This window comes from Gigantopelta aegis, chromosome 7 (genome assembly GCF_016097555.1).
Source record: "Gigantopelta aegis isolate Gae_Host chromosome 7, Gae_host_genome, whole genome shotgun sequence".
NCBI lineage: Eukaryota > Metazoa > Mollusca > Gastropoda > Neomphalida > Peltospiridae > Gigantopelta > Gigantopelta aegis.
The window spans coordinates 19,494,837-19,628,806 of record NC_054705.1 but is presented as its reverse complement, the minus strand read 5'-3'; the positions used below and the strand labels follow the sequence as shown (position 1 = coordinate 19,628,806).

The 133,970-nt window shown below is 38.8% G+C and overlaps 2 protein-coding genes across 2 annotated transcripts; one reads left to right on the top strand and one right to left on the bottom strand.

Annotated features, from left to right (window-relative positions):
• Nucleotides 1–1,591: 1,591 nt before the first annotated feature.
• On the bottom strand, nucleotides 1,592–15,724 carry LOC121377736. Its single transcript, XM_041505820.1, has 5 exons — nucleotides 15,093–15,724; nucleotides 13,824–14,083; nucleotides 8,894–9,140; nucleotides 4,851–5,168; nucleotides 1,592–3,117 (listed from the first exon to the last, which is right to left on the bottom strand). Exons 2-5 carry the CDS (start codon nucleotides 13,968–13,970, stop codon nucleotides 2,411–2,413), a joined length of 1,419 nt encoding a protein of 472 aa, XP_041361754.1. The 5' UTR covers nucleotides 13,971–14,083; nucleotides 15,093–15,724; the 3' UTR covers nucleotides 1,592–2,410.
• A 3,318-nt stretch (nucleotides 15,725–19,042) lies between these two features.
• LOC121377952 (E3 ubiquitin-protein ligase UBR5-like) lies at nucleotides 19,043–121,470 on the top strand. Its single transcript, XM_041506045.1, is given in 54 exon segments — nucleotides 19,043–19,199; nucleotides 24,584–24,710; nucleotides 27,746–27,822; nucleotides 32,018–32,140; nucleotides 34,044–34,209; nucleotides 35,956–36,015; nucleotides 37,099–37,333; nucleotides 38,681–38,895; nucleotides 39,850–39,975; nucleotides 41,967–42,077; nucleotides 43,553–43,710; nucleotides 44,357–44,465; nucleotides 47,350–47,492; nucleotides 49,405–49,532; nucleotides 50,023–50,144; nucleotides 51,755–51,883; nucleotides 52,774–52,885; nucleotides 53,463–53,617; nucleotides 54,331–54,522; nucleotides 56,164–56,245; nucleotides 57,152–57,274; nucleotides 59,328–59,433; nucleotides 61,388–61,542; nucleotides 62,815–63,022; nucleotides 63,842–64,082; nucleotides 65,775–65,866; nucleotides 66,704–66,866; nucleotides 68,919–69,113; nucleotides 70,219–70,297; nucleotides 71,372–71,498; nucleotides 72,248–72,353; nucleotides 74,529–74,695; nucleotides 75,443–75,788; nucleotides 77,171–77,291; nucleotides 79,366–79,500; nucleotides 81,932–82,081; nucleotides 84,305–84,430; nucleotides 88,426–88,539; nucleotides 92,790–93,034; nucleotides 94,495–94,726; nucleotides 95,225–96,234; nucleotides 96,236–96,447; nucleotides 97,796–97,927; nucleotides 99,170–99,386; nucleotides 100,715–100,894; nucleotides 103,736–103,805; nucleotides 104,725–105,011; nucleotides 106,839–106,969; nucleotides 107,965–108,189; nucleotides 110,578–110,812; nucleotides 112,982–113,107; nucleotides 115,504–115,648; nucleotides 117,464–117,549; nucleotides 118,338–121,470. Coding segments are annotated over 54 exon segments (9,132 nt in total). The 5' UTR covers nucleotides 19,043–19,137; the 3' UTR covers nucleotides 118,551–121,470.
• Nucleotides 121,471–133,970: the final 12,500 nt, after the last annotated feature.

Sequence of the window (133,970 nt, the reverse complement as noted above, 5' to 3'; positions counted from 1 at the left end):
TCGTACTGATTTTTCGCGACGAGTGTCAGGATTACTGTATTAACCGAGCGAGAGCGACGGTAAAAAAAGTTAATTTTGTTTTATTTAACGACGTCTGTAGAACACATTGATTTTTATCTTATCATCGGCTATTGGACGTCAAACATATGGTAATTCTGACACATAGGCTACTCTTTCCGATAAGCAGCAAAGGGTCTTTTATATGCACTTTCCCAGACAGGGCAGCACATACCACGGCATTTGTTGAACCAGTTGTGGACCACTGATTGGAACGGAAAACAGCCCAAACTGCAAATGGGTCTACTGAAAAGAATCGATCCGAGGACCGACCGCTTCACAGGCGGACACGCTACCGCGTGAGCTACACCCTGCTCCCAGAACGACGGTAATGCATGAATCCTGACACGAGTTTCGTAAAATCGGTAAGATTCACACCCGAGTGTAATAATTTCTTTATTATCCACATTATCTAAAATATTATTTCTATGAATATAAACAAGCTAGGACTATGTCAAAGCGTTTGAAACGCAACTAAACAGACAATAAGATGATTTTTCATAAGCGTTTACACTGGGAAAGCCGCATTAAGTTATGACGTCGCTTCACAAAATTACGTCATTCGTTGTGCACGTGTAATCATTATGACACACGTGGCAAGGGCGTAGCATGAGCTGGACCTGGGGGGGGGGGGGGGTGTTCGAATATGAACCAAGTGGACCTTTTCTATTTTATTTTTGCACCACCAGAAACTCCATATGTATAAACCTGTATGTTTTAGTTCTGAAAGCGGACCATTTGCTTCAACGGGGGGGGGGGGGGGGGGGGGGGGGGGGGGTCCGTCCGAAACCCCCGAACACCCCCCCCACCCTGCCTACGCCCCTGCGTGGGTCATACTGGTTATATTTCCCTTAATATCTTGAACTATGTGAATAATAAACAATAACAGTATATTCGTGTACAAGGAGGAAACAGACGGATACAACTGAAGACCCGGTTACTACACTAGATCCTATTTATTTTTATTACTTTAACATTAAGACTGCAAATTCCACCAATTCTATACCCACCATTTTCCAAGGAACTCGTAGTCAACGGTTCCCTCAACACAGGCGTGCTTGAACACCTCACTGTTTAAAAAGACCCTGGCTTCTATTCAAGAAATCGAGGGCGGAATGTAGCCCAGTGGTACTGCGCTCGCTTGATGCGCGCGCGGGTCTAGGATCGATCCACGTCGGTGGGCCCATTGGGCCATTTCTCGTTCCAGCCACTGCGACTGGTATATCAAAGGCCGTGGTATGTGCTATCCTGTCTATGGGATGGTGCATATAAAAGATCCCTTGCTACTAATGGAAGCATGTAGCGTGTTTCTTCTCTAAGACTGTAAGTAAAAATTACCAAATGGTTGACATACAATAGCCGATGATCAATATATCAATGTGCTCTAGTGATGTCGTTAAACAAAACAATCTGTAACTATTCAATTTTTCAGATGCATGGTTCATTCGGATACTTGTCAAATGGTTGGCCTGATTGAAAGAATCAAAACCCTGGCTTCTATTCAAAATATTGGGTTCTTTTTTCATCCCCCCCCCCCCCCCCCCCCCCCTCCGATACATGGTTCACCCGGATATTTGTCAAAAGGTTGATTGATTGATTGCTTGATTGATTGAATGATTCAAAACCCTCACTTCTATTCAAAACCACGTGCTCTTATTTCATGTTATTTTTTCAGATACATGGCTGACTGGGTACATACAAATGGATGCTTGATTAAATGATGCGAGACATTGACTTCTCATCAAATCCCCGGGGTTTTTTCCTCCTTTTTTTTCAAATACATGGTTCACCAGATAATTGTGAATGGTTGATTAACGATTCGAGGCCATGGCTTCTATTAAATAAGTCCTTGTGCTCTTTGGGGGGGGGGGGGGGGGGGAGGGGGGGAGGGTTCTCAGATACATACTTCACGAGATAAAGAGTAAAATGGTTCATTCAATGATTCGTGACCCTGGCTTGTATTCGAAACTCCGCGGGTTTTGTCTTTTCTTTTTTCTTTTACTCTAGATATATAGTTCACCAGATACGAGTCAACTAGTCATTGGTCGATTCATGATCCTGGCTTTCATTCAAGATCCGAATTCGTTTTGTCTTTTCTCCAAGATACATGATTCATCCTGTACGTTTCAAATGATTTATTGTTCAGAGCCATTCTCTCCGGGGAGCAGGGGGAGAAGTTGAACCTTGAGAATCTCACCTTCTATTTTTTTTACTCCAGAAAATAGCATACACATCTCAGGGTTTAATTTGTATAGCCTTTCATTTGTTTATATAAAAAAGTAGTGCTCCCCTCCCCCGCTAGGATTTTGAGCAGGGTACGGCCCTGTTTGATTGATTATATATCCATCAGCGATCAAGATTTGACGGATTCCCGAAACTTGAAATCATTGTCTTCGCTCGATAACACAGTCGGCAGACGTGGCACGTCGGGACCTGTGATGTACCTTACCTCAATGTCAACTGTCCGGTCATCAAAAAGCTCAAACGCGGGGAGACAATTCGTCGGCTTGATGTGATCGAAGACGTTTAGCAATACGTTTTTCACCACGTCCACCACGTACAGTGTGCGTGACGTCATATCCAGCAAGAAGCCGAACCGCATCATCGTTGTGGTATAGATGGCGTCGTGAAGATTAATCAACTCCTTGTCGTCTGCCGTTGGTTGCCATTTCCCGCCATTCCACCAGCTCAGCGCCAGCGACGGCTTGTAGGCGACTTTGTAGAGGGCGCAACCCGCGCTGAATATATTACTCGACAGGGGAGAGTACTCGTCTCGCTTGTCTTCCTGCACTATCCCTAAGCAGAAGATATCGGTTTTCGCGCGCGGTCTCTGTTTGACGTACATCTTCACCGCGACTTCCCAGTATTCACAGTCGTTGTTGCCGAACCATCTGTTTCCGGTTACACCCTTAAAAAGGCGCAGCATACCGCGGTCGAAAAATGCGTATTCTTTTTTGTCGTCCTCGTTCCACGTGAAACAGTTGGAGGCAAATGTCTGACTCTGCGAATCAACAAATATTCGCATGGATTTGCTGTCGGTGCTAAGAAAGCAAGCAGTTCCTAAAAATATGTAAAATAATAATAATAATAATAATAATAATATAAACATAACTAAGTTTTAATTAATTTTTCTGAATGTATTAAATATTATTTGCAACGCTTTTGTGTTCGATCGCGGTCCACCTACCCTACTACTAACAGGAAACCGTACATCTAACAGGAAACGCCTGTTGCGCATGCTCAGTTTTGTCACAGTAACTTGTTACAAACAATAATGTCTACTTTTTTCATGTTAGTAATAAAAAGTTTATCACTTAATAACTTGTTTAAACAAGCATTCCGAGAGTACTGCTAAAGTAATATATGTCCCTTACCGGACCCAACAAATGTTTATATCTCTTAGGGCCATAACGTTTCTCAAAAATGAGTAAATCGCCATGGAAGTTAGTAGTTAGTGAAAGAGAAGAGGGTGTCCACCCCCACCCCCCAAACGAAAAGAAAAAAGAAAAGAAATTAAATGAAAATCACACACACGCACGTACGCACGCACGCACAAACACCCCAAATTCGATACCAGTACATAAATGAATGAATGAATGAATGTTTAACGACACCCCAGCACAAAAAATAGGCCTACATCAGCTATTGGGTGTCAAACTATGGTAATTCAAAACATGAAGCGATGATCAACATCAATATAAAAATTCAAGAGTCAAATAAAAACAGTAAAGAACTGTGGAAAAAAATACAAAAATCACAGATATATAAAATAAAAATTTAGATTAAAAGTCAGTATTATGTAAAAATTGTAAAATAAATTCAGGATGGAATCGAAATGATTCCATCACATTACGTTGGCCAAATATATCTTTTCGAGTTTTTTTTAAAGATGCTTACACTCCAAGACAATGTGGCGCACCGTCAGAGTATACTGACAGTGCTCACATTGAGGTGGAGGATCTTTCTTTAAGATAAATGAATGGGTCAAATATGTATGACCGATGCGGGCACGACACAAGACTATTTCACTGTCTATAGAAGGACTGCCACTCCCAAGACTGGCTTGATAGCATGAAGCTTGTTCGCAACCGCACCGACGCAATCATGTTGCCACGTCAAAAAGATCAGTATATAATAAAGCCATAAACGTATGAGACAGGAGGCTGGGGAACAAAACCTCAAATTCGGGCTAAAACGATACAGATATTCGGGCAAAATGTGCCAACCTGAGACCTTTTTACCACGTATTTCCATCATTATACCGTCAAAATTAGTTGTAATTCATGTAAAAATGCGAAGTGATTCATTTGCAACCCTATTTAACTGTTTGGCAGTAGTGCTATACATATTGTTATTCAGATTAGGGCATTTTCGTTTAATTCGGGCTAAAGCCAGCCTGCTCCCCCCTCCCCCCCATGAAAACTGGGAGCCCGTACGCCTATGTTCAAGTGCTTACATCCACTGAAGGTTCAAGCAAGTCCGTCTTAGACACATTATCGGCATTTTCCGGCGGATGTGTGACGTGTACAAGTCAGGAGGCAAGTGGTATTTAATACGACGCTTGAATGCAACGTAAATGTAATAACTGTATTGTGCAAAAAAACAAATGTGTTGTCACGTCACGAGAGAGAAAGAGAAAGAGAGAAAGAGAATAAGAGAGAAAATATATAGAGAGAATAAGAGAGAATAAGAGAGAATAAGAGAGAGAGAGAGAGAGAGAGAGAGCAAAACCTTGTTTGCACCCTTCCCTAGAAAGACGGCAAACTGCCCCTTCCGTACTGCAAGAATCTTACGATTGATTTTCTGCGGTGTCAGTACGTAATGCTTCTCTCCGAAATCGCTCATCCCATCCGGGTACACGGCCTGAAGCGAAATGCAGTAGTTGCAGTTGTTGCGCAGGCCGTCGATCACCACCGACGTCGTGTCCGGGTACTTGAGCTGCTGGAATGTTATTTCCTTGAAGAAGTTGTCGTTCCCGTCTGTGTTGGAGAATTTCGTTCTGTACAGAAAGGCGCCAGGACAGGGATCCCACGTAACCTTGACCTTTCCGGAGTTGCCAAGTGACCTGATGACAGTGACCCCAGTGATGGTCGGCTTCTGAAAACGCGTGTCTGAAACGACAATCAAAAAGTAAAACAAAAATAATGTGTTTGTTTTGTTTAACATCAGGCCTCAGACCACAATTAATTTCGCTATATGTTTCTATATAGCCTTAGTGGCTATAACATTTTTATTAATATCAGCAGGCCCGTGAAGTTTTGTATGTACCTTTGCCGGCATGGGGAACACATACCCTGAAAAGGACAACCCCTGTTGTCCAGCTCTTTCTACCAGCAAATTGGTTTAAACAGACACACCCTCTAAACCAGGCCGGAGTACACCCATTTTACACAAAAAGCATTACTTTTGCATGGGCCGGAATTACCACAAACAAGTCTTCAATGTCAACAAGTTACACATGTTTACAAACTACATGCTATCCCCTGTCACTTCAGTCAAACAGTTGCCACCACTTCATAGCTGTCTGCCATGAAATAATCACAGTCAAACAGCAGACTACTTGCGCGGTCAAATTTCCGGATTTTGGACAACCAAATGGGAAGATAACTGTAATCTGAGGCCATCACTATAGAGGACATTGATTAATTAATCGTCGGCTATTTTGGATGTCAATAAAACAAATTATGCGTCATGAACATACATGCTCAACATGCGCAGTTTGTGATGTGAGACAATAAATACAACACGACTAGTGTATCAAAGGCTGTGGTGCGTGCTATCCTGGGCTTGTTTTGCACGTAAACGTAAATCTATGACTAAACCACCATTATTATTACTACTAACAGTACACTAATATAGTTTGAAATACACATATTTAATTTTCTTTTGTCCTTAAAATGCTCCATCTTCATAAATAGTGTACTTTTCTGCGTTAAATAAAATGAATGAATGAATGAATGAATGTTTAACGACACCCCAGCACGAAAAATACATCGGCTATTGGGTGTCAAACTATGGTAATGCAAACAAATAAAGTGATGATCAACATCAATATAAGAATTCAAGATTTAAATAAAAACAGTGTAAAGAACTGTGCAAAAATACAAATATCACAGATAGTAAAAAAGTAAAGTTTGTTTTATTTAACGACGCCGCTAGAGCACATTGATTTTTTATCTTATCATCGGCTATTGGACGTCAAACATATGGTCATTCTGACAGTTTTTAAGAGGAAACCCGCTGTCGCCACATAGGTTACTCTTTTTACGACAGGCAGCAAGGGATCTTTTATTTGCGCTTCCCACAGGCAGGATAGCACAAACCATGGCCTTTGTTGAACCAGTTATGGATCACTGGTCGGTGCAAGTGGTTTACACCTACCCATTGAGCCTTGCGGAGCACTCACTCAGGGTTTGGAGTCGGTATCTGGATTAAAAATCCCATGCCTCGACTGGGATCCGAACCCAGTACCTACCAGCCTGTAGACCGATGGCCTGCCACGACGCCACCGAGGCCGGTATATCACAGATAGATACGGACTTTTATTCAAAATGTGTGTATTGTGCTGTATTGGCCATTCTCAAAGAGAATGTTACACCCCTGCACCACGGTGAGGTTACAGCACGCGCAGGGGTTCTCAAAGAGAATGTTATACCCCTGCACCACGGTGAGGTTACAGCACGCGCAGGGGTTCTCAAAGAGAATGTTACACCCCTGCACCACGGTGAGGTTACAGCACGCGCAGAGGCGTAAAATAGATGCCAACTGTGTAAACATATGACCGATATAACTGCTAGCTGCAGACTTAAACTTAAAGGGACATTCCTGAGTTTGCTCCATTATAAGATGTTTCTCTTAAAGGGACATTCCTGAGTTTGCTGCATTGTAAGATGTTTCCGACTTATAAAATATTTCTACGATTAAACTTACATATTAAATATATTTTCTTGTTTAGAATATCAGTGTCTGTATATTCAATGTGTTTCTGGTCGTCTTAATATTTGTAAGAAGCTCAAACTGGATTTTGTCTTCAAATAGTTTCGTACGTACGAAACAAACATTATATTTTAGGAATTAAAATGAAATTTAACCTCGTACAAATATTAGAACGATCAGAAACACGTTTAATATACAGCCACTAATATTTTATGCAGACAAATATATTTGATATGTAATTGCAATCGCTAAAAAGTCTCTGTTAGTCAATAGCATCTTCCATATTGCAGCAAACTCAGGAATGTCCCTTTAAGATATTTTGTGAAATGGGCCCATGTTTGTGAGATGAAGCATATAAGAGATCCTTTGCTACTGATGGAAAATTACCATACGTTTGACATCCAATAGCCGATGATTAATAAATCAATAAGAAATCAAGCATTCTGAGAGTACTGCTAAAGCAATACATGTCCCCTACCATGCCCAACAAACTTTTGTTATCTTCTAAGTTCAAGGGTCATACCTTTGTGACATGTGGGTAACTCACTATGAGCTTCAAAACTGCCTTGGACATCTTTGATGCTTCCAAGATATAATGACTATTCCTATATGTGAAGTTTTATGAAAATCGGATAAGAAATGAAGTCTCTAATTAATCAATGCGCTGTACAAAACTTGTAAACTAGTAATTTCTATTTTTAGTAACAGTGACCTTGACATTTGAGGCATAGAGGCGAAATGTGAAATTTTGTGAAAATCGGGAGAAATCAAGTTGGTAGAGCGATGACATGGGAATTTCTAATTTTGATCTTTGACACGGAGTGTCGAACGCGAGCTGTCAAGAGATTATTATCCTATTCCAATATGTGAAGTTTAATTAAACTCGGTCGAGAAATGAAGTTAGTAGAGCGGTCAGGTGATCCTGTTGAGTCGTCGTCAGTGGATAATACAAACAAATTAGAAAAAGGTAAAAATTAATGTTTGTTTTGTTTACCAACACTACTAGAGCACATTGATTTATTAATCATAGGCTATTGGACAAATTAGAAACAGCTAAATGTTGTTGTCGCATTGGCATCGTCAGTGCCGGATTTGTAAGGGGGCAAAGGAGGCAATTGCCCCCCACCCCCCGACTAATGTCTTCCTTTATTTAAAAAATGTAATAATCATAAAATTAGTTAATTTTTTTTATTTGTCATGTAATTTAATTTCTATGTTGAGGGGCAACCGAAACTGAAGTGCCCCCCCCCCCCCCCCCAAGGTCTAAATCCGGCCCTGGGCGTCGTCCCAGGTTAGGTCACTGGCCATGCCAGAGGTCGGACACGAAACCTCTGTGGTATATGGGCACGTTAAACATTTTAAAGGCATACTGCCACGGATTTAAGGACCTTATTTCTCTAAAAATGGATAATAAATAAAAATTACCTTAATTGTTGGAAACCAAATCTAGCTATTGCATCACCTTAACTGAACCATGCTGGAGTGAAATTCATGTCAACCCTTTCGGCAATTTTAGTTTTTGAATTATGGGCCATTGCCATAATTCAATTATTTTTACAAAATATCATTAATACATGGAGTATGGTGGTTATGAAGATGGTTGAATAAATTACATTTAGGGACAAATCGAATTATTTTTGTTTAGGTAATACTTTGTTAGACCATTAAATAAGTCAGTGGTCTATGACAATATGCCTTTAATAGTTCCACCGTCCACGGCATAGGCGTTGGAAGTCAAAAAACCCCAGAATAGGATCATGATAATTATCTTCGACAGAGGAATCAGACAGCAATGAAGTATTTGGTGGGGACATTGGATGACATCAATACCTTGTGACACCACCCTCTTAAATGATTACGATATTACTTTGCGTTTAATTTAATACTTCAATATATATACCAATCATTCCAGAATTTGGTGTCATTTGTCCTTTAGATGACGTATGTTGACCTCTGTGCTGGACGCATGGCTTTAATGACGTCATAGTAGTTGTATCTATATCCGGTGATGTCTGTAGATTTCCGTTTTGGAAACTGACAAATTCCAAACATCCGGGTAGTACTGATGACGTGGCGCTGGAACAAATTGGACATTTTCGTATGTCGATCCCTGCGGCCGTGTTCTTATGGGCAGCAGGTGTGCAGGACTGCAATGAATGAATGAATGAATGAATGAATGAATGTTTAACGACACCCCAGCACGAAAAATACATCGGCTATTGGGTGTCAAACCATGGTAATGCAAATAAATAAAGCGATGATCAACATCAATATAAAAATTCAAGACCTAAACAAACAGTGTAAAGAACTGTGCAAAAACACAAATATCACAGAATTCTATGGATACTGAATTTTACTCAAAACTTAATTTTGTGCTGTATTGGCCATTCTCAAAGAGAATGTTACACCCCTGCACCACGGTGAGGTTACAGCACACGCAGGGGACTGCAATGATGTCATATCAAAATTTAGAAAATTATACAGCAACGCTCACACATTAATATATCTGTGAGCATACATACACACATACATACATTATATATATATATACATGTTGCTGGTAACGGTCCCACAGTCTGGAGATGGTGCTTGGGGACACATGGAATGCCCTGGCAACGGCCGTTCTGGATTCGCCTGCGTCTAGTCGGCCGATGGCATTGTTTCTCTGCGGTTCACTGAGACGTGGCATGTCCTGGATTGTCAACTGTCGGCCAGATACAGAGGCCAGGCAAGCGAACACCCTGCACTTTTATACTGTCGGTGTTCATGTTGCACGTGCAGACAACGCACGTGCAGTGGTGACATGGTTTGCACGTGGCTGCGTTTTTGCGAATATTCACATTTTGGAACTTTATTGTACAGTAGCTTCGTTTTATCGAATGTAACCGTGGGAATGTGTTTGGGATGTGCAATGACCTTATATTCACAAAGCATGAACCGATAGGAAACATAAAATCGGAGTTATAACCCATTTGTACCCTTTTGCGTTTCTTTTTTTGAAGAGTATATCTGTCGGAAATGTGTTTACATTAAACTAGTTGACAGTATTCACATCCTGCCAGGAAATGCGACATCGCAAACAAAGGGTCGTATTAAAGGTGCAATGTCACTTTTCACATCAGGGGCAGTGGCGGATCTAGAAAATCCATTTGGGGGGGGGGGGCTTAATGAAATGAGGCGAAATACCAAGGGAACTTTGGGGGAGGTTTGGAGGGAGATCGTAAAAAAATAAAATTAATATATAATAACATATACAACTGTCGCAAATTTAGGGGGTGGGCCCTTGCCTCCCCCCCCCCCACCTTAGATCCGCCTCTGAGGGGATTCAGTCCATATGCCCAAGACAGATCAAGTTAAACAATATGGCCAAACCATGACATCTTCTTATTTGCGTTGTGGTGAACTATTATATAGGGTTATCCTCAAAACACCAATAATTGAATTTCTCTCTTTTTTGTCATATGTACTGGTATTTACCATAGTGTGACACCCAATAGCCGATGTATTTTTCGTGCTGGGGTGTCGTTAAACATTCATTCATTCATTCATTCATTTATGTACTGGTATCGAATTTGGGGTGTTTGTGTGTGCGTGCGTGCGTGCGTACGTGTGTATGTGTGATTTTCTTTTAATTTCTTTTCTTTTCTTTTTTTTCGGGGGGTGGGGGTGGGGTGGACACCCCTCTTCTCTTTCACTAACTACTAACAATTAACCACTAATCCCCTGCTCTGGACAGACAGCCCAGATAGCTGAGGTGTGTGTGTCCAGGACAGCATGCTTGAACCTTAATTGGAAATAAGCACGAAAATAAATTAATATAAAATTGGCTATCCAGAGATCGGGCCCGGGACAGACATGCTCGAAACTCTAGTGGTATAGGAGCATGTAAATAAATATGTGTAATGGTAATGAAATTGTTTTCAATGTTTTAGATAACCTCATTCGTTTTTCATTGTTACAGTAATTACAAATCATATCTGATTACCAACTGCGCTGATGGTTGGTTACGTGTTTACAATACAGGCACGGCATTGATTTCAGAACCTGCCTCGGTGGCGTCGTGGTTAGGCCATCGGTCTACAGGCTGGTAAGTACTGGGTTCGGATCCCAGTCGAGGCATGGGATTTTTAATCCAGATACCGACTCCAAACCCTGAGTGAGTGCTCCGCAAGGCTCAATGGGTAGGTGTAAACCACTTGCACCGACCAGTGATCCATAACTGGTTCAACAAAGGTCATGGTTTGTGCTATCCTGCCTGTAGGAAGCGCAAATAAAAGATCCCTTGCTGCTAATCGGAAAGAGTAGCCCATGTAGTGGCGACAGCGGGTTTTCTCTCAAAATCTGTGTGGTCCTTAACCATATGTCTGACGACATATAACCGTAAATAAAATGTGTTGAGTGCGTCGTTAAATAAAACATTTCTTTCTTTTTTTTGATTTCAGATCGCGCAATTCATATCTACTTTTTTTTTTTACATATTTTATATAATTATTTTAACACATAATATTAACTTATCGACACATACAGACATTTTTCCACATAAAAGACTGAGTAGAGATCCTAAAATATATCGACACAGTCGTAACATCGACACAATCGTATCGACTCAACCGAGACAAAATAGATCATAGTTAATATACGTTTTGGCCCGGACCGAACAGTCACATCGACACAAACGATATATCGACTCAAGCAAGATCAACATAACATTGACGACTGTAAGGCATACGAAAGAAAGAAAGAAATGTTTTATTTAACGACGCACTCAACACATTTTATTTACGGTTATATGGCGTCAGACATATGGTTACGGACCACACAGATTTTGAGAGGAAACCTGCTGTCGCCACTACATGGGCTACCCTTTCCGATTAGCAGCAAGGGATCTTTTATTTGCGCTTCCCACAGGCAGGATGGCCTTTGTTGAACCAGTTATGGATCACTGGTCGGTGCAAGTGGTTTACACGTACCCATTGAGCCTTGCAGAGCACTCATTCAGGGTTTGGAGTCGGTATCAGGATTAAAAATTCCATGCCTCGACTGGGAATCGAACCCAGTACCTACCAGCCTGTAGACCGATGGCCTAACCACGACGCCACCTAGGCCGGTCGACACATACTGATGTCATGTCATAGGGTTTTACGTGCACATTCAGAACAAGCTGTTGTAGCGCACGCCTGTCGTGGGCACAAGAGCCGGTCTTGGCCGGCTCCTCCGTGCATGACAGGAAAGGTGGGGGGGGGGGAGGGGAGAGGAGGGACCGCCTGCACTGGCAGGTGCAAGGGAGCACCAGCAGCCCGATCAAATCGGTAGCAGGCGGGTGGGGGTGGTGGTGGTGCTATGGAATTTGAATGGAGCAGTTAAATGCCAAAGAGAAAAGGGTGCGCAATTTTGATTGAGGGAATTTGGCGCAATTTTGAACTTGTCGGTCGAAAGGCAAATGGCCGAGCTAATATAGGTTTTTATATTAGTGAATCGAGAGTAGCTCATTAATTTTAGACCTTTACGATGCCGTGGTGTCTCCCTAGGTTGCCCATAGGGCCCTTATAAAGGGCCTGACCGCTTCTGGTCGAGGCATCACCAAGTACCAAGTTATTACCAGCAGCAAGTATTGGGGGTTTGGGTGGGGGAGGCCGATATTCTTTTGTTCAGCTTCTCCCATACTGACACATACTGACATTTTTCCACATAAAAGACTGAGTAGAGATCCTAAAATATATCGACACAATCATAACATCGATACAATCGTATCGACTCAACCGAGACAAAATAGATCATAGTTAATATACGTTTTGGCCCGGACCGAACAGTCACATCGACACAAACGATATATCGACTCAAGCAAGATCAACACAACAATGACGACTGTATATAAGGCATACGAGTCTGGGACATAATTTACAAAGCTCTCTTAGGCTCTGTTAGACAACAAAGCATCCTCTTTACAAGGCTTTTAGCGTTGCACTGCGAGATCGCAAAGTTTAGTGAATTAGGCCCCTGGGTCCCGTTCCACGAAGCGATCTTAGCCCTAAGATTACCTTAAGCGCATAGCTACCCTATGCACTTAAGTTGATCTTAGGGCTAAGATCGCTTCGTGGAACGGGGCTCTGGTACCTATGAATTTGATTATAAAACATAGGCCTAATTGATCTGTTTTGTGACATTGTACTAGAGCAACACAAATTTATACACGTAGAAATTATGACACGTTCGTGATTATTTTGATTGTCTCACTCACGTCAGATTATTTCAGCAACGAGCGGAAGGGGTTGGGTGTGTGTGTGTGTGTGTGTGTGGGTGGGGGGGGGGTTACACAGAAAATAATACACGAGTGGCTGTTAGATACCATTTATCTCACGAGTTGTTTTAAAATGTATCTAACGAGCAAAAGTGAGTTTTTTAATACGTTTTTAAACAACGTGTTGTGAGATAAATGGTATCGAACGGATACGAATGTATTATTCTATTTCTTACATATCCTCAAAAACAAGGTTTTAAGCAAATTTTAACATCTTTATCGACTAAAAGATATTCACAACCCTTTGCACTTGTAGCTGACTTACGCGTCACAAACACATGATTGCCAGGTTAACTATACGTCACAGTGTAATCGATTTCCACCATGCTGGGTTTTTTAATTGGACGCAGGACATTGGTGACCTGGTCATCACCTAGGAGCAGCCAGTCGTATGTCTTGAAATTGTTAACACACGTACGTGTGTAAACAACTATGTGTTATCAAAAGCAAAGTATGGTGTTCTCACCAACGAGTGTGTACGAATACATTATTAATTAACCAGCCTTTAAATAATTAAACGACTGTTACTCACCGACTGGCAGCGATCACAGAATGAGTGCATGCAGGTTAAGACCAAAGTGTTTCTCGAGAAGGCGTAACACTTAGAACACAGCAGTCCATCGGTCTTGTCAGTCCTGAAGATATCAGCAAGTTCTTCTTCTCCATTCTCTCCCGGCATTGTCAAGCAGACTCTTTGTTTTCGTATTATTGTTAAAAATAATAGCTGTAGTAGGAGTGTTCTTTATTTTATGTGTGTGTGGTTCGTATTCCACCAGACATTATTGATTTTTACTGAAAGAGAGAATGCTAGTTAGTAATTTGGTTACATACCTAATGTTAAAACCCCCACACAAAACAAACAACAACAAAATAAACAAATAAACAAACAAACAAAAATAAGACAAGATAAAACAAGACAAGACACAAAAAACAACACAATAACACCCCCCCCCCCCCAAAAAAAAAAAGAAAAAAAAAAAAAAAAAGACCCAACAACAACAACAAAAACCTAACAAAACAAAACAAGCAATAAACAACAACAAAAAACAATAACAATCCAAAAACAAACAAACAACAACAACAACAAAACAACAAATAACAATAACAGACAAAACAAATAAAAACAAAAACAACATTACGTGCAGTGCTATAATAGATATATTGTTATTATAGCTAGTGGATCCATGCAACTGTTTGGTTTTTTCTCGTTTCAACCTGTGCACCACAACTGGTCAAAGGCCGTGGTATGTGTTATCCTGCTTGTGGGAAAGTGCATATAAAAAGATCCCTTGCTGCATTAGGACAAATGTAGCGGGTTTCCACCAAATGTTTGACATCCAATAGCCGATGATTAATTAATCAATGTGCCCCAGTGATGTCGTTAAACAAAACAAACTTCAACTTTTATAGCTATCATTATAATAGTTCATAGTTGTAATGATAACAGCATGCTATTTAATACGACATACGTCGACAGTCCAGGCTGACACAAACTAACTAAACGTTTTGGGGTTGTTTTTTTACATTATCAGTGGCGTAGGAAGGTGCCAAGGAGGGGGGGGGGGGGCACATTTTTATGTTTACACACTTTTACACTATTAGGCCCTATAAAGCAAATATAAAGCAAAATATCTGAAAAGTGGGGGGGGGAGAGCACATGCCCCCTTGCCCCCCATCCCCCGCTTCCTACGCAAATGATTATAGTTTCCATGTTAACAGTTAAAAATTGGCAGTAGAATACAGACATAAAATGAAGAAAAAAGACAAATAAATCCCCAACAATTTAAACATAATGTTTTACCTTTTGTGTGCTTTTAACAACCGTTCTCCATTTCTGTCAAAGGCTACTACTACTACTACATCCAGACGGAAAGTTTGTCAAAGAAACAATATCGGCCGTTTGCCGTGTCGCGTAGTGTAGTAACTATTTACAACGCTTCCTGTGTCAGGTCGGAGCATGTCTGTTTCATTGGCTGGTTCCTGTTTGTGGCAGTGACAGAACAGACGACGTTCTTAAAATTCAATAGTTCATTCATTTCAATTCATTGTCTTGCTTATAACCAGTTACAATAACTCAAGCACGCTGAGCTGGACACACTCCTCAGTTATGTTACCTATCTGTACTCGCGATCCAATGAATAGTTTATGTGCTAGCGACGTATGCTAAAGAAAGTCCCATAGCCGATAGATTATTTGATGTCGCTTATTGAATCGAACTAAAAATAGGCTACAATCCAAAAGCAAAATGTCACCGGACGAATTACAGTTTAGCAGATCACCAATCACGTTTAGCTTGAAGATCCGAGAAGGAAGGAACCGATATCAACTCCAGACATCTTGGTATTTTGTGAATGTGGTATATATACCCGTATGTAATGTATCCAGGTCATAACGTCGGGTATACTAATCCCCGGTAGTTTGCACTCGACAAGAGGTCTATACGACCTACTTTTCTATACATTACCGTGACCTAGCACTATCTATTGGTGTGGCTGTTTGTCGATTGCGCGTGTCGATGAATAGTATAAAGAAAAAAATTCTTATTGTAAACATTAACAATAAGACACACACACACACAGTGAGAGAGAGAGAGAGAGAGAGAGAGAGAGAGAGAGAGAGAGAGAGAGAGAGAGAGAGAGAGGGAGAGAAAGAGTCAGTGAGAGAGAAAGAGGGGGGGGGGAGAAAGATAGAGAGAAATAGAGGGTCAGTGAGGGAGAAAGAGTGACATAGAGAGAGGGAGGCAGAGAGAGGGGGAGTGGGAGGGGGAGAGAAATAGATGGTCAGTGAGAGAGAAAGAGTGATAGCATACTCATCAGACCTCGTTACAACGTCCACGTTCCTCCCTGGTCACTTTGTCGTTATATCGAAATTTCCGTTATAAACATTTGTTTTGCTTAACGACACCACTAGAACGCACACGGTAAAAGATACATATACAAAAAAGTTTCAAACTATTATCATCAAATTTGTATTATAAATAATATTAATAAATAAATAAATAATTTAAGTTAAGACGTGTTAACGCTAAAAATAAAAGATCCCATGCTGCTAATCAAAAATAGTAGCCCTTGAAGTGGCAACAGCGGGTTTCCTCTCTCAATATATGTGTGGTTCGACGCCATATAACAATCAACAAAATGTGTTGAGTGCGTCGTTAAATAAAACATTTCCTTACTTCCTTTAACTTTACATAATGTCACGAAACTAGTGGAACTTGGAAATTGGATAGGGTTTTAACGTGCTCACATATCTTATTTTTTTAAAAGGCTAGCAATAACCGTCTACAGATTTAGCCGATATCTGAAACTCGGACATCATGTGACACTGCCAAAACGCTGTGTACTGCCAATGTGTTACGGCATCTGTGATTATGTAATGTCGGTGTAAAGAGGTGTTTTCAGACGTCGGATGCACGTATGTTCCTAATTTGCTCTGTCGGTGTCGGATGGTGTGAATTTGGGTGTAATGAACAGAATAACATTAATGAACATTTGTTCCCGATTTGTGGTCGGATGGTGTAAATGTCGTAGTAACGACGGTCGTTGTAACGAGGTCTGACTGTGTTTGGTGTGTGTGTGTGTGTGTGTGTGTGTGTTTGTGTGAGTGAGTGAGTGAGTGGGTGTGTGTGTGTGTGTGTGTATACAGAGAGAGAGAGAGAGAGTGAGAGAGAGAGAGAGAGAGAGAGAGAGAGAGAGAGAGAGAGAGAGAGAGAGGGAGGGAGGGAGGGAGGGAGAGAGAGAGAGAGAGAGAGAGAGAGAGGGAGAGGGAGGGAGGGAGAGAGAGAGAGAGAGAGAGAGAGAGAGAGAGAGAGAGAGAGAGAGAGAGAGAGAGAGAGAGAGAGAGAGAGAAGGGAGGGGGAGGGGAGAGAGAGACCCGTTGGCAATATAGGCAATAAATTCGAGGGATCTTTTGTATGTATTTTCACATAGAGCTAAGACAGGACAGTACATACCACGACGGCTTTTTATGTAACAATTGTAGAGCAAAGAGGGAGGTCGATCCTAAGACATGATCACACCTTGACCGGCCTCCAGTGCGTCGTGGTTAGGCCATCGGTCTACAGGCTGGTAGGTACTGGGTTCGGATCCCAGTCGAGACATGGGATTTTTAATCCAGATACCGACTCCAAATCCTGAGTGAGTGCTCCGCAAGGCTCAATGGGTAGGTGTAAACCACTTGCACCGACCAGTGATCCATAACTGGTTCAACAAAGGCCATGGTTTGTGCTATCCTGCCTGTGGGAAGTGCAAATAAAAGATCCCTTGCTGCTAATCGAAAAGAGTAGCCCATGTAGTGGCGACAGCGGGTTTCCTCTCTCTATATCTGTGTGGTCCGTAACCATATATCTGACGTCATATAACCGTAAATAAAATGTGTTGAGTGCGTCGTTAAATAAAACATTTCTTTCTTTGATCACACCTCAGGTGAGTGCTCTACCGCTGAGCTAAATCCGGTCTCGGAAGCCTAGATAGGTGAAGTGTATACCCTGGACCCTGGTAGGTACTGGGTTCGCAGCCCGGTACCGGCTCCTACCCAGAGCGAGTTTTGACGACTCATTAGGCAGGAGTAAGACAACTACACCCTATTCTCTTTCACTAACCCCTAACCGCTAACAACTAACCCCTGTTCTGGACAGACAGCGTGGATAGCTGAGGTGTCTGCCCAGGACAGCGTGCTTGAACGTTAATTGGATATAAGTGCGAATATAAGTTGAAATGAATTGTATACCCAGAACAGAATGCTTAAATCTTAGCTGGATATATGTTATAATGGATGGCCATTTTCTCGTGCTTTGTATTACTTCTAAAACTGACGTTTGTTATTAACCAGCTACCATAGTACCCACCACTATAGATATTCAAATGACTACTCCCATCCATCCATCCATCCATCCAGTCCATCCATCCATCCACCCACCAATCCATCATCCATCCATCCATCCATCCATCCATCCATCCAATCCCTTCCATCCATACATCCATCCATTCTTCCATCCATCCAATCCCATCTATCCATTCATTCATCCATCCAACCCATCTCTCCATCGACCATCCCATCCATCCATCCATCCATCCATTCGCATCCATCCATCTATCCAATCCCTTCCTTCCATTTATCCATCCATCAATCAATCCATTCATCCAACTCATCTATCCATCGACTACCCCATCCATCCATCCATCCATCCATCCATCCATCCATCCATCCATCCATCCATCAATCAATCCACCCAATCCCTTCCATCCATCCTTCCAACACTTCCTCCCTCCCTTCATCCATATATCCATCCATCCTTGCGCCTGAACAGAAAGCTGAGCTGTATGACTCAATCTCATTAAAATTGGCTCCACTATTACATGTGGTAGACCCAGTAGAGCTAATTTTAATAAGATTTTGTGTGACTAGGATACTGTGTCTGGGCCCTGTTAAGATACGAACACGAAAATGCTTTACAATTCACCATGAGAAGGCTACATTTTCTCAGTTCACTAACCCGTTAATTGTGTTTTGAATTCACAGCCCAAAATCCTTTGATAGTATTCGAGAATTAAGTTTACATTAAAACGAAAAGGTTATTTATCATTATCAGTATCATCAGTATCAGCATCATCATTACCGTAAGCATCACAACCACAACCATCGTCATCAGCGGCATCCTCTATGTGGAAAACATTCTTTCGACTACTGTGGATCTCCTAACAAAAGGAGGAAAATACGGAACTGATAAATGGAAAAAGAAGATGGCGACTTTTTAATTGAGCGCACTGCAGGCGTTTGATCGTACAATTTAACTTATTTCTGTTTTCTATTAAATATAAATTTGTTTTTCCTTTTTGTAAATTGAAATGACATCTCTTCATTTTATCGTTCAACCACTTCCCGGAACGGATGATCAATTAAATGACAGGTAATTTGATAGCTTTTGTTTTAACACCAGACCTGTTTATCCTGAAATCCCGACGAGAATGTACGTGGTATGATGAGGTCACTTTCAGACAATGAATAATGTAGAAAGTATACCATGTTGTGTTCAATAAGGCTTTGTTTATTTATCAGTGCCCTCGTTTATGTTTGATTGGACAGCGAAGATTTGTAAATAAAATATATTTATATGTACAGGGCTACTGCTAGTATTAGACTTTTTCAAAATAATCCACTAGACACATAATCGCACAATGATGCTAAGTGGTATTTCTAAAAAAAAATAAAAAAATAACAAATCCTCTAGTCCTCACCAGAACAGAACTTGGTATGTACTATGCTGTCTGTTGGATACTGCATATAAAATTTGCCGGTCATGGCATGGTGGCATGTTTTCTCGCATATCTGTGTGGTCTTTAACCGTACATGTACGACACCATATAATAAAAGTATAAACAATTAAAATTTGTTTAATACATCAATGTATAAAATATTCCTTATTGATTAGGGATGTAAATTTTCCACAGATTCACAGATTTCCGACTTTTTTGTGGTCATTTACAATTCACAATCATTCGTTGTCTACTGTTTTACACACTGTAACACAGGGCTCGAACTTAATCAAGTTAATGATGGCACCGACAGCAATTGCTGTTATTTAGATATAAATTGCCATAGGTTGGGAGCATCACCACCTCAATGATAGCAAAATGTTTACACCAAGTATATACATTAGCTGCCAGTCTTATTTATTTGCTGCAAAAGTCTTTTATTTTAAAATGCTTTTGCCAGCTTTAAATTACAGTCGGTGGGCTATTTCATGTTTTTAAATTACTGTGGGAGACCAATTCTTATGTTCAAGCCCTGTTACAGACGATTTACATAGCACAAGCACCTTTTTTTTTTTTACCATGCCCTTTGCTTCAGATTTTTGTACTTTTTTGGTTTACATCCCTGATACGGTTAAACGTCAATCACAGGCATTCATTTTGCTGTTCAAACTCATCAAAGTACATGTTTATGTACAAATACCATTTGATTAAACTAGGTTTCAACGTTACAGAAAAAAAGAACAAACATATTTTAAAGCAGACAAGTTAAAAAGTACAACTACCAGCCCGACGGGCGATCTATCTTTTTCTAATAACCATTTGTTTTTTGTTGGGGTTTTTTTTCATCGAATCTGTGACTCCGGGTGGTTTCAGTCAAAGATTACAAATATTATTTAAATGGATTATCCTGAGTTTTCAGCAATAGCAAGACTTCTGTTTGTTCCTTCCAACAGAATAAAGACATAATGATTTTTCCTGTTTTTTTAAATCTTAAAATGTTTTATATACATTTGGAATGTCGTTTGACAGAATTGTTCGAAAATTTGTTTGCCTGTTGGAAGAAATATAGTTATTTCCCTAGAAATTTGGCAAGGCATGGTAGACCAAACACTTTTGGGGCATTTTCACCATTTTAGGGGCACTTGTTTTTCATTAAAAATACACAAAAATTAATTGAAATAAACATTAATGTAATTTATGTGCTTGCTTTAATAAATGAATGGCAAAAGATATAAAAGGCATATTTTATTTAATTAATAATACCTTTTTGGGTGTTTTATAAAGGCAATTTTAGAATTAATTAGTGAAAAAGGCTTGTTTAATCTCAGGGCAGCATGGTGCTGATTAAGGCAAGATGGTGCTAGACTATTGAGGCATGGTGCTGCACCATGCTAAAGCAAGCTAGGGAAAACACTAAAATAATAAATGTGTACATAAAAATATAAAATATTTCTTTTTTTAGATTTAATAGAATTAGGACATGACTAATCATTTCAGGTTTTTTCCACCTTGTAAATGGATGTCTGTTCTTGAAAGTTTCTGTTATTGTAATCTAAATGACCATTTGTGTTGAGGTCTACCTACCTACCGTACTTAGTACACTGTACTGTCAGTGTTTGGCCAGTATCCCAGTTGGATACTAACATTTCAAAATCTGGTATCCCACCTGAGAATTTAGTATCCCACTTAAATGAAATTCATAAATAACATCGTAGAAAACTTGGACGACACTGTTACTTTCATTGTTTCAGCAAAAAATAAAAATGCAGGATTAAAAAAAATCAACAGCATTATATGGTATTCCGGTGGGATACTGGGTTATTGAAGTCTGGTATCCAAAATTAAATTCTGGGATATCGGGATACCGTTAATCTCGAACACTGACTGTACCATACTTAAATTTTCATATAGAGTACTGTAGGTTGGCGATATTGCCAACTCCTTTTGGATTTATACATGTAAGCCACTCTCCATAACATTGACCTATACTGACAGCCATAGAAAACGCAGCACCAACTCAAGTCTCATTAAATCAGTGAAAGTAGCAAGCAAATTCTATATTTCATTAAGACTACTAGATTAATTATTGACAAAAACCACGTTGATTGGGTACAAGTTTATCATTTTTACTGACATATATTCACTTAAATGTTTTATAAATACATGAAATAAAGTTCATATATGAATCGGTAAATATTATTTTTGTGGGATTTTGTAATTTTTATGATATTTTTTAAAGTCCGTTAATGGCGATTAAAATTAGGCAAAAAATAGAAAAAGTTGTATTTACTTACGGGCATTTGTGGGTAGCTGTCCAGTATTTATGTCCATTATTCCTGATAACAGTGGTTTTCTGACCAGAATTTTTTTATGAAAACGAACTACGATTCATATTGCAATATTTGGTGATTTTCATTATTGGTAAAATTATAAGATTTATAATAAAATTAGCTATCATCCCTGAAAATGACCGCGACGTGCCGCCATTGTTGTCAAACAAAAATACTTACCGAAAACCACTTTTTGAACTCAAAATTCCAAGCTTCCGGTGAGTGTTGTGTGCAAAACAGCGGGAAATATGAATTGGGGAATGTACTGTATACAGTGTACAGTATGTCGACTGGCGTGACGTCGAGATATCTCGCAGTAGTCAGGTTAACCAGCATTTATTGTGCGTGGGATGCCAAACAGAATTTCTGGTAATGTGGTACAAAATGTCAATATCGGGTGTGCCCACCATGGGCATCCGGTATAGCAGCACAGCGACGTCTCATGGAGCAGATGACCCTTCTGTCGTAGGCTGTGTTGGAGTCTCACAATCGTAGAGTTGTGGCAATTGAATCTATGGGCCACTTCCCTCGCCTACAAGCCGGCTCCTGTGGCTCGTTCCCTCTCAATGCCAGAAAGTTGCGGCATCGTGAACGTCATTGCAATACATTTAATTACCCGGCTTTATAACTGTAGAACTGGTAAGTACTGTACAGTGCCAGTGGCATGACTTGCATGTGCGTTTTGGAGATTTTCGAGAATTCTGCTCCCGAACATGCTTCAGCATGTGCATAAAGTACGCTTTGACGTGACCTTCCATCTCGTTACATTCATTCTACCCTGTATTTCAGACCTCATCTCAAAAATAAAAAATGAGCCAAATAAATGAGTTCTGCGTTTTCTATGGCTGTCAGTATATTTGTTTTAGTAGGCGATTTAAGCATACAATTATGAACTATATGGTAGTGGTCCAGGCTAGCTGGTAGGAAGCTGGCTGTTGTGTATACATTATGTTTTAGTGGCTAGTGTTAACTGGAATAAATCCATCAGCTATTGGCTGTGCCGCCTCTGCCACACACCCCACTTGAAGAATATGTACAGCAGTTTTTTTGCACTAAACTGTATAAATAACATTTGATAAAAATATGTTTTGTGCACCCTATCATAACCGTAACATCTCTGAAGTACATATGTTTTCAAAATTATGAAAAAAGCATTTCGTGGCATTAAAAATACCAGGAATGGGAATGAATGTTTAACGACATCCCAGCACCAAGAATGGGGGTGACCATGAACACTTTGGATGTACATAAATGGATAATCTAAACGATAAAATAAAATTAATTAATGTCTGATTTCAAGTTTCAAAAACGTCTCTAATACTAGTGAAAGATACACTTTAGTGTTTTAAGATTAGAGTCTGTCTCTTTAATTTAACAAACTAGTATTAATTATCTAGATATATATAGCCAGAGAGAGAGGTTATTACCAGAGTGTTTCGGTATTGTTAATGTCATATATTAGGAATAAAAATTGTATTATGTGAGTCTCTGGCGAGCATAATACATTATTTTTATTCCTAATATATTAACGATACCGAAACATACAAGGGTAGTAATCTATTTATCATATAATCTCAAATTTAATACATGTTTTTGTAAAGTGTACACGCAACTTTAATTCCAGTCCGCTGTTACTAGATATTCAAATGACGTTAGACTATGTGACGCAGTGTCTTTTTGAATGGAAATGATGTCATTTGGGATATATCCTTACATAAAAATAAACTAGTGCTTAACATTTTTTGTTTTCTGAATGCTGAACAGCTTTCAGTATATGGTTGCCGTTGAAATGTCTTTTGTTTGATGACTTACGAATGCATATGTCAATTATGGTGTGTCACCCTGGTACATATGCTTAAATGTCAATAAATATATTGCCGTGACCTCAATCAATTTACATCTAATTTGCAAAGTTATCAAATTCTTAAAGTATGTGATCTGAAAAATGTGACATACTTTGATTGCACTGAAAATGTAAGATATTATATGATTGATATATTTTCGTTAACAAAATTATTTTCCATTTGGTTGATCTGACCATTTTAGAAATGGAAATAACAAGGAGTCAGATTTAATAAACAAAATTAGTACTATCACCAACTTAATCTATTCATTATTTATTATTGATGATCAACTTACATCTTCATTTAAGACACAGACTAATGTACATGCAGGCTGAAACATTACCAGTAAGCTGCATGTATTTAATTTTAAAGTATTCTTGTACCTGCTAATATGTGTGTATTTATATAGTGTACAGACTGATTAATGTCAGGGGCCTAGCTTCCATATACACAGATTTCTCATTCCAGCCAGTGCACCATGACTGATACATCAAAGGCCATGGTATGTGTTATCCTGTCTATGGGATGGTGCATATAAAAGATCCCTTGCTGCTAATCTAAAAGAGTAGCCCATGAAGTGGCGACAACGGGTTTCCTCCCTCAGTATCTATGTGGTCCTTAACCATATGTCCGACGCCATATAACCATAAATAAAATGTGTTGAGTGCGTCGTTAAATAAACCATTTCCTTCCATATACGCAGGTATGCTGCTGCGTACCACCTGAGATTACAAATATATATATTTTTGTTTCTGTCTGGGCACAGCCAATAGTGTTTTATTCCATCGCCGAAAAAGGCTGGGTACCACCTGAAGATCCCAAGTTAGGCCCCTGAATGTAATAAGTTTTTTTTTTATTTCTCAGACTTCGTGAGGTAGCCGAGAAGCTTAGTCGCCATGGATTCACAAGTCCGCCGGCGCTCTGTTGCCTTAGAAACCAAGTGATAATTCAGTGTGTGATTGGACCTCATCACATTGCCTTGCTGCTACAGGTATGTGTTAATAGGATCTAGCATTGTTGTCAGTTATAGATACAACAGTTCCAACCTGAGGGACAAAAGCGTTTGTCCCGAAGGTTTGAATTGCCTTATCTATATCTCATAATAGTGATTGATTCTTTTTCTTGCCCATTTAATTACAGTAACAAAACATTAATTTTGTAAGCAACATACGGTTTGTTTATTGTAGAACGATTCGTAAACATTTCACCTACAAACAGTAAAACACAATGACATAAAAATGTAACAACTTAAAGATAAATATAAAGTTGAAAATATTAATTTATTTAAATATTGTTAAAACATTGATACAACATGAAATGGCAAACAGAATTCTGAAAAACATGAGTTATGACGACAATTGTCATAAAACATGAGTTATGATGTCACACGTATGTAGAAATTGTCCAGCACCGGGATGCTAGACAGATTTATCTAGCACTGTTCAAAAGCTGGCTAATTCAGTCCAGTAGGCAAGAATATAAGACTGCATCATATATAGTCATGTGGGATAGAAAAAGTACACCCAAGTTGGTGGAAATTTCGACTCAGGACGAGGCTTGCTGAGTCCCATGGTTGAAATTTCCACCACTGAGGGTGTACTTTTTCTATCCTGCATGACCGCATATGATGGAGTCTCTCATTCATTCGGTAAACAAATCATTATTTTACAAGAAAGAACATAGATGGCTGAACAAGTAACTTTTTTTATTTGACCATTTTATCATATAAATAAACTACACTACTGTATCATATTTGCTGTGTTTCTTTCACGTGTTAAATAAAATTTAACACTACAAATTAACAAGATAGTTTTTATATTAATTTATAATGAAGATTTTAATCACAAAATATTAATTTAAAACACTGTTTAATGACCTATGGCCACCATCTCACATTAATCAGGGGTGACAATTCTCCTCAGATTAGCTGTTTTCCTCTCGTGGAACATTGCGTTTCCTCTCATTTTCATCGTCCTTTCCTCCAGAATGTGTCGGATGGCACAGATTTTAACCTAGGATTTCATGAATTTCCGGGACCCCTCTAGATTTCCTCTTTTTACAGTTCACCAATTCCCACCCCTGATTAATATGACGTCATATATTACTAAAGTCATTTTAAATACAAGGGCGTGATATGCCATGTAGGATAGCTTCTTACATAGCTTTCTTTCATGGGATAGAAATATACATATATACATGAGGATGAGAGAATAGTACATTTACCTTTGAGTTAGTAACACGTGCAGGACTCAGAATATCGGTGAAAAGCAGTCCCGAGACCTAGCAGGTGAAATAAGTATACATCTGCTAAAGCCACGAGAAAAATTGCAGCAGGTCAGTTTTAGGGCGGGATGTGGGACCAGTGTAAAATGCTTGCTTAATGTGTGATCGGTCTAGGGTCGATCCCCGTTGGTGGGCCTTTTGGGCTATTTCTCACTCTAGCCAGTGCACCACGAATGGGATATTGAAGGCCGTAGTATGTGCTATCCTGTCTGTGGGATGGTGCATATAAAAGATCCCTTGCTACTAATGGAAAAAATGTAGGGGGTTTCATGTCTATGACTGTGTCAAAATGACCATATGTTTGACAACTTTTTCAAGAGATCAGTGTGCTACGATTATCTTATCTGCTGTTTAGCTTGTGATTCTGATGTACTTTAATTTCATAATGCTCTAAAATACATAGGGGCCGGACGTAGTCCAGTGGTAAAATGCTCGCTTAGTGCGCAGTCAATCTAGGATCGATCCCCACTGGTGGGCACATTTGGCTATTTCTTGTTCCAACCAGTGCACCACGACTGGTATATCAAAGACCGTGGTATGTGCTATCCTGTCTGTGGGATGGTGCATACAAAAGATCCTGTGCTGCTAATTATCGAAAAGAGTAGCCCATGAAGTGGAGACAGCGGGTTTCCTCCCACAATATCTGTATGGTCCATGACCATCTGACGCTATATAACCGTAAATAAAATGTGTTGAGTGGGTCGTTAAATAAAACATTTCCTTCCTAAAATACATCTCGCAGGTCCTAAGTTTTCACACAAAACTCTCCTTCACCCATCATGGATCACCCTGTATATTTCCAAATTAGCCAATTGTTAATTTTCAGTGTTTGAAATAAGCCCTTCTCCGTTTGTCATAACAAGTAAAAAATCGGACATGCAAAATGTACCTCAATAGTTGTCCAGTGGACAAGTAAAAATGTTCAGTTCAGTTTAATTTTGAGCACTCAAAAATACGGTCCTTATACTTTAATAAAACAAAACATTTATTTGGACAAGTGTAAATATTGCTGGACAAGTAGATTTTTCGATGTATTTGTCAGATGAACAAATAAAAATTTCTATTGCTGATTTTTATACAAAGTGGCTATATTTAGTCTTTGGCTAATCAAATATATTGCTTAAATTAACCACATTTTAATAATTTAGAAGGAAATACTTTACATCATTACATTATCATTATGTATGCCTAGCTGACTTCGGCCTTTATAAGGCTGCATTAAATCGCTCCTTATAGTTCAGATTACATAAAGTTTTATTAAATTGATTTTAATTTACTCCCATGTAACATCAATTGCTTCTATTTACCACATACATGTGTAATACATGTTGTTTAGAAAATTACATGATCATACAGTGGAGGATTTAGCTCAGTCGGTTGAGTGCTCGCTTGAGGTGCTTGTGTCGCAGGATTGAATCACCTCAGTGGATCCATTCAACTGATTTGGTTTTTTTTTTTCTCATTCCAACCAGTGCACCACAACTGGTCAAAGTGTATGGTATGTGCTTTCCTGTCTGTCAGAAAGTGCATATTATAAAAGATGCCTTGCTGCATTAGGAAAAAAATGTAGCGTGCTTTCTCTGATTACTGTGTCAGAATTACAAAATGTTTGACATCCAGTAGTTGATAATGAATTACTCTATGTGCTCTAGTGATGTCGTTAAACAAAAGAAACTTTTAACTTTTGGTGATACAGCTTGTTTTATTTAATACTTTCAGACTTTGTTTTATTTATTTTTTCAGGATGGACGCGTTTGTCGGATTCCATTCTCTGTGGCTACTGATCGTTTGGATTTGAATAAAGCCACTGACAGCAAAGTGTATGTTTACTGATATAGTACAATATTATTTACTAGTAACAAATACATACGTTGTAGGGCCCATATTTTCGAAGCGAATGTAGACTACGGAATCGTAAAATCATTATAAACTATGACATCACTGTGGCATGTGCAGTAGTGACGTCACAACCTACAATGTTTATTACATTTCTTAGTCTAAGATGGATTCATAAATATGGGCCCACGCCGCTGAAAATTGTGAGAACTATCATTTCATTCACACATTCGGACAAATCTAATTTTGCATAACCTATTTTTTGTTTGGTCAAAATTCAGGAAATCATTTACATGGACATAAAGGGTTATGCAAATTCTCAAATCTTAGAGGCCTTGAAGCCAATTTCACAAAACATTGTAACTTTACGTCTGCTACTAGCAGTTATACCGGTCAAAAGTTTGCATGTGTATTGGCGTCCATTTCACATAGAAAATTACATCATTGTGAAAGATGGAGCATTTTAAGGACGAAAGAAAATGAAATAATTGTATTTCAGACTATAATTGTTATACTTTTAATAGTACTAAGAGTTGTGGTTTAGTCGTAGATTTACGTTTACGTGCAAAACTAGGCTTACGATGTTTTGTGAAATTGGGCCCTGGACCCCACTTAATGAACGAATCTTAGCTAAAGCCTTAAATGTTAATTGTAGTGACTTAAGGTCAGTTTTAAATGGCACTGTAAACTTTACAGTTGTTCCACGAAGCAACCGTACGGTAGTCGAAAGTGTCCCTTTAATGATTAAAATTTTCTTTGCTAAGAAGTGTGAATTAGTTGAATAATAAATTGGTTAGCGACTTTTAGGAAACATCTTGGATGTATTCATTGGTATCGGACATTCATCAATTTGTCAGTTTATTTGCTAAGCGATAATGACCAAATGCATAAGACATGAGAGTTATCTCCTGTATTTTCGTTAACGGTCATATGGCCTAGAATGTTTTTCCTCAAACTCTTGAGTTTCATAAAAGGTATTTGGTATATATTTGATCCATTTTTATACAAAAAGTTTGTATTCTTCTTACATGGCTGTTAACTGTCCGTCGTGAGACGGATTTCCGTCGTCAGAGAAATTGTAGAAATTATGTTTTCAGTCAGGTTTTTTTTGTTTTTTTTTTTAAATGAGAATCACTTCGGCCGTTTTCGGTTTCCATAATGTCAACCCGATCGCTTCGGATGTTTTCTTTGCCCCACTGACCCCCTTTAGGGACCCATCCCAGACTATAAACTACTATACATTTTGGGGCCAGTGAACGGCCCCATTCCCCTAACGTAAATTCCCAATCCAATATCAAACTTTTCCCCAATTAGACCCTTCGACCCAACAGTTTCCCAATAAAGATTCCCAAAGTTGCTCTTATTGTGGACACTTGAACTCATAATTTTTTTTACAAATTTAGCTAATTGTATGTTTTTTCAAAAATGACATCGAAAAAGTTTCGTTTTGGTTTTCCGATTGATTATGAACACGTGACGAACAACTCTGACCTGGATATGCAAATTAGGTGTATCCTGTTTTGATACAGTCTGTTGTATCATGGTTTTTAGTAATAATGCCTACATTCACATTGTCTGATATAATATATTTTTGGTAGAAGAATATAACTTTTTGTTTTAATCCATCCATTTGCGTTAACACATATTTGGGATCTATCGCAACACGTCCAATCCGCTATTTACGGATATAGAAAGTAAAAGTATTGACTTAATGTGCATCCTGCACTACCATTTGCTGTGCTATTTTAAGCAGACGATCTTATTTTGTAAAAGGGTGTGTACATCTGTTTCGTACTTTTTTTCTTCAGATTTTTAATTATTATTATTTAAAAAAAAAAAAAAATCATGTTTGGTACGGTTTTTGTAATTAAACCCCCCTAAAAAAAAAAACGTTACTACAGTAGTTGTAAATTAAGTGAAAAAAAACCCCCTAATTTAAATGTGCTACTCACTCCCTTTGAAGTAATGGCCGTACCCGATGTCACACCATGTGACGAACAGCACATGCGAGTTTGAACACTGTTACAATGTAATAGTTCTGCTGGGAGATTATTAGATTGCATATTATAGATATTGAGACTTAATAAAATTGATCCGGTGAAAAATTAACCAGTGGTATGTTCTTTATTATTTACGATTGAATAATGGGTTCATTCGACGTGCACTACTCAACTACTCAACGTGCACTAAGGAGAGTAGGAATTATGGGATGTGTGACAAAACGTAATGGGGGGGGGGGGGGGGGGGGGGGGTGTTATTGTGCAACGTAATGTTAATTAATAAAGTATGCATCCAGTCATTGCCGTTTTATTTTAACATGTATGTATTGCTAAAGACCCCAAAGTAAAATATGACATGGTCACAAAACGTTACACGAGCGAGAGGGGTATTAAAACTGCAAGATTTTGCGTTACGTATTGTTAAATGGACACAAAGATCAACAGAGGACTATTCAAAGTTAGCGTAATGCAGTATCAGATATTGGCTTTTACCCCAATTTTTTACGACCATAATGAATTTGCAATAAGACTACGGCGACCCGATGTAAATGTATTTGAATATTTGATTTGCCGTCCATTAGCTGGCGGTCAAGCCTAAATAAATAATATCAAGTAATAATGCAAACTTTAAAAAAAATGTCCGTAGCTTGTGAAAGAACACCCCAGCAAATGTCATCGTAATAGGACTATATTCATTAATATAGGTTCACTGCAGGACCCATCAAATTAATGTTTTTGTCCAATAAAAAAAAAAAAACAAGGTTTGGGTTGGGAGAAATACATGTTTAAAGTGGACTACAATTGTCATGTAAAACACTACCATTTTGAATGGTGATATAATCATGGCACTGACATCTGCCATCTAAACCCCCAACCAGGGCAATGCCCTGTACCTTGAAATTTCAGTCAGAACATTTTACTTTTGTTAACAGCCATGTTCTTAGAAAATGATTAAATCATCATCTAATTGCCATTTGACATCTAAATTAGTGGCTTACAACTGCAGGGCTCAAACTTAACGATGACACTAGCCGCAATTACTGTCGTTGAGATAATTGCCGTAGGTAGAGATCATCACCGACGGCACTTTTGCGCCATAGGTAAAACTCCCCAACAATGGCAAAATGTTTGCACCTTGTGTATATTAACTGCCAATATTCAACACTTACTCGTTTCAATGTCTATATACAACATAATAACCTTTCAATCATGTTTATTTGCTGCAAATGTCACTTTAAAATGTATATTGCCAAAGGCAGGCTCGAAATTGACATCGGGTGGCCGTTTCAGCCATGGCAATTATTTAAAAAATTGTCGTTGGAGACAAATTCTTAAGTTCAAGCCCTGATCTGTCTTGTACCAATTGTAAATTTTCACTGTATGACAATAGTAAGCTATGCCATGTTGTTTAGCAAGCTGGCGATCGTAGACAAAAATTATGGTCACGATTTATAGGCATTTACGGTGATAGTAGTGCTAAGGTAGCTTTGTTGAATGAGGCCCTGAGTTGTATGTTGTTTAACACATTCATACATGCTTTGATATTCAGTTACAATACAAGGAGAGTATTCTTTACCAATGATTATATTTATATAAATGCATGTGTATACAGTGAAACGTGTCAAAACCAGACCCTGAACAAACCAGAATCCTGTCAAAACTGGCCATGGTTCATGGTTCCGAATAATCTAAATTCTACAACACATCTAAACATCAGATACTGACCAAAGTTTTGTAGAGATCTGATAAAATGTACATTGTATTTAGGTATTAATCTATGGCATGCAGGCAGAATTGTGATTTACAGAAAAAAAATTGGTCCATAATTATAATAAAACATTATTCAATTACAAAACCAAAAAACGTCTGAACCATATAAGTGAGAGAAAAAACCAAGTGTTCTTTGCACTAATTTTGCTAAGACTGACATAATGACAGTGAATTTCACAACTACAAAATAAGCATTTATAGGAAAACAGAAATATTCGGGGGTCTGTGAAAATATAACCGCCAAATAATAGCTTTATATAACCAGGATGGGTTCAAGAATAAATGCTTGAAGATTATACTCTCATTATATATATATATATATAAAATTTATATTGAATAGAAGAAATCCTTCATGAACAGACCAAAGTGGTTCGTATATATTAAATGTGGATACTGTGTGTTTGTGCAGGTCAAAGCCAGCCAAAGTCGAGAAGAATGATCGTGCAAGTAACCGCAGCGCGACGCTGGTTGTGGAGAGTCCACTCGTGCTGGTGTCAGATGCTCTCAGCACCGGGTCGTCGCAACCTGCAGGGTAGGTTTCAGAACAGTCAATACAGGGCATGAGACTAATTAAAAAAACATCTTGTCGTTTAAGGGGAACTGTCACTGTTGCTCCCCAGGCTCGGGACCTAGCCCAGTGGTAATGCCTGCAGTCAGTGTAGCATCTATCCCCGTCGGTGGCCCATTGGGCTATTTCTCGTTCCAGCCAGTGCACCACGACTGGTATATCAAAGGCCGTGATATGAGCTATCTTGTCTGTGGGATGGTGCATATAAAAGATCCCTTGCTACTAATCAAAAAAAGTGGCCCATGAAGTGGCGACAGCAGGTTTCCTCTCTCAATATCTGTGTGGTCCATAACCATATGTCTGATGCCATATAACCGTAAATAAAATGTGTTGAGTACATCGTTAAAACATTTCTTACTTTCTTGCTCCCCATCACTGTATTGAGACTAGTTCAAGGAGTGTAGTTTTTACTTCCACTTAGCATGTGAATTTTATAAATAGTCTGGGCTCGCCCAGAGCATGGCCAAATTAACCAGTTGCTATTTTTTTATATATACAAAGTGGCTACAACATTTAGTTTTTGGCTAATAAAATATTCCTTAAATTAACCACATTTTGTTAATTTTCATTCCAATGTGAGCCACGATATTACCACAAAAGGATGACATATATCCGTGTTCAGTTTGGTAATATCTTAAATGACTCCCCATTATCTTAAATTAGGGGAGCAAATAGATCATTCCCCTCCCATTTATTTTCATGGTAATGCCTTGAGCTAGCACTGCCATTTCGCCAAATTTGCCAGTTCTGAATTTTGAAAACAGAAATAGATTTTATTTTAATTTGGTGAAATTATTTAATTATTTTTTATCGAATACGATTTTTATGTCAACGAGTGATGTATGAAAAACCATATTTTTACAAATTGCGAAGCAGTGAGTGAAAATATGGTTTTCACACATCACGAGTTGACATAAAAATCGTATTTGGGAAAAAACACCATGAAATGGTATATGTATTATATACATCTTTCCCAATTTTTTACAATATCTTTCGCTTTTTTGTATTATCTTTCGCTTATCCAATCGAAAGCACGTAACGCCATGATATATTTCTTCCTATGGAACTTTTCCAGAAAATGTACTTGACCATAGACTTTTAAAAAGAAACTTGAATAAAAATGATCTTTATTAACATTTATTTAATAATACTGCTGTGCAAATATACCTGACAAAGCGATCCTCCAAAAAATTGTACAAAACAAAACGAATTGAACGCCATTAAATTCTTACACTTACACTCAGTGACACTACATTGTGTCATCATTATTTAGCTTCAGATTCAATTTGTTTTAGATATTTTATCGCAATTGCACTTTGTAACCCTTTTTTTATAGGTACAGTTGTTTAAATTACATTTTTATATTTTTCAAATACGATCAGATGCATTGGCAATCATCAGACTTAAATATGAAGAAATGAGACAAAGGGAGATAATTTAATCACATACTAAAGTAACTTTTACAAAAAAGTAAATACGATTTTTATATTTTCACTGTAGCTAAAATACAGAGGAAATAAGACTTTTCACCGGATATCACGTTTATGGTTTCCGTAGATCTATATATTTCATTGTTATGTATATAATAATGGTTGATACTTAACTGACCTGGGCCCAAATCTTTGAAGCTATCTTAGTGCTACAAAATCGTAAAACCATCATAAGCTATGACGTCACTGTGGCATGTACTGTAGTAACATAGCCTACGATAGTTTTGTGGTTCTGTAGCACTAAGATAGCTTCGAAAATCCTCAGCGTGGATGACTAGAGGCATTTAAAGTGTTTGCTCATACCTAACAATTTCTTCCGCTTCTGTGGCAAGCGACCCTTTCTACCCTGTATTATGATATCATTGTTTTTCTCACAGGAGATGGGTAACAACAGCTGTTACTACACGCAACAACAACCAACCACAGAGCTACAATCGCATGCAGCGTACAGTTCATGTCGGCAGAGGTCGAAGGTCAGGGGTGATTGTCGGCGCCAGGCCTTTGGTACCAGCATCTGTGGTTCCTGAAGAACTCATAAATCAGGTACGGTTGAAGATCTGTGGAATATTTACGTCTTTCAACAAACCAAACAAACATCTTGGTGTTGAAATTTGGCAATTGCCTGTACGCCTACTGGCTAAGGGTGACTACACATTGTACAAAGTTACTTGTGCAGCCATCATTTGTATCATTTGCATTATGTTTCCAAATAATAAACCCTTTTTAATGACTAAGATTACATATTAAATAATTAAATACGAATGCAGATATTCCAACCATTACGAATTTAGTGGAATCATTATGAATTTAAAGCACAGATTACACTATTACGATTGTCTTGTTCGAAATTGTTCTGATTTTTAGAAAGAAAATCGTAATTTCGTGTATTTGGTGTCTGATCATATTTTAGAAGGCACAGATGTTGTTAACACCGGAGCAATAGAACTTTTTCCTTCTTCACCGTCAACAGTCGTGGATTGGTTTCCTGCCTTCTTCTTTAAACTTATGGATTCCGAATAGGGAGCATGGCAAGCGTGGTGATATAGAATAAACCAGGCTTGCAATCGGTCTTCCGAACAGCCCTGATGTTTGCCGATTGTGTACGGCCTTGAACTTTACTTTACCAAAATGTCAAAAAACACACTCCTGAGCCATCACTGATAACATTCCTATTTTGGGGGGTGGGATTCCTATTTTTGAAGGCCTGGATTCCTATGACACTCCAACTAGGGTTGGCATCTCTATGAATGAATGAGTCTATATTTAACGACACAAACATTGAGATCGGCTACAACATATTACATACATGTGTTTTTAGTAGCCCAAACTGGTTTTACCTTCCAGTAATTTTATATGTATGAAGCAAAAAACAACACATTAGGAAATGAAATGAATTTTGAGCTTCTTTTAACATTCAGACAAGCAGAAACACAGAGGTTGTGACGTCAATACAGCACACGCCATAGTGACGTCATAGTTTATAATGATTTTAAGAAACAATATTAATTTCAGTCTTTTGAAAGGACTCAGATGTTCAGAACTATCTTAACAAAGAAAGAAAGAAATGTTTTATTTAACGACGCACTCAACACATTTTATTTACGGTTATATGGCGTCAGACATATGGTTATGGACCACACAGATTTTGAGAGGAAACCCGCTGTCGCCACTACATGGGCTACTCTTCCAATTAGCAGCAAGGGATCTTTTATTTGCGCTTCCCACATGCAGGATAGCACAAACCATGGCCTTTGTTGAACCAGTTATAGATCACTGGTCGGTGCAAGTGGTTTACACCTACCCATTGAGCCTTGCGGAGCACTCACTCAGGGTTTGGAGTTGGTATCTGGATTAAAAATCCCATGTCTCGACTGGGATCCGAACCCAGTACCTACCAGCCTGTAGACCGATGGCCTGCCACCGAGGCCGGTCCTATCTTAACAATACTTTAGTTCCAAACCTAAGTAATTTTCTGGAAGCATAACACTAATATTAAATTAACCATGATGATGGTGAAAGAATTTGTATTCCTGTATTGTTAGTTCTTTAGATAATAAACTATATTTTTAATGTTTGCGTTAAAACTGTTTTTAGAAATATAATCACTTGATCATAAATATTGCTAGAAATGATGAACTCTTGTTTTTCTTTTTTTTATTATTATTTTCTTATATATAATTTAAGATTTCAAATGAATTACACTTTCCGTAAAATTTATTGAATAAAAAATAAACAGACCAAAAATGTATTACCTTACTTAATTTGTTTTATATTTATTTTTTGTTTCAGTGCCAGATAGTGCTTCAGGGCAAATCTCGCAATCTGATAATTCGAGAACTACAGAGAACAGTAAGTACTCTGCATATGATCATTGAAAAAACCATCAACTTTCTTTGGACAATCAGTCGTCTCTGTCTTATTTTTCACAGTTAAATTCAATTTATTGCATAGTATCAAACAGTCTGATGTCAGCAAACAGAGGTGCAGGGTTTCTGCCAGGTGTGTAAAAGGGGTATGGCGCCCCTATCCCAAATTGTTTTGCAGATTTTATTTTTTAAAGTTAACCTTTTGACAAAATTAATAACTTATGACTTATCCTTAATGTATGATGTTTTTTTAACCCTAACCCTAAACCTAACCTATTTTCTTTTTGGAGGAGGCCCCCCATCATACTGGATGCATTCAATTCCATAGTGCCATACCCAATTATTTCTTTCTGGCAGAAAAACTTGAGGTAGTTTTGTTTTGCTTGACGGCACCACTGTCACTAACTCCACTTAGCATGTTAATTTCTATGGTATCAATATAGTTACTGTAGTATCTTAAATGGCTCTCCAGAATCTTAAGTTAGGTGAGTAATTAACCTTCTGACTACTGCAGGCGAGATATCACTACACTCACCAGAAAGACTTGTATAACAGGAAACAGAAGACAGAAGACAACTCAGCTTCCTGTATATTTAGGTTTTTGTTTTTCAACTGAAAATAGCTTGTAATTTTGAGTTGAAAAAGTTGTTTTCGGCAAGTATTTTTGCTTGACAACAGTAATTTTCAGGGATCGATAGTTGATTGTGACAGCTAATTTGATAATAAATTCGATCGTTTTACAAACAAAAATCACCAGAAATTGGAATAGAGTTAACACTGTACATTTTGTGTTTCAGAACCTGGATGTGAACATGGCTGTGAACAATGTTGTATGTTTGTTTCAGAATCTGGATGTGAACATGGCTGTGCACAACTTTCTACATAGCCAGAGCTAACACTGTTCATTGTGTGTTTGTTTCAGAACCTGGATGTGAACATGGCAGTGAACAATGTTGTGTGTTTGTTTCAGAACCTGGATGTGAACATGGCAGTGAACAATGTTGTGTGTTTGTTTCAGAACCTGGATGTGAACATGGCAGTGAACAATGTTGTGTGTTTGTTTCAGAACCTGGATGTGAACATGGCAGTGAACAACCTGCTGAGCCGTGACGACGAGGGCGAGGGTGATGAGGAAGACAGCCAGGACTCGTACATGCCAGACGACCTCATCTCCCTCCTCGACAATGGCATCCACTCGGACCACACTGGCGTCATCATCGACGCTGACACCATGTTCAACGAGGACCTCTTCGGATACTCCACACTTAGGAGTCGCGGCTCAGGCACGCGATCCAGATTAGGTAGGTATTTGGGCAAGTCTATAATGGGGTGGGGGGATTAATTTTTAGATAAATGTGTTACCTATTGCTCCAAAGTTAAGTTTTTGCATTTAGATTAGTTTCTCACGCAGTCCTAAATCAACGGAACTTGGTTTATAGTTGCATTTTTTAATGTTCAACTTAGTGTATGTCTAAATTAAACATTTATCAAATTAAAAAAAATTGTTTTTAATTCATTTTAATTTTATGAATTTTACAAACTTTAAGATAGTCTGTCAGGCAACCATCAGTTTTAGAAACATGTATATCTTTAATATTACAACGTGAAAAATGTGATATAGTAAAATGGTAAGTATGCTACAACCAGTATAATGGTTTTCATAAATGGCAATGATATAGATCATGTTTATATTAATGTATTAGATCATATGTATGACGCCATATAAGCGTAAATAAAATGTGTTGTGCGTGTCGTTAAATAAAACATTTCCTTCCTTAGATCATGAAAATGTGTCATTTGAAGGCTAGTTAAATTTTATTTAAGCTCATTTTGATTAGTCCTGCTGACAGTGATTTTAATGGATTAGATAATGAAAATGTGTTATTTGAAGGCTAGTTAAATTGAATTTAAACTTATTTTAATTAGTCCTGCTGACAATGATTTTAATGTATTAGATCAGGAAGGAAATGGTTTATTTAACAACACACTCAACACATTTTATTTATGGTTATATGGTGTCTGAGAATATTAGATCATGAAAATGTATTAGATCATGAAAATGTATTCGATCATGAAAATGTATTAGATCATGAAAATGTATTCGATCATGAAAATGAGTTATTTGAAGGCTAGTTAAAATTAATTCAAGCCTATTTTGATTAGTCCTGCTGACAATGAGTTTTAAGCTAAGTTTCAATCCAGGGGTGACATATACTTTAAAGGCATATTGTCACAGACCACTGACCTATTTAATGGCCCAACAAAGTATTACCTGAATAAATATAATTTGATTTGTCCCTAAATGTACTTTATTCAACCATCTTCATAACCACCATACTCCATTTATTAATGATATTTTGTAAAAATATTTGAATTATGGCAATGGTCCATAATTCAAAAACTAAAATTGCCGAGTTGGTTGGCATGGATTTCACTCCATCGTGGTTCAGTTAAGATGATGCGATAGCTAGATTTAGTTTCCAACAATTAATGTAGTTTTTATTTATTATCCATTTTTAGAGAAATATTTGTTCACCGTGTTTGACTATATCATAACAAAGCAGCTATAACTTCCTGCTAGTAGCTAGTGCCATAGGATGGATTATTAACAGCTATTGTCAGTGACCGACATTTCTAACCATTTACAGGTGATCGTGAACTGGATCGAGATCGGGAACGAGAATCCATTTTCCGCATCCGAGACCGACGCCGAATTGAATCGTCGTTCCGCGACGACACGCTGAAACCATTGGACCGCGACAAAGAGAGCAACCTGAGTTCTGACGGCCAGAAGAAGACGTCACCTCCGTCGCAGTCCCCACTCGTACTCGGGGAGGAGCTTGTGTGGTGGACAGATCAAACGGTATGGTGTAGGGCTTCAAGATTGCTTAAAGAATTTATTTCTTTTCAACATTACCTGTCTTCAACAAGTGCACCCCCCCCCCACTCAAGTGGTCTGGTCCGAACATCCTAACAGCCAATGGGATGGCCTAAAATTCTTCACTGTATGCTCCCTGTAGTTCCGGTCATGTGACTTTAACTTCCTTCTTTTTGTCTTCGCTGCCGGATCCTGATGTCTTTTCTTTTTAGTCAAACTTTTTTTCTTTTTCGTCTTACACTTACAGTTTTCTCAAATTTGTTTGATATTTAAGAGGGCATATTGGCAATATAACAGGTATCAAAACAAGCATTATGTCTGATAACCCATGTACCACAAAATACAGACCTGGTTACGACATGGGGTGGGACATAGCCCAGTGGTAAAGCATTTGCTTGATGCATGGTCTGTCTAGGATCGATCCCCGTTGGTGGACTCATTAGGCTATTTCTCGTTCCAGCCAGTTCTCCACAACTAATGTAACAACGGCCTTGGTATGTACTATCCTGTCTGGGATGGTGCTTATAAAGGATCCCTTGCTGCTATTAGAAAAGAGTAGCCCATGGAAGTGGGGACAGTGGGTTTCCTCTCTCAATATCTGTGTGGTCCTTAACCATATGTCTGATGCCATGTAACCGTAAATAAAATCACAGGATCGAATCACTTCGGTGGATCCATTCAACTGATTGGGTTTTTTCCTGTTCCAAGCAGTTCACCACATCTGGTCAAAGATCGTGGTATGTGCTTTCCTGTCTGTGGGAAAGTGCATACAAAAGATCCCTTACTGCATTAGAACAAAATGTAGAGGGTTTCCTCTGATGACTGTGAGTCAGAATTACCAAATGTTTGACATCCAATAGCCGATGATTAATTAATCAGTGTGCTCTAGTGGTGTGCTATTGAGCTTAACAACATGTGGATCTGGTTTCTTTATTTCAGAAGGATGGTGATTCTCCAAAGTTCGCTCATATTGCTGCCATGTTTTCCGAGCTGGTTGCCGTGGGAACCAATGGACAACTATATGGGTGGAAGTGGTCAGATCCAGCATCCTATAAGCAGTCTGATGTAAGTATAGTGTTACACAGTTTTATTGGCAATTGTAATGCAGTATGCAACATGTTAGCTGCCATTCATTCATTCGTTCGTTGTGGGAGCCAATCGGCAATTGTACGGGTAGAAGTGATTTTAGCTTTTTTTGTGAGAACGATTTTTATGAAGTAGACATGGCCCCGTGCTTATAAACCTTAAAGTCTAGACTTTAATAAAGTCCAGACTTTAACGTCATGGCAACACCATTCAAATAGCATTACGTTAAAGTGTTGACTTTAAGTTTTATAAGCATCTGAAATGCTGAAAAATTACTTGTATTAGCCCCATACTGGTCCAACCGGAGGGGACTATAGGTTTCCTCTTTCTCCGTCTGTCTGTCCGTCCATCTGTCCCATATATCATTTTCCATATTTTTTTTTTATGTAGAGTATAGAAGTTTCAACTTTTTGAAGTTCATTTCAGCTTTATTTTTAAATGGAGGTCCCATCCATGCAGCTAGTCATAGTATGAAGAATGTGCTACAGTGACATTAAACAAATATTCATTTATAGAGATTTGGGGCGGGACGTAGCCCAGTGGTAAAGCGCTCGCTCGATGCACGGTCGGTCTGGGATCGATCCCCGTCGGTGGACCCATTGGGCTTTTTCTTGTTCCAGCCAGTGCACCACGTCTGGTATATCAAAGGCCGTGGTATGTACTACCCTTTCTGTGGGATAGTGCATTTAAAAGATCCCTTGCTGCTAAATGTCATAATTTTCTGAAATTATGTAATTTTGGTAAGCAGGGCACAATATTTCACAAGAAGTGTTGTTCTGTTCACGTGTCGGTTACGCAACTTTAAAATCAAGAGAACTGCCAGTCGGTTACGTGGTGAAAAATTACATTTTAAAATTAAAAGTACCGTATATATTCATAAGTAATGAAAGTGAAAATTAGTTTTATGTTTTTAAATACATTTGAACCATCAGTGTAGCACAGAACCATAATTCAGGTGTTTTAGGATTAGGTAGGCCCGACTCATAAGTTATGAGAACTATACTCATGTAACTGAACAATCGGTTACCTCAGTAAAACTCACGTGCACTGACTTCCGGTTACCTAAGATTTTGAAATATTGTCCCCTGGTAACAGTGGCAGATCCAGTGGGGATGAATAGGATGGCTAGCCACCCCCTCCCTTCCTGGGCAATTTTCTTTTTTATGTTCATTCCAAACATATTTAATGAATGCTACAAATTAATCACAGTCATTGTACTGATCGACATTTGCCATTTACAAAATACATTAAACATGATGTCACAGACAAAATATTAAATTTGTATCTATGACGTTTTTAAACCGGCCTCGGTGGCGTCATGGTTAGGCCATCGGTCTACAGGCTGGTAGGTACTGGGTTTGGATCCCAATCGAGGCATGGGATTTTTAATCCAGATACCAACTCCAAACCCTGAGTGAGTGCTCCGCAAGGCTCATTGGGTAGGTGTAAACCACTTGCACTGACCAGTGATCCATAACTGGTTCAACAAAGGCCATGGTTTGTGCTATCCTGCCTGTGGGAAGTGCAAATAAAAGATCCCTTGCTGCTAATCGAAAAGAGTAGCCCATGTAGTGGCGACAGCAGGTTTCCTCTCAAAATCTATGTGGTCCTTAACCATATGTCTGACGCCATATAACCGTAAATAAAATGTGTTGAGTGCATCGTTAAATAAAACACTTCTTTCTTTCTTTCAATGACGTTTAATATTATCTTTACGGTAAGCCCCCGCCGGTTCACTCTATCCCGATCCAGCCACCCCCTTTATTATTTTCTTGATCTGCCACTGGGTAAGCAGTTACACAGGGCTTAGACTGGGGAAGCCACATTGTGTTATTATGTCATTTTGTTGGTCAGGTGAAATCATTGTGACACACACGTGTTGTACTGCTTATATTTCCCTGTATAGCTTCAACTATGGGGATAATAAATTCATTTTTGTATTCCTATTTTATTTATGTTATTGCTTTCAGAATCCGAATGTTTTCCACCCCAAGACCGTGTCACTGGGACTACAGAACGAGAAGATTCTTGGTATTTCTGCATGTTCAGTTCGTTCATCTGTCTTCACAGAATCCGGAAAGGTATTATTTTTTATATGTCATTAACACACTTTAACCTTCTGACTACTGCAGGCGAGATATCTCTCAGACGATATACTGTACACTGTATACAGTGCATTCCCCAATTCATATTTCCCGCCGTTTTGCACACGACACTCACCGGAAACGGAAATATAATTAAAGAAAAAAGATTTTTTTTCAAAATGGTGGTTTTTGTTTTGATTTTTTCAATTGAAAATACCTTGAAATTTTGAGTTCAAAAAGTGGTTTTCGGCAAGAATTTTCGCTTGACAACAATGGCGGCACGTCGCGGTAATTTTCAGGGATCGATAGCTGATTGTAACAGCTAATTTGATAATAAATTTGATCGTTTTACCAACAACGAAAATTACCAAATATTGCAATATGAATCGTAGTTCGGGTTTTAAAAAAAATTCGGGTCAGAAAACCACTGTTATCGGGAATAATGGACATAAATACTGGACAGCTGGCCACAAATGCCCGTAAGTAAACGCAACTTTTTCGATTTTTTGCCTAATTTTAATCACCATTAGCCGATCTAAAATAATAAAAATTACAAAAAAAGACACGAAAATAATACTTACCGATTCATATATGAACTTTATTTCATGTATTTATGAAACATTTAAGTGAATATATGTGAGTAAAAATTATAAACTTGTACCCACTCAACGTGGTTTTTGTTAAAAATTAATCCAGTAGTCTAAAGGTTAAAGGAAGTGGGACGTAACGCAGTGGTGAAATGCTCACCTTATGCGCGGTTGGTCTAGGATCGATCACCATTGGTGGGCTACTTGGGCTATTGTTTTAACGTCCCAGCCAGTGCACCATGACTGTTATGGCGTCATTCGTATGATTATTATTAACTTGGTTATGTTGAACCAATTGAATAATAACTAGTTAATGACGTCAGATTTATCCTGTGAAGGTAAGAATGGGAAATTAAAAAAAATGGGAATGGGATAAAGCAGATATCCGATGTCATTAACTAGTTATTATTTTTATCCTGCAGACCATAAAAATTAAGGCGAAAAGCTATTATTTCTGTTATTTTAGCCACATTGTACGATGACCTAGAGGTCAAGTGATTGATTTTGTAATGTAGGCTATTTCTGTTATTTTAGCCACATTGTACGATGACCTAGAGGTCATGTGAGTGATTTTGTAATGTAGGCTATTTCTGTTATTTTAGCCACATTGTACGATGACCTAGAGGTCAAGTGAGTGATTTTGTAATGTAGGCTATTTCTGTTATTTTAGCCACATTGTACGATGACCTAGAGGTCAAGTGAGTGATTTTGTAATGTAGGCTATGCATCGTATGACGTCACATGAATGTTAGTAGCAGGATACAATTTTGCTTTATCCATCATCATATTCTGTCAGTAGAAACGGTGGTTGTAGAATAAAATGTGTTGAGTTATTTAACCAGTATTTCTTCCCTTTTCTCACTGATGTTGACTACTTTGTGACAGGTTGCAACGTGGATGGATGAGGCGTTGTCGCTAGTGTCATCAAAACTGGAGCATGCAGCGCAAGTGTTCAGCGAGTTACAGACTGACAAAATTGTTTCTCTTCACACCTGTTCCCTGTACACCTGCGCCAGGCTGGAGAGTGGAGCACTATATTGGTGGTAAGGATTTTTCCCATTCTAACACGGTTGGCAAGTAAAGGTTCAGCATACCAGTAATTTTTGTAAAGCACATTCCATTGATTTTTTTCACTATCTTATGACTAAATATTGAGTGGTTTATTAAAAAAATATATAAAAAAATCCCAGTACATTGTTTGTAATTTTTGCAGTTTACATAAAAAAAAGAAAGAAAAAAGAAACAATAACATAATATCAGTGTTCGAGATTAATGGTATCCCGATATCCCGGGGATATCAGAATTTAATTTTGGATACCAGACTTCAAGAACCCAGTATCCCACCGGGATGGCATATAATACTAAATTCTCAGGTGGGATACCAGATTTTGAAATGTTAGTATCCAACTGGGATACTGGCCAAAATATTTAATCTCTAACACTGTAATAATAATAATAATAATAATAATAATAATAATAAAAATTACAAAATAAATAATAATAATAAAAACCCCAGTAAAGTGGTTGTAATTTTTGTAGTGACCATCTCAAAACTATGTTTATCTGCCACCTTTTATATCTTTTCATGTACCAATTTTTCCTGGATATTTCCTTGTTTTAGGAAAAATATTTCAATTTGTGTCTGTATAGATGCCGTAGTTCTCATTTTTTAATTGTTTACTTTACCAGGGGTGTTATGCCATTTGCTCAGAGGAAACGGATGTTGGAGAAAACTCGGACGAAGAAGAAGAAAAGCAAAGATTCCACGTCCAACACTGAAGTGACCACTGGGTCTATGGTAGGTTTCTCAGTAACATAGGTAATAGTTAATAACTGTAATACAGTAACAGAAAGTTACAAACAGCGGTCCATGGTCTGGTTGGAGATTTTATCTGCTGTGTTTTGAAGAAAAGTCTTATGGTAGTTTTGAAGTAGGAAAACATACAACTGACTGTGACATTCTAATATTGATATGGGTCCCGTTCCACGAAGTGATCTTAGCACTAAGATCACCGTAAGTGCATATGTTAGCTGTGCAGTTACGGTGATCTTAGGGCTAAGATCGCTTCGGGGAACGGGGCCCTGGGCCCATATTTTCATAGCTATGTTAGCACTATGAAATGGTAAAATAATTGTAAGCTGTAACATCACTATGGTTTTACGATTTTGTAGAGATAAGATAGCTTTGAAAATATGAGGCCAGTCCTGGTGCTTACAAAATTTTTAGAGTCTAGACTCAAGACTAATAGAGTCTGAGGCTGTAACGTCTTGGCAACGCCATACAAATTGTATGCGTGTGACGTCATTAGAGATTGAGTCTGGAGTCTTAAAGTTCTATAACCACGGGCCCTGGTATCATAAGGTAGAGCTAAGATAGAGTTTTAAGACTTTATTTTTCTAAAGTTTAATTCACATCACGATTGGTATGACTCAAAAAGATGATTCTGCTGGTTTGACATTTCAAAAATAATTTCCTATATTATATAAACTGTTGTTAACCAAGTATAAATTGAAGTGAAATTTGTCAAAAAATCAGTACTTAACCTTCTGACTACTGCAGGCGAGATATCTCGCCCGACGTCACGTCAGTCGATATACTGTACACTGTATACAGTGCATTCCCCAATTCATATTTCCCGCCGTTTTGCACACGACACTCACCGGAAACGGAAATATAATTAAAGAAAAAAGATTTTTTTTCAAAATGGTGGTTTTTGTTTTGATTTTTTCAATTGAAAATACCTTGAAATTTTGAGTTCAAAAAGTGGTTTTCGGCAAGTATTTTCGCTTGACAATAATGGCGGCACGTCGCGGTAATTTTCAGGGATCGATAGCTGATTGTAACAGCTAATTTGATAATAAATTTGATCGTTTTACCAACAACGAAAATTACCAAATATTGCAATATGAATCGTAGTTCGGGTTTTAAAAAAAATTCTGGTCAGAAAACCACTGTTATCGGGAATAATGGACATAAATACTGGACAGCTGGCCACAAATGCCCGTAAGTAAACGCAACTTTTTCGATTTTTTGCCTAATTTTAATCACCATTAGCCGATCTAAAATAATAAAAATTACAAAAAAAGACACGAAAATAATACTTACCAATTCATATATGAACTTTATTTCATGTATTTATCAAACATTTAAGTGAATATATGTGAGTAAAAATTATAAACTTGTACCCACTCAACGTGGTTTTTGTTAAAAATTAATCCAGTAGTCTAAAGGTTAAAATGCTGAAGGGGTGTTCTCATGATGTGGTTAGTCGCATCGACTTTTCGCATGCGATGGAATCGTACCGGGAGAACACCCAAATCGGAACGAATTTAGTCTTATACGACAAATCGTGCCGAAATCGTACCAATTAGAACATGTTCTTTTTCTCACAACAAATTTTAAGCTCTCAGCCAATCAAATCACATTAAAGTACAACCGTTTAATTTTATCATTTCCGTGTTTTTTCACTTGCTTATAAATCAGGGCGCAAAGCAGCACTTTATATTTACTCGCCAACTGGCTAGTGAATGAAAAAAAATACTAGCCAACTAGAGATTGTTACTCGCCAGGCAACATAAGAAGTACATGTATTAGTATGGATAATTATAATAACATAATTAAAGAACTTTAAACACCAACCTCATCCTATTTTGTTTTACTTTCCTTTGTAAACCGTTTTTTAATTGGGTTATGCGATTACGACAAGTATACCGACGGCTACAGTTACCGAAACTAGGACGTATTTTATTTATTTATTTATTTTTGTTCACGATATGCTATCGTTACCAACAACTTTCTCGAAAGTTTTTTAAAAATTTATTTAGCATATTCACGCCATGTAACATTTAGCTTAACTTTAGGTGCAAACAAACTGGCTGCGAAGCAATGGGTCCAATGCTTTGTGAAAACTCATTTACAATCGGAAAACCCCGATGTGTCATGAGGCTTTCCGAACACCTCGATCGTCAAGTCGGCCGGAGAGCTCCGAGTGTAATATCCGCAAACAGGGGAAAATGCGGAAGTGTATGTTTACAGTTTCGATCATTAGTATATGTGTCGTCTGACTGATTAGTGAAATAAATGTTCCAGTGACAGCTTCATTCTGAAAAAATAATCTACTCGCCAAAAGGCTAGTGTTTTGCAAATTTAAATCGCCATAACAGAATTTCACTCGCATAGGCGAGTGTTTCACTCGCAGTATTGCGCCCTGTAAACATGTCAAAATATCCTGATTTCATGGGTCCATAAAACCTATTATTGTCCAGATGTGGTCAGTAATTGTTGTGTTCCATAATGCCATCAGAAAAATGTCTACATTCATGTTTTCTTTATTTCAGTGGAAATTTTAGGCACTTACATTTCCCGGAAAATATTTTTAAACTGATGAGCTTTGTTTGACGTCATCAGATCTTATGATGTAACCTCTTCCCACACACACCATTTGAGTCGCTACAACAAATTGCATGCGACAAGTCGGCGTGACTAATCGCATCATTAGAACGCCGCTTTACTTTGCCTTTTAATTTGACTTATATTTGACTAAATAAATTAAATGTAGCTACATATTTTGAATCGGACTTCACCAAACCATTAACATTATTTTTATAGTTACTATCCAGTTTTAATTTTCTGTATGACAGGAGTACTAAGATCCCATCTTTATTTGTTTTCTTTGTTTTAGGTCTGTCTTCGTAGTGCGCCGATGTACCATGCTGGAGCGTTGGCATTCACTACAGCTGATGGAATTCCGAAAGTGGGAAAACTACAAGACTCGGCCTGGTCACTAGCTGACTCGTGTCGCTTTAAGATCAAAACATCACAGAGGTAAATAAATATATCTTTGAATGAGTTCCATGACCCAGGGGGCGGATCGTAGCCCAATGGTAAAGAGTTCGCCTGATGTGCAGTCGGGTCTAGAATCATGGGTTTTAAATGGAGTGGGGGAAAATCCTCTCTTTTTTTTCCTGTCTGGGAAACCAGTGATTTATAAAGGTTCCAACCAGTGCCCCACAACTGGTGTAACAAAGGCTGTGGTATGTACTTAACTGTCTGTGGGATGTTCTATATAAATTATCCTTTTACAGAAAAAGTAGCCTATTTCATTTCCTCACTTATTATCAGTGTGGTCCTTAACCATATGTCCAGTGCCATATAACTACTTATAATGAGTGCTGTTAACCTTTAGACTACTGGATTAATTTTTAACAAAAACCACGTTGAGTGGGTACAAGTTTATAATTTGTACTAACATATATTCACTTAAATGTTTTATAAATACATGAAATAAAGTTCATATATGAATCGGTAAGTATAATTTTTTCATATATCGGTAAGTATAATTTTTGTGTCTTTTTTGTAATTTTTGTTATTTTTAGATCGGCTAATTGTGATTAAAATTAGGCAAAAAATCGAAAAAGTTGCATTTACTTACGGGCATTTGTGGCCAGCTGTCCAGTATTTATGTCCATTATTCCCGATAACAGTGGTTTTCTGACCAGAATTTTTTTTAAAACCCGAACTACGATTCATATTGCAATATTTGGTAATTTTCGTTGTTGGTAAAACGATCAAATTTATTATCAAATTAGCTGTCACAGTCGGCTATCGATCCCTGAAAATTACCGCGACGTGCCGCCATTGTTGTCAAGTGAAAATACTTGCCGAAAACCACTTTTTGAACACAAAATTTCACGGTATTTTCAATTGAAAAAATCAAAACAAAAGCGACCATTTTGAAAAAAAATCATTTTTCTTTTATTATATTTCCGTTTCCGGTGAGTGTCGTTTGCAAAATGGCGGGAAATATGAATTGGGGAATGCACTGTATAGTGTACAGTATGTCGACTGACGTGACTTCGGGCGAGATATCTCGCCTGCAGTAGTCAGAAGGTTAAATAAAAAGTTTCTTCCCTCCATTGCCCAGATTAACCTTTAGACTACTGGATTCATTTTTGACAAAAGCCACGTTGAGTGGGTACAAGTTTATAATTTTCACTTGCATATATTCACTTAAATGTTTTATAAATACATAAAATCAAGTTCATATTTGAATCGTTAAGTATTCTTTTCGTGTGTTTTTGCAATTTTATGATATTTTAGATCAGTTAACGTTGATTGCAATTAGTCAAAAAATTGAAAAAGTCGCGTTTGCTTACAGGCATTTGTGGCCAGCTGTCCAGTATTTATGTCCATGATTCTCAATAACTGGTTGTTTAACCAGAATTTGTTTTTTAAAAACGAACTCCAATTCGTATCCCAAAATTTTTTGATTTTCGTTGGTAAAATTATCAAATTTATTATGAAATTAGCTGTCACAATCAGCTATCTCAATCCCTGAAATTATCGCGAAGTGCCGCCATTGTTATCAAGTGAAAATACTTTTTGAACTAAAAATTCCAAGGTATTGTCCATTGAAAAACAAAAAAGCAAAAGAATCGATACTGTCTTGATAGAAAATTTTTCTGCTGAGTGCTGTATGCAAACTGGCGGGAAATATTAATTTGGGAATGCACTATATAAAGTCTACAGTATGTCGAATAGATATCTCGCCTGCAGTAGTCAGAAGGTTCAACAGTACATTTAAGGCTTATACCTTGACCATGTTTAATTCTGGGCATGAGTGAGCAACCTACAGCCAAAAGAGTTTCACGCGTGTGTGTGTGTGTGTGTGTGTGTAGGGGGTTCTGTACAGTTTACTAGTGTGTTGTTAAGTAACATTTGTTTCCTTTCTTAACAGAGAGCCTACTCCCCCGGAGGCGACCAATGAAAAGTCGTCGGACAAGATAGAGATGCCTCCTCCTTCACCAGATTCTGTCGGCAGTGAGCACAGTAGTGCGTCGTGGAGAAGCACTCCTTTCTCTCTCAGTAAGTATCGGACCGTCACCAGATTCTGTCAGCAGCGAGCACAGTAGTGCGTCTTGGAGAAGCACTCCTTTCTTTCTCAGTAAGTATCGGACCGTCACCAGATTCTGTCAGCAGCGAGCACAGTAGTGTGTCGTGGAGAAGCACTCCTTTCTCTCTCAGTAAGTATCGGACCGTCACCAGATTCTGTCAGCAGCGAGCACAGTAGTGCATCGTGGAGAAGCACTCCTTTCTCTCTCAGTAAGTATCGGACCGTCACCAGATTATGTCGGCAGTGAGCACAGTAATGCGTCGTGGAGAAGCACTCCTTTCTCTCTCGGTAAGTATCAGACCGTCACCGGATTCTGTCGGCAGTGAGCACAATAAATAATTAATAAAATGTGAGTACTTGATCAAAAATTGCTTTAAAAGTGAAAAATATAGCAATGTTTAAAAACTAGTGTCTGTCACTTTTAAGTTCAACTTAATAAACAATTTGTATTATAAATTGCAGAGCGTAAGAACACCCCAACACCGAACCGCGATGAGGATAAGAAGGAGGAAGAAATCTGGGCACTGAAAAGTGTTGTGTTCATCGAAGACGTCAAAACGGCGCCAGTTGGAAAAGTTCTCAAGGTTTGGTTTTTTAAATATTCAAATCCGTGAGTTATTTGCCTGGACCTTTTTCCACACCAGCCAGTGTTCCATGACTGTTATATCAAAAGGCCATGATATGTGTGTTATTCTGTCCCTGGGAAATTAAATACAGAAGTCCCCTTGTCCTGTTTTAGAAGTATCAACCCTCTAATGGCTTAAATGCAGTGTAAGTCCACTACTACCACCTCTCTCTCACTAACCACTAACAACTGGGCTACTGCCCATGACAGCCCATCGGTCAACAGGCTGGTAGGTACTGGGTTCGGATCCCAGTCGAGGCATGGGATTTTTAATCCAGATACCGACTCCAAACCCTGAGTGAGTGCTCCGCAAGGCTCAATGGGTAGGTGTAAACCACTTGCACCGACCAGTGATCCATAACTGGTTCAACAAAGGCCATGGTTTGTGCTATCCTGCCTGTGGGAAGCGCAAATAAAAGATCCCTTGCAGCTAATCGGAAAGAGTAGCCCATGACAGCGGGTTTCCTCTCAAACTCTGTGTGGTCCTTAACCATATGTCTGACGCCATATAACCGTCAATAAAATGTGTTGAGTGTGTCGTTAAATAATAAAAAAAAACATTTCTAATAGAGTCGGATACTTTTGTCCTGAAAAAGCCATACAAACTGTATGCCTTTGAGGTCATTTGAGAGTCTGAACTCTAAAAGTTTTATAAGCACGAGCCCTGATATCAATGGAAGTACAGTTTCATCCTCTGCAAGGCCGGGCTATTTCTCGCTCCAACCAGTTCACCATGACTGGTATATCAAAGGCCGTGGTATGTGCTATCCTGTCTGTGTGATGGTGCATATAAAAGATCCCTTGCTACTAATCGGAAAGAGTAGCCCATGAAGTGGCGACAGCGGGTTTCCTCTCTCAATATCTGTGTGTGGTCCTTAACCATATGTCTGACGCCATATAACCATAAATAAAATGTGTTGAGTGCGTCGTTAAATAAAACATTTCCTTTCCTTTCCTCTGCAAGGCTCTATGACTGGTATTTGAAAGGCTGTAGTGTGTTGTTGTCTTGCCTTTACAAATTAAAAAAGCAAGACTCGGGTATTACTTTTCCAGTGGTGGTGGCGACAGCATTAACTTTTAACAGGGCTCGGACTTAAAAAAAATTCTCCCACGGCAGTTTTTGAAAGAATTGCCATGGATGAAACAGTCCACCGATGGTAATTTTGAGCCTGCCTATGGCAGTTTTTTTAAAGGTGACATTTGCAGCAAATAAACCTGACTGAAAGGCTATCTTGTTATATGTAGACATCTTTTAAATGTGCAAATGTTAAATATTGGCATATAATGTACACTGGATGTATACATTACGCCATTGTTAAGGAGCTTTACCAACGGCACAAAAGTGCCATCGGTGATGCTCACTACCTACGGCAATTTATATCTCAACGACGGCAATTACCGTCCTGTTTTAACATAAAAGTTTAATGGTAAACTTTCTCATTTACATAGTTTCTCCTAGGTCCATGAATCCTGCTTGATAGTTGTACCGAAAAAGTATGATAGGCGAGAATTTAGTTCCGCAGAATTGTTGTTTTAATAGTATTTTATTATTATTTATTTTTTACTTAGGTGGATGGAGCGTATGCTGCTGTGCGATTCCAGTCAAAAGATTTGGCTGACTCGTCTTGCTCTGGCGTGAATGAAGACACAACTAACGTGTTGCAGGAATGTCGGCTTCTACGCAAAGACGAACTACAGGTGTGAACGGATTTAATTTTTGATTAACGTCTTGAAATAAACTGATGTTTGTTTTTGACTAAGACAAACTGTATTTGGCATACACCTATATCAGGGTTTCTGCCAGAAGGTAAAATGGGTATGGTACCATACCCCAAAATCCTTTTTTTTTAAATTAACGTTTTGACAAAATTAATTACACTTATCATTACTGTATGCTTTTCTTAATCCTAACCCTAAACTTAACCCATTTTCTTTCTAAGGGAGGACCCCCATATCTCTGTTGACTGTGGTTGCATTCAGTTCCATAGAGCCATACCCAAACATTTCTATCTGGCAGAAACACTGTATATGCATTAAAAATAATAAGAAGAAAAACAAAGTTGTAAACTGTATGCAGTATATTTGGCCCAAGATAAATAAGGATAGATTAGTAATTAATTTTATAGCACATTAAAAAATGTTTTTAAACCCTCAATCTTTTGCACCATTAATAAGGCTAAATCAATAATTAATTTCATATTTTGTATTATAAAACAAGTTCAGGGTATGTTAATGCTTACTCAGCAGGGCTGCAGAAAGTATTCGCCCGCTTGCCAAATGCTAGTAAAATTTCTCAAGGACGAGTTGAAAAATCCAATTATTGGTGCAATGGACGATTTGTCTTTTTTTGACTATTTTTTTTTTTTTTTGAATTTTGTAAATCTATATCAAAGAACTGTGAAGACTTTTGTCTTTAATAGAATATTTCAAAATATATTGATTTGTGAATCAAGGTTTGGTACTTGATTTCGTTTGCCACTTAATGCTGATCACTTACCAAGTGTCTTTAATAATGTTTTTGTTATAATATATAATTATATATATATATATATATATATATATTCCATGGAATTCTTGTCCGTTTTCAGGTTGTGAAGGGTTCAAGTTCACCCAAGATTCCTGACTGTTTCCAGAAGTCACCAAAGAAAGTGACTGTTGTAGAAAATGGACAGATTTTGTCTGTGGCTGTGGATTGCGACAGTGAGTATATGTATTTGATGTTTTATAATTCATTTGTTCTATGTAATGGAAGTCTGGTCATCTCCACCTGCAGGCATTTCACAATTACCAAATGTTGGGTATCTAATAGCTTCCCTTCTCTCCCCTCTGCTTACCAATCACTTCCTTTGCCCTTGCCCTTTGCCTTGCCCCTAGCCTTGCCCCTTGCCTTGCCCCTAGCCTTGCCCCTTGCCTTGCCTTGCCTTGCCTTCCCTTGTTTCATTTCTCTTGCTATTTCTCTCCCCACCCCAATTCTGGCCTACTCTGCCTCTGCACCTCATTGGCTGACATACCTGCCCCTATTCCTGTTCCTCTCCGTTTCTGCAATAACATTGTAAAATATCTACTGTTATACCATGAGAATTCATATTGTATACATGTATTTCAAGGTTGCCTAATTTGAGCTAATTTTCCTTTTCTAATTAACCCATGTTTTCATTGAAGTGAGGTTTCCTCATTCATTCATTCCATTTATTCCATTCATTCTATTCATTCCATCCATTCCATCCATCCATTCATTCAGTCACTCGTTCACTCGTTCCCTTGTTCGTTTTCTCAGATATCCATGTGGTAGCGAGGTCGGTTTCTCAGTTGAGCTACATTGTGTACAGTCTAAACAGCGGCAAAATTGAACAGAACTGTTCATTTCCAACGGACGCACAGTCGTTTCTCGGCACAGGCAAATCTGAGGTTTCACTCCACAATTGTGAAAACGCAAGTATTTTTTAACTTAATCTTTAATACTCATCCATCAACCAAATGTGGTCTTACCAGTCTGAGATATATTACTAAGTTACAAATGAAAATGAAAATTTAATTTGTAAAGAAAATACTTTAGGTTTTTTTTTTAGAATTTGTTTTTTTAGAATGTATTTTAAAAAGCATTAGTACGATTTAATTTCTGTTCACATGTGGTCATTTGGCAGAGTACTAGTACAGTTTCACACTGATCAGGTGTTGTCATGTAGGGAAATTTTATAAAAGAAATTTTGGAGTTGAACCATGTAAAAGCAAGTATGTTTCTAGGCGTTGTGTAATAATTAAACTTAACATTAGTTAACTATATAGAATATGGTAGCCCAACGCCCATTGCTGTCAGGCTAGTAAATAGTAGGGGAAAAAAAAAAAAAAAACCCATCCCTTTCCATTATAAATATATTGGGGGGGGGGGGGGGGGATTTTCAAATTACCACATACAATTATATATTGAATTTATCAAACAGGAATTCTTCCCTTTCACCCACCCTTCCCAATATTTAAGAAATATTATGTCTTAATTCATTGCTTTTCACTTGGATACGTCACCCTCTACTCAACTACACAATATTTTACAAATGTTACTAATGATGTCATTATTGTCCACCGTAATCCTGGTATATATTTGAAATAAAATCAGTGTTCATTTTATAAATGTTTTGAACTTGCAGGATGCCTACCTACCACTGCAGGATGGGAATGGCGCCATCTACCCTCTGGCTAAAGACTGTATTGATGGCATTAGAGACCCCATGTGGCTAGACTTGCCACCTGTATCTTGTCTGAGCATCAAGACGCACAACCTTGGGAACACAGGATCCAGTATGAAGCAGTGTGCTGCCGTCATGGTTCTGGCTATACAGGTAATTCCTGCAAGAGTTGTAGAACTTGGGTAAAAACGATTTTTTTTTTAATATGTACACATACCCACACCAGGGGCCTAATTCACAAAGGTCTCTTAGGCTCTGTTAGACAACAAAGCATCCTCTTTGCAAGTATTTTAGCATTGCACTGCGAGATTGAAAAATTACGAGAGTTTAGTGAATTAAGCTCCAGGGCCCATATTTTTGAAGCTATCTTATAGCTGTGATATTAATAAATATTAAAATCATCTGGGACTACATCATAGCCTTTGACACTTTCACGATGTCATAGCGCTAAGAAAGCTTCGAAAATATGTGGCTAGGGCTTTAGATCCCACTAATTTTGGTTCAACAGATTTTCGAAGCTATCTTATAAGTGTGATATCGTAAAACCACCTGGGACTACATCATAGCCTGTGACACTTTCATGATGTCGTCCGGTAAGAAAGCTTTGAGAATATGTGGCCAGGTCTTTGGATCCACTAATTTTGTCTCAACAAATTTGTTTTGTCTCTTCTGAATACAGCAGGGTCTTTTTAGTACAATAATTTCTTTTCAGCATAACCTGTCCTCAAACAAGTGCATTCCCCCCTATGGCTAGTCTGGTCCGAACATCCCAACAGCCAGTGGGATGGCCTAAATTCTTCAACTGTATGCTCCCTCTAGTTCTGGTCATGTGACTGTAACTTCCTTCTTTTTTCCTTGGCTGTTCGGTTGCCTCAACTTTTCTCCAGATTAACATTTGTGAAGAGTTGTGGATATTCAGAAAGTTGTTTAATCTAATTAAACTGTAACATTTCAGTGGTTTTCAAGGCATACTGTCACAGATTTAAGGACCTTATTTCTCAAAACATTTATAATAAATAAAAATTACATTAATTGTTGGAAACCAAATCTAGCTATCACATCACCATAACTGAACCATGATGGAATGAAATCCATGTCATTCTTCTCGGCAATTTTAGTTTTTGAATTATGGACCATTGCCGTAATTCAATTATTTTTACAAAATGTCATTAATAAATGGAGTATGGTGGTTATGAAGATGGTTGAATAAAGTACATTTAGGGACAATTCAAATTATATTTATTCAGGTAATACTTTGTTAGACCATTAAATGGGTCAGTGGTCTGTGACAATATGCCTTTAAATAGGTCAGTGGTCTGTGACAATATGCCTTTCAAGTGAAATATTCTGAGATCAGCAGCCTTGTATTTAATATGGCCGTGATTATTTTGGGCACAACTTTTTCCGTCTTCATTTTAGAGCTGTTTAAATCCCTGCACACACACATAACGCTTATTGAATATATAACAATGGAATATATTCTCAGTGTTTCTGCCAGAATGACATTTTTGGGTATGGCGCTATGAAATTCAATATTTAAAATGTGTGTGCTGAATGCAACTGCAGTCGATAATGGGTATGGGAGGGGGGCCTCCCCCCAGAAAGAAAATGAGTTAGGTTTAGGGTTAGGGTTATGAAAATCATACAGTAATGACAAGTCATTTATTGACAAGAGTCATTAATTTTGTCAAAAGGTAAACATAAAGAAATAAATATCTGAAAAAACATTTGGGTATGGCTTTGTTTTTAAATTCTTCTTAAGTATTTTGGCTCATGAGTTATCTGTCTTTGTAGCTGGATCAGATGATGCCGCACATACTGCGCTGCGACACAGAGAAAGTCAAGTCAATATTACAGTCTCTTGAAGAAGATAAGGGTAAGTAGAAAACCTGTTAGTCAATTTCAGTCCATGAAATTGGTTTATTAAAGTGTCACTACCATTTAGATCGCTCAATAGCCGATGTGTATTTTTGTCCTGAGGTGTCGTTAAACATTTGTTTGTTCGTTCGTTCGTTCGTTCGTTCGTTCGTTCCATTCATTCATTCATTCATTCATTCATTCATTCATTCATTCTATCATTTATCTATACAGTTAAAAAAAATAAAAGTTTGTTTTGTTTAACAACTCCACTAGAGCACATTGATGTATTAATCATCAGCTGTTGGATGTCAAACATGGTAATTTTGACAGTCGCAGAGGAAAATTGCTACTTTTTTTCCATTAGTAGCAAGGGATCTTTTATATGCACCATCCCACAGACAGGATAGCACATACCACAGACTTTGATGTACCAGTCATGGTGTACTGGCAGGAACGAGAATTAGTTTATATACTGTAAAATACTTTATTTTCGTTTGGAATTTTTGTTCGCATTTGAATAAAATTCGTGAAAATTAACTTCACATGAAATTAAAGGCTGACGAAAATTGGACATTAAAAATAAATAAATAAATGTAGTCTTGTTAATCACATCTGAGACTTCGTTAGTTTCCGCTGCACGGGACTATAGTAGTAATTATGTCTAAGCACCTTGGTTAATTGTAAACAATAAACTTCAAAATTATTATCATCAGAACTGGTACTTTTTTTTAATTGGGGGAGTGATGGGAATTCGCGAAAATATATTCTCGCGAACTGACTCATTTTCATTAAATCATGAAAATTTGATCCCGCGAAAATAAAGTATACAGAGACATATATATGCTTAGGTAATTTTGGGGTATTTAAAACTCCTTAACTTGAACGCTGTACCTAGGTAATTTGGTTTTATTGTATTTCACAGATACTGCTCGGACAAAGAAAGTAGTTGAAGGCATCATCAAGGAGCATTGTGACGGGAACAGAAATATCATCCACATGACGGTTGCCATGTGCGTGCCGACCTCAAACAAAGACTATGATTCTGGTAAGCATGCTTTGCGTCGTCACAGAAAGGGTTAACAATGGAACGTTATTACAGTCCTGGACCCATATTCACGAAAAGTTGTAAAGTTACGTCTACGACTAGCACTTACGTCTGCCGTAGATTTACATTTACATGCAAGAAGCACCCTATTCTCAAGAGAAATTTAAAAAACCCATTAGAAACGATGACTACCGGGTAAATAACAAATGCGCAAAATGCAAATTCGTTTGTCGTCTGTTAACAATAATACGGCGAACCATGGCATTTTGATATTGGTGAGGATTCTCGTACGAAATTTAGGACATGCTTAAAAAGGAAAAGATAACTCAGGAGAAATGTGTTCAAGTCGAAAACATCCGTTCGATCACAAAAAGAAAATATATTTAATCCGTGGGCATTCGCCATTGCGAACTGCTTCAATTATTGGAAATGCTGCCAGTTTCCGCAAATACTAGTAAATAATGGTGATCGTGCTTGATTTATTATATGTACATGACTTACGTGCAGTGTTAGTTGTAACTGGAGGCACTTTTATATTTACATCCAACTTTACACGTATCCTTATGTTTACGTTGTTTCGTGAATAGCTCTTAGTTGTAGATTTACATTTACATGTAAAACTAGGCTTACGATGTTTTGTGAAATTGGGCCCTGTCTTGTTATTGCTGTATGTATTATTATTGTTGCAGTATTAACTTGGGTTGGATAGGGGTAGGCAGTACCAGATGAAATAGAATCCTTAAGTTAACGTATGTGGTTAAAAACACTACATGCAGTATACCAATCTAACCATGACCCATAAACACAGCACCTCCCCATGTGTATTAATTAAAGAAAGTGAAACGTTGCACGTCTCATTTTCGATATAACCGGATGTTTTTATAACACACCCAGTTTTGCACAAATGTAGTACATGTACAATGAAACTCCTCTAAACCAGACACCCTAGGGTCAAGTAAAACGTCTGGTTTTAAGAGGTATCAGGTTTAGAGAGGTTCTCTTCATAAGGATAGTAGGTATAGGGTTCTCAGCCTGGTACCGGCTCCCACCCAGCGAGTTTTAATAACTTAATGGGTAAGACCACTACACCCTCTTATCTCTCACTAACCACTAACAACTAACCCTCTGTCCTGGACAGACAATCCAGATAGCTGAGGTGTGTGCCCAGGACAGCATGCTTGAACCTTAATTGGATATAAGCAGAAAAATAAGTTGAAATGAAATAATGTACAGATATTTAAAAGGGGGAAACGCAAAAAATGTCCGATTTTGAGGGAATTCCGGTTTACAGAGGGTCTGGTTTTGAGAGGTTTCACTGTACTTAGTTTTTAATCCATTCTTCATTTTGTCGTATGTTTGTTTATCAAAGATTTATCAGAGATCCCTTGCTAGTAATGAAAACATTTACCAGGTTTCCTCTCTAAGACTAAATTACTAAATGTTTGACATCCTATAGCCGTGAATTAATAAATGCTCGAATAGTGTCGTTAAACAAAACTATTTTTTTTGTATCAAAAGTTGTGATGATTTTCTGTCATCATAAAGGTAATAATGGACAGGGTTCATATTTTTGAAGCCATCTTAGTGCTACGAACTCGTAAAACCGTCGTATCTTGTGACGTCACTACAGCACACGCCATAGTGATGTCATAGTTTTACGATTTTGAAGGCTAAGATTGCTTCGAAAATATGGGCCCAGAGCCATGTAACTAACTGTTTGTTTATTATCATTTTGAGGGACCCAGTGGTAAAGTGCTTGCTCGATGCGCGGTGGGTCCATTGGGCTATTTCTCGTTCTAGCCAGTGCACCACGACTGGTATATCCTGTCTGTGGGATGGTGCATATAAAAGAAACCTTGCAGCTAATCGTAAAGAGTAGCCCGCGAAGTGGCGACAGTGGGTTTCTCTCTCAATATCTGTGTGGTCCTTAACCAAAAATTATTTCCGACACCATATAACCGTAAATAAAATGTCATTAAATAAAACATTTCTTTCTTTTTTATTATGATGATTATGATGCTGGTAGTTGTAAGTTTTAATTATTTGTTTTTAGACACTCCTATTGGTGTTGGTAGCAGCTTTAACACTACACTGGATGCCGTTGATGCCCTGGCGTCTATCCAGAACCGAACCAGTGCAGGAGACTTATCAAACAGAGGGTAACGTTTCACATTCTTTTGGTCCATTAAAACCACATTGTTGAGAATTTCTGTAATAATCAGGCACATGGATTGTACTGTCCTGATTTCACATTCACTCATTTTCACTCATTTTATACCATTGTAGATTTCTTCACCTTCTCATGAGCTGTCACTTTGAAACTAGCTGTCATTACATTTGTACTTTGAAACTAGCTGCCATTACATTTGTACTTTCAAACTAGCTGCCATTACATTTGTACTTTGAAACTAGCTGCCATTACATTTGTACTTTCAAACTAGCTGCCATTACATTTGTACTTTGAAACTAGCTGCCATTACATTTGTACTTTCAAACTAGCTGCCATTACATTTGTACTTTCAAACGAGCTGCCATTACATTTGTACTTTGAAACTAGCTGTCATGACATTTGTACTTTCAAACGAGCTGCCATTACATTTGTACTTTCAAACGAGCTGCCATTACATTTGTACTTTCAAACGAGCTGCCATTACATTTGTACTATCAAATTGATACTGAATATTTAAAATCTAAAATCTGATGTGATCCAGCTCATTCGGTAGAATACTTGCCTGACGTGCTTGGAGTTGTAGGATCAAACTCTCTGGGTGGACCAATGCTCTAGTTGGAGAGTTCTCCTATCCTAACCAATGCCCCATGGCTGGTATGTGCTGTCCTGTTTGTTTGAAAGTACATATAAAAAATCTCTTGCTGCTAATGACAGAATTTAGTGTATCAGAATTACAGGGATGTGAGAGCTATGCATAAATGCGCTTTTCCATATCGTCTAAAAAAAAAACCCCCAAAAACATGATGTTCAGTACTGTTGACCACACATGGTTCATTTGCATGTTTTCACGGTTTCAAGTTTATGATGTGTGCATTATAATATAAGTTATAACCAGTTTAGATTTTTTAGCATTGAATGCAATTTTTGGCAGTTCCAGAGGTTGCAAACAATTTTACTTCAGGGGCCCTTGAGCGGTCCCTGGACCCCAACCGCAGTAAGCTTTCTTGTTCAAGCCCCTCTCACATCCCTGGAATTATTAAACGTTTGATGTCCAATAGTCAATGAATGTGCTCCAGTCGTGTGTCGCTAAATGAAATAAACTTTAACTTTATTGAAAACCTAACAGGGCAGGATGTACCTCAGAGGTGGATTACTTACCTGAGGTGTAATAGATTGTAGGATCGAATGCCATGGATGGAACTTGTTTGTTGTCTTTTGTCATCCCAACCAGTGGCCCACAACTGATTCATCAAAGGCTGTGATGTGTTCAGTCCTATTTATTTTATGGGAATGTACAAATAAAAGATCCCTTGCTGCTTTCCTTTAGGTGTAGCATACATGTATGTCACAGAAATATATTTCCTCTTACTACCTAGATCAAAGAGCTAGACAACCAACCTGGCAAGATATTTGTTTTTCAGAATGAGTGTTAATATTTACGAATCCTGCCGAGGTCTTCCAAATGGCATTGTAGCCTGCAAAAGGAAATAAGAAAGAAAGAAATGATTTATTTAATGACTCTCTCAACATATTTTATTTACGGTTATATGGCATCAGACACGTTCGAAAAAATATGTTAAGGACCACACAGATAATGAGAGAGAAAACCTGCTGTTGCCACTTCATGGACTACTCTTTTCGATTAGCAGCAAGGGATCTTTTATAGGCACCATCCCACAGACAGGGTAGTACATACCATGGCCTTTGATGCACTGGCTAGAACGAGAAATAGCCCAATGGGCCCACCGACGGGATCGATCCCAGACCGACCGCACAGCGAGCGAGCGCTGTACTACTGGGCTACATCCCATCCCAAAAGAAAATAATAAGTTGTTACTAACTTAAAAGATTTGTCGAAAGTCGGCTTTTTACTTTATCACTTTTCATACTTAGACAAACTAAAATAGCTAGACAGCCAACCTGACAAGATATTTGGGTTTCAGAATGAGTGTTCGAGAGCTGATTCGACAGGCCTCGTCGAGAGCTAGAGGCGTGAGTGGTTTGGAATCGCGAGACTCAGACCGCGAAGAACAGCCGCTGTCGATTCCAACGTTGAACTGGCCGCCCGATCCTCCCAGCTACGACAGCATACACTCAGGTTAGTCATATTCATAACATACCACAGCTCGAACTTAAGAATGTATTACAGGGCTTTGTCCTGTTCATTGCTAAATTAGCCAATTGCAAATGTTTATACAAAGTGGCTACAACATTAAAGTTTGCTGCACCTTTTAAGATGTTATCGACTAACAGAGTCTTTCTTAACTATTGTAATTACATATCAAATATATTTTTCTGCATAAAATAGTAGTGGCTGTATATTAAACGTGTTTCTGATCGTTCTAATATTTGTTCTAGGTTAAATTTCATTTTATTTCCTAAAATATGTTTTTTCGAACGTACGAAATCATTTGAAGACAAAACCATTTTGGGATTCTTACAAACATTAAGATGACCAGAAAAACATTGATTATACAGACACTGATATTCTAAACCAGAAAATGTATTTAATATGTAACTTTAAACGTAGAGATAGTTTATTAGTCGGAAAAATCTTACAGTTACAATGCAACAAACTCAGGAATGTCCCTTTAAGTCTTTGGCTAATGAAATTTTCTTTAATTGAACCACATTTTAATAATTTTCAAGGAAATATTCTACATATACTGGCTAAACCAAAATGTATTCCATTGTGAGCCCTGTATATTATTTAAGACAATTTTGAATGGGTTTTGGCCATAGGCAAAATGCTCGCCTATGTCAGTTTGGAGCCTGTGTACAGCAGTTTTAAATCTCTAGCTTTTGCAACAAAAAAGATAAAAATAAATGAAAAAATAAATTTGTTTGATCGCCTCAACTCGTGGCAATAATTTTTATGGGGTGGTAAAAAAAATGTCATTAATAAAATCCATGTCATACTGCAATTATTATCACAGCTACGGCAATTGCCGTCAGTATCGCTTTAAAGTTTGTGCCCTAAAATACAGAAAAGATTTTACACGTTTTTTAGGTTATTGCCTGTCAGTTACGAATTATAATCGATAAATAATATATATTTTTTTTTTTTTTTCTTAAATAAAATCATTAACAAAGCTGATTTAAATTAAATAAAATTAAATTATACTGGATTTTATTATTAACATATTGAGACTCTTGCGATGAAACCAGCAAAACCTATGCAGGTAACATTTTGGTAAGTATTGCGTCGCGATTCGCTACACGTTTCAGAGATTGCTACACAATTTTAAAACATTAAACAGTAGTTGCTAATCAATTTTCAATTGACTATAAATGTAGCTAATCAAGATGTTATGTTGAAATCTCTTACGCTGGATGTTACTAGATAATACATTTTTGTTTGTTGCCATAGATACGGACCAGCCAAGCTTGTCTCGTCAGTCATCGAGTGGTATGTCCGGAAGTCTGAGTCATCTGATTCAGCCCGAGTTCAGTACAGTGAACGTGTCCCCTGTTAAACTGGATGAGAAAGAAAGGAAGGCAAACGCTCTCCAGATACTGAAGCTGTTGTGTGACAGTGCTGTTCTACAGCCATACCTATTGGACCTTCTCACAGCTAGGTATGTAGAGATGAAAATATGCAGAGACGAAAAATGTCTGCATTCTTCTTTACAAAATTCCAGATTTTAGTGGCAGCTGAAGTCTTCCTACAAAAATGTTTTTTGTAAATAATTTCAGTTTGATTTGACATAAGTGAAATGTTTTAAAAATGACATAAAAATACTATTTTTGTATGTAATTTAAAAAAAAATCTACTCCGAAATAAATAACTTGAAGTAAATTCTATAATATGAAAAAAGGCGTTCGCTGTGGGAAGGACTATAATTCAACCAATTCATCGTTTACCTTTTGATTACATCTTTCAGTAAGCAAAGGTAGTATGTGACATCACATAATACGTAACACTGCATCCATTTCTTCTGGTGACGTAATATATATCAGCTGAGAGGACTGACATGACGATAAAAAAATAAAATGCAGTGAATTTTATAGTAATTAAATTAAAAATATACGGCTGATTGAACTAGAAAATATTTATGGCACTTATCCTTTTGTAGACACTCATTTCAAGAAAATCCATCTTTGGAGCTTGCTAAAGCTTGCTTCACGGATTGATTTTTTTAAAGACGTGTGTTAAAAAAAAATCCATTTACTCGAGCTCCAAACATTGATTTTCTTGAGACGAGTGTCAGAAAAAAACATTTACAAAAGGATTCCTACCAAAAACTATTATTCTTGTTTTTCTCTAGGATAGAGTTACAGGTCAAGAGTGAATTATGGCCTTTGAACTTAGGATAGGGATATAAAAATGTGTTTGGCCCGGTAAGGGACATGTATTGGTTTAGCCGTACTCTTACAATGCTTGTTCACTGTTTCAGAAATGCCGAGGGTTGCACACCGTTCATGCAGGCAGTTTGTGGACGCGCCTACTCCGCGGCAGTCGTTCTTCTCGACATCGCCAAGAAGAAATCGTGCGGATCGGGAAACGAGCCGGATCGAGCCCTCCTCATGAGCATGCTGTACCCCTCAGGCTCGAGTCTGGACAACTCCCCCCTCCACATGGTGTGCTGTAACGACACCTGTAGCTTCACCTGGACCGGGGCGGAACACATCAATCAGGTATTTTCTTTTCTACTTAACTTGACGTCAAACAATGACATATTCTTCTAGGGATATTAGTCTGGTCCGAACATCCCAACAGCAAATGGGATGACGAAAATCTTCCAATGAGTCTATCACTTCCTGTTTGGTCGGGGAGCGGGACATAGCCCTGTGGTAAAATGCTCGCTCAATGCGCGGTCGGTCGAATGTAGGGGGCGTGACATAGCTCAGTGGTAAAGTGCTTGCTTCCTGTGCGATTAGTTTGGGATCGATCCCATTCGGTGGGCCCATTGGGTTATTTCTCGTTCCAGCCAGTGCACCACGACTGGTATATCAAAGGCCGTGGTATGTACTACCCTGTCTGTGGGATGGTGCATATAAAAGATCCCTTGCTGCTAATCGGAAAGAGTAGCCCATGAAGTGTGGACAGCGGGTTTTCTCTCTCAGTATCTGTGTGGTCCTTAACCATATGTCTGACACCATATAACCGTAAATAAAATGTGTTGAGTGCACCGTTAAATAAAACATTACCTTCCTTTTTTCTTTCCTGTTTGGTCACGTGACCAGCACTTCCTCCTTTCTCCTTCGCTTGTTTGGTTCGGACATCTTTATTCTTTACTCCAGTCATATCTAAACCATTGGGTTTTTTCTATTGAAAGTGTTTTGTGTGAAATACTTTCTTCCACATTATATCTAGCTTATTACAGCTTTATTCTTTACTCCAGTCACATCTAAACCATCAGGTTTTTTCTATTGGTTTAGTTGTGAGTGTTTTGTGTGAAACACCTTCTTCCACATTATATCTAGCTTATTACAACTTTATTCTTTACTCCAGTCACATCTAAACCATCGGGTTTTTTCTATTGGTTTAGTTGTGAGCGTTTTGTGTGAAATACTTTCTTCCACATTATATCTAGCTTATTACAGACTTATTTGGTGTAATTCATGATTTTTAAAAGTGTTATTTCCAGACTTATAAATTGTTACTTGTGCTGGTTAGTCTTCTTGACATTTTCCTAAAATGGCGGACGCTTTGTTTACCAGATGTTTTTGCCAGCTTATGTTTGTCAGGTTGCCGCAAACCTGCAGGTGCTTGTGAATGGTTCAGTATAATAGTATTGTGAATTGGGTAGAATGTAGGGGGCGTGACATAGCTCAGTGGTAAAGTGCTCGCTTCCTGTGCGATTAGTTTGGGATCGATCCCTGTCGGTGGGTCTATTGGGCCTTTTTCTCGTTCCAGCCGGTGCACCATGACTGGTATATCAAAGGCTGAGGTATGTGCTATCCTGTCTGTGGGATAGTGTATGTAAAAGGTACCCTGCTACTAATGGAAAAATGTTGCAGGTTTCTTCTCTAAGACTAATATGTTAGAACTACCATATGTTTGTTATGCTGAGTTGTAAGGTTTTGCTTACAAGTGGTGCATCATATATAAAATTGTATGCATTTTCATGTGCATTTGAATTTTTGTTTAGCATGTTCCCAGTAATAATCAATAAAAGTCGCCAATATTTTCAATAAAATGTTTTAATGTTCTGCTGTCATTTCATCTTAATATGGCATAACATATATATACAGAATATAAATTCTGAATACTGTTTTAACTTTAATGCGTGTTTTCTCAATGTTGATACTCTGAAAATAGGACAGCCTTACAGTGACCCATCGATAGGATATTAGAGTATTTTATATTACGATCTTTGTTTGCAGCACATTTTTGAGTGCCGGACGTGTGGTCTGACGGGAACTCTCTGCTGCTGTACGGAGTGTGCCAGGGTCTGTCACAAGGGACACGACTGCAAGTGAGTGCTTTTAAATAAATAGACATTGACTGGTTACTGCCATAACCTTCTGACTACTAGGCCATAGTATATGCTATCTTGTCTGTGGGATGGTACATATAAAAGATCCGTTGCTACTAATGGAAAAGTGTAGCGGGTTTCCTCTCTAAGACTATTTGTAAAATTTACCAAATGTTTGACATCCAATAATAAATCAATGTGCTCTAGTGGTGTCATTAAACAAAGTAAACTTTAACTTCCATACAAGATATATGACATTGTGTGTAAGACGCTATATTCAAAATGTGTTTCTAATCTTAATTTCTTTCACATTACTTGTCCTCAAAACAAGTGCAGTCCCCCCCCCCCCCCCCACCAAGTATGTATAATATGCAGCCAAATCAATACATGTTTTCTGGTGCTATCTGGGGGCCAGCTAGTCTTATTAAAATAAAAAGTAGTCGGAACACTGGCTGATACCAGCATGCAGTTCATCATCAGAAATGTTTCTGCAGGGTTTCTGCCAGAGGGTAAAACGGATATGGCGCCATACCTAAAATTGTTTGCAGATTTTATTTTTTTAAGTTAACTTTTTCACAAAATTAATTACTCTTAATTACTGTATGATTTTCTTAACCGTAACCCTAAACTTAATCCATTTTCCATACCCCCTGTTGACTGTGGTTGCATTCATTTTTATAGCTGACGCCATATAACCGTAAATAAAATGTGTCGAGTGTTTCGTTAAATAAAACATTTCCTCCTTCATTTTTATAGGGCCATACCCAAAAATTTCTTTTTGGCAGAAACACTTGTTACAGTAGGCGAGACATTTACTGATGCTGTCTGTATTTACAGGTTGAAGAGGACGTCGCCGACTGCGTACTGCGACTGCTGGGAGAAGTGTAAGTGCAAGGCTCTGATAGCCGGACAGCAGGGAGCGAGGCTGGCCCTGCTGCATCGACTCCTCACTGAGACCGATCTCGTCACACTCACTAACACCAGGTACACGCTTTTGTCAGTCAATTTGATTAGTTAAAGGCTCTCTGAGGATACTTTTAACTGTTACATTTACCGATCTCGTCACCCTCACTAACACCAGGTACATGCTTTTGTCAGTCAATTTGGTTAGTTAAAGGCTCTCGAGAATACTTTTCACTGTTACATTTACCGATCTCGTCACCCTCACTAACACCAGGTACATGCTTTTGTCAGTCAGTTTGATTAGTTAAAGGCTCTCCGAGAATACTTTTCACTGTTACATTTACCGATCTCGTCACCCTCACTAACACCAGGTACATGCTTTTGTCAGTCAGTTTGATTAGTTAAAGGCTCTCTGAGAATACTTTTCACTGTTACATTTACCGATCTCATCACCCTCACTAACACCAGGTACATGCTTTTGTCAGTCAGTTTGGTTAGTTAAAGGCTCTCGAGAATACTTTTCACTGTTACATTTACCGATCTCGTCACCCTCACTAACACCAGGTACATGCTTTTGTCAGTCAGCTTAGTTAGTTAAATGTTAACTTTGTAAGAAAATTGTTAAAGGGACATACCCTAATTTTTAAACACTACGGTATATTTTGGACTATTAGAGCCGTTTTTGATAACTGAAAATCATACTTTAGTTAGATTTTATTGTTTAGATTATCCATTTCCGTACATTCAAAGTGTTTTTGGTCATCTTGGTGTTTTTCATATCACAAAATGCATTTTTCGTATTTTTAAAAACACATGTGTCTGAGAAGTAACAGTTATGGTGTAGAGTTTTAGTCTGTTTTTAGAGGGTATTTCACCATTTCAAAGTCACAGACTCATGTTTCACTCAATTGTAACTTTATTCAAATGTGTTACAGATTTGTAGATTAACTAAACTTAGTGTGCATTTTGAATGGGCTGAAACTAGGGTCTGCACCTTTAACTATGGGTTGTACGCGCTAGATCTATTTTACTGTATACTTTGTTTTCCCAGTAGTGATTTTGTTTGAATTTTTATATTGATGTTAATTATGACTTCCATTTATACATTTGTGCTGGGGTGCTGTTAAACATTCATTCCAATAATAAGTAAAAAGTATTCTTATTTTTGCTTTCATGTAAGCACTATGAATTGTCTTGTTAAAAACCTACACTAAATGTTCCCAGCTTAATTTGAAAACAAGGATGACATATTCATCAGTCATGTCGTTCTAGATAAAAAATAATTTACATAGCAGACAGCACAGCGGAAGTGGAGAATTGCATGAATTACATGTACCTCACTATTTAAGGGAGTTAACTTGAGTTAGCCAAAAAGGTATTTTAAAGGCAAATTGTCACAGACCACTGACCTATTTAATGGTCTAACAAAGTATTACCTAAACAAAAATAATTTGATTTGTCCCTAAATGTACTTTATTCAACCATCTTCATAACCACCATACTCCATTTATTAATGATATTTTGTAAAAATAATTGAATTATGGCAATGGTCCATAATTCAAAAACTAAAATTACTGAGGTCAGGTCAGGTATAAGGTTTAACGTGCGTATATACCACGAAGGTTTCACACACGCTTGTCCTGGGCTTAATCTCTGGCCTTTGCCAGTGACTAAGTCCAGGACAAAGGGGGGGGGGGGGGGGGGGGGATTGAGTTTGAAATGGTCGGAATTTGGAATAAGTATTTAGTAACGTTCAGCGACTGCGCGGACCGACTAGTAGACACCGAAAATGGGCCGTGTTCTAATTGGCTGAATTTCGATTCCTTCGGATCTAACTAGAAAAACCTAAGTCTACGGAGAATAACTGCGCCTAACATCATGTCCGGACTAAGAATTTAAACCCAAAAATAAGTTTGACTGCTCGGCCGAAAAGGTTTTAAGGTGATTTGAGCAATTGAACGGGCGCCAAAGTAAAATGCGTTGGACTATTTATAAAAAAATAAACATAAGAATTTTGAAGCTCGATCGAAATTTTTTTAAAGTCCAACTAAGCCCAAAAAGGAGGATACCTGTCCTAGGTAAGGTTGGTCTACTTCGGGGAGCCTGGAGTGTCTCAGAGTGACGGCAGCTGTTCCTTGATTTGGCGCAGATTCTTGATTACCAGGGAATAGTCGGGGCCACAGACTGCTTTGAGCATCCTGTGGATCGATCTGTTGTCGAGCTTCCAAAACAGGATGCACTGCCTGTAGGTCCGGTCCCTTCGGTGCGTGACGACTATTCCCTTAGTTCCACTGAAGATCTTGGAGTGGAGCTCATAACTGCTGCCGTCATCCAATGTTTTCCAGTTGGTGTTGAGAAAACCTCCCCGAAGTAGGTGTGGATCAAGCGTGTCCCCCTGCATATACTGATGGAGTTGACGACGAAGTCCACTGATGGAAATGGTCCATTCGTCGTCATCGGGGGGGGGGGGGGCAGCTTCCGGCGGCGGCTTTGTCTTGGCTGGTTGGGTGGTCGGTGATGTCGCCTTCCTTTTCATCGCCGGAACAACAAGTCCATGTGGCGACTCAACGGGAGCGGTCGGTATAGTTGACCGCTGCACCGGAGTCGTCGTCTTTGGGGTGGAGGTGGAGGTCGGTAATGGCACACTTGTCCGTTTGAACATCTCGATGTCCTGAGTGGAGTAGGGCCGTTCCGGGGGTGCGGGAGCGGTTGGCGTTCGCGTTCTCTCCGGAGAACTCGATGGGGACGGCAACACAGAAGGGACCGCCACTGGCGGTTGAACCGCCAGCTTTGTCCCCCCCCTGGGCCGTCCCTAGCACGGGTTTCTTCTTCCTCCTTCCTCTTCCAGTCCCTCCTTTCCTCTTCTGAGGAGGCGGGTCACCATATACCAAAGTCACGGTTGCCCGTGACCCGGTATAGGTGACCCGAAACTCCAACAAAGAGCCAAAGCTGGCTATCAGTCCCTCCAGGTGGGGGGGGGGGCAAGTCGAGAGCGCACGTGGACATGTCTAGTCGCATCGAGAGACAGCTGGAGAAAAAAACAAAAAATTACTGAGAGGGTTCACATGGGTTTCACTCCATCATGGTTCAGTTAAGGTGATGCAATAGCTAGATTTGGTTTCCAACAATTAATGTAATTTTTAGTTATTATCCATTTTTAGAGAAATACGGTCCTTAAATCCGTGACCATATGCCTTTAATGCAGAATTTGCAGTAATTTCTGTACAATTGAAATTGCATATATTGGAAATGAAAAAATACAGTATCATATCCTCCTTGACTAGAAGTCACATTTTGTCTGGTTTTGATTATTTTATCAAATTAATCTTTAATTTGGTAGCTTTATGAAGGTTTTTAAAAATCTTAATGCATATTTACTTCTAGATTCGAAAAAATATCATTGTTTAATATTACAGAATATTCAGCACTGTGCAGCAGTAGGACGTTAGTTGGTTGAGCAGCGACAGTATCGCCCATCTAGAGGTCGAGTGACCACCACTCGCAAAACAGCATTGTCGGCAGATTTAGGTTAGTAAAGACAGTATCGTCCTTCTAGAAGTCACAGTCGAGTGACCACCACTCATAAAACAGCACTGTCGGCAGATTTAGGTTAGTAAAGACAGTATCGTCATCCTAGAGGTCACAGTCGAGTGACCACCACTCATAAAACAGCACTGTCGGCAGGTTAGACAGAATGAGTGACTAGTGATCAAATAGAAATTCATCTAATACACAAACATAGAAATAATAATAAATTAAAAAAATTGTAGTAATTTTTTCAGAAACAAATGTACATGTGACTGTATGTTGAGAAATCTACTTGTCCATCAATATTTTCATTTGTCCAAATAAATATTTTGTTCTATTCAAGTATAAGGACCATATTTTTGATTGCTCAAAATTAAACTGCATTGAACATGTTTACTTGTCTGCTGAACAACCATTGAGGTACATTTTGCATGTCCAAGCAGATTTTCACTTGTCATGAAAACTGGACAAGTGCTTATTTCAAACACTATGTACTATTATCTCATATACTTGTGGTTCTGTTATATTTTAATTTGACAAATTCTTGGAGGTCTTTAGTCTTCACACACTGTCTCACACCCTTCTGGCATCTCGTGTTGTCCTATTTCCAGCAGACTTTTTTTATTTTTTAACAGTATGTATTACTTTTGGCCTGCTATTTAAAAGAAAATTAACAGCAGGCTATATAAAAATAGTATATTTTGCCTTTGTAGATTTGATACTTTTTTCACATTAAAGCATGCTTTGAACATTAAAGCATTTAACCTACTATATGGTCACCCCCCCAAAAAAATATAGCCTAAAAATATATGACGTAAACATAGGTAATGTAATTTCTAAATACCCATGTATAGTGAAACCTCTCTAAACCGGACACCCTCGGAACAAAGTAAAATGTCCAGTTTAGAGAGGCATCCGGTTTAGAGAGGTTAAGTTCTGTACTGATTTTTAAAAAAAACGGACCCTGAAAAATGTCCGATTTTGGGATAATTTTGGTTTACAGAGGGTCCGGTTTTGAGAGGTTTCACTGCATATGTTTGTAAGTACGTACATATTAATCTGTTGTTTTTCTAGACGTTGAAATGCCGGAACACGACTTGGAGCCTCCACGATTCAGTCGCCGCGCCCTGGAGAGAATTCTCAACGACTGGAGCGCGGTCAAGGCCATGATCCTGAGTGGAACTAAGTCAACTCAGGCCAGGTACAGTTCACTTTACCAGCCAATCTAGATAGTATTAAACTTCCTTGTCAACTCTCACCTGATGCACTGTCGGTCTAGGATCAATCCTCGTCGGTGGGCCCATTGAGCTATTTCTCATTCCAGCCAGTTCACCACGACTGGTATCTCAAAGTCTGTGGTATGTGCTATTACGTCTATGAGATGATGCATATAAAAGATCCCTTGCTACTAATGGAAAAATGTAGCAGGTTTCCTCTCTAAGACTATATTAAATTACCAGTATTTGGCATCCAGTAGCCCAGCATTAATAAATCAATGTGCTCTAGTGGAGTCATTAAACAAAATAAACTTTTTAACTGTTAATACTGAGTATCACCAAGTTGTTTCTCCTTGATGAATGGTGACAGCATAACATTTGGTGTTTAGTTCAACATTAAGTTTTTTCTCCATTTTTCCCACACTCTTTAAGTCCTAAATTGCATTTATTTATGTACATACCTTTGTGCATTTTAGGATGATTTAAAAAAAATTCTTTCATTTCTTTTATAAAATTCTTTTATTATATTTTTTGGATATAAACATTTATGGATGCAAATTAGTTTATGAGGTCAGACAGTTCATATTGTAGATGTTTTGTTGTCCCCTATTGCTGATTTTTTGTTACAAAATAACTGGATTCTTGTAATTTTTAAAGTTTAATCGATAATTTTGCGAAGTGTTCTACTGACTCAGAGCTAGCCGTTTTAACTTGTTGTTTGTTTTGTCCACAGTAACCCTGAGCTTTTGTATGAAGAACACATCTACCTGGACTGTCAGAGTGGAACGGCCCGGCTCGACAAATTCACTCACTGTCTGCTCGTCAAGTGCAGTGTTGAGGTACGCTATACTGAGAGAGAAAAAACACAGAACATTTGGTTTAAACCTATTTTATTACCATAAAACCTGTTTTGGAATCTGTCAGTAGACTGATGTCAATGTTAAGGTCCTTCCCAGCATTTTACAAAAATACAGTGATATAAAACATATCCCCTTTTGTAAGTTACGTATACAAGAACAGATATATACTGAACAAAATAAGAAACTTCCGCTAACTTTGCTTGAACATAACTTGATGAAAACAAACCGGGGGAATAATTGTTATATATGCGTTTAAAGAGTGTTCCATGATGTATCGTTTGGTGCACAAATCATGGCCATAGGTTAACAGAAACTGGGAGAAATTTTGTGGTATGGGTTAAAAATAAAAACACCCACTTAATAACTGGTATGACCACCTCTTGAATTGACCACTGCAGTGCATCGCAGGCGCATAGAATTGACTAAAGTGTTGATTTCTGCCTGTGGAATATTGTTCCATTCCTGAATGAGCACTTCACAAAGTTCGTTGACGTTAGCGGGTGGGTTGGGACGATGCCTCAATCGTCTGTCCAGACTATCCCAGACATGCTCGATGGGGTTGAGATCAGGACTTTTAGCGGGCCAGTCATCAATGAAATCAATGTTATTTGTCCTAAGAAAATTTACAGTGTCTCTAGCTGTATGAGAGGTGGCATTATCATGTTGAAAAATCGAGATGTTGGCGTTGTTATGGAACAGGAATGACGTGATGAGCGAGAATGTCATCGCGGTAACGTTGAGCATTTAAATTGCCATCAATGATGACTAGTGGCAAACGATAACCATGGGCAATGGCTGCCCAGACCATGACACAACCCCCACCCCCGAAACGATCTCGTTCAAGAACACAACAGTCAGCATAGCGTTCATTTCTCCTACGGTAGACGCGCACCCTACCATCATCACGTTGTAAAGAACATCTGGATTCATCCAAAAAAAGAACGGTATTGCAACGTCGCCGTATCCAATGAGTGTGTACACGTGCCCAATTAAGACGATTTAGACGATGAAGTTGCGTTAAAACGCATCCAACGTAAGGACGTTGTGCATGTAAACCGTTCTCCCGCAGACGATTACGAACAGTTTGCCCACTGCTTCGGTTATTATGAAGCCCAGGTGTGTTAGCAGCAGTAGTAGTGGCAGTTTGGAATCGATTGCGCAAATGCGTGTTCATGATATAGCGGTCTTGACCACGCGTTGTAACACGCAGACGTCCACGACGTGGCAAGTCGTTGGTGCTTCCTGTCGTTCGAAATCTTACGTGAAGATTTCGTATCACTCGACTAGAACTCCCAACATGCCTTGCAATGTCTTCTGTTGACATGCCAGCATCAAGCTTGCCAATCGCCCGTTCGCGTAAATTATTGGATATTCTTGGCATACTAGAAATGCTACAATGTAAAAAAAATAATTTTTTTTTACAAATTTTGAAGCGTTTTCGTTCACTTGACAACAATGTCAGTAAGACAAGTAAAACAGATTGACCGAATACTACACGGGACATGTCGAACCATGTATGCACATGCAAATTGAATTTCACGTTGTCGACGATTAACAGTGCAAAAATAATCGATAAAATTCAAGAATCCTGATAATACAGCTCAAGGCTAATACTACCTATATAATTTCATTACACAATGAATTCTTTAACACAACAAATACTATATGTACAAATCGGAAGTTTCTTTTTTTGTTCAGTATATATATATATATATATCTTCTTGGAACATAAGTTACTAAAAAAAAATAAGCATAATTTCTCAAGCGAATTAACCTTTTTGGGTCTGTGCATTAATGACGTCATTGACTGAGCGTTTTAGTGTAGTTAAAGGAATAGCTGCATGCAGTGTGCTGTTACGTCCGCAGCATAATTAAAATTGACGATACAAAAGTGTTAAGATGTTTCATGTGTCTGACATTTTGTTTTTTCTTGTAAATGCTAGACACACTGCTAACGACTCTGATCCGAGAGATTGAAAACAACCAGTCGTAAAGATGAGGCAAAGTTAATTAAGATGTCTTTTGTTTCTTGGCATAGATGCTAGACAAACTGCTAACTACTCTGATCCGAGATATTCAAAACAACCGATCATAAAGACGAGGCGAAGTTAATTAAGATGTTTATTGTGTCTGACATTTTGTTTCTTGTCATAGATGCTAGACACCCTGCTAACGACTCTGATCCGAGAGATTCAGAACGACCACATTCCTAACCGTAAAGACGAGGCGAAGATGGTGACCCGGCGATTCATCCGATCAGTAGCCCGCGTGTTTGTCGTCTTCAACATCGAGATGACGCCCAGTGCCAGCAAGAAGCGAAGGTAGTTGCCATGAAATCTCTTGTTGTTTTGCCTAAAGTTCGAACCAAATTGTTAACAGCTACGATAAATTACACTCCTACCTTTAATTGCCGTTAGATTTCCCCCACACTTTGTGTTCAAAGACAGATCGTGAAAAAAACATTACAGTGACACAGATTCCACATACGAGACTGTAACGATATCATCGATATCGACTTCGCTGAGATTGCATAGGGCAAGAAAATGTAAGTTTAATAATAATGTAAAAATATTGTATTTTGCTGAAACCCTTTTAAAATGGCTACAAAGTCCAGAGAGTCCCTTTGAGTTTTCACAAACTAAATCCGAGATTAATCAAACTTGGTTTATAGTATCATCTATGAATCAGGGGTGGGAATTCTCCTCGGATCAGCTGTTTTCCTCTCATGGAACATTGGCTTTCCTCGCATTTTAATTGTCCTTTTCTCCAAAATGTGTCAGATGGCACAGATTTTAACCTAGGATTTCAAGAATTTTCAGGACCCCTCTAGATTTCCTCTTTTTTTTTTTTTTTTACAGTTTACCAATTCCCACCCCTGATGAATGTTCATCTTCAGACATGTTTAAAAAAATAGTTTGTTTAATTTTAATTTTTTAAATATTTATTTATTTAGTATCCCCTCACAAGGAGTCGTCCAAGGGAATGTGACCACTTGCCTACAGGTATGTTTTGAGTTCATATATAAAAGTTCTGAATTTAAATCCATTTTTCCTTTTCTTACATTTTAGCCCTAGTCTGATTTCCTGCCAGCCGGTGCAGCGCTGCAAACGAGCGTTCCAAGCTCTTGCTACGTTCGCCATCGAGGAACTCTGTGAGATTGCCAACTCTCTGATCACCCCGGTCCGTATGGGCGTGGCCCGCCCCACGGCCCCATTCCTGTTGGTGAGCGCCAGCCTGGAGGCAGTGGAGGGAAGTGAGGAGCTGTTCAACGTGGACCCCATGCCCCCGCGGCCGTCCTCCGCTAGCAGCGCCACGCAGCCCATGTCCTACATACCCGTCGTGCAGTCGAGACTCCTGCCCAGTCAGTCGGATCCTGTGAGAGACCGGGAGGAAGATGATATTACCATGGGAGAGGTGGGGCTTTTTCTTTTTCTATTATTTTATATTATGATTCCCAGTTCTTCTTGATATATTGCTCAGCTTTTTCGCTAAGGAAAGCAATAAAAAGAAAGAAATGTTTTATTTAACGAGACACTTAACACATTTTATTTACAGTTATACGGCATAAGACATATGGTTAAGGACCACACAGATACTGAGAGAGAAAACCCGCTGTCGCAACTTCATGGGCTACTCTTTTCGATTAGCAGCAAGGGATCTTTTGTATGCATCATCCCACTGGCAAGATAGTACATACCACAGCCTTTGATATACCAGTCGTGGTGCACTGGCTGGAACGACTGGTATATCAAAGGCCGTGGTATGTGTTATCCTGTCTGTGGGATGGCGTATATAAAAGATCCCTTGCTGCTAATCGAATAGAGTAGCCCATGAAGTGACGACAGCGGGTTTCCTCTCTCAGTATGTGATCCTTAACCATATGTCTGACGCCATATAACCGTAAATAAAATGTGTTAAGTGCGTCGTTAAATAAAACATTTCCTTCCTTCCTACTGTATAAAGTTTGTGAGCAACCGAGTGAGATGGACTGACCTTGACATACACAGCCATTTGGACGATTTGGACAGTCATAGGTTATTCCCGTGGACCCTTTGTGAGTCTGTCCGTCTTTTTACAAACATTTTCATCCCATTGTCTCCTTTCATTTTTCTTCCTTGAATTCCATCTCATTTCTTCCCAATCTGGCAATAGCTCCCATCTTTCAACTTCCTTTTGCTGTCCACCTCAACACCCCACTCCTTGTCTCTCCAATTGTGACAGGTTTTTACTCCTGTGGCTGTCCATGCCACTCACCTGCTTCTGTTAGTCTTACCTTGTTTGTTTGTTTGGTAGGTATTAACGTGCTTCAGGGGTGGGAATTCTCCTCGGATCAGCTGTTTTCCTCTCGTGGAACATTGTGTTTCATCGCATTTTAATCATCCTTTCCTCCAAAATGTGTCAGACGGCACAGATTTTAACCTAGGATTTTAAGAATTTCCGGGACCCCTTTAGATTTCCTCTTCTTTTTTTTTACATTTCACCAATTCCTACCCCTGTCAACTTCTTTTACTGTCCACTTCTACATCCCACTCCTTGTCTCTCCAATCATAACAGGTGCTTGTCTCCTGTGGCTATCCGTGCCACACATCTGCTTCTGTTAGTTTTAGCTTGTTTCAATGTTTGTTTGATAGGTATTAACGTGCTTATATCCCGAGAGTTCAAACACACTTACTGTGGGCACAGACTCTGATTAAGATCAGGGATTGTTCCCATAGTGAGAGGGTGTTCAGTGTTTTGATCAAGGTTTTACATGTAACCTGAATACATGTCATTGATCTGTGTAATTTTGTGTTCAGGTGGAGATAGTCGACATGGCTGCTGATGATGACCAATCGGACCACGAGGACAGACAGTCAGAACACTCAGACCATGATGCGGTGGATCGCGTGGACCCAGCACCCGTTGATCAGGAGGAAGGTAAATACATAGAGATTATTACACAAGTTTGTGTGTCGTACTGATTTTACGAAACTTGTGTCAGCAACCCCTGTAATTAACAAAATGTCCAAGGCAAAAAAACGTGCCTTGAAAAAAACTCCATGGCATTGCCGATTGCCGTGGGCAATTGCTGGGGTTGTGTCAGGATTTTTGTATTGCCTGAGATAGAGTGAAGGTAATACGTGAGTTCCTGACATGAGTTTCGTAAAATCAGTACAATTCACACACAAGTGTAATAATTTGATATAATAATATCCATATTATCCATACTATTATTTTTATGACTAACAAGCTAAGACCATGTGAAAACATTTCAAACCTAACTACGAGGAGACAACGAAATGACATAATTTTCAGAAAAAAACGTCATTGCAGTAAGCAATTACACAAAGGTAAGACTGGGGAAGCTGCATTGTGTTATGATGTGCCTCCCAAAATTACGCCATTCGTTGTGCACGTGAAATAATTATGACACACGTGTGTCAAACTGGGCATTAGAAGGTAAATACATGTACAACACACTAACCTCTAAATAAACCTGCAAAACATTCACTTTATTTTATTAAATCTGTGCTAAGCATAGGTAAGGGGTTTGGAAGCCTTACACTGCGCTTTAATAAAAAACAAGATAAAAAAGAAGATATATGTAGATAGCCAGCCCTCATTAGCCAAGGCCGTGTATATAGCCACTTCCGTGTTAAGTAACAAAGGTGGCAATCTCCATTATTGTTGTATTTATGGAATTATTCTTTGTATGCAATATTTAGCATGAAGTTTGTACAGTAGACAACTGGACCTCTTAAATTCCACCCAGAATTAATTTTGAAGTTTTTAAAACACTGATTTCTATACAGAATTTTTAAAAATATATTTACCTTGATATTTTCTGCACAGTTCTTTACACTGTTTTTACATTATTGTGTAAATAATATTTCCATATGTACTTACCTTTTGTGACACCCAATAGCCGATGTGTATTTTTGTGCTGGGGTGTTGTTAAACATTCATTCATTCATTCATTCATTGGAACACCAAAGATTCTAGCAAAATGTGGCATCGGGTAAGAAGTTTGTTTTGTTTAACGACACCACTGGAGCACATTGATTAATTAATCATCGTCTATTGGATGTCAAACATTTGGTATTTCTGACAAGTAGTCATCAGAGGAAACCCGCTCCATTTTTCCTAATGCAGCGAAGGATCTTTTATATGCACCATCCCACAGACAGGATAGCACATACCACGGCCTTTGATATACCAGTTGTGGTGCACTGGCTGGAACGAGAAACAGCCCAATGGGCCCGCCGACAGGGATCGATCCCAAACTAACTGCGCATCAAGCGACCGCTTTACCACTGGGTTACATCCCACCCCGTGGCATCGAGTAAGTGCAAAGACAGCTGTCGACAGTACATATCAAAAGAGAAGTGGTCAGAACGACCGGCCTCGGTGGCGTCGTGGCAGGCCATCGGTCTACAGGCTGGTAGGTACTGGGTTCGGATCCCAGTCGAGGCATGGGATTTTTAATCCAGATACCGACTCCAAACCCTGAGTGTGTGCTCCGCAAGGCTCAATGGGTAGGTGTAAACCACTTGCACCGACCAGTGATCCATAACTGGTTCAACAAAGGCCATGGTTTGTGCTATCCTGCCTGTGGGAAGCGCAAATAAAAGATCCCTTGCTGCCTGTCATAAAAAAGAGTAGCCTATGTGGCGACAGCGGGTTTCCTCTAAAAACAGTGTCAGAATGACCATATGTTTGACGTCCAATAGCCGATGATAAGATTAAAAATCAATGTGCTCTAGTGGCGTCGTTAAATAAAACAAACTTAACAAACTTAACTTGGTCAGAACGATCGCAAACTGTTAAAAAGGCCTTGCAAATTCTTTTATTGACTTACTTTCTACTATGAAGGATGTCTTGTCTCAGGTCATTTTCATCTTTCACGATTCTGTCCATTGCGAAATGTTGGATTTCATGAATTCATGACAAAAAGTATTAGAAAATGACGGCTTGTTCAGTTGACTTATTCTGTCAGGGTTTACTCTTGTAGTTCAAGCCGAGAGTGACATGGACCTTGACCTGTTGGCCGAATCTGAAAGTGACAGTGAGAGTAGCCATAGCAATCAAGATAACGTCAGCGTACAGAGAAGTGCTGTAACAGCGGCCACAGCCGGGTCAGATGCAGGTAATATATAGAGATTATTACACAAGCCTGTGTGTCATACTGATTTTACGAAACGAATTTCTGTATTGCCCGAGAGTTTCGTAAAATCAGTACGACTCACATGTGAGCGTAATAATTTCTTTATTATCCATATTATTATTGCTGTTTTCTTTATGAAAAACAAGACCCAACTCATGTTTCAACCACAACTAGGAGGAGACGACAAAATGACGTCATATTTTAAACGCAGTCTGAGCTAGGACTGGAGAAGCAACGTCATGTTATGACGTCGCTTCCCAAAATTACATCATTACACTTGTTATTACACTTGTGCTTCGTATGATTATTATTAACTCGGTTATGTTGAACCATATGGATAATATTCAAATTCATTATACTGTGGTGACGGATATACCCATGGAATATTTTCTGTCTCCCACATAGTGTGATATGCATTTTGAGAGGTCGTGACCTCGGATCAGCTGATTGATGGTGCCATAGTGTTTGAACGGGCATAGTTTGCTTATGAATGACACACACGGTAATATCACTTTTTTGACGATGTGTTTTTAACGTTTAGACTACTGGATTAATTTGTGACAAAAAACACATTGAGTGGGTAAAAGTTTATAATTTTTACTCACATGTATTTACTTAACCTTTAGACTACTGGATTAATTTTTGACAAAAAACATATTGAGTGGGTACAAGTTTATAAATTTTACTCACATATATTCACTTAAATAATTTATAAATACATAAAATAAAGTTCATATTTGAATTGGTAAGTATTCTTTTTGTGGGATTTTATAATTTTTATGATATTTTAGATCAGTTAATGTTGACTAAAATTAGGCAAAAAATCGAAAAAGTCGCATTACATACCGACATTTGTGGCCAGCTGTCCAGTATTTATGTCTATTATTCCCGATAACAGTGATTTTCTGACCAGAATAAAAAAAACGAACTACAATTCATATCCCAATATTTCGTGATTTTTGTTGTTGATAAACCAATAAAATTTATTATTAAATTAGCTGTCACAATCAGCTATCGATTCCTGAAAATGACCGCGACGTGCTGCCATTGTTGTTAAGCGAAAATACTTGCCGAAAACCAAAATTATAATCTATTTTCAAAACAAGAACAAAAATCTAAAGATACAGGAAGCTGAGTTGTCTTCTGTTTCCTGTTATACAAGTCTTTCCGATGAGTGTTATGTGCAAAACGGCAGGAAATAGGAACTTGGGAATGCACTGCAGTGTACAGTATGTCGACTGGCGTGACGTCGGGTGAGATATCTCACCTGCAGTAGTCAGAAAATTAATTTGTGTTTCCATAGGTCATTTTGTAAATTCAGTTCAGATGATGGCTCATCTCAATTGCACTTTTTGAGATTTTTTCCCTGCAAGGCTAAAAATATCAAATACAATTTACATATTTTCCTCACAATCTCGTGATAAGAAAAATGTCCTCATTTTAAATTGCCTGCACATGAGAGCCATTAGCGGAGCAAAAAGTCACAAGTATCGTTTTACTCAGCTGTTACCGATTGTGTGTAGTAGGCTTTAACTGACTACTTACGTGAAGTTAACTTTATTGTTAGTTTGTGTATTGGTCGGAGTTTTTTTTTTCTTCCTAAAACAATGTGCTTGGAGAATTATTTTTCATGCTGGGGTGTCGTAAAACATTTATTCATTCATTCAAGAGGAGCCAATTTCACAAAACATCGTAAGTTTATGTCTGCGACTAGCAGTTATGCTGGGCATACATTTACACATGTTTGGCATCTATTTCATGAAGAAAAGTAGGCTTCATCATTACGGAAAATGGAGCATTTTAAGGACGAAGGGAAATTAAACATGTGTACTTCTAACTATATTTGTTGTACTATAACAGTAATAAGAATTGTGGTTTAGTCATAGATTTACGTTTGCGTACAATGTTTAGTGAAATTGGGCCTAGATCCTTTCTGATGACTAAAATTACATATTTAAGATATTTTCTTCAGTATGTCAGTATCTGTATAAACAAGGTGTCTGTTGTCGTCCTAATGTTTTTAGCAGGCCAAGCTGGCTGTTACCTGTCAATAAGTTCATACTTACGAAGCATAATGAAAAATAACTGCTACTGATATTCACACATGACTGCAAATACATTTGATATGTAGACACTAGTATTCTAAACAAGAAACTGATCAAACTTTTACATGATCTCTGTAAATTGCAGGGTCAGATGCAGGTAATATCTCATCAAAATTACCAGCACTCGAGACATTTTAGCTGAAAAGACATTCTCAAGTCATGTTTTGCTCAGCTGCTGGCTTTTGTGTGCGGTACGCTTTAGCTGGTCACCTATATGAAGTTGACTTTATTGTTGCTTTTGTGTATTGTTCCTATAACAATGTGCTTAGAGAAAGAAAAAACCCTAAACATGCTTGCTCCATATTCAGGTCTGGGAAGTTTGGCTCACTTTTCTGAAGATTCTGGCGAATCATCCAATCAGGAAGATGATTACGAAAGTGAGGCTGGTGAGAGTGAAGGTCACGACACCGATGAATTTGCATATCTAGAGGAACAGTTGGAAAGACGGGCCAATGCAGGTGTGTATGCTTAATGCCAAAAGATTTATGTCTAGATAACTTGTAAAAAAACATAGCTGTATATTTGCATTTATCACAGTTCATTTGATGTTTGTAATAAAGCAGCGATAGTTAGCAATCATAAATTAATTTATAACTTTTAGTGAAACAATATTGCTATGAGTTAATGAGAAATAACGGTTTCACTCTGAAACATTAATATCGGCCCTCTTGCTTCAGACCAATAGCCAGCCTTGGGCCGATACTACTATCCTTGGACCTACAACAAGATGAGTTTTAAAATTTGCATGTAATAAAACAATATTGCTATGAGTTAATGAGAAATAACAGCTTCACTCTGAAACATTAATATCGGCCCTCTTGCTTCAGACCAATAGCCAGCCTTGGGCCGATACTACTATCCTTGGACCTATAACAAGATGAGTTTTAAAATTTGCATGTAATAAAACAATATTGCTATGAGTTAATGAGAAATAACGGTTTCACTCTGAAACATTAATATCGGCCCTCTTGCTTCAGACCAATAGCCAGCCTTGGGCCAATACTACTATCCTTGGACCTATAACAAGATGAGTTTTAAAATTTGCATGTAATAAAATAATATTGCTATGAGTTAATGAGAAATAACAGCTTCACTCTGAAACATTAATATCGGCCCTCTTGCTTCAGACCAATAGCCAGCCTTGGGCCAGTACTACTATCCTTGGACCTATAACAAGATGAGTTTTAAAATTTGCATGTAATAAAATAATATTGCTATGAGTTAATGAGAAATAACAGCTTCACTCTGAAACATTAATATCGGCCCTCTTGCTTCAGACCAATAGCCAGCCTTGGGCCAGTACTACTATCCTTGGACCTATAACAAGATGAGTTTTAAAATTTGCGTGTAATAAAATAATATTGCTATGAGTTAATGAGAAATAACAGCTTCACTCTGAAACATTAATATCGGCCCTCTTGCTTCAGACCAATAGCCAGCCTTGGGCCAGTACTACTATCCTTGGACCTATAACAAGATGAGTTTTAAAATTTGCATGTAATAAAACAATATTGCTATGAGTTAATGAGAAATAACAGCTTCACTCTGAAACATTAATATCGGCCCTCTTGCTTCAGACCAATAGCCAGCCTTGGGCCGATACTACTATCCTTGGACCTATAACAAGATGAGTTTTAAAATTTGCATGTAATAAAACAATATTGCTATGAGTTAATGAGAAATAACAGCTTCACTCTGAAACATTAATATCGGCCCTCTTGCTTCAGACCAATAGCCATCCTAGGGCCAATACTACTATCCTTGGACCTATAACAAGATGAGTTTTAAAATTTGCATGTAATAAAACAATTCTATATATACCTTTGAAACATATATTATAATATTTTATATGGTGGCGAAAATTGACAGCGTCGGTCTTTAAGAAATATCTAAAACATTTAGCTGCCATTTAGAACCGGTCCAATGTTTTCTGTTTTTATGAACATCCATATTTGATAATAAATAATCACTCACCTATTTTCTTTACAAAATGTTTATTACTTAAAAATACAGTGAAACCTCCATAAAACGGACACCCATATGATACAGTAAAAAGTTCAGTTTTAATAGGTATCTGGTTTAGAGAGATTCTGTTCTGTACTGATGTTTAATGAGAGACCATGAAAACCCTGGTTTTGAAGGAATTCCAATTTACTGAGAGGGCTTAATAATTTGCCCGTCAATGAACCCATTGGGCTATTTCACATTCCAGCCAGTGCACCACGACTAGCATATCAAAAGCTGTGGTATGTACTACCCTGTCTGTGGGATGGTGCATATAAAAGATCCATTGCTGCTAATCAAAAAGAGTAGCCCATGAAGTGGCGATAGCGGGTTTCATCCCTCCAATATCTGTGTGGTCCTTAACAATATGTCCGACGTCATATCACCGTAAATAAAATGTATTGAGTTCATCGTTAAATACACCATTTCCATATAACCGTAAATAAAATGTGTTGAGTGTGTCGTTAAATAAAACATTAGTGTCCTTCTCTCAATATCTGTGTGGTCCTTACCCATATGTCCGACGCCATATAACCATAAATAAAATGTGTTGAGTGCATCGTTAAATAAACCATTTCCTTCCTTAATAATTTGCATACACGACTGACACTGGTGTAATACCCAATATATATATATATATATATATATATATTAAAAAAAACCTCCCCTTGATTTAGCAGGAAGCCAGGGACAAAGAACGCTGCAGCCACCCCAGACGATGCAGTGGGCAATTCGACAAAGGGAACCCGCTGCAAACATCCCGCGAGTACCAACAACTACCACAACAACAGCCGGCGCCACAGGTAGATACGTTTTTAGTTTTTGTTTGTTTTTTCATTTCACTTTGGTGTTCAGTTCCTAAACCAGTAACGGGTTTGCCCTGAGTTTGCTGCCATTGTAATATGTTTTATGAATCACATATTTTTTTATTTTTTTTCAATGACCAAAATTAGATATTAAAGATTTTCTTTTTAAAACTAGTGTATATTCCTCTATGGGTAGTAGTCTGGGATGGCCTAAAATTCTTCAACTGTAGCCAATGGGATGGGCTAAAATTCTTCTACTGTAGCCAATGGGATGGCCTAAAATTCTTCTACTATAGCCAGTGGGATCTAATATTGTTCCAGCCGGCCTCGGTGATATAGTGGTTAAGCCATTGGACTTAAGGTTGGTAGGTACTGGGATTGCCTCCTGGTACCGGTTCCGACCCATAACAAATTTAGTGACTCGATGAGTAAGTGTGTCTCTCACTAACCCATAACAATTAACAACTAACCCTCTGTCCTGGACAGACAGCCCACATAGCTGAGGTGTGTGACCAGGACAGTGTGCTTGCACCTTAATTGGATAGAAGCATAAAAATAGGTATAATGAAATGAAATATGATGTTGTTGCATTAGCTATTTCATACTGATTGTTTGGAGGTTCACTACAGTCCAACACAAATTCTATACCGTGAGTTTGGGCGAAGTATTTTTGTAAAAAGGGACAACATTTCAGTGTTTTCTTTGATGATCAGGGTACTTACAATAGCAATGGCCTAGCCATATAAAAGTTGTAAAATAAAGCAGTTCTCCAAACGATATTTCATGGTACATGTGTACTTTTGTACATGAACATCGCATGCAAAATTATAATATAATAATTTTAGAAAAGACAATAGTACAGGGTTTGTAGCAGTCTTTAAATTCCTTGAAAGTCTTTGAATTTAAAAAACATTATTTTTAAGTCTTTGAAAGTCTTTGAATTGTAATAAAAGTCTGTAAAAGTCTTTAAATTCTTGTATTGTGTTCATGCTTTTATTTTATTGTTCATTTTTCTTCAATTAACATCAATATTCTGACCTTCCTTCTGCTGTCATAGCTACATCATAACACAATACTTTTATTTACAAGGTTTAACCTGTCATGATGCATGTAAAAAAAAAAAGAAAAAAAAATTCTTGCCATGGACAGCAGTGTAAACGAACTGATTGGTATTTTTATTGCATTGTATTGTCTTTAACTGCTTTGTAAAAGTCTTTGAAAGTCCTTGAAAATGGTAGGTCAGAGTCTTTGAAAGTCTTTGAATTTGTTTGGTATTTAAGGCTATGAACCCTGTAGTACTATTGTATAGGTTGCAGTCAAATGTTTGAAGAATTTATTGTGTTTATTTTAATACTATATACACTAGGACTCTAGGAGGTACATGTATAATTTGTGTTATAAGTGTACTGGTAAATGATTTTATATTTTAAGTCTGTATCATTTTATGAGTATCAAGTACAATTATGGATTAATTGAACATTCAGTTTTTATGACTGAGAGGTTAAGGAGGTTAAGACTGTGTACTGCCAAGTGTCATGTGAATTTGTAGGTAGCAGTTTGAATTCCACCCTCATCAAGTTTAATCAGGTCTTCTAGATTAAGATAGCCCCACTCCCATGGCTAGTGACAGTGGCATATCTACGTATCTGGAATTGCGCCCCTGTCCAAACATCTGACACCCATCTTTTAGATAACGTCTGACTGTAATAGAAACTGCTCAGTGGTACCCCCCTTCAAGTGGCACCCAGGGCACGTGCCATACATGCCATACATGCCATACCTTAGGTTCGCCACTGGCTAGTGATATTCAGTGTTGGGCTAGTAAATAACTACTATTGCCATGCCAGACGGCTAGTGAAAAAAATAAGTCAAATGTTGCAGTTAAGTCTATTTTGTAAATATGAATATCCTGTCCCAGCCCCATCCCCCCAATGTTAGTGTTTTTAAGCTCTATCTCCATCTTTAGTTGACATATCTGATTATTACTATTAGTTAGTAAAGTAGGTTTAAAGAATTTTTAATTGTGGCTAATAAATTTTTTAAATCACTGATCCCATGGCTAGTGGATTTTATAAAAATTCTAGAAGCCCTGAGTTTATGATTTCTATGGGTATGGGGTATTTTTTCTGTGATTGTTTGGTGGTATTTTTAAGTTGAGGTTTCTTCAGTATTTTCCTTTTCCGTCCTATTAAAAACACCTGAATGTATGGTGGCTAGTGGACAGCTATAGTTATGTGTGACATTATTGCTAAGATATCCCCTTTAGTAAAACCATTTTTATGGGGGGTGGGGGGGGGGGGGTACCAGGGCTCGAAATAACAGCCTATAAGAACCAGTCCATTTGTTTTATACGAAGCAGGTGAAATCAAAATTCTCCTGTTATAACCATCCCAAAAATAGGGTGTGGCGGGATGTAGCCCAGTGGTAAAGCGCTCGCTTAATGCGCGGTCGGTGTGGGATTGATTTCCTTCGGTGGGCCCTTTGGGCTATTTCTCGTTCCAGCCAGTGCTCCACAACTGGTGTAACAAAGGCTGTGGTATGTGCTACCCTGTCTGTGGGATGGTGCATATAAAAGATCCCTTGCTGCTAATCGAAAGGAGTAGCCCATGAAGTGACGACAGCTGGTTTCCTTTCTGAGTCATACCTTCACATTTCAGAATTCTCTCCCTTGCCGGATATGCGTAATGCTATCCTTGCACAAGCTACCTGTAACCTCGTTTTCAATTCTGCAGTCCACCTTTGAAGACACTGTTTGTTAAGCTCAGGCAAAAGTTTTTGTTACCCTGTAACTTTGTGTTTGCTTTTATTATTATTATTATTTTTTTTCTTTTCTGAACACTGCATACGGTTTGTTTTGGTCGGGAGTTCTTGTTGTTTCAATAAACATGTCCGATTCGAGTTTCGTTGTATAGCATCAGATGGTGACCAATGTAGTGTTGCAAAGGCCACGAAGAGAGTTTAATACCATTTGTCTTGGGTTCTGTTTGTTTCTTATATTTACTGTGTATGTATGGCACCAATATACAATCTCACAAAGCCCATGAAGAGAGTCCAATACCATTTATTCCTGGGTGCTGTTTGTTGCTCATATATTATTATGTGTGTATGGCACCAATATACATGTACAGTGTTGCAAAGTCCATGAAGAAAGTCCAATACAGTTTGTCTCTGGTATTATTTGTTTCTTATATTTACTGTGTGTGTATGTCATCAGATGGTGACCAACGTACAGTGTTGCAAAGACCATGGAGAGAGTCCAATGTGCAATCATGTTATTATGTATATATACATGTACAGTGTCACAAAGGCCATGGAGAGAGTCCAGTACCATTTGTCTTGGGTGCTGTTTGTTTCTTTTATTTACTGTGTGTGTGGCACTGATGTACAATGTGCAATCATGTTATTATGTATATATACATATACAGTGTCACAAAGACCATGGAGAGAGTCCAATATCATTTGTCTTGGGTGCTGTTTGTTGCTTATATTTACTGTGTATGTATGTCATCAGATGGTGACCAATGTACAGTGTTGCAGAGGCAACGATGAGAGTCCAATACCTTTTGTCTTGGTTGCTGTTTGTTTCTTATATTTACTATGTATGTGTCCCACTGACGTACAATGTGCAATGATGTTATTATGTATATATACATGTACAGTGTCACAAAGGCCATGGAGAGAGTCCAGTACCATTTGTCTTGGGTGCTGTTTGTTGCTTATATTTACTGTGTATGTATGTCATCAGATGGTGACCAATGTACAGTGTTGCAAAGGCCACGATGAGAGTCCAATACCGTTTGTCTTGGTTGCTGTTTGTTGCTTATATTTACTGTGTATGTATGTCATCAGATGGTGACCAATGTACAGTGTTGCAAAGGCCACGATGAGAGTCCAATACCGTTTGTCTTGGTTGCTGTTTGTTGCTTATATTTACTGTGTATGTGTCGCACTGATGTACAATGTGCAATCATGTTGGTTTCCTCTTTGTTTAGAAGGCGAGCGTCGGATACAGCGTTTCAGTTTATCCATGGCTCAGAACTCAATCCCACCGGCCACCACCCGCAATCCCAGACGAGTGGGAGCACGCATTGTCGACACAACCAATGGTAAATATTTTACATTGAAACCGTAGCTAGAACGAAACCTCACAACCAATGCAGTGTTTCTGGCAGAAAGAAATTTTTGGGTATGGCGCTATGGAAGTGAATGCAACCACAGTCAACGGGGTATGCAGGGCCTCCCCCAGAAAGAAAATGGGTTAAGTTTAGGGTTAGTGTTAAGAAAATAATACATTAATGATAAGAGTAATTAATTTTGTCAAAAGGTTAACTTAACACAAAAAATCTGCACAAAAATCTGGGTATGGCGCCATACCCATTTTACCCTCTGGCAGAAACCCTGCAATGGTAAATATTTTACATTGAAACTGTAGCTAGAACGAAACCTCACACCCAATGGTAAATATTTTACATTGAAACTGTAGCTAGAACGAAACCTCACAACCAATGTTAACTATTTTACATTGAAACCGTAGCTAGAACGAAACCTCACACCCAATGGTAAATATTTTACATTGAAACCGTAGCTAGAACGAAACCTCACAACCAATGTTAAACATTTTACATTGAAACCGTAGCTAGAATGAAACCTCACAACCAATGGTAAATATTTTACATTGAAACCGTAGCTAGAACGAAACATCACACACCCAATGGTAAATATTTTACATTGAAACCGTAGCTAGAACGAAACCTCACAACCAATGTTAACTATTTTACATTGAAACCGTAGCTAGAACGAAACCTCACACCCAATGGTAAATATTTTACATTGAAACCGTAGCTAGAACGAAACCTCACAACCAATGTTAAACATTTTACATTGAAACCGTAGCTAGAATGAAACCTCACAACCAATGGTAAATATTTTACATTGAAACCGTAGCTAGAACGAAACCTCACAACCAATGTTAAACATTTTACATTGAAACCGTAGCTAGAATGAAACCTCACAACCAATGGTAAATATTTTACATTGAAACCGTAGCTAGAACGAAACATCACACCCAATGGTAAATATTTTACATTGACACCGTAGCTAGAACGAAACCTCACACCCAATGGTAAATATTTTACATTGAAACCCTAGCTAGAACGAAACCTCACACCCAATGGCTGATGTGTATTTTTTTTGTGCTGGGGCCTCGTTAAAAACATTCATTCATTCATTCATTCCATTATAATTGGAAATGTGGGATTTTATATTGGGTTACAACATGTATAATATGTAATAATGGAGTTTTCGTACCTGTACCAACATTGGTGGCATACTGGTTAAGCCATCACCCTTAAGGCTGGTAGGTACAGGGTTCGCAGCCCAGTACCGGCTCCCACCCAGAGTGAGTTTTAATGGCTCAATGTGTAGGTGTAAGACCACTACACTGACCTCTCTCACTAACCATTAGCAACTAACCCATCATCCTGGACAGACAGCCCAGATAGATGAGGTGTGTGACCAGAACATTTTTCTTATTCCGTAATTGGATGTGGACACGAAAATGCATTAAACTAAAAAAACACATACAACTTCAAACTGAATGCTTAAATACTGACCCTAAGTATTAAGTAATTGTCCTTTTATATGCCATTGGACTTGTTTGGAATCTCTTTGTAGTTGTACAGTCAGTAATACTTAAGTTTATAAAAAGTATCTGTCCGTTTTTAGCTTAAGAAAACTGACTGATCAAATTTTGTCAGCAATTGTGACTAATGGTTAAACATGTGTCACAGTCAGGCTGTTAGATTGCAACAAACATTGTGACCAAAATAAGCAAGTCCAAATTAAGTACAAACAAGCTAACCTCAAAACATTTCACCTCAAATCAATTGACATGTTAAGCTGTAATTAGATTAAAATAACTTGGAATGCATTTCAAAATATCTACATCGCTTTATGAGTTATTAATAACATTACTGAGGAAAAAACCCAACAAAAACCCCCGACATAAAAAACAACAACATTACTGCACTAAAACTTTTAGACCTCTTCGTGCTCAGAACAAACAAAAATCCTGTTGTGCCAAAATTAGTGAGATCTAAAGCCCTGACAGTTAAATGTTCTGCCGGCATTAAATATCAATGAAACTGCTTTTGAAAGGTTCATAACACTGTAAAATATAATAAACACCCTGAGTGTTTACAATTCCTGCTGCCACTGTAGCTGTCCATTGCTTGGAATGACATTTACTCATGTACATAGAAACCTGAGAAAGTTGAGAGGTTAATGCATATATGCTGATTTGGAGTCTTTTTATCCTGTATTTGATGTGTTGGAGACTGCTGTATCTTTATCCTTGTATGGGGCAGGACGTAGCCCAGTGTTAAAGCGCTCGCTTTGTGTGCGGTCAGTCGGTGGGCCCATTGGGCTATTTTTCGTTCCAGCCTGTGCACCACGACTGGTTTATTAAAGGCTGTGGTATGTGCTATCCTGTCTGTGGAATGGTGCATATAAAAGAACCCTTGCTGCTAACCGAAAAGAGTAGCCCATGAAGTGGCGACAGCAGGTTTCCTCTCTCAATGTCTTTGTGGTCCTTAACCATGTGTGTGATGCCATATAACCATAAATAAAATGTGTTGAGTGCATTGTTAAATAAAACATTTCCTTTCTTCTTTCTGCTGGCGTAGCTACATGTACATCATAGCACAATACTTTTACAGCTGCCTGCTCTTGATATTTTACAGTTACAATGTTTAACCTGTCATGATGCATATAAAAAAGCCCAATTTACATAGAAACCTGAGATTAAGGTTAAGAGGTTAATGCATATATGCTGATTTGGCGTCTTTGTCCTGTATTTGATGTGTTGGAAACTGCTGTGTCTTTATTCTTGTACCTATTAAGATATACACGAATGTGCAGGGGCAGGATTCAAAACTGCTGCCTTGATTTACATAGCACTATAATGTCCACAGTCTTAACCATGAATATGAATAGCAAATTAACCAATACTTTGATATCAGTACCAGTGTTTCTGCCAGAAAGAAAATTTTGGGTATAGGGCTATGGAACTGAATATTTACAATGTGTGTGCTTCATACATCTGCTATCCCCTAACAAAGACAATGGGTTACTAGGTTTAGAGTTAAGAAAATCATACAGTAATGACAAAGAGTCATAATTTTGTCCAAAGGTTAACTTAAAAAAATAATATGTTCAAAAAATTTGGGTATGGTACCATACCCGTTTTACCCTCTGGCAGAAACCCTGACTGTACCATTTGTTGCTTCTTTTACCCTATATTACAGTAGTATTTTGTTTTAATTTATGTGTTTCTCTTTGGTACAGTGTTACGGTTTTAAGAATTACTTCGAGAAAAAAAAAAAAAACAGAATTGTACATTTTTACTTTTAGAATGGCTTTAACTGTTTCTGTATATCGAGCAAAGACTCTTTTTTTTTTCCAGCAAAGAAAAATAAATAAGCTGGATAATAAATAGAATAGCACACTCGGCACCAGTTGTTATGAGGTTTATGTCATTGGCGAAATCATTAAGACTTATTTCACTTGTGACACTGTGTGTGAATACGAATGAATGTGCATAAAAAAATATCTGTGTGTGTGTTAGTTGGAGTATAATACGGGTAATCATCCCCCATGTGGCGTCATACACTCGGGTCGCTTGTATATTTTGACACGTGATGAAAATAAGATTCAAAAAGGTTTTTTGTTGCCTGGTACCGGCTTCTGTGGCGCAGTGGTTAAGCCATCTGACTACAGGCTGGTAGGTACTGGGTTCGGTTCCCAGTCCGAGGCATGGGATTTTTAATCCAGATACCGATGGGTAGGTGTAAACCACTTGCACTGACCAGTGATCCAAAACTGGTTCAACAAAGGCCATGGTTTGTGCTATCCTGCCTGTAGGAAGCGCAAATACAAGATCCCTTGCTGTCTATCATAAAAGAGTATCCTATGTGGCAACAGCGAGTTTCCTCTAAAAAAAAAAACTGTCAGAATGACCATATGTTTGACGTCCAATAGCCGATGATAAGATAAAAAATCAATGTGCTCTAGTGGTGCCGTTAAATAAATCAAACTTTACTTTTGTTGGCTGGTGTTGTTTGTTTCAGATGGTATGTCCACAGTCTTGAATATGAATAGCAAATTAACCAATACTTTGATATCAGTACAATTATTTACTTCTTTTACCCTATATTACAGTAGTAATGCATTCATTTTTTTTTTTTTTTAATTCTTCTTTGTGTTGCTCTTTGGTACAGTGTTATATTTTGACACCTGATTTAAATGAAAATCAGAAAGGTTCCTTTGGTTTTTTGTTGCCTGGTGTTGTTTGTTTCAGATGGTAATGGATTAATTTACATCGACCCGTCGACCCTGCGGCGGACCGCAGCCATCCCAACAACAGCGCCGACGAACCAGGACAACGCTGTGGCGATGTCGACGTCGGCGAGTCAGCTGTCGCGTGCGTTCGGCATCGTCATCCGACAGATCACCGATCTGCTCAACATCCTGCCCAACTACAATGCGATTGCACCACTGCCGAGGATCCTCAAGATTGTCGAGCAAGATGCAGCTGATTTACAGGTATGTACGAGTGTGACTGGCCTCGGTGGCGTCGTGGTTAGGCCATCAGTCTACAGGCTGGTAGGTACTGGGTTCGGATCCCAGTCGAGGCATGGCATTTTTACTCCAGATACTGACTCCAAACCCTGAGTGAGTGTTCCGCAAGGCTCAGTGGGTAGGTGTAAACCACTTGCACCGACCAGTGATCCATAACTGGTTCAACAAAGGCCATGGTTTGTGCTATCCTGCCTCTGGGAAGCGAAAATAAAAGATCCCTTGCTGCTAATCGGAAAGAGTAGCCCATGAAGTGGCGACAGCGGGTTTCCTCTCAAAATCTGTGTGGTCCTTAACTATATGTCTGACGCCATATAACTGTAAATAAAATGTGTTACGTAAAAACCTTTCTTGTAGGAGTGGTATCTGACGCCAAGCGTGGGATGCAGCCCAGTGGTAAAGTGCTTGACTGACTGATGTATGGTCGATCTGGGATCAGTGTGTGTTGGTGGGCCCATTGGCAGTGATAGAGTCCATCGGGCAAATTCATCTAGAAATCTAGAAAAAATGTAGCGGGTTTCTTCTCTAATAAGACTGTGTCAAAGTTACCAAATATTTGAAATCCAATAGCCAATGATTAAAAATCAAGGCTCTTTAGTTGTCATTAAACAAACTGTCTCTTTAAAATGTGCCGAGGTGTTGTTAACCTTTAGACTACTGGATTAATTTTTGAGAAAAACCACGTTGAGTGGGTACAAGTTTATAATTTTACTCACATGTATTCACTAAAATGTTTTATAAATACATAAAATAAAGTTCATATTTGAATTGGTAAGTATTATTTTCGTGGGTGTTTCTAATTTTTATGATACATGTTAATTAAAATTAGACAAAAAATCTTTGAAAATCGCGTTTACTTATGGATATTTATGTCCATTATTCCCAATAACTGTGGTTTTCTGACCAGAATTTAAAAAAAAAGAACCGATTCATATCCCAATATATGGTGATTTTTGGTCTTGATAAAACGATAAAATTTATTATCAAATTAGCTGTCACAATAAGCTATCAATCCCTGAAAATGACCGTGATGTGCTGCTATTGTTGTAAGCGAAAATACTTGCCGAAAACCACTTTTTCAACTCAGAATTCCAACATATTTTGCTTTGAAAAATTTAAATCTAAAGACACAGGAAGCTGAGTGGTCTTTCGTTTCCTGTTAATAAATTGCTTCCAGTGAGTATTGTGTGCAAAACGGTGGGAAATATGAATTGGGGAATGCACCCTATACAGTGTACAGTATGTCGACTGGCGTGACGACGGGACGAGATATCTCACCTGCAGTAGTCAGAAGATTAAACAAACATTCCTTCTTTCCCTAATTGCTGAGGTGTTATTAAACAGACATTCCTTCTTTCCCTAATTGCTGAGGTTTAAAATGTGCTGAGGTGTTGCTAAACAGACATTCCTTTCACTTCCTCTTTCAGAATTTCCTCGAGAACCACCTGAAGATCACGTGGGACTGGCTCATCACCGTGATGGACTCCACGGAGGCCCAGCTCCGCTTCGGCACTGCCCTTAGCAACAACACCGACCCGGCCAGTGTGTCGCATCCGCTCCACCCCAGTCACATCCGCACCAACCGAGACCGGTCGAGGGACGACCAGCGGATCATGCAGGCCATTGACACGAGACGGAGAGCAAGATACGGGTCGTTCGGTAAACAGAACTTCTTAACTTAAATGAAGTGGCAACAGCAGGTTTTCTCTCTCAACATCTGTGTGTGGTCCTTAACCATATGTCCGACACCATATAACTGTCAATAAAATGTGTTGAATGCGTCGTTAAATAAAACATTTCCTTCCTTTTAACTTGATTAATCTAAGAGTAAAGTGCTCGCCTGACGTGTGACTGGTCTGGGATTGATCCTCGTTAGTGGCTCATTCGGCTATTTCTCGTTTCAGCCAGTGCACCACGACTAATATATTTAGTTTAGTTTTTCGGGGTTTTTTTTTCATAATGTCTCAAGATAGTGGGATGAAATTATTATTTTGTGTATAGCTTTATTATATAGAGTTACAGATCAAGTTTTACTTTCATGAGGATTTACTCCCATTTTGAAAATCACTTGTCAACCATATACAAATTATTTTATATATTTCTACCTTTTTATTTTTATTATTTTTATTTTATTTCATTTTACTTTTTTCTCTCCAGCTATTGCCGATGGTAATTCTGCGCGTCGCGACTTCCTCAACTACGCGCTGTCTCTGATGCGAGCCCACAGCAACGAGCACTCTGACAATCTGCCTGTGATTGACATCGCCGCCCTCAAACATATTGCGTACGTGTTCGACGCACTCATCTACTACATGAAGAGCTGCCCCGAGAGTGACGTCGAGAGCATCCGCGATGGCATCTCTGTCATCTCGTGGCAGGACCACGATGAAAACGAAAATAACGACCACGACGATGACGCCATCAACAGCAGCATCGCCATGGATACCGAGAGCTGCGACGGGGAGAGCGAATCGACGGGGAAACTCGGCCGGAAGCATCCCTTCTTTCAGCGGTCCGATTCGACGGTGTTTCTCGGCTGTCCTCCTCCAGATCCATTCCGGACTCCTCTGGTAGAAGCCCTGCCATTGGCTGATCAGCCGCATCTGCTGCAGCCGAATTCGCGGCGAGAGGATCTGTTCGGAATGGCGCGTCAGCCGGTGCTGAACTCGAAGCAGATGAGTCAGAACTTGAAGCAGTCAAGCTCGTTCGAGAAGATGCCTCTGAGTCTGGCCCTGTCCAGTCACACCTCGGACCGGCCGCGTCCAGCCGTCCCTACGCTGTCTGTCCCAGCCTCCATCACTGTCCCGGGACCCATCTCCGTGATGAGTCCAGGACCGCTGCCGTTCGTGGTACCGTCCGGTACGGGCGGCCGATCGACTCCCAGTGTTCCAAGCTCGTCTGGCGACGTTGATCGCGGAGAGAGTTCCATCCTTCCACCGCAGTCACCGTCGTGGATTCCCATGCCATCGGCTTCGTCCGGGGTCATAGTTAGTCCCCTGCTGCAGAGGTCCCAGCTTCCCGTTTTACCTCCCCCCACCCCCGCCGCCTCCACCCCCACCACATGTTCCTGTCTCACCTCTCAAAGAAAGTCTGCCCCCTCTACCTCTTTTCTCCAGCGCCACGGCACCTCCACCACCACCACCACCCCTTCCCCCTCCCCCACCACCTCCACCCAGTGAGCCTGATGTACCGCCACCACCACCACCCCCGGCAACACCTCCCCCGCTGAACAGGGCAGACGGACACCAGGCAAGTGTCATCGTTCATGTTGGTTCTACATCTGCTACTTCGTCGGATGATGGAAGTACACAGGATAGCGTTACCATGGAGAAAAGTACAGCGTCGTCATTCGAGTCGAGTTCTGCATTGCCGCCAACAAGGTACAGAAAAATTGTTTTACCGTTTGTATAATGAATAGGGCCCATATTCATAAAAGCTTTCAAAATTATTGGGTTGCTGGATGGTCACAAGATTCCAAACAATATCTGGAGTGGAGTGGGCACAACCTCCAATGGTCACAGCCTCTGTAGTGGGAGGGAGCACAAGCCATATTTTTACCTTTGTTTATGGGGCTTCTAAATATCTAGTTCATTGCTGCACAGAAAGTAACTAAAATGTAATTAATAAAAGCTTGGTAACAATGTGGCTCCATAGTACTCCTGATCAACTATGCAGTTTAGCAACCAACTTGGCTTAGCACGGTTGTATGAATTTGCGCGTAGAACAGTGTTTTGGTCATAGAGTAGATCTCCAATCACAGTTTCCATATATTTTTCTGAGAAAGTACGGTTAATTTGAAGAAAATGTTTTCTAGAATTTCAAATTTGGATAAAAACTAGTCAGCTTTTTTTTACCACCAACAAGGTTCAGATGGTTGTTAAACCATAACTAGATTTCATTTCTATAGTTTTATTCAGTTGTTGAAATAACATCATGCAAGTACAAATTTAGATGATAATGTTTGTTCAGGTTTTTGGCATAATCTAACATGGCCATGTAAATGATGTGCTAAAGGTTTGTGCTAACCAAAATGGGTTACTTAAAAGTATACTTTTGTGAGAGCCATCTGAACAAAACGATAGTTCTCACAATTTTCTGAAGCCCATGAGTGTTTGTCAAAAAGTGGACATCATATCGCAACTTTCACTCACGACCCCTTCCATCTACATCACAGAGTGTTAGTCTAAAGTGGAAAACAAAAGTGTACCTCATGTATTTTTGATAAATGTTATTATTATTTTGTTATTCTCTAAGAAAATCTTAAATGCGTTAAAGCCATTACTAGTATATTGTTAGCTTTATGTTCGTGCAGGGTGCACATTAAATCAATACTTTTCTTAATGTGCAGGGTGAGTTGCTTCCCTTTATTTAGCAAATTTGAAATGGTGGGGAACTTTTTGAAGGTTGTCAGAAGATTTATTTTGTTAATAATGACGCAAGTACTTAATCGGGATTTAGTGAGTACGGTAGGTTATACATTTTTGGTTTGTGTGTCCATTTGTTGCACTATTTCGGTTGAGAAACGGTTGAAACATGGTACCACAAGTTTTGAATACCAGCTATATATAGAGTAATATAACCATTTTTTGACATGGAAAGAACTACACTTTCTACGTCTGTTTGGACCAGCTTTACATGTGTGTCAAGCACTTGCATGCATATACATACATTTATTAGTATGTTCGTTCATCATTAACTTCATACTGACATCTATGTTGATTATTCTAGCAGTGTTCCGGAGACTCCATCTTCAAGAACAGCAACTCCAGTGGATTTGGTGGGAGCCAATGAAAATGTGTCTAACACAGTTGATATAGAAACCTCCCATTCAGCTTTGCCGTTACTGTCTCTGCCCACTCGGTGAGTGGTTGGATGATTCTGATGAATCTGTGTTCAGAATTGTTATTTATAATCCTTTTTTTGGCACATACTTTTGAATGTATTATGTGGATATTTATGGAAATGTTTTGATCAGTTTTATGGGGGACCCTAATGTCATGAGCCGAAATGCCAAGGGAACTATGGGGGAGGTTTGTCAAAAAAAAAAAAAAAAAAAAAAAATTTATAACTGTGACAAAATATAGTGGGGGGGGGGGGGGGGTCTCCCCCTAGATACGCCTCTGGATGGTTACTTTGTTGATTTTGATCTTTCTGTATTTTTAACACTAAACCATGGGATAGGCAATTTGCGTCTAATAAAAAAAATTCCTCTCTATAGAATGGAAATCAAACAACTAGCTAATCCACGTATTAACCAATACAACCAGGAATGTGCTTTTAAATGTGTATGTTCGATTGTAAATATATCAACTTCTGGTCCAGAAGCATTTATTATTTGTAGTTATGTACCTGGGGCCTAATACACAAAGGTCTCTTAGGCTCTGCTAGACAACAAAGCATCCTCTTTGCAAGTCTTTTAGCATTGCACTGCGAGATCGCAAAGTTTAGAGACTTTAGCGAATTAGGCCCTTGGCAAACCAGTTTTATTTTTAAACGGGTAACAAAAAATGTGCTGGTTATTAAATGCAATGTGTTAAAAGAGGGTGGGATTTAGCTCAGTTGGTTGACTGCTCGCTTGAGGTGCTTGCGTCGCAGGATCGAACCACCTCGGTGGATCCATTCAGCTGATTGGGTTATTTCTCGTTCAAACCAGTGCACCACAACTGGATAAAGGCTATGTTATGTGCTTTCCTGTCTGTGGGAAAGAGCATATAAAAAGATCCCTTGCTGCATTAGGAAAAATGTAGTGGGTTTCCGTTGATGACTACGAGTCAGAATTACCATATGTTTGACATCCAGTAGCCGATGATTAATTAATCAATGTGCTCTAGTGGTGTCGTTAAACAAAACAAACAAGTGTTAAAAGATTTGTCTAAAAGTCACGCCTGAAATGCTTGATCACTTGATGTATATTTTATTTTATTTGTATTTCACCTTGACCAGGTCTAAAGGTAAGATATTGGGATTAATGTTCTGATGGCTATAACATCAAGTTCTGCATATTTACATGTAGGTCGAACGTTAATTTTTTTGTGTTTAGAGACATGTAATTTTGTGGATTTTTGTTTCAAATATTTATAACCTTTTAAAAAAAAATTCCAGTCAACAAAGTGTGACAGGTCAGCTGGTGTCGCACGACGTGCTGCTGGGTCGATGGCGACTGACTCTCGATTTGTTTGGTCGTGTCTTCTGTGAAGACGTTGGGGCCGAACCCAGCTCTGTGATCAGCGAACTCGGGGGATTCCCAGTCAAGGAGAGTCGGTTCCGCAGAGAAATGGAGAAACTGAGAAATTCACAACAGCGTGATTTGTCACTGGAGGTACTGTAAATCAGAAAATGGTGGCGAGCATAAAATATTCGCAAATTTAGCGAAGCCATACAAAATGCTAACATTTCATGAAATAGTAGTGTTAAAGAGATATTCCTGACTTTGCTGCATTGTAAGATGTTTCCGACTAATAAAATATTTCTATGATTTACATATTAAATATATTTTCTTGTTTAGAATATCAGTGTCTGTATATTCAATGTGTTTCTGGTCATCTCAATATTTGTAAGAAGCCCAAACTGGATTTTGTCTTCAAATAATTTCGTACGTACGAAAAAATAGCTTTTAGGAAATAAAATGAAATTTAACCCAGTGCAAATCATGGTCGGATCAGAAACACGTTTAGTATACATCCACTAATATTTTATGGAGAAAAATATATTTGATATGTAATTACAATCGTTAAAAAGTCTTTGTTAGTCGATAGCATCTTAAAAATTGCAGCAAACTCAGTAGTCGATAGCATCTTAAAAATTGCAGCAAACTCAGGAATGTCCCTTTAACCATATTTGTCTGGCTGTATTTTGAAATTAAAAAAAAAAAAATGTTAATGTAGATTTTGAAAATATTTCAAAATATAAAATTGCTTTTCTTGAAATCCTGGAGAGGAGGACGTAGCCAGGTAGTAAAGTGCTTGCCTGATACGCAATAAGTCTAGGATCGTTTCTCGCTCCAGCCAGTGCACCACGACTGGTACATCAAAGGCTGTGGTATGTGCTATCCTGTCTATGGATGGTGCATATAAAAGAACCCTTGCTACTAATTGAAAAGAGTAGTCCATGAAGTGGTGTCAGCAGATTTTCTCTCTCAATATCTATGTTGTCCTTAACCATATGTCTGACACCATATAATCATAAATCAAATGTGTTGAGTGCGTCATTAAATAAAACATTTCCTTCCTTCAGTTTAGGATCGATCCCCATCGGTGAACTCTGAGCTATTTCTGTTTACAGCCTCTGATCCACAACAAAGGCTGTGATATGATGTACTGCACTGCCTGTGGGATGGGTATATATATATATATATATATATATATATATATATATATATATATATATATATATTAAAGATCCCTTGCTGCTAAACGAAAAGAACAGCTCATGGAGTTGTAGCAGCAGATTTTCTATCTTATCTGTGTGGTTCTTAACCTTGTGTCCGATGTCATATAACCATTAATACGAAGTCTGTTTTTCTTAAACACAGGAGTTTTAAGTATTGTAAGTACAAGTTTAAGCATAATTACATGCATATAAGACAAATTTGTTTTATAAATTCGGCTTAATGTTATCTTTGTCTTAAAATCCGTATTGTTTTTGTAGGTTGAGCGAGACCGCAATGCTCTGCTACAGACAACATTCAAACAGCTGAATACGCACTACAACCGCCGTACATCCACCAGTGGTCCCCCCTTGGCTGTCCACAGGGTGAAGGTCACTTTCAAAGATGAACCCGGAGAAGGAAGTGGGGTTGCTAGAAGTTTCTACACTGCCATTGCTCATGTAAGTTGTGTCCTCATTTCACAATTGTTGGGGGTGGGATTTAGCTCAGTCGGTTGAGTGCTCGCTTGAGGTGCTCTGTGGATCCATTCAACTAATTGGATTTTTTTCTCCTTCAAAAGCTGTGGTTTGTGCTTTCCTGTCTGTGGGAAAGTGCATATAAAAGATCCGTTGCTGCATTAGAAAAAAATGTAAAGGGGTTTCCTCTGATGACTACGATTTTATAATTACCAAATGTTTGACATCCAATAGGTACTGATTCATTAATCAATGTGCTCTAGTGGTGTCGTTAACCAAAACAAACTGTAACCTTAAAACGTAACACATAGACTTTAATGCCATCAGTGTGTCCCCTCAACCAAGGCAATAATTTTTATCCAATACAACAGACTGCCCTAGGCATGGGTGAAAGTTTTCCGGCATATGCCAGATTTTCCGTTTTTTCCGGGTCTCGAAGGGTCGTTTTCCCAAATCATGTAAATCCGTTGAGATTTTCAGAGGGGGCCGGGGTATGACCCAAATCTTCGATTTTCAATAGATAATTTCTCAAAATTCAACAAGAAGTCCACAACCTATTTTTAGCTATGATTGACTCCGAGAAAGTCCCTCGATCTAGCAGGTGCAAGTTTCAGTAGGTGTGCGGTGTTTTGTTTATTGAGGTCGTCGATCCTTTTGTTCAATTCCGGCAAAACTGACTCAATGCGATCAACATTCAATGGAAAACACCGAATCGCAGTCCCATCAAACGAGATCGAGAAAACAAATAAGGTCATGACTGTATACGTCATTGTAATTCGTTTAAAACGATACTTTTGATTGGCTTGCTTGATTTAGCCACCCAATGAATTAGCGTATCTTTAATTGCTTTAGGATCACTCGAAAAAAATGTCTGATACAAAATCGTTTGACGTGAAAACAAAAACGTTTTGAAAATGAAGTTTTTGCCTGTGGGCTATAACAAGAACGACTTGGACTTTATATTTTAATGTCATTATTATGACCAACTGTCTTCTGTTATCATATCAGTATTATTTAAGACAGGTTTGTTTGTTTTTTCAAAGGCATTTTTATTCCCAGGAAAGGCATTTTTAACCCTTTGATTTCCTTAAATCTCAGGAGCTTTGCCCAGGATCCACCAGTAAATATTTCAGGTTTTTAAAACATTTCAACTTTGAGTTCAAGTTGGTGCAAGTACTGTTGTGACATTCCAGCCTTGCAGGGTCTTTTTTTTCTGTTTACTATTCCACCAGATGTTACACAAATGATCTCTTAACGGTAAGGGTCAACCAAAAACTGCAAATGTTACAGCCATTTCATTTCATTTCATTTCAACTTATTTTCGTGCTTATATCCAATTATAAGGTTCATCGCACTGTTCTGGGCACACACCTCAGCTATCTGAGCTGTCTGTCCAGAACAGTGGGTTCGTTGTTAATTGTTAGTGGTTAGTGAGAGGCACTAACCACTTTTATTAGTCACCTACCAATCCAACCAGAGGGGACTATAGGTTTCATATCGTCCTTCTGTCAGTCTGTCCCACATACAATTTTCGGGATGTTTTTTTCACAATGCCTTGAGATATTGAGCTGACATTTTATGTACAGCTTTTATCATGTACTGTTGCAGATCAAGTTTAACTTTCATGGCAATTTACCCATTTTTAACAGAGTTATGGCCCTTGAACTTACATGTACATGTAAATGATATGAACATTTGTTTTCCTGACTTTCTTTGCAATGTCTCATGATACTGAGACAACATTTTGTATCTAGCTTTATCATGTACCATTACAGATTAAGTTTAACTACCCATTTTCCAAGAGTTATGGCCCTTGAATTTAGGAGATACAAAAAATTGTAGGGGGCATGTATTGATTTAACAGTACTATCAGAATGCCTGTTACTATTAGGTAGTGTAAAATATTTTCACCTGAACATATTTTTTAATATTCTGGGGTTGTTGGTGTTGGGTTTTTTTTTGGGGGGGGGTTACCACTAAATGACAAATTGTTGTCAACTTGTTGCTTAAATTTATCATCTTTATGCTTGTAGTAGCTCAAACATTTAGTGTATTTTATGCAAAATGGGGAACAAAAGTTACTTTGTTTTGTTTAATGACACCACTAGAGCACATTGATTTATTAATTATCGACTATTGGATGTCAAATAATTTGGTAATTTTGACATATAGTCTTAGAGAGGAAACCTGCTAAATTTTTCCATTAGTAGCAAGGGATCTTTTATATGCACCATCCCACAGACAGGATAACACATACCATGGCCGTTGATATATACCAGTTGTGGTGCACTGGCTGGAACGAGTGAAAATGGGAAAAGGTACATACCTTGGGAATTAGGATCAGTGACTGTAATCATTCTTTCTATCTACATTGATGCACGGCCAGTCTGGAATCGATCATCGTCGGTGGGCTCATTGGACTGTTTCTCGCTCTAGCCAGTGCACCATGACTGGTATATCAAAGGCTGTGGTATGTGTTATCCTGTCTGTGGGATGGTGCATATAAAAGATCCCTTGCTGCTAATCAAAAAGAGTAGCCCATGAAGTGGCATCAGCAGGTTTTCTCTCTCAATATCTGTTTGTCCTTAACCATATGTCCGATGCCATATAATATAAATAAAATGTGATGAGTGTGTCATTAAATAAAACATTTCCTTCCTGTATCACCTTCTATTCCATTACCTGCTTTGGGGCTTTGAATGCAAGAGCCTGACTGTTCTCGTGGCTGTTTCTATGTACCTTTTCTAACACCCAATAGCCAATGTGTATTTTTGTGCTGGGGTGTGGTTGAGCATTCATTTATCAATTCATTCATGTCTATTTCAGGCTGTGCTCTCGCAAGAAAAACTTCCATCGCTAGATGGCATTTTGGTTGGAGGAAAAAGTCTTCAGTATAGTAAGTATTATGTGACTTGAACTAATTTTGCTTTTATGAAGTAAAATGGCATACTGTAGCCTCATTATGTTAGGTGTGAACTTTTCCATTTATCTCAACATTAAAGTTTTGTGGTTTACTACACATTTGTTTTTTATTTATTTTAATTTTGTTTCAAGTAATCTATTTCATTTTGTACCGGTCTTGGTGGCGTCGTGGCAGGCTATCAGTCTACAGGCTGGTAGGTACTGGGTTCGGATCCCAGTCGAGACATGGGATTTTTAATCCAGAGACCAACTCCAAACCCTGAGTGAGTGCTCCGCAAGGCTCAATGGGTAGGTGTAAACCACTTGCACCGACCAGTGATCCATAACTAGTTCAACAAAGGCCATGGTTTGTGCTATCCTGCCTGTGGGAAGCGTAAATAAAAGATCCCTTGCTGCTAATCGGAAGAGTAGCCCATGTAGTGGCGACAGCGGGTTTCCTCTCAAAATCTGTGTGGTCCTTAACCATATGTCTGACGCCATATAACCGTAAATAAAATGTGTTGAGTGCGTCGTTAAATAAAACATTTCTTTCTTTCTATTTCATTTTGCATAACTCATTAGGACTCTGTAAATGATATTCTAAATTTAATGTGCCAACTATAAATAGGTTATGTAAAACTAGTCATTCCCACAGGAAATGCCTTTTTTCATACTGTGGAATTTACTACAGGTTATTTATTTCTGAGTCGATTGTTTTCTAAATTGTACACAACAATAGTTCTTGGTTTTTTTGTTAATTTCAAAATACTTTTCTTCTTACGTCAAACCAAAATTAAATAATTACAAAAAACATTTTTGTATGAGGATGGGACAGACTATATAGACTCACATTTACAGCGATTGCTTTCTAGGGATTCTAAGACAAAAATTTAAAACGTACTGTATAATTTCAGATTTAATCCAGCGCCTGCGATCTCGGGAGAGGGAGAGAGAACGCCAGCGATCCATTCAGCGTCAAAGAAGCCGAGATCGCGAACCACGCAGGACGTTGTCGTTTGATGCACCGACGTTCTACATGCCCACCGAGTCGGGCCCAGCAGGTGGCAGCACCAGCAACAACAATGCAGGAAGTAGCAGCGCCTCTCCGGCAGATCCAATACCAGAGGGGAGCGACACCATCTCACACTACAGACGCCAGTTAGGGGAGCGGCTTTATCCTAAAGTCTACAGATTACAGCCGGTACGTCTCGTCATTGTTGCAGTGGTAACTGACATGCAGAGATGCCAGCCATTACGAATTTGGCTGAATCATTACGAATTTGGCTGAATCATTACGAATTTAAAGCACAGATTACACTATTACGATTGTCTTGTTCGACATTCTGATTTTTAGAAAGAAAATCGTAATTTCGCGTATTTGGTGTCCGATCGTATTTTGGAAGGCACAAATGTTGTTAACACTGCAGAAACGTTTTCCCTCTTCACCATCAACAACGTAGATTAATTTCCTGCCTTGTTCCTTAAACTTATAGATTCCAAATAGCAAGCAATCAGTCTTCCGAATAGCCCTGATGTTTGCTGATTGAGTACGGCCTTGAACTTGACTTTACCAAAATGTTGAAATATATGCTCCTGAGCCATCACTGATAACATTCCTATTTTTTGGGGGTGGGATTCCTATTTTTGAAGGCCTGGATTCCTATGACACTCTAACTAGGGTTGACATCTCTGCAATATCTCTGCAATATTATATCACTTGATATATTCTTAAGGTGCCACGCAACCAGGGACGGGATGTAGCCCAGTGATAAAGGGCTCTCAATGTGCAGTCGGTCTGGGATCAATCCCCGTCGGTGGGCCCATCGTTCCAGCCAGTGCACCATGACTGGTGTATCAAAGGCCGTGGTATGTACTACCCTGTCTGTGGGATGGTGCATATAAAAGATCCCTTGCTGCTAATCGAAAAGAGTAGCTCATGAAGTGGCGACAGCAGGTTTCCTCTTAATATCTGTGTGGTCCTTAACCATATGTCTGACGCCATATAATCGTAAATAAAATGTGTTGAGTGCGTCGTTAAATAAAACATTTTTTTCCACACAACCATTATTTACTCTTATGTAGTTTAATACAATTTCTATGTAAGAATATATTATGAAAAATACAGCATTATTGAGAGAGTCGTGTGACTACAAAATTTAGGGATTGCTCTCAACTGAAGAGTACCGTGTAAGAGATCAGCATAAGGTCGACCACACATTTGTGTAAATAGCCACCCTCATTCCAGAGCACCACCTCGTGTTGCTGTTATACAAATAGAGATTATTATACGAGCTTGTGTGTCATACTGAGTTAATGAAAGAGGTGTCAGGACACACACGCGAGTGTAATATTTTCTTTATTATCCATATTATTGTTGTTTTCTTTATGAATAACAAGACCGAACTCAAAATGTTTCAGCCACAACTAGAAGGAGACGACAAAATGACGTCATATTTCAAATGCACAGTCTGAGCTAGGACTGGAGAAGCAGCGTCATGTTATGTCGTCGTCACTTCCAAAATTACATCATTACACTTGTTATTACATGTGTGCTTCATATGATTATTATTAACTCGGTTATGTTGAAGCATATGGAGAATAAGTGGCAATGCCGTGGAGATTGCCGCCGAGTTTTTCTTTCTCTGCGACATTTCTTTTGCCGTGGACAATATATATATATATTTTTTCAAGATGTATTTTTTTCCTTATTGTTAAAAATAAAATATATGTTGTCAACTGAAAACAGATTAAAAGTAAATATTAAAACAGTAACTGCACTAAGAATCTATTTCCTAAACTGGACTATATTAGTAATGAATAATGACACTACAAGTGATGGTGTGGTGCCTTAAGACATTTATTTTCCAATTATAGAAAGGTTTCTTGTGACATTAACTTTTTTATTATTATTCAGTCTTTCACATTTAAAACATCCAGAAGAGGCTCTACAAATTGTTTTATTTTTCCATTCTCACATTAAATATTCCATGTTGAACATTTTTAATAACAGATTTTTTGTTTTTTACAGCCGCTGGCTCCCAAGATCACTGGAATGCTGTTAGAGTTATCCCCAGCTCAGATCCTCATTCTGTTGGCGTCGGAAGAGTCTCTACATCAGCGAGTGGACGAGGCCGTCGACATCATCATGTCTCATGGAAGGTAACTTGTCTTATTGTGCATATTTAGTCGGCATTCGTTACTGTATGCAGGGTTTCTGCCAGACGGTAAAATGGGTAAGGCGTCGTACCCAAAATATTTTACAGATTTAATTTTTTTAAGTTAACCTTTTGACAAAATTAATTACACTTATCATTACTGTATGATTTTCTTAGCTCTAAAGCCTAAACTTAACCCATTTTCTTTGTGGGGGAGGTCCCCCCCCCCCCCCCCCATAGCCCCTGTTGATTGGTATCATTCAGTTCCATAGTGCCATACCCAAAAATGTCTTTTTCACAGAAACACTGTATGTTAAGTCGATATTAATTATTGTGCATAGAACCAGTATTAAAGGGGCAATCTCAAAGTTGCTTGATGATAAAGACATATTTATATATATTATCTTGTAAAATGTAGTGATTTTGTTAATCATGCCCATTAAAAACTTCAACCACATAATTTCATTTACTACTACAGTGAAACCCCTCTAAACCGGACACCCTCGGGTTTAGAGAGGTTATTTTCTGTACTTCCTTTTAAAATAGGACGGTGGAAAATGTCTGGTTTTGGAGGAATTTTGGTTTACAGAGGGTCCGGTTTTGAGAGGTTCCACTGTATTTAAAAAAAATTATTGCGTGTGATTAAAAGGTTAATACATCAGTGTGAATTTGTATTGCATGTCTACACTGACAAATGACAGACTGCTATTTTGGTTAATAATAATGAAGATATTTATGTACTTTTTTAGTCCCAAGAGTCCTCGAAAAACCAAACGGAGATCTTTACTGTTTTCACATGCTCAAGTTATTAATTTATTTGGCACTAACTGATCCATGACTGTTTTATGGTGTGGTGGTGGTGTTGGGTAGGTTTATATTTTTGTTTTTGGGGTTGGTTTTTTTTGTTTTGTTTTTTTCATAGGGTCCGTGGAGTGAATGTAACCAGGGTGCATTAAAAACAGTTGTTTATGTCTATTTTATATAAATTATTATTACCAGGGAGCGTGAAATGAGTGCCGAGACCTTACTGGATCTTGACATATTTAACCTGTCGTCTGACAAGAAGAAGTCGAACACGTCGGATCGTCGTAGCGACATAGACGAAGAGGAAGAGATAGACGACAATTCGTCTCTGTTCTGGCAGCCAGGGAAACGTGGCTACTACTCACCTCGTATTGGAAAAGGTTCACCGGAAAGACTGAACGCCTTCAGGAATGTTGGGAGGTTAGTGTTCGCTTTGTTTATATAGATGATGATGGTGATAGAAGTTTCAGGAACGTTGGGAGGTTAGTGTTCACTGTGTTTATGTAGATGATGATGTGATACAAGTTTCAGGAATGTTACGTTAGTGTTCACTGTGTTCATGTAGATGATGGTGGCATTACAAGTTTCAGAAATGTTAAGAGGTTAGTGTTCACTGTGTTGATATAGATGATGGTGGTGATACAAGTTTCAGGAATGTTAGGAGGTTAGTGTTCACTTTGTTTATATAGATGATGGTGGCGATACAAGGTTCAGGAATGTTAGAAGGTTAGTGTTCACTGTGTTCATGTAGATGATGGTGGTGATACAAGTTTCAGGAATGTTGGGAGGTTAGTGTTTACTGTGTTCATATAGATAATGATGGTGATAGAAGTTTCAGGAATGTTGGGAGGTTAGTGTTTACTGTGTTCATATAGATGATGGTGATAGAAGTTTCAGGAATGTTGGGAGGTTAGTGTTCACTGTGTTTATGTAGATGATGGTGGTGATACAAGTTTCAGGAATGTTAGGAGGTTAGTGTTCACTGTGTTGATGTAGATGATGGTGGTAATACAATTTTCAGGAATGTTGGGAGGTTAGTGTTCACTGTGTTCATGTAGATGGTGGCGATACAAGTTTCAGGAATGTTGGGAAGTTAGTGTTCACTGTGTTCATGTAGATGATGGTGGCGATACAAGTTTCAGGAATGTTGGGAGGTTAGTGTTCACTGTTTTCATGTAGATGACGGTGGCGATACAAGTTTCAGGAATGTTAGGAGGTTAGTGTTCACTGTGTTCATGTAGATGATGGTGGTGATACATGTTTCAGGAATGTTAGGAGATTAGTGTTCACTGTGTTCATGTAGATGATTGTTGTGACACAAGTTTCAGGAATGTTGGGAGGTTAGGGTTCACTTTGTTCATATAGATGATGGTGATACAAGTTTCAGGAATGTTAGGAGGTTAGTGTTCACTGTGTTTATGTAGATGATGGTGGCGATACAAGTTTCAGGAATATTAGGAGGTTAGTGTTCACTGTGTTTATGTAGATGATGGTGGCGATACAAGTTTCAGGAATGTTAGGTTAGTGTTCACTGTGTCCATGTAGATGATGGTGGCGATACAAGTTTCAGGAATGTTAGGAGGTTAGTGTTCACTGTTTATGTAGATGATGGTAGTGATACAAGTTTCAGGAATGTTGGGATGTTAGTGTTCACTGTGTTTATGTAGATGATGGTGGTGATACAAGTTTCAGGAATGTTGGAAGGTTAGTGTTCACTGTGTTTATGTAGATGATGGTGGTGATACAAGTTTCAGGACTGTTGGGAGGTTAGGGTTCACTTTGTTCATATAGATGATGGTAGCGATACAAGTTTCAGGAATGTTGGGAGGTTAGTGTTCACTTTGTTCATGTAGATGATGGTGGTGATACAAGTTTCAGGAATGTTGGGAGGTTAGTGTTCATGTAGATGATGGTGGTGATACAAGTTTCAGGAATGTTGGGAGGTTAGTGTTCACTGTGTTCATGTAGATGATGGTGGTGATACAAGTTTCAGGAATGTTGGGAGGTTAGTGTTCACTGTGTTCATGTAGATGATGGTGGTGATACAAGTTTCAGGAATGTTGGGAGGTTAGGGTTCACTTTGTTCATATAGATGATGGTAGTGATACAAGTTTCAGGAATGTTGGGAGGTTAGTGTTCACTTTGTTCATATAGATGATGGTGGCGATACAAGTTTCAGGAATGTTGGGAGGTTAGTGTTCACTGTTTTCATGTAGATGATGGTGGTGATACAAGTTTCAGGAATGTTGGGAGGTTAGGGTTCACTTTGTTCATATAGATGATGGTGGCGATACAAGTTTCAGGAATGTTGGGAGGTTGGTGTTCACTGTGTTTATGTAGATGATGGTGATGATACAAGTTTCAGGAATGTTGGGAGGTGAGTGTTCACTTACATTTAACAAAGCTTTAAACAATTTGACCTACCATCTATGTAACTTACTATGTTGGCAAATTTATATTATTTGTGACCATATGTTTGTTTGATATACAGGCATGGAATTTGGTTGGGGGTTTTAGGATCCCATTGGAATCGTAACAATTATTAAGATAGATATTTTTAGATTCCATGTCACAATCTGGAATTTGCGAAAATTCTGAATCCTGCTAAATTTGCAGTCTGATTACAAATTATATAGTTTGAAATGCCCATAAATTGGTTTCTTTCGTTTTTGTTATGACACCATTTTCGGTATTTTGTTGATGTCGTCTAATCAGAATTCAGTGCCTCCTGTAAAAGCAGGAAGTTTGTACATAATCCATGTTTTCAAAAAGAAGAATATCGATTGCTTATAACATTTTCTATTTTAGGATTATTGGACTCTGCTTGTTACAGAATGAGATATGCCCTCTATTTTTCAACCGGCATGTTCTCAAATACATTCTGGGTCGTAAAATTGGTTGGTGCGACCTTGCGTTTTTCGACCCAGTCATGTACGAAAGTTTGCGCACCCTGGTGGAAGACGCAGAGACTAAAGACGCGTCACAGTCGCTGATGTTCGCCGCACTCGACTTGAACTTCTGTGTCGAGCTGTGTGCTGAAGAGGTATGTGTAGCCTCTCTTTTTCACTTTAATCTGAGCTTACAACCTCAATGGAGGAGGGACGTAGTCCAGTGGTTAGGCTCTCACCTGATGAACTATCAGATCTATCCTCATTGTTGGTCCCATCAGGCTATTCCAGTGGTACGGTTCTTGCCGAATGTACGATCGATCCCTGTCTGTGTGCCCATTGGTCTATTTCTCATTCCAGCCAGTGCACCACAACTGGTACATCAAAGGCCGTGCTATCCTGTGTGGTATGGTGTGTATAAAACATCCCTTTCCAGGCCTTTCCCCAGGAATTTTTTAAGGCGCTTACATATTTAGCATCAGTATAATACAAATCAAGCCAAAATTAATGGGGTAGTGGGTTGAAAACAGTTAAGTGTTTGCCTTCAATCCAGCTAATCATGTTTTTTAAAACTTTTTTAAAGTAACCCATCAATTCCCCACCCCCAACAATTTCATAATTTACGCCATGTTGTTGCTGTTGATTTCAGCGTCGTGTTAAATGCTTGTTGTGATTTCTGCTTGTAAAATACCTAGGCTAAGAATGCTGACTGCACAATATATTCCATTTATATATATATATATAAAAAAAAAGAAATAAAAAAAAGTTAATAAAATTAAAATTTACGATCTTTTTAAAATCCAGCTAACTTATTAAATGTCACCTCACAGTTTTACAAATATATATATCTTACATTATCTAACAAATATGATTAATGTAAACTGATTCAGTGTACGTTTAACTGCAATTTGTATAAATACTGCATGTTCATTTCCCACGATCGCGATCTGCATGCGTGCTCTGGACCATAGGTACAAAATTAACAAAGACAAAGGAAATAACCGAAACTGCAGTTAGGTATTCATTGATGCAAACAACTATTGTTTTTCTACAAATTTACATCAAGATTTACTTCTGTATAATCGTATTGTTTAATGTCCGCAATGATGTCTCTTGACACGTCGGTGTTAGCTGACTCTGAAGCGTGACGTATGTTCGCGCCGAGAGCTTTCCTCAATTCAGCCAACGAACGTTCTTCCTAACGTTTGCGAACTATTTGATTGGTGTCCGTCGTGTCCATTTGGTTTAACGTAGCAAACGTTTGGTTTTCGCTCGGTCTGACTGAACCCATCCCTTGTGATAGCCTACATGCCTTTCAGCCCTGAACTGGCATGTGTATTCAGATTGACATGCATTGTGGGTTTGTTTTTATTACTTTGGTTCAAAGACTTTACAAAGTTAAAATAACAAGTTACAGATCTTCTAGACATTGAATCACTGTCACATTGCTGTCATACATGTCTGATGCGTGCCATTTAAAGTGGTTACTTCACGGACCAAGCCGTGTCGGGCCGCTACGCCTAACGGCCCTGGGGAAACCCCTGCTTTCTACTAAGGAAACAAATATAGCAGGTTTTCTCTCTTAAGACTACGAGTGGGACGTAGCTCAGTGGTACAACACTCGCTTGATGCGCGGTCAGTCTGGGATCGATCCCCGTCGGTGGGCCCATTGGACTATTTCTCGTTCCAGCCAGTGCACCATGAGTGGTATATCAAAGGCCGTGGTATGTACTACCTTTTCTGTGGGATAATGCATATAAAAGATCCCTTGCTGCTAACTGAAAAGAGTAGCCCATGACGTGGCGACAGAGAGTCACCTCTCTCAATATGTGTGTGTCCGACACCATATAACCGTAAATAAAATGTGTTGAGTGCGTCGTTAAATAAAACATTTCCTTTCTCTTAAGACTACAGCCCATTGAGCCGTTTCTTGTTCCATCAAATGCACCATGGCCGGCATAACAAAGGCTGTGGGTTTTTGCTATAGTGAGGTTGTTTTTGTTTTTTCTAAAGACCACTGATAACAAAATATTGTTTTGTAGCTTTTAGGTAACAAACATGAAAATTGATATGGACACAAAAGTTTTACCTGTTCCTCTTTTCGTTGTTTTTTTCTGATAAAAAAAATCCCAGTACAATCCCCACTCACCCACCCTACCCTACCCTACCTTTTTCAAGACCCTATGAAGTTTGTTTGTGGTTAATTTCATCTCTGATTTCTGTTTAAATTATAATTGAGTAAGAAACCGTGTAATAAAAATTCTGGTATGACCCATTTTAAAATGTCTTTATGCCCTGCCTCAAGAAATCGTTCTATTTTTCAGGGAGGTGAGCAGATGGAGCTGATACCGGGGGGTGCTGACATCGAGGTCAGTGCACAGAACGTGCATGATTATGTGAGGAAGTATGCCGAGTTCAGGATGGTCAAAGCAGCAGAGAAAGCTCTAAAGGTAAAGTTTTTTATTTAATTTTCTTCTTCTTTTTCTTTTGGGGGAAGGAATTGGCTCTGTTGGTAGCGTGGGTGGGACGTAGCCCAGTGGTAAGGCACGCGGTCGGTGTGTGGGATCGATCCCTGTCAGCTGGCCCATTGGGCTATTTCTCGTTCAAGCCAGTGCACCACGACTGGTATATCAAAGGCTGTGGTATGTACTACCCTGTCTGTAGGATGGTGCATATAAAAGATCCCTTGCTGATAATCGAAAAACGTAGCCCATGAAGTGACGACAACGGGTTTCCTCTCTCAATATCTGTGTGTTCCTTAACCATATGTCTGACGCTATATAACCATAAATAAAATGTGTTGAGTATAGCTCATGAAGTGGCGACAGTGGGTTTCCTCTCTCAATATCTGTGTGGTCCTTAACCATATGTCCGACGCCACATAACCGTAAATAAAATGTGTTGAGTGAGTCGTTAAATGAAACATTTCCTTCCTTCCGACTCATGGGGTTGTCTTACAGTCATTAGTAGTGAAAATAAGCCAACGGCAGGTAGTGTGAAATTCATGACTGTTTTACACTATTATAGTATTATACTGGAAGGTCAGCAGCATAACACTGGTCGGGCCAATCAAGTCCCATTTAACGTGAGCAGAACCCATGCTTTCAGTGGATCCATAGAGGGTTTTTGCCATTCCCTCAAATGTCCTATAACGACTGGTATTTCTCTCATCCTCAGGTATATAGGACAGAGCTACCCCATGAAAGAAAGCTATGTAAGAAATATCCATCTTACATGGGATATCACGCGTTTGTGTTTAACATGACGTCGTCGGTAATATATGACATATTAATGTGAGATGGTGATGTGAGGTCATTAGACACAGTTTTAAATTAATATTTTGTTATTAAAAACTTCATTTTAAAAGATATAGAGGATATTATATGAGTGTCCATGACAGACGATGTTTATGACACGAGTGCCTAACTTATCATATTTGCCGAGCAACAGCGAGGGAAATGCGATAATTTAGGCACGAGTGTTGTAAACATCGTCTGTCATGGACACGAATGTAATATTCTGTTTATTACCGTAGAATGTCTTGCTAAATGAACATTCCAGTCATTGTTTACAAACTAACGTTTCCTTAACGGCGGAGTAATGTTTGTTCATTGATGTCTTGAAAACCAAATCACAACCTGTTCTAAAGTTATGTGATATTTATATGCCCATAAGTAAAGAGTACACATATATCAACAGCTGTAAATTGTAAAACATGTGTATACTAAAAAGCAAACAAATACACAGTAATTGAAATAATTAGTTTTGAATTTGAATGACGTCAGTATTCCAATGACGTCACTTTGCATCTCCTTACAGTAACTATAAATTGGGTACATGACGTTTCCGTTTTAAGAATGCTGGAAAAATTCCAGTGCAAAATTGCTATTGAATTTTTTTAATTTTTTTTGAACATTATTAACGCACCTGAATATGTTTGAAGAAAATCTTGTGATTAAAACATTGTACCTTTTACTAAATATGACTTTCAAGTGAAATTACGGTAAGATATGCTACATTTATTATGTACGAAAACAAAACAAGGGTGCGAAAAGTGACTCGTCGACCTTAGTATAGATTTCTAACAGTTGTGAACGTTATATTCATAATTAAGTGTTTGATGTGTCACAACTACATCGTAATATAATACAAGTTATCATAAATAATCAATTAATGTTTTATTAAATTAATAAAAAACACGTATTTGTCATTACGGCATGTGATCAGCTTACACTCGAAATAAAAATGTATTATGAAGAAAGTAGTATCTGTGGAATGTCGTGTCAGCCATTTAGAAAGAAATGTACTCTTACAACAGCCAATCGTTAAACGACAGTGCCAGGAGGACATACGATTTAGTTATGACATACGAGGGAAATCGCATAAATATGACCCTCGTTATGCTGTACCTCGTAGGTAATAAATCTAGTTAATTTGTAGTGTTATATTTTATTTAACACATGAAACAGATACGACAGTATAGTTTATTTATGATAAAATGGTCAAATAAAAAGGTTAATTGTTCAGCCATCTTTGTCTGTTCGTGTAAAATAATGGTTTATTTACGGAATGAATGAGAGAAAAAGACTCCATCATATGTGGTCATGTGGGATAGAAAAAGTACACCCTCGGTGGTGGAAATTTTGACCATGGCATTTGGCAAGCCTCGTCCCAGGTCGAAATTTTCACCACCTCGGGTGTATTTTTTCTATCTCACATGACCGCATATGATGGAATCTTATAATCAATGGACTCATAGTATGTACTGTCCTGTCATTTGGATCTGTACTGTTATTCAGTTTATTACAAAATTAGTTTATAGCGGGGTTTTTTCACTTTATTGTAGAACATAAAGATGGGAGTGTTTGATGTGGTGCCCCAGAATTTGTTGGAAGGACTGACAGCAGAAGATATACGACTGCTTCTAAACGGCGTCGGAGATATTGATGTGCAGACTCTGATCAGCTACACTTCTTTCAATGATGAAAGTGGTAGGTTCTTTGCTTGTTCTCAAGATGGAGCCAGACAAAATTCAAGCACTAGGGCTCTCGCTACATGTCATAAGCAATGGCGGGCCCGCCATCTCTTAAGACTAATTTCCAATACGCCCGCCATCCATTTGGCAGCAATAGTAATATCCGCCATCCGTTTATTTAGGCCGCCCATCCAAAATCACAAGTCATGCCATCGTCTTGAACTACCAGAGTAATCAGGTTCATCGTCGTTTACAAGACATTTTCGAAGTACTTGTTCCCTGCAAATCTTAGGTACCATCCCTTCCTATAAGTGGAACCAGCTCTACCGATTCCCTCCATCCCTTTCCTGAATACTGGAGAGACCACTGAATTCACAGATAAAAATCAAGCAGATATTTTAGAGTAAGTTAATAAATTAATATTTATTTTTGTACACTGTTAATTTACACATTGTTTGCAAGTTCTGGTTTGAACATCCTGCCATATGTAGAAGCTCAAAATGGATTTGTTATGATGCCAAAAACTATAGACCATAGAAACTGGAGTCTTTGACTTTAATGTTTGTAAAATTTATACAATGTACCACAGTTATTTTACTCATCAATCACTGAATATTAAAGAAGACACATAGCATACATTAATCTCAATTCATTTCATTTCAACTTATTTTCATCCAGTTAAGATTCAAGCACACTGTCCTAGGCAGACACTTCAGCTATGTGGGCTGTGTGTCTAGGACAGTGGGTTAGTTGTTAGTGAGAGAGAAGAGGGTGTTGTGGTCTTACACCTACCCATAGAAGCGTTAAAACTCGCTCTGGGTTGGAGCCTGTACTGGGCTGTGAACCCAGTGCCTACCAGTTATGTCCAATGACTTAACCACATCACAGAGGCTGGCAACATAGCATTGCCAGAGGCGGATCTAAGGGGGGCACCCAGGAGCCTGGGCCCCCCCCCCCCCCCCCCCCTAAATTTTGCGACAGTTGTAATTTTATAATATATTAATTTTCTCTTCTATTTTTACAATCCCCTCCAAACCTCAGAATTCCATTGGCATTCTGCCTCATGTCAATGGGGCCCCCCTAAATGGATTTTCTGGATCCACCACTGATTGTTGTTAGCGCTATATACCAACACCATTATCCAAGGTTCGAAATTAACAGAGGTGAGACGAATGCTGTTAAAAATCCACCATATTCTTTCACAAGCAGCTTTTTACTTTCCATCTTATTTTCTAGTCCATATATATATATATATATATATGTCTATATATATATGAAGAGTTTCATCGCAAAATCGATAAACATCACTATACACACCCAATCCTAAAAACGTTTTATTCCAAACCACCATAAACACTATGCCAGTTTCTCTGCAATCTGTGATATATCCTCAGATAATCGTATCGCGTTTTGCTGAAAATTGAATTTGAACTTACGTTTGTCTGCGTGTGAATAGTGTCTGAGTGTTGTTCGCACAATGGTTTTTGATATGGCGTTTATCACGTTTTGCGATGAAACTCTTCATATACATGTGTGTGTGTGTGTGTGTGTGTGTGTGTATATATATATATATATATATATATATATATATATATGGACTCGAGAAATGTGGATTTTCAGATTTGATAATACAATGTTTGTCTCACATCTTCCACATTGCCAAAGTTTAACTTTTTGCTTCAGTTTTCAAATTTGAGAAGCAAAGATTGTTTCCCACTCAACAAGATTAATTCTGAGCCTTCCCATCCAAATGGTCCAGCTATATAACACTGGGTGTGTGTGTGTGTTTCGTGATCACTTTTCTAATTTTAATTATGTTTTGCTTCTATAGGCGAGTCCAGTGACAGAGTCCAGCGTTTCAAAAGGTGGTTCTGGTCAGTTGTGGAGAAAATGAACAATCAAGAAAGACAAGACCTGGTAAATATACACATTTAAATGTTTTACCTTCATCCAATGTTTTGACTGCAGCATCGGGAAGTCCAATGGGCTATATCTCATTCCAGCCAGTGAACCACGACTGGTATATTAAAGGCCATGGTATGTGTTAGCCAGTCTGTAGGATGTTGCATATAAAAGATCCCTTGCTGCTAATCGAAAAGAGTAGCTCATGAAGTGGTGACAGCGGGTTTCCTCTCTCAATATTTGTGTGGTCCTTAACCATATGTCTGACGCCATATAAGTGTAAATAAAATGTGTCGAGTGCATCGTTAAATAAAATATTTCCTTACTTCTTGCAAAATTTTAAAAACAAAATATTCCCTGGGATGACATTCCTGTTTAGCCCTCTTGAAAATTGCGAGAGTGGTCGTTTAGTTCACGCATTGCTCGCATAAATCTAATTTTGTGTCGCCTTTTCTTTTTTTCCGTGCAAAATTTTGAGCACCATTTACAGCGATATAACAGGTTACGCAAAAAGGGAAATGAGTTACATGGATTTATTTCTGCGTAACCTATAAATGGGTCACACATATTTTCAATTCTTGGAGGCCTGCTGTTTCATTGTAACATTCAGGGATGTGATTTTTCAGCTTTTTATCTGATTTCAGCTTTTTTTGGCATAAAAATATTTTCAGAAAATAGACTGGATTTGATCAGAAATGCTGAAAAATTACCTTTATTTAGATATCTCAACTTTTAAAAGATATTTTCAGCTTTTATTTTAAAATAGGTATCACATCACTGAACGTTCCTTTTCTTCTTTTTAGGTTTATTTCTGGACGTCGAGCCCAGCATTGCCAGCAAGCGAGGAGGGTTTCCAGCCAATGCCAAGTATCACGATACGGCCGGCCGATGACGAACATCTGCCGACTGCGAACACGTGCATCTCGCGTCTCTACATCCCACTGTACTCCACCAAGTGTGTGCTACGATCCAAACTACTACTAGCAATCAAAACAAAGGCATTCGGTTTTGTTTAATGGCCGGTGATGGGTAGGGGCTTGAAAAACAAATTTCAGTGTTGTAGTGTGGATGAACTGAATTATTACACTGACAGCCGGGTGAAAAAAGAAAGTGAATTGTAAGGCAGGATTGGTGGATAAATAAACATTTATTACACTGATAGCTGGTGGATAAATTACATTTATTACACTGATAGCTGGTGGATAAATTACATTTATTACACTGATAGCTGGTGGATAAATTACATTTATTACACTGATAGCTGGATAAATAACATTTATTACACTGATAGCTGGTGGATAAATAACATTTATTACACTGATAGCTGGATAAATAACATTTATTACACTGATAGCTGGTGGATAAATAACATGTATTACACTGATAGCTGGTGGATACATTACATTTATTACACTGATATCTGGTGGATAAATTACATTTATTACACTGATAGCTGGTGGATAAATAACATTTATTACACTGATAGCTGGATAAATAACATTTATTACACTGATAGCTGGTGGATAAATAACATTTATTACACTGATAGCTGGTGGATAAATAACATTTATTACACTGATAGCTGGTGGATAAATAACATGTATTACACTGATAGCTGGTGGATACATTACATTTATTACACTGATAGCTGGTTAAAAATAAAACAGCAACTGAATACTACTAGCTGGTTGAAAAACTTAATTACATTCTAACTGGTCAATAAATGACGTTATACTGCTAGCTTGTTGAATAACTTTGTGAATTACATTGTAGCTGGTGGATAAATGACATGTTATACTGCTAGCTAGTTGAAAAACTATGAATTACATTGTAGCTGGTGAATAAATGACAGGTTATACTGCTAGCTGGTTGAAAAAATATTGGAATTACATTGTAGCTGGTGAATAAATGACATGTTATACTGCTAGCTGGTCGAAAAAATATGTGAATTACATTGTAGCTGGTGGATAAATTATAATGCCAGCTACTTTTTAGCTGGTGGATAAAATTCATATATACAAAGACCTGTAATACTGGTAGTTAGTTGACAAATGACATCAATTATATTGCTGGCTGGTGAACAAATTTGTATTATACTGCGAGCTGGTTAAAAGAAAATATGTGTATGACACTGCTAGCTGTTTAAAGAAAAATGGTATGTGCATTATACTGCTAGCTGGTTAAAAAAAACGTGTGTGTTTCACATTGCTAGCTGTTTAAACAAAAAAGGATGTGCATTATACTGCTAGCTGATTAAAAAGTGTATTATACTGTTGGCTGGTTAAAGAGAGTGTATTATACTGCTAGGTTGTAAAAAACATTGGGTGTTGTACTACTAAATGTTTAAAAAATTGTATGTATCATATTGCTAGCTGTTTTTCCTTTTTAATGTGTTTTATACTGCTAGCTGTTTTAAGAAAAAGGTTTGTGTATTATACTGCTAGTCTTCAAATGTGACTGGATTTAAACTGGATCAAAAACAGATCAGACATTGGTGAATTTGCTTTAGCCAAGTTCAGTTCCTTGTTCAGCAAAACAAAATGTGAGAAAATATTTGAGAAATAATTAACTAAAATGTGAAAAAAATATTTGAGAAATAATTAAACGACTTGTCACATTTTGGCAAATTAATTACGACATTTGGCTAATTAGTTACGAAATTTGACAAGAGTAAACCTGGCTGGTGCTTATAAAACTTTTAGAGTCTCGACAGTAATGTCTTGACAACGCCGTAGAAATTGTGTGTGTGTGAAGCCATTAAAGATTGAGTCTGTACTCTTTAAAACGTTTTATAAGCACGGTTCCTGGTATTGGTATTAATACATGTTGTGAAAACTTGAGAAATGTTGCATTTATTTTGTTGTGACATTGTCGTATTGCTGATCAGTTCATTGGTTGATATGCAGCCATTTTGTCAGTGTCCTGTTACGAGAAAGGCTGCTTTCGTTCGGACACGATCTGGCTGTCCTTTGTGGTTGTTTTTTCACATATACATAGCTATGTTGTTGTTTTCTCAGTGTCTGAAAGATGGGTAATAGCAGCTGAATACTGTATATTACAGTCTGTCTGTTTTATCTTACATGCTGTATATTCACTACCTACTTATTCACTTGTAAATTAAATCTCTTTTCACTGTCCACATCCTGACATACATACACTTAGTGTGGCGAGATCATCCAGAATTCCCAACCAATCAGCATGTAATAATATGACCTGTGACCATGAACTTTCACCTTTCCTCCGATCCCATATATATATATATATATATATATATATATATATATATATATATATATATATATGAAGAGTTAAGGTGCAAAAACCGATAAACACCATTTTATCCCAAAACCTATAATTTTTCAGTTCACGGCGTTATGTTCTAATTTCCATACTCGTTTTTTAAATTCTGTCCTTTATTTACTTTGTATATTTCAACTTAAGATCGTCCACAATGGACGACTTGATATCTTTTGCAGAAAACTATTAAAATGCATATATCGGTTTTTGTGCCTGATGTCCTCATTCATTTATATATATATCCACTACTCCAAAAATAAAATATTTAAACATGTATACATTTTAGAAATGTGGCACATGTATCGGGCGGTAAGATAATTACACCCCATTCCTCTAGGTGACTGATTCCTAAACAGCCCTGGTTATATTATCTTCTTTTCAGAGCTTTCTAAATTTCTCAGATTCCAAGATTAATTTCTAACACGATTGGTGAATTGTTTGTGTTATGTCCAGTATGTTTTGTTTGAAAATCCAAGCATAAATCAATGAAATTATATTGTGTATTTTATTTGTTTGAATCATTTTCTTTAACACTTGTATGTTGAAATTCTAGAACGAATTTTCAACCAAATCTTTGTAATATGTACATTTAACTTTGATGTCGTCTGGTAATAAAAGAGAAAGTACATCTTATAGGTATGAGTGGTATTGTGTTAATTTTTTTTATGGTTTTACAGTGAAAATATATAACATTTAATTTTTTGGAATCGCACTGAATGTGTCCAATTTTGAAGTCATGTGGGGATTTTTTGAAGAAAGCAAACGACCATCATAAATCAATTTATTATACCTCACAGGTGAACAAAATTTATTGGTGCCAGTCTTGTATTTTTGGTAAGGAGTCATAATGACGTCATCAAAGATGGCGGCCATTTTGAATTTTGCATTTATCTAAAATCGACCATAAATCTGCTGTAGCTAATCATATTTAAGAAATTTTGAGGGTTTCTTGGAACAGTATTAAAATGACAGCTATTAATACAGGTTTGTGTCGAGTTTGTTGCTATTGTAACACGATTCTGAACTTTAAAACCTTTTTAAGCATTTAAAGCGACAGACCCTAGTTTTGTAAACACAACGGCATATTTTTCACTATTAAAGCTGGTTTTTTATCCTTTAAGTTAGAAGTACTTGCATTTTATTATTTAGAATTTTCATTTTCGTACACCCGAAGTGGTTCTGGTTACCCAGGTTTTTGTAACCCTCCGAAATGCATTTTTCATAATTCTAAAAACGCACGTTCGTCTGAGAAGTAATGGTTATCGAGACAAGCTCTAGTTATTTTTAGACACCCTCAAAACCACGTAAAAGTCCGGTTTTAAGAGGTATCTAGTTTAGAGAGGTTCTCTTTTGTACAGATATTTAAAAGGGGCCGCGAAAAACGTCCGGTTTTGAGGGAATTCTGGTTTACAGAGGGTCTGGTTTTGAGATATGTGTACAAAATTATTCTAAAATAAATACACTTTGGTCTACAATAAACAATAGCGTAACCAAAAACAACTTTTATATACAGACACTAATATTGCAAACAAGAACATATATTCAATATGTAATTTTATTCATTAAAAAGCCGTTGTTTTCACAATGATTTTATTGGATCAAGTGACTTTCAGTTCAGAAAGAGAACAGACATTTTTAATTGTGTTCATTTGATACCGACTAAAACCTTTGAGGTTGATGTCGCCATTATTGTTGTCTGCTCACAACCTTGGACAAATTAATTTCAAACAAGTTTCTGTTATCCATAACAGTGAAAGTTGGTGCTCCATGTATAGGATAGTGTGACGTAGCCCAGTGGTAAAGTGTCGTTCACGGTCGGTCTGGGATTGATCTCCATCGGTGGGCCCATTGAGCTGTTTCTCGCTCCAGCCAGTGCACCACTACTGGTATATCAAAGGTCATTGTATGTGTTATCTTGTCTGTGGGATGGTGCATATAAAATGCAGATTTCTAAAGTGGTTGCAGCAGACAACCATTTTGAACTAAGCAATACAGACCCTGGTGTCAGCCCGTGAAAATGGATAATTAAGTTTAGTTAATCTACAAACATAACGATTGTTTACGGTTATAACAGAGAGAAGCTAAAGTCTGATGTTAAATGGGAAAATATTATCTAAAAATAACTAGAGCTTGTCTCGATAACCATTACTTCTCGGACAAACATGCATTTTTAGAAGTATGAAAAATGCCTTTTAGGGTATTACAAAAACGTGGATGGCCAGGTGTACAAAAATGAATATTCTAAATAATAAAATGTGAGTACTTCTCATTTAAATTATCAAAAATGGCTTTAATAGAGAAAAATATGTCGTAGTGTTTAAAAACTAGGGTCTGTCACTTTAAAATTCTGTTTCGGTTGCATGCAGATTTCTAAAGTGGTTCCAGCAGATGGCAATTTTCAACTTGGCAATACTTTAAAATTCTGTTTCAAGCAGATTTCTAATGTGGTTAGAGCAGATGGCAGTAGTAGCAAGGCCTATTGGTTACCATGTATGCAAATGAGCTAGGTCACGTGACCTCTTCTGATTGGTTTGACGGGGGCGTGGTCTAATGTGGCTGACCTCTAAGTGAACTAAGTTAACGGCTTTGGCAGCTGTCATCTGACCTCGGTGACCTGGGTTAATGGTTATATCAGCTGGGTAACCTCGTGGGGACACTACAGTGGTTAATGACTGGTAGCCGTCATCTGACCTTGGTGACCTGGGTTAATGGTTATATCAGCTGGGTAACCTCGTGGGAACGCTACAGTGGTTAACGACTGCAGCTGTCATCTGACCTCGGTGACCTGGGTTAATGGTTATATCAGCTGGGTAACCTCGTGGGGGACGCTACAGTGGTTAAGGACTGGCAGCTGTCATCTGACCTCGGTGACCTGGGTTACTGGTTATATCAGCTGGGTAACCTCGTGGGGACGCTACAGTGGTTAATGACTGGCAGCTGTCATCTGACCTCGGTGACCTGGGTTAATGGTTACATCAGCTGGGTAACCTCGTGAGGACGCTACAGTGGTTAATGACTGGCAGCTGTCATCTGATCTCGGTGACCTGGGTTAATGGTTATATCAGCTGGGTAACCTCGTGGGGACGCTACAGTGGTTAATGACTGGCAGCTGTCATCTGAGAAATAGATGTTTAAGTTGCACGTATTTCAAAACTTGTGATTTTAAAACCTCGAACCACTTGGTCGTCTTAAAACACCCGTCTAAATAATCTCTACATTGGTAGCCATGGAATACGCTAGAAGGTATGCGATCCTGAGTTTGGGGGTCGTTGCGTAGGACATTGATCCACTTGCGGACGATGCCAATTTCATCCAATTGTGACCAAGCCATTGTGTAGTAGTGTTCCACTTTTTCTTTATCAGTCATGTCTCGACATGTGTGAACTGCTTTCTCGTCGAACATGCACCCAAAACATAGTTCCTTGGACAACCGTTTGATGGTCTTCGTTATTTCCATGCTGTAACGTAATGACAGGAGAGATTCGATGTAAAGTTTCATATCGGCAGGGTCCATCTCGTCTATGCAATACGTGGACATTGTTTTCCTAATAATCACACGTTTGGACTGCTGTGAATCATCGTGGTAGTTAGTTTGTCATCTTGTACACATTTGGTTCGATCTTTAAACCACAAAGGACATTCTCTGATAGTATTTTCCGGTAAATGGTCGGGTGATCTCTGTACGTATTTCCATTTAAAATAACACTGCTTCTCCATAATGAAGTACGCTGCCACTATCCAGAGTGCGAGTGCTAATAATTTTTACATGCTCATATAAGACTAGAGTTTCGAGCATGTCCGTCCCGGGGCCTGTCTCTGGATAGCCAGTGACTTGCTCCGGGACAGAAAAAATTAAGGGGACAATTTTGAAATTTACATCCAAAAATTGAATAGTGGGCCTTTAAAATTTTGATGCGCATCTCTAATATAATTAATTAAAAAAAAAAATCTACTCATTAAATTTGGTCGCTTGATTAGTTTGGGCGGTCAAAAAGAAATTAGATAGATAGATAACTAGTTTAACGGGGGGGGGGGGGGGGGGGGGGTTGTGTGAAAATGGAAAGAATTTTGAAAATAGCAATTGGTGAAAGGATTTTTTAAAAATTGAAAAAATAATAATAATTTACAAGCCAAAAATAAAATGAATTGACTGCTCGGCCGAATATTTATATAATTTGGAGCATTTTTGAAGGACAGTCCAAAAATAAATAAGAGAAAGAAGAGAGGATTGGACTATTTAATAGTATATTTAAAAAAAAGAAGAGGTAATTTCGACATAAAATTTTGAACGAAGGTCTAAAAGTTTAAAGTCCAATCTATATGTCCACGCGAGTGGCCTCGTTAAGGGCCGTTAGGGGAGAGGTTGGCGACTACGGCGAGCCGATGTCCGGAGTTGCTTCTTAGAGAGCAGATCTCTTATGACCACGCGGTAACCGGCGCCGCAGATCGTCTTGACGATCCTGTGGATTGTTGCACTGTCCATCTCGTAGAGGAGGATCGCTTGTCGGTAGGTCTGCTGGCGCCGGTGCCTCACGACGAGTCCCGTCGCTGAGCTCTGGTGCTGTAGGTTGTGGAGCTCGAAGTGGCTCCCGTCTGGCAGCGGTCTTCAGTGCTGGCTGCAAAACCGGCCTCTCAGCTTCGCCGTATCGGTCGTGTCGCTCTGGACGTAGTCCCGGTACTGAGCCTTAAGTTTCCCCAAGGCCAGTTGCCAGGTATCTATTGGAATTTTCTTTTTGTTCGACCGTTAAAAATTGCGCCCAAGAAAGAAAGAAATGCTTTATTTAACGACGCACCCAACACATTTTATTTACGGTTATATGGCGTCAGACATATGGTTAAGGACCACACAGATTTTGAGAGGAAACACGCTGTCGCCACTTCATGGGCTACTCTTTCCGATTAACAGCAAGGGATCTTTTATTTGCGCTTCCCACAGGCAGGATAGCATAAACCATGGCCTTTGTTGAACCAGTTATGGAACACTGGTCGGTGCAAGTGGTTTACACCTACCCATTGAGCCTTGCGGAGCACTCACTCAGGGTTTGGAGTCGGTATCTGGATTAAAAATCCCATGCCTCGACCGGGATCCGAACCCAGTACCTACCAGCCTGTAGACCGATGACCTAACCACGACGCCACCGAGCCCGGTAAAATTGCGCCCAATTTCCTCAACCAAATTTCCGCACTTTTTCTCTTTGGCATAATACTTTGCGCCATTCAAAATTCCATAGCACCATCACCCCCACCCCCGCCTGCACCCCACCCCCCACCTTTCCTGTCCTGGACAGGCGTGCGTTACAACAGCTTGTTCTGAATGTGCACGTAAAGCCCTTGACTTGACCTGACCTGACCAGGTATCTACGTCCTCCTCTGAGGGTGTCGTCTGTCGAACAGGCTGGCTTGCAGGAGATGTTGCTTTCCTCTTGACGGCGGCCGTCGCCTCAACAACAGCAGGGCTCTTCTCAACGGGAGCGGTCTGTATAGTCAACTGCTTCACCGGAGGCGCTGGAGTGGAAGTGTATCAAGGCGGCGGCGACTGGGCCATGGCAGTGTCCAACAGGTCGCTCGTCATCTCCGCGGTCGATTGAGCCGGTGGCGTCTTCTTCCTCTTCTGTGGTGAAGCGGGGATCGGCGACGCAGACGGGACCGCCACTGGCGGTTGAGCCACCAGCTTTGGTCCCCCCCACCCCACTGAGCCGCCCCAGCAGTGCGTTCCTTCCTCCGTCCTCCTCTTCCTCTCCTCTTCTTATTGGAGTCCGCGTCCCCGTACACCAAAGTCACGGTCGCCCGTGACCCGGTATACGCAACGCGGAACTCCAACAACATTCCAAAGCTTGCCATAAGTCCCCCCAGTTCAGAGTGCACGTCGACATGTCTCGCTTCATAGCTGTCTCTCAGTGGAATGGTCACTATCCAGACTCGACTGATTACAAAGCCAATTAACAATTGTTTCAAAATATAATTACGTTATTGCTATCTGCCACGGATTGGGCCCCTGGCTTCCAGAGGCCGAACCCTGGGGCAGACATGCTCGAAACCTATGTGGTATATGGTATATGAGCATGACAAAATATTACCCGACCCCGTTATTTCTATAATTAAAAGGCTAATGATTGGTTACAACTGAACAAATAATAACGCTGATTGGTTAAATATAGCCCATTGTCTATTTTACATTGTACATATCACTCGTCGTCACGTGTTGCCAATAACTACGCGATTATTAGTCATCCAAATGCGTACATTATAACGATCTTAAACCTGCGGTGTCTACTTTTTATGTTTTTAAAATATCGTTTCCTAAAATAATATACAAGCACAACTACATTTAAAAAATAAATCCGTGTTTTCATTATCTGTTGATGGACTCGGTATAAACAGTTTTGACATCATCTTTGCAGTAGGCCTACTTTGTTACAAATATCACCCCACACGCTAAAAGCGACGATGGCGAAGTTAATACGTTTTGTGTGATGTAAATTACCAAGTGCATTTAAACTATATCGAAGAATGACGTATATCGGAAGATATAGACTGTGATTGATCTCTTCTAACTGTGTATACAGGGCCGTATCCTCCGGGGGGGGGGCAGGGGGGGGGGCAGCTGCCCCCCCCCCCCCCCCCCCCCGAGAATCTTGTCCTTTTTTTTATATATATATCTCCAGTAATAGCATAGAAATGTCAGAGTTTAATTTGTATAGTGTTTAATTCCCTGTATTTTGTATGTCATACGCTCAGGTAATATTCTAGAGGTTATAATATGTTATACGGCTACAGGTCTCTGACCGTCCATATTAAATAATAATACTGTATATCGAGACCAACGCGCTAAAAATAGAACAGGAAATGCATAACGGAAACCCTAATAGTTTGATATTTCGAGAATACAAAATCTAAAATGGCAATGTCCAATTCTCCAATTTCTGATGCGCCTAGCGCTAAGAAGGCAAAGAGATACACACAGCAAAGTGTATCGTCTTTTTTTCACAAATCAACAAGGTAAGTTGCTGTCAAGTCTTGAAAAATTACCATTTGCATTAATGTTGACACAATCGATGTCACGGACACGATGTGTTCAGTTGAATAATAAAATTAATGCTGATTGTATATTGCCTAATCATCTTAATAGACCCTACTACTACTGTCCCTACTATTATAAAATAATATAAAAGTGTTGGGGTTTTTTGTGGGGTTTTTTTGTTGTTGTAATGAAGTGAGTTAATATAGCTGTATTCCTACAGAATCGTTTCCAGAAACAAAATGCGTGCACATAAGTTGCAGCAAGGCATGCGTTGTCAAAGCTGCGTTCACCGACACGTGTTCACGAACGCTAAGGGACTGTCTAAAAATGTCATTACTTCTCCTTAAAGGAATAACCCTCTAATACTTTTCAACACCCCCTGCCCCATCCAAACTAATTTAGTCAGGGAAAAAGCAGGTGTTGAAATGTTTTGTGCCACAACACTTGTAGGACGAAACTGACAAGGTGTATCTTAAATGACAGACTCGGCAAATCTTGAAACAAATCGGAAACAGGACATTTACGTATAATTGCCGAGACTAGTTTACGTGTAGTTCGTGAAAATGTTTGTTAAAGGTGCTTTGTCTGTTTTTCTATATTTTAATATGTTTTACTAAAACAAAATATAAGCAAGACTGCAGTTTAAAAAAATTCGTGCAGTTTTTTTTCTATCAACGAATATCGTCCTCTGTCCACACGCAAGACTCAGTAGTAGTAGTATTAGGGCCTGTATAGGGCCATGACCTACTTTCCGTGACCTTGACCTTGGTGTCTGGCCTTGGTGTGAGTCATAGTGGTGTGGCCTACTAGGGTGAACGCTCGCCCGTGTCCCTGACCGACTTAGGATGGTACTGATGTCCTTGGACTGGCCGTGACCGACTTAGGTTGGTACTGATGTCCTGGGACTGGCCCTGACCGATTTGTTTAGCATTGACCGACTTAGAAGGCAGTGACTGGTATACCTGGGCAGGTGTGCGACCTTGGTGTAAGTCATAGCCTTGACGTACTTGGTGTGTGACTCGTCGCCTAGCCTTGACAGGGATGGTGTAGGATCCCAAATTGCTACTAATGGGAAAGTGCAGCGGGTTTCCTCTCTAAAACTGTCAGAAGTATGTTTCACATCCAGTAGCCGATGATTAATAAATCGAGATGCTCTAGTGGTGCCGTTAACCTACCACGTCTAAGGACTGCCCGACGCGAGGTAGTGTATTTAATTTTAGCGCGCTGAATGATGAATGGTTATCACTGTTTACATCCGGCAAGTGATGGTATCTTGTGTTGTCAGTCTCTAAATAAAATACTCTACGGAACTTCTAGAAGTTAAGTTCTCAAAGTCTGGCAGAAAGACGAAATGATTGAAATAGGTGAAAAAAGGAATTCTCGTTCTACACTATCTGATAGCGCATTCACAAGATTATTATGAACTGACCTATGAATTGCACACACACACACACACACACACACACACACACACACACACACACACACACATATATGGTTTAAATGACAGATTTTGCCAATGTCTCGGTAGCTCAGTCGTTAGCGTAGTCGACTTGAGCGTGAAAGGTACGTCGTTCGTATCTCATGTGGTAGAAGTTGTTTTTCTTCTATTATTATTTTTTAAATTAGTTTATTTATTTATTTATTTATTTGTTTTTATTTTATTTATTTATTTATTTGTTTATTTATTTATTATGTTCAAGCAGAACCCAATACAAGCATCCTCTAATAACCCTGTGTGGACGGGACGTAGCTCAGTGTTCCCTTGATGTGCGGTAGGTCTGGGATCGATCCCCGTCGGTGGGCCCATTGGGCTATATCCAGCCAGTGCTCCACAACTGGACAACGACCGTGGTATGTGCTATCCTGCCTGTGGGAAGCGCAACTAAAAGATCCCTTGCTGCTAATCGGAAGAGTAGCCCATGTAGTGGCGACAGCGGGTTTTCTCTCAAAATCTGTGTGGTCCTTAACCATATGTCCGTATAACCGTAAATAAAATGTGTTGAGTGCGTCGTTAAATAAAACATTTCTTTCTTTCCTCAATCAATATCTGTGTGGTCCTTAACCATATGTCCGTATAACCGTAAATAAAATGTGTTGAGTAAATAAAACATTTCCTTCCTCGTAAAATAAAGATTAATTGAATACAAATATTTATTTTTAGTATTTTGTTTTAGTCATAGGGAAAGAAAGACATATTTGTCTCGAAGAAAGGAATGTTTGTTAAGAAGAAAGGAATATGCGTTAAGGAGAAGAAAGGAATATTTGTTAAGGAGAAGAAAGGGATGTTTGTTAAGGGAAGAAAGGAATGTGTGTGTGTGTGTGTGTGTGTGTGTGTGTGTGTGTGTGAAACATCCCTAACCCATTGCTTTGAAGAAAGAACGACCTTGGCACACTTGGCAGGTGTCTGGCCTTGGTGTGAGTCATGGACCGCCCTTGGCATACTTGGCAGGTGTCTGGCCTTGGTATGAGTCATGCCCTGACCTCCTTAGACTAGTTCCGTTGTGCCCTTGGACTGTTCCCCAGACTATTGTCCTTGGCCTACTTACGACTGGTCTTGACCTATGTAGGCTCGTATTTAGATATAAAAAAGGGGTGTTTTGTTAGTAGCGTCATTCGCTTGCCGAAAGTTCTGTGAACGAGATCTATTTTTGCTTTGGAGTTTGAAGATATTCTGGTACGAAGAAAATGACATCGGGATATTCGAGCAGTGTTAGTAGCAGCAGCAGTAGCGACGAGGACGACGTCTTGGTCTGCAAATGTTCAGAAAGACATACGATCAAAAGAGTGACTACCAAACAAGATGAGGAGAAGAAGAGTATTCATTATACGGATCAAACGGATGCTACACGTGACATTGGGGTTGGAACTGAAGATGGCGAACTCGTGGATGAACTCACAGATCAGACGGATGCTGCCTGTGAAACAGATGCTGCCTGTGAAACAGATGCTGCCTGTGAGGAAGATTGCTATTCGAGACGTTACGTGTTCTGTCATCGTCCCGAAATGAGACATTTCTATGCCCGGATGCTGATGTATGCTCGGTGGCCCATACAATTACGTCAAAAACCAAAAGAACTTGCCAAGGCCGGTTTCTACTACACGGGAGACCACGATGCCATCACCTGTTACTGTTGCGGACTTCGCGTCTACCGATGGAAGAAGACAGACGACCCAGTAATGGAACATTACAGACTCTCTCCAAGATGTCCTTATGTGAACAACCTCTTCAGACATTAAATGTTTTAGACACTTGTGTGCTATGTTTTCATGTTGTATGTTGTGAATAAAACCGTGAATAACAGGTTTTGCTTTCTTATTTATGTCCTGGGTCCATGAGTGTGTCTCTGGACGTGTCCCTATGGTAGTAACACTGGTAAAGGGTAATATTTTGGTAACGATTATTTTTGGGAGCTCGCACGATGAGATTTGTGCTTGGGAGGAGGGACACTGGTCATACGTATCACACACATTCAAACATTCCTGTACCATATCTTTATGCGTCATAAGGTATATAAGTAAAATAGTTTTGGAAAACTCGTCATTTGAGGTAGAACTTTCAGAGGAGCAACATGTCAGACCAGTACAAGTTATATGTACCCGACGTGGATAAGTGGACCCGTTTCTATAAACTGCAGGCACAAGGTAAACTTCAACCTCACTTCGAAATTCAACGTGGTGGGGAAAGTCAGATCATGTACAGTGTGGATCGATGTCTAGAACTCTACGATCCCACGTGGAAAAAAGAAAAAGAGGAACAGAACAAGTCCCCGACACCCAAAGTCGTCATGGTCTCCCCAACACAACAAGTGGTAGAGCAAGCCAAAGCCGATCTGAAACGGAAACAACAACAACAACAACAAAGTGGTACGGGTCAGATATCGTCATTTCATTTGGAGTCGTCATGCAGAGCACATGTTCAGAATGTGGTTTCACATTCTCGAGGAGAGACGCCATGTTAAGACATTTTCAACAAAAACATGCTAAAGGTCTACCATCACCACCACCACCACCACCACCACAGCAGCAGCCACCACCACCACCACCACCACCACCACCACAGCAGCAGCAGCATCCCCTAAGATTGCTACATCCCTTCACCATGATCGTGTCGGGACCCACGTCGTGTGGAAAGACATTTTTGGTATACAAATTGTTGAGAGATGGTAAAATCCAGCCGCCTCCCCGGCGCGTCATCTGGCTCTACAAACGATGGCAACCCCTCTATGATATGATCAAAGAGGTTGCTCGAGTGAAATTTGTTCAAGGTATACCTGAGAATTTGGAAAAGGATCGTTATTTGGATCCCAGAGTCAGAAATCTCATCGTGTTGGACGACCTGATGTGTATGGCTAATAAAGACTCAAGGATCACCGACCTGTTCACAGAAGGAAGTCATCACAGAAACTTATCCGTCATCGCTATCAACCAGAACCTGTATCACAGCAAGGACCCGACACAGAGAAGAAACTGCCATTATCTAGCGCTGTTCAACAACCCCATCGACAAGCAGCAAGTTCTGACTTTGGCACGGCAGATGTATCCGGAAAACACTAGTCATTTCATGCATCAGTTTGAGGAAGCTACCCACAGGCCCTACGGACATCTCTTGGTGGACTTGAAACCGACCACACCCGAATATTGGCGTCTTCGGCCTAATGGTTTAGAGACGGGGCCGTCCGAATGGTATAAAAGCACGAGCGTAACGGCGAATGTCTCAGAAGACGTGCAACCACTGTCGAAGAAAGAGCTCTACCTGAAAATTATGCAAAGGGGCGCATTCAAGAGAAAACTACCAGGCATACCCGCCTACGAAAGTGACGACGAAGAAGAAGATGATGAGGTAGAACCCTATCTGAAAAAAAGTCAAGAGGATGCAGTCTTGCGATACGTGTGGTCTAGTCTTTAAAGACGGAAGCGACTTGCAGCGACACGTGAACACGTGCGAAAAGGGAAATGGAGAGCCGTCGCCCGACCTGGAAAACGAAGGCATTCGTCTCATGGTGGAACGTGAATTCGACATCAATCGTGACTATCTCCAAAGCAAGAGGAAACGCTACGAAGAAAAAAACATGTCCCAAGATGCCATTGAAAGGAACATGAAGACATTGCAATGGAAGTTATTTAAAGACACGTACTCTCGCTTTCTGACATATATGCATTACTTTGACAAAGGTCCCAACACCAGGAAAATTTTACAGTTTGTGAATGCAGATAAAGATGTGAGACCACAGATTCGTTCTAAATTAAATCAGTATCGTTCATGGATCGGCGAATATTTGGATGAACAAGACGACGACGATACCGACGATGAGGAGGACGACGATGATGAAGAGAAATGAACACTCATATTATTCGCATGTCGCCCTTAAGGCCTCTCGATGTAACCCAATGTGTGTCCATTTCATGTGTAGTTGTCTCTAGAGAGACCAGTGATTGTAATTTAGAAATAAAAAATAAAATAAAAACCAAACCATTGCGTTTTTTTTTTTTTTTTACTCTATGACTAGATTTGTGATTGGATATTTCTACCTCTACTTTATAGTAGCAAGAGCTGTGTGTACAAGACAGAAAATACCACGACCTTTGATATACCAGACATAATACACTGGTTGGCTATAGCTTAATGGGCCACCGACGGGGATCGATCCTAGATCGACCACTGTATTTACCCATTTGGTAATTAAAAAGCCCTGTAAAAAGGCTTGTACTCTAGGGAAATACTTGTGTTTAAAATGCAGTTAAAAGATCATAGGTTAGGTTGGAGGGTTGAGTTGCAGTCACGCGTTCTTTCTTCAAAGCAATGGGGCTGGGGATGTTTCACACACACACACACACAGACACACACACACACACACACACACACATTCCTTTCTTCCCTTAACAAACATCCCTTTCTTCTCCTTAACAAATATTCCTTTCTTCTCCTTAACGCATATGCCTTTCTTCTTAACAAACATTCCTTTCTTCGAGACAAATATGTCTTTCTTTCCCTATGACTAAAACAAAATACTAAAAATAAATATTTGTATTCAATTAATCTTTATTTTACGAGGAAGGAAATGTTTTATTTACTCAACACATTTTATTTACGGTTATACGGACATATGGTTAAGGA

Excerpts from the sequence above, each read along its gene's own strand:
- LOC121377736 (XM_041505820.1), bottom strand. The coding sequence starts at position 13,970 with ATGCCGGGAGAGAATGGAGAAGAAGAACTTGCTGATATCTTCAGGACT. Across the intron at positions 5,169-8,893 it reads ACCAAATTCTGGAATGATTG|ACACGCGTTTTCAGAAGCCG; the intron begins GTATATATATTG and ends TTGTCGTTTCAG. Across the intron at positions 3,118-4,850 it reads GACACCGCAGAAAATCAATC|GAACTGCTTGCTTTCTTAGC; the intron begins GTAAGATTCTTG and ends ACATATTTTTAG.